Source organism: Rhinatrema bivittatum, chromosome 12 (genome assembly GCF_901001135.1).
Source record: "Rhinatrema bivittatum chromosome 12, aRhiBiv1.1, whole genome shotgun sequence".
Classification (NCBI taxonomy): domain Eukaryota; kingdom Metazoa; phylum Chordata; class Amphibia; order Gymnophiona; family Rhinatrematidae; genus Rhinatrema; species Rhinatrema bivittatum.
In genome coordinates, this window is record NC_042626.1 from 77258168 (window position 1) to 77372998 (window position 114831).

At 46.0% G+C, this 114831-nt stretch overlaps 3 protein-coding genes across 3 annotated transcripts; 1 reads left to right on the forward strand and 2 right to left on the reverse strand.

Annotated features, from left to right (window-relative positions):
• Nucleotides 1-2732: 2732 nt before the first annotated feature.
• PSMB3 (proteasome subunit beta 3) lies at nucleotides 2733-43207 on the reverse strand. Its single transcript, XM_029573395.1, is given in 6 exon segments — nucleotides 2733-2863; nucleotides 3498-3592; nucleotides 3844-4021; nucleotides 41581-41688; nucleotides 43025-43087; nucleotides 43089-43207. Coding segments are annotated over 6 exon segments (606 nt in total). The 5' UTR covers nucleotides 43202-43207; the 3' UTR covers nucleotides 2733-2814.
• Nucleotides 43208-56891: 13684 nt separating this feature from the next.
• Nucleotides 56892-102357, forward strand: PCGF2 (polycomb group ring finger 2). The gene is given in 11 exon segments (XM_029572826.1): nucleotides 56892-57184; nucleotides 93362-93495; nucleotides 95052-95148; nucleotides 95519-95574; nucleotides 95656-95706; nucleotides 95813-95927; nucleotides 97020-97068; nucleotides 98419-98517; nucleotides 98931-99011; nucleotides 100171-100394; nucleotides 100396-102357. Coding segments are annotated over 10 exon segments (975 nt in total). The 5' UTR covers nucleotides 56892-57184; nucleotides 93362-93383; the 3' UTR covers nucleotides 100487-102357.
• A 263-nt stretch (nucleotides 102358-102620) lies between these two features.
• Nucleotides 102621-113771, reverse strand: CISD3 (CDGSH iron sulfur domain 3). Its single transcript, XM_029572827.1, has 3 exons — nucleotides 113482-113771; nucleotides 103289-103417; nucleotides 102621-103009 (listed from the first exon to the last, which is right to left on the reverse strand). The coding sequence occupies exons 1-3, from the start codon at nucleotides 113554-113556 to the stop codon at nucleotides 102830-102832; spliced, it is 384 nt and encodes a 127-aa protein (XP_029428687.1). The 5' UTR covers nucleotides 113557-113771; the 3' UTR covers nucleotides 102621-102829.
• Nucleotides 113772-114831: the final 1060 nt, after the last annotated feature.

Genomic DNA, 114831 nt, shown 5'->3' on the forward strand with positions numbered 1-114831 from the left:
GAGGGTGGGTCAGCAAAATTTCATTTGTGGGTTTGGGATGAACCTGTACCTGCCCCACTTTGGGGCTGTTGACTACAAAAGTACTGAGATTTCCCAAAGGGCCAAGACCTTTGAAATGTCGAGTTTATGTAGGGGTGAAATCGGGAGCCCCTGGATTGGCACTGTAACTGCTTCCTCTTGTCTGCCGGGTAGCCAGGAAACTAGAGATTTGCCCCATTTACTGGCTAGCTTTTTTCCAATTCACTTCCGCAAAGGAGAGATCTTTTAAAGGGCATCTTTGTTAGATTGGTCAGCAACCTCCAAGGCCAATGCTGTAACCATAGCTGTCCTTCTGGCCACCACTCCTCTGGCTGAAGTATGGACTAGATCTGAGCCCGCCTCTGCTTAAAAAAAAAAAAAAGCAGGGGTGGGTTCCATAACTGCTCTGGCATTCATCCCGAGTCATCCACCTCCTGAGAGAGGAGTAGGCGTGAATGAGCTACCAGGGCACAACAAGAAACAATCTGCAAGCTCACTGCAATTGGATCAAAGGCTTGTTTAAGGATGGAATCCATCTGTCTATCATGTGCATCCTTTAAGGCTGCTCCTCCTTCCATTGGGATAGTTTGTTGAGTTGGCACAGACTGACGCAAACACTCTCACTGGTGGATCCAGTGGATATAGAGCTTCAAACAATCATCCCCATTTAGTACTTTCTTTCGGGGCATGCCATTCCAGGTCAATCAACTCCTGGATGGTTTCCAGTACTGGAAAGTAGCAAGAGGCTTCCATAGGAATATCAAAATGGGATTCTTCTTTGCTTCAGTCATAAATCAGACCCAAGCACTCCCATTAGGTTCAGGGTCTGGGAAACCAAGGCAAGCAATTCATCTCTTTGAAAGAAAAAAAAAAACTAAAACACATCATCATTCAATACAGTTCCAAGCCAGGGGGAATTTCCCCTTCTTCCAAGGTTTCCAGATCATCCTCTTCATCTGGGTCCCTACCAGGGAAGCCCTTGCTATGGCCAGGCATGCCTCAAGGTCTGCCAATAGGACTAGGAAAGGGAGGGCTTACTGGCTGAGGTTCCGCCCGGACAGGGGCAAGCGAGGTAGTGGACTGTGCCTATACAAAGGCTTTGTAGATCCTGAAAAAAAACTCCACCCAAGCGAAGGCAGCTGGGTCCATGCCTAGCCCAGGAGGTACTGGCATAGGAGCCACTGAATTTCCCTCTCCCATGGATGACCCAGTCAAGGGAGTACTTGGATCCAGGGTACTTCCCGTTAAGGTATACAAAAATTGTGCAACAATATACAAAAATTGTATAAATAAAATAAATAAGGCTGTAGCTAACCCATCCTCTGAAAGGGAGGAGCCACATTTAGCAAAGTCCGGAGAGGCTCGTTCTCCTTGGGCTTCTTCACAGTGCTGACCTAACCTGGACTCCACCAGACAGTGCAGCCCTAATATATCAAGCAGCACAGAGAGAAGGGCGCTTCTGTTTCTTGGCTGCTGGCACCATTGGGGGCGGTAACTATGGGCTTTATCAGCTTGTGCTTAAAAATTCTTATCGCCACAGTTTGAGTGCCTAGGCAAGGCACACGCACACGCAGCCCATGCACTTGGTTATGCACTTAGAAGCTGTGTGTGTATGTACGCGTGCAGAGCCAACACATTGTGCGTACCAACGTTCTATGGAGGGCAATATGGCAGGAGCACAAGATGGCACGGCTGCGGCCTATCATGCAGTGTGCCAACCAAGCCTATAGTGGGGCCTAGCCCACCGGGAACTGCTCAACCCACTCGGCCGTCCATTTCCCCTTACCCCAAATGGGATTGAGAACGACGTTGTTATGGCGCGCCGAGTAAGGAGACCAGAGGAAGTCTTACCGAACCCCTCCAAATGTCGCTAAAGCGGGAGATAATCTTTTTTGTTTTGTTTTCCTTTACTTACCCGGGGCTCAGTACTTACCAGATGAGTACAGAGACTGTCTCCAGCTGTGGCAGGAGAGGGCTTTGGTTGTCACTGCCGCGCTCTGCTTCCTGCGCCCGCTGCCTTTCAGCAGCAAAGTCTAGTCTAGGACCCAGCTACCAGACCAAGGCACACCTCTGAGGGATCTCGAAAATCGCAGCTGGGGGAGGAACTTTTAGCTAGCACTGCAGGAGAGCGGGGCGCAACGTTCCTTCAATTTAAAAGTAGACTTTCTCCTTCAAAAAAGTACAGCAATCTCATGGGGATAGGCATGTCCACCAGTGGCTGTAGACAATACTGGAGGGCCGAGGTCACACGGCAAGGGTGTATCTAGGGTGACGTCAACTTTGAAATCTGACTGTCTCCATCTGCTGCCAGGGGAGCATAATTTTTTATTTTTATTTATTTAAAAGTCTTATATACCGCAACAATGGGTAGGTAAACTATCCGTCTAGGCGGTTCACATATTTCAACATACATAATTTAGTCACATTTTAAACAATACTTAATAATTACAATACTTGGTACATAACAATATTTAACAGATTGAAGCTATAAGTTGTGTAAAGATTTTAATATAAATTATATGCACTGGAGAAAAGTCCTGAGTCCATCTGCTGCACACTAGGAAATGTTTTTTTTTTACCATTCTAAACAATTACCCTTGGATCCAGGGAATTTAAGTGGCCCCTACTGATGCGGTAGGAAAGAAGGATTAAGTGTGTAAGTCAGGCCTAGAGGAGCAGAAGTGTTTACTATAAAGACATCACAACAGTCACTATCCAGATGTAAGGAAGCCTTCAGGATTTTATTTAAAAAGTACAAACACTGCAGAACCTAGAGCATAGAAGTAGGAAGAGGAATTAGTCCATTCGGGCTTTCAACAGCTTGGTTGTAATTTTGTCTTTTTCACTGCAAGAGATAAACAGATATTAAGTACCAAATGTTTCCAACTATAAATGAACAGAAATCCCCTGAAACCCACCCACAGCCACTTAGGTGATAGTCCTAAGTTTCAGTAATGGCACTGAACAAGCTATGCAGTGCTTTTTGCTTCTAGCCCTCACAGGTTGCAACCCGATTAAGTTTTCAAGTTACCTCTAATGAATATGCAGGAGAGAAAGCTCTTTGCAGCCCTTGCAGACTAACAGTGAATTCCACTGGATTAAGGAGGTAATATCCAAGACCAAACACCCTACTGCTGTTCCTTTTGCCAATGTATATATTTCAAAATGAAGTCTCCACCCCTTGCATTATGGTAAAATGAAGATCTGCTTTTTTGGAAGAGGAAAAAAAATGTTTTTGTCTAGTAATGCCAGTAGGCAGTGATCTTACTGGCTGACCTTGAATGCACAGGAGGAAACAGCCAGCTCAAGAACTGCTTCCACCCCCAGCCTCATGCAAGCAACGTGAATGTCTCCTCTTTGCAAAGTGTTTGCCGATGGCTCACTGGATCTGCCTCATTAAGAGCATATCTTCCCTAGAAATGCACAGCTTTCATACAACTTCCCACCTGGTAAATGAGCTGGATCAGTGAGGTACTTACATGACATGTACAACTACACCCATGCCAGATACAGCATCTCTATCCACTGCATTCAGCATTGCCTGGGAAATGGTTTCAAACAGGTCATCAGGCTCCTAGAGACAAGAAATGAAAAATCATATATTCTTCTCACAGAATCTCCCAGCTTGCAAAGTTAAAGTTCTTGACCTGAAGTGAGCATTAGCTTTCAAAAGCTACTCAAGAAACGTGGTCAGTCCATCCAAAAAAACCAGACACAACCATTAGAAAATGAAGTTTACTGCATAGAAATCTTCTCTTACCCCACGCTAAATAGAGCAGACAGCAAAGTCCCTGAGTAATCTAAGTGCAGCCCCTGTCCACTCACCATGTCTGGTTCCCAGAGGGACTCGCACATGCCGTACATCTGCTCTGAGCACGTTCCACTCACAACAAAATCTTCTGTAACCATAGGACAGCCTATCAGGTCCAGTGAGCAGATGAAAGGTTGGTAGGTATGGGGATCAAGTCCAGCAATAACAGGTTCAACATAATAAGGACCAAAGCTGGGAAAAAGAGAAAGGAAGAAGGTATGCATTTTGAAGTCCAAATGATTGATGAATCTGCATTAAAACACCAAAATGGATGAGAGTTGCAGCTAAAATCAAACACCATGGGGCTCAGGTCATCTACTCCAAAGCTTGCCTGTGCTGTGAGGTTCAGTACAGTCTGACAACATTTGTTTTCACCTGCTAAGTTTTGTGCCTGGTGTACCCCGAGATCAGTCCAGACAAGTGGGTTTTGCATCCTTATCAGCAGATGGAGGCAGAGGAAAAAAAAAAAAAAAAAAACACACTTTTCAGGCACTGCTACCTAACCAAGAATGCCACCTGTAGCCAAGCCAATGTAGAGCCACACTATGAAATTCAATCAAAACCCTTCCCCTCCTAGCGTGACCATAGAATGGCTGGAGTCCCCTGAACTGGAGCCCTCACATTTAACACAGGAACCAAAATCCTATCAGTCTTAAAAGGTCCAAAATATATACATAAGTGTTTGAATGCAGAGCAGAATTTATTGCAAACATTTCAGTCTTTCAGAAGCAAGGGAATTGGCCTCTAGCCTGATCTATGGTATTCTGGAACAAAAATTAGCAGGTAAGAACCAACTTCCTTTCCTGTTCATACCCCAGAGCAGTAGGATATACCCAAGCACCCCTAAACTGGGAACCCAAAAAACCCGCTCGCAGAATACACCAAACTCGCCTCCTCCAACACCTGAAATTCTAACTGGTAATGTCTGGTGAAAGCATGAAGAGAAGACCATGTCACCACCTATAGATCTCCTGTGGCGACACCAACTGACACTCTGCTCAGGTGCCTGCTTGGGCTCTAGTAGAATGCGCCACAACCCCTATGGGATTTCTGGCCTTTACAGAGAATTTTTCAGCCAGTCTCCTTTAACCAACAAGCAATTGTGGCTTTAGACACCTAGCTCCTTTCATTGTGCTCCCGCACAAGACAAACATGATCTGATAGTCAAAACTGTTAGTGACCTTAAGATATCACATCAGAGTCCGATGAACATCCAATAAGCGAAGCTCCCTTGCATCCACTCCCTCAAACAAATCTGGAAAGGCTGGAAGCTCTCTACCTTCTGGAAACTACCTTTGGTAAAAACGAGGGCACCATATACAAAGATAATCCATCCTCCGTAATTTGCAGGAACAGCTCTCTGCAGGACAATACCTGAAGCTCCGAAATTCATCTGGCCAAAACAAGTCGCCACCAGAAAGACTGCTTTCAAGATAAGGTCCTTCAATGATGTCCTCTGCAAAGGCTCAAAAGGAGGACCACAAAGAGCCTGCAGTTACCAAATTAAGGTTCCATAAAGGACATATCCTACGCACTTGGTGGTTGCAAATGCTTGGCCCCCTTGAGAAATCATATGATATCCGGATGAGAAGCCAATGACTTCCCCTGCATCTTTGCTCAAAGACATTCTAAAGCCACCATTTGTACCCGAAGCAAATTGTAGGCCAGACCCCTTGTCAGGGCTAGCAGTAAAAAGGCAAAAAGAGGTCAGGAATGTCCACCTATAACAAATCCAGGCCCTCCTCTAAACACCAGGACTCAAACACACTCCACACCCTGATGTAAGCCAGAAAAAGGTAGACGGTCTCCTTGCCTAGAGCAAAGTAGTAATAAGCGGCTCAGAGTAGCCTTTCAACCTTAAACGTCTCCTCTCAAAAGCTAGGCCACAAGACAAAAGGATCCACCCAAACCGAGAAAATGCGTCCTTGTCAGAGTAAACCCTAGGAGATGAGCAAACAGCAGGGGTCTGTCCATGGTGAAATGCATCAGATCCGCAAACCAGATGCCACAGCCACTTTGGCACCACCAAAACCATCCTGCTTGGATATCATTTTATGTGCCGCAACCCTCAACCCTGGAGAGGCCATGGAGGAACATGTGCAGCAGAATCGCCGTTGGCCACGGAAGAACCAGAACATTGATCCCTTCGGCCTCCACTTCTCATCTACGACTGAAGAACAGTGTCACTTTGGCTTTCTTTCATGATGCTATAGATGCAGCTGGGGACTGCCCCACCTGCTCATAGAAATGAAATGAAATGAAACATAGAAATGACGGCAGAAGACGACCAAACGGCCCATCCAGTCTGCCCAGCAAGCTACGCACTTTATCCTTTTTTTTTCTCTCTCCCAGCCCTAATTCCCCTCCACCCCACCACCAATGTAGAGAGCAGCGCCGGATCTGCATCCAAGTGAACATCCAGCTCAATTAGGGGTAGCAACCGCTGCAACAAGTAGGCCACACCTCTGTTCCATACTCTTACCCACCCCTGTTTTGTTTTTTTGTTTTTGGAGATGGCAGCCCTCCATCCTTCCGCTCCGTGAAGGTGGAACACCAACCAGTGGCATCCCGCTCCGTGAATGCCTCTGTGGCTACTGCCGCTCCGTGAGTGTTTTGCTGCCTCCTCTTATTCACGCCCTCTAGACTTGATGGATTCCACAGTGTTTATCCCACGCCCCTTTGAAGTCCTTCACAGTTTTAGACTTCACCACTTCCTCCAGAAAGGCATTCCAGGCATCCACCACCCTTTCCGTGAAGAAATACTTCCTGACATTGGTTCTTAGTCTTCCTCCCTGGAGCCTCAGTTCGTGACCTCTGGTTCTGCTGATTTTTTTCTGACAGAAAAGGTTTGTCGTTGTCCAAGGCCTCCGCTGACAACTCCCATTCCCCCGGGTCCAACTGCTGCCTGCTGAGATAGTCCACCTGCACATTATTCACTCCAGCCACATGTGAGGCCGCTTTCCCCTCCAAATCCTTCTCCACCCAGGCAAGAGTTCCTAGGTCTCTAGAGCCACACCTAAACTCTTCATCCAGCCTTGATGATTGATATACGCCAAAGTTGTTACATTGTCCGAGAAAACTCACTGTCCTCCCTTGAACCTAAGGGAGGAACCATATCAACACTCTGTGAATCGCCCTTGTTTCCAAACTATTGATAGACCAGGATGCTTCTGCTGGTGACCACAGACCTTGTGCCATTCACCCTGAGAGACTGCCCCCCAACTTTGAGGCTGGCATCCGTGGCTACTACCAAATTGTGATAAGACAGCCATCATAAGAGACTGGATGTGAAGGCACCCTGTAGTGGTAAAGGCCGATGAAATTCCTCCAACAGCTGATTCCAACAGGACAGAAGCATCCTCTGAAGCGGACGCATGTGAGCAAATGCCCATGGCACCAAATCTAGCATAGACACCATAGAGCCCAGGACCTGCAGATAATCCCAGGCCCTGGGCTCCAGCATTCGCAGTAGCTGGTCCACCTGCGACTACAACCTCAGAACTCTCTCTGAGGTAAGAAACACTTTGCCCAGCCCGGTGTCTAATCTTACTCCCAATTACTCTGACTGGGATAGAATAAAGTGACACTTCGTTAGTCACCACCCAGCCCAGAGATCATAGCAACTCTCAGCACCCTCTGAACTGACTATTGATATTCCTCCTCTGAATTCGCTCAGATAAGCCAGTCATCTAGATAAGGGTGAACCAGAACCCCCTCCTTTCGCAGCACAGCAGCCACCATGACCATCACCTTCGTGAAAGTCTGTGGTGCCATCACCAACCCAAAAGGAAGAGCTGGAAACTGGAAATGCTGTCCTAGCACCATGAAATGAAGAAATTTGATGATCTGTGCGTATGGGGATGTGCACATAGGCTGTCAAATCCAATGAAGCCAAAATCTCTCTTTGATGGACTGCTGCTATCACTGTCCATAACCATCTCATACCGAAACATGGAACTCACAGCACCATAATGACCAGCTTGCAGATAGAGGATGGTCCGAAAGGTGCCCTCTTTCTTAGGAACCTCGAAGTAAATGCAGTGATTGGAAACTCTGGTCCAAGTGCCACAAACAGGCCAGGTTTTCAGAATATCTATAATGAACATGCATGAGAACGATTTGCATGCACTGCCTCCAATTGTATTCAAATCTTTCATGCATATTCATTGGGGGATATCCTGAAAACCTGGCCTGTCTGTGGCACTCACTTACTGGAATTTGCCATCAGTCACTGAAAGTATCTTCCTCAGCCCTGCTCCCTTGATTGTACCAGAATGATTGTGCCTAACCCCTGGAGGTGATGCAATGAATCCTGCATCACCTCTCGTGTGCTGCGGGATGCACAATGAGATACCATGAAGGGAGCAGTGAGAGAAGATGATCACCTTGCTGGTGGCTAAAAAGAAAAGAATCTGTAAGTACTGCCTGGGGAAATTTTTAGAACTAAAAGTGCTGGGGAGAAGTAAAACTATTGGGGTATATTATTTAGTGTGTGTGTTAAATACCTAGTCAGAGGGCAGGCAAAAAACCAGGCGTGTGTTTGTCTTTCCCTCCCCCTCAATATTTATTTATTTATTTATTTATTTAACACTTTTTCTATACCGACCTTCATGGTAGAAACCATATCAGGTTGGTTTACATCGAAAAGGGGGAAACTATAACAGAAACCATAGTTACAACGGAAGGACAAAGTTACATTCTTAACAATAGCATCCTTTAATTTAGAGGCAGGTGACACTTTCACACTAATAAAAAAAAAAAAAAAAAAAAAAGTTTAAATCAGCCTTTTAACTTAAATTCAGAAATTCCCCATGCCTCATCAAGAGTTTAATCATTACCTTGTAGGTCACTACAAGATAAATAGTGAATACACTAATACATTAAAAGGACCCTAATTGTACACATTCCTACTCCCATAGCAACCAAAACTTAACTATTTATTTATTTAAAGGCTTTTATATACTGATGTTTATGTAATAGTACTATCGCGTCGGTTTACATAGAACAAAAGTTAGAAATACATCGAACCTGTGTGATACATATAACAAGGCGTACATAAAAAGAATTATAGATATTATCGCTAAACCAAAAAAATTTAGAAGTACATCAAACGTATTAATATGTGTGATACATATAACATGCACCAAGCCCAAATTGCATCTGCTTCACTTAAACACATCAAACACGTTTCCACAAGAGATCGATCATTCTCTATTGCGGGAACCAACATCTGGAACAAAATGCCCACAGATCTGAGTCTAGAACCCTGCCATAAGAAATTCAAGCAGAACCTCAAAACCTGGCTGTTTGAACAAGCTTACACTCAATGATCATTTCTTTTGCTGAAATGCCAATTAATTGTACCTGTTTTTCTCTGATCCAATGACACTCGCCCACTTTTTTTTTTTCTCTCGCTACTAAAGTCTTACAGGATCGGGCTCTTACCTCCCTTTTTATTAGGCTTACCATTACTATGGAATGATTATCATTAGTTTAATTGTTAGTTATACTTAATATTTGTTCTTAATTTTGTTCTTATTATTCTTAATATATTTATTATGTACACCTTATTTCATATTGACTGTAAAGCTTGTTGCTGGTTTATTGTTTATTGTAAACAGAGGTGATGTTATTAACGTGCCGCGGTATATAAAAAAATTACAAAATACATAAATAAACAAACAGGGCATACTTAGTAAGAATTATCGATTCTACTAAGTACTAGGAACTGAACACATTTTTTTCCCATTTATAACTTGTTTATTGTCCAAATTATTATAATCAAACTTGTCAATGGATAAGGATAATAGTATAGAAATAAGTATAAAATTATAAGATTATTAAATCAATACATTATCCTTGGTACCAGGCAATTGGGGAGCCAAGATTTAAAGAGAGTGTTACTATCAAGCAAAACAAGAAGAAATATTAGATAATTAAGGAGGGAGTATCCTTGGTGCCGGGAAAAATAGTGGAAACTATTCTCAAGATCAAAATCGTAGAGCATATAGAAAGACATGGTTTAATGGGACACCGTCAACATGGATTTACCCAAGGGAAGTCTTGCTTAACAAATCTGCTTCATTTTTTTTGAAGGGGTTAATAAACATGTGGATAAGGTGAACTGGTAGATGTAGTGTATTGGATTTCAGAAGGTGTTGACAAAGTGAGAGGCTTCTACGAAAACTAAAAGTCAGGGATAGGAGGCGATGTCCTTTCATGGATTACAAATTGGTTAAAAGACAGGAAACAGAGAGTAGGATTAAATGGTCAATTTTCTCAGTGGAAAAGGGTAAATAGTGGAGTGCCTCAGGGATCTGTACTTGGACCGATGCTTTTCAATATATATATATAATGATCTGGAAAGGAATACGACAAGTGAGGTTATCAAATTTGCGGATGATACAAAACTATTCAGAGTAGTTAAATCACAAGCAGACTGTGATACATTACAGGAGGACCTTGCAAGACTGGAAGATTGGGCATCCAAATGGCAGATGAAATTTAATGTGGACAAGTGCAAGGTGTTGCACATAGGGAAAAATAACCCTTGCTGTAGTTACACGATGTTAGGTTCCATATTAGGAGCTACACCCAGGAAAAAGATATAGGCATCACAATGGATAATACTTTAAACATCGTCGGCTCAGTGTTTGCAGCAGTCAAAAAAAGCAAATAGAATGTTAAGAATTATTAGGAAGGGAATGGTTAATAGAAAGGAAAATGTCATAATGCCTCTCTATCGCTCCATGGTGAGACCGCACCTTGAATACTGTGCACAATTCTGGTCGCCCGCATCTCAAAAAAGATATAGTTGCGATGGAGAAGGTACAGAGAAGGGCAACCAAAAATGATAAAGGGGATGGAACCAGCTCCCCTATGAGGAAAGGTTGAACAGGTTAGGGCTGTTCAGCTTGGAGAAGAGACGGCTGAGGGGGGATAAGATCATGAGAGGTCTTGAACGAGTAGATGTGACTGTTATTTACACTTTTGAATAATAGAAGGACTAGGGGGCATTCCATGAAGTTAGCAAGTAGCACATTTAAGACTAATCGGAGAAAAATTATTTTTCACTCAATGCAACAATAAAGCTCTGGAATTTGTTGCCAGAGGATGTGGTTAGTGCAGTTAGTGTAGCTGGGTTCAAAAAAGGTTTGGATAAGTTCTTGGAGGAGAAGTCCATTAATGGCTATTAATTTATTTATTATTTATTTAATAACTTTTATATACCGGCATTAGATAGGCACATCATGCCGGTTTACATATTAACAAAAGCGAGGAAACTACATTATAACAGGGAGTGGGAGGGGATATAACAAACTGAGAAAGGCAAGAAATACAGAGTTGTGAACTAGTTAAATAAGTCAAAAATCAACAACAAGTGCAATAAATGCAACAACGGCAACTGGTAAAAACTTAACTCTAACCGAAGAGGCATAATCTTTATATCAGTTATACTTAGGGAATAGCCACTGCTATTAATTGCATCAGTAGCATGGGATCGTCTTAGTGTTTGGGTAATTGCCAGGTTCTTGTGGCCCGGTTTTGGCCTCTGTTGGAAACAGGATGCTGGGCTTGATGGACCCTTGGTCTGACCCAGCATGGCAATTTCTTATGTTCTTATTCCTATAATACGATAACTATTTAGTTGGCATTATTTTCCAAGGATACATGAGAATCTAGAAAAAGTTTCAATTGTACTGAATCAAAATATATGTATTTGACATCAATTTTCATAATTACATTTACATGGATATTGTATTGTGATCTGAGCTATTTGTCTAGCTTGATGACCTAAAGCTAGAAATTCCTCTCTCCTCTGCTGAGTAGGTTTTACAATGTCTGGGGAAAATCCACAACTTCTGACCATAATTTGGAACCTGTCTATTGCAAAAGAACAACTTAAGAACAAAGTCTCTATCAGAGGGAAAAATTAATTTGACCATTTAACGTCCCTCGCTTCTCAACTTGTTCTTCACCCGATGATTCCAAAAAGGCAGCTAAATCAGCAATAGGAGGTGCAAGACCTGATGATTGAGAGGATAGGAAACTTCATTTCTTTTAGCAAAAGATAAAAAATAAATTTTTGCCAAAGGTGGTAAGGCATCTGATGAAATTAAGATTTCTTGGAGATAGTTTTTAACTTGATCTCGCGGGGAAAATTTACAGCTCTTGAGTTCAGATATCTCATAGCACTTTCAACATTCTCAAGCCTTTTTGAATGAACCATATCTCCTAGAATTAGTCGTTTGCACCTTCTGAATTTGAGCCACTCTCTGTTCCATATTCTCTAACTTTGAGGCATGTGAGGCAAGCAAAAGTTCTGAAAACTGTATACGATTATTAGCATCCACAGTTAAGGAAATTAAAGAAGAAATTGATTTTTCCAAAGACATTATAGCAGACCATACTGAATCTAAAGTAATAGTAGAAGGTTTAACCAGATTAGCTTTGAAAATAGAGCCAACCATATCAGAGCCACTAGGGATTCCCACATTCCTGTGGCCACTAACAGGTCCTCCTTCCCCCATAGAGACTGGCGCCATAGCAAACAAATCTCAGCACTCCAAGTCTACCGGAGTATGCCGCGACTAAAATAAGGTAGATAGATCTCCACTTACTTCAACAGCCTCTGGTGTTGACTGCTCTGTATCCAGGCGTCCCACCGGCTGGTTCAATCCTAGGGTTGGGTCACGGAAGGGGGGGGGGGGGGTAAGGGAGTTATCGGCGCTCCAGGACTCAGACATTTGTGAAACAAGTGATGCCGACATATGCTCCATGCTGGGAGTCACAGCATTTCCTGCTTCTGTAGTTCGACCTGGGTCTGTGCTGAAAAAGCTCTTGATCCTCTGCTGAATCGGGCCAACCGATGAGGAACTTGGGGCTGCCTCTGTCTGCTCTTCCGTTTTCTATGAGGCATAATTGCTGGTAAGAGCCAAAAAGGAAAGCAAAAATTGCAGATATATCTGAGCTGACCAGACGCATCCCTCCAAGATGCTATTGGAACTGAACAAATTTAAGATGAAGACAACAGTCCATCAGCAAGAGGGAGCCCTCCCAGTCTTTTGCATAGAGTATCAAATGTATGATTTTTTAACCACTGGTGAGAAGTTGTGTGTGTGCATCTGATGCAAAGAGCTCCTGTCTCTCAAGAGAACATGTCCAATCTCTGGAGGCTAGACTGGCAGACCTGGAGGAGCTGAGGCAGACAGAGGTATATAGATGAGACCTTCAAGGACATAGTAGCTAAGTTCCAACTCCAGACTGGCAGCCCTGGTGCTGCCTTGGAGAAGGAAGGTCTCCTGATCGGAGAGCATTAACCTGGTGCAGCAGGAAATGATCCTGTAGCAGGGACCTGCTCTCCCAGTGGTGCATTGTCCTCTCACACAGAGGATGTGTCTCCCTCATTTCTCCCTTCACCTTGAGGGAAGGGTTAGGTTGGCTGTCATAGTTGGCTGGTGGGCGTGAGGATCGCCTGGTAACATGCCTACCTAGTGCGAAGGTGGCGGACCTCACGCGCCACATAAATAGGATTTTAGACAGTGTTAGGGAAGAACCGGCTATCTTAGTACATGTGGGCACAGACAACATAGGAAAATATGGGAGGGTGGTTCTGGAAGCTAAAAATTTAGGATTTTAGGCAGAAAGATGACTCCAGAGCCTCCCCCTTCTCTGAAATGCTCCTTGTTCCACACTCAGGTCCCCAAAGGCAGGCAGAGCTCCGAAGTCTCAATGCATGGATGAGATGATAGTGCAAGGAAGAGGGATTCAGTTTGGTAAGGAACTGGGGAGCCTTTTGGGGAAGGGGGGGAAGTCTTCTCCGAAGGGATGGGCTCTACCTTAACAAGGGTGAAACCAGGCTGCTGGCGCTAACCTTTGAAAAGGAGACTGAGCAACTTTTAAACTAAATCAAAGGGGAAAGCCAACAGTTGCTCAGCAACACAAGGTTTGGAAGGAGGTATCTTCAAATGATACTAATGAAGCATTAGAGTTAGGGCATCCCAACAGAGAAGTTCCTATAAGAAAAGTTGTCCGTGCCTATAATTAAAAATTCACCTGAGCTAAAAACATCCAATTTAATCACTGTCAACTAAAAAGCAGAATGTTAATACAAACAAACAAAAAAAAACCACTTTGAAATGTTTGCATGCTAATGCCAGAAGTCTAAGAAGTAAGATGGGAGAATTAGAATGTATAGCAGTGAATGATGACATAGACTTAATTGGCATCTCAGAGATATGGAGGAAAGAGAATAACCAAGGGGAGAGTGCTAAACCAGGGTACAAATTATCTCTCAATGGACAAGGGGACTTTGTGTTATGCTTTGAGCCTGTCAGACGTCGGTTGCTGAGCTCCCACGGGGCCTAGACCAATAAATTGACTTCAACATGGCATAACCTTCTCCTTTTCAACATTCTGATGGCTCTCTTAAGAGTCTAGTCAGAGCTCTCTCCCCAACCTTTGGTCAAAGAGACGTTCTAAAATCTGGAAGATTTCTAGGGGGGAAAAAAAAAATCGTCTGAACGGGCTGCCTCCCCAACTTCTCCTCCGGTGGATGATTCGGAGAAGGATGTTTTTGGCGCAGCTGGAAACCAAGACTGCATGTCAGCACTTATGGATGAATTTGCCTCATGTATAACCAAGAGGCTAGACACACGACTCAACATTGTCGTAGATAAAACAGCGCAGATAGTGGAAATGATGCACGAGCATGGCGGCTGCACTGATGAGGCCGAAACAAGGATATCGGACCTAGAGGACTCCCTCACCACAATGCAAGCAAAAAAAAAAATCAATAAGCTGGAGCACCAGCAAGCTTCTACAGCTGCCAAAACAGATGATCTCGAGAATCGCTTGAGAAGGAACAATATCGGAATCCTTGGTCTCCCAGAGCAGGCAGGAAGAAACACGGCTGCTTTTATTTCTCACTGGCTGCCTCAGCTTTTGGGCCTACCTGGCAATGATGGTGCTTTCAAGATTGACCACGCACACTGCGTGGCACCACCACAGGCAGATAAGGCCCAACGTCCTTGGATCACGATTACCCGACTTCATAACTTTACGGACAAGCAGAAGATCCTGCGGGCAGCTAGGGAGGCAGGGTCATTGCTGCATGAAGGTGCCTGAATTATGATATTCGCTGATTTGGGCAGAACTGCAGCGTCATAAACAGCTATATAACCCGCTCAAAAAAGAACTCTGGCACTTGGGGATCGCCTATGCGCTGCTTTTCCCAGCCTGCTTAAAGATCACCCAGAACGGCAAAACAACTATCTGCGCTAAGCCTAAAGAGGCTGAAGCTAATGAATAACCTTAAATGACAGGAGCTTGTCACTGAAAATGACTGATCCTGTTTACCAGGAAGGCTCACTGATGTTTACACTTCGAGCCCTATGGCGATTGCTGCTAATTGCTGAAGATATCTCCAGTGTTTCTGCCTTGCGGGAGGGCGAGCGATCTGTCCTCTATGTCTTGACTGGAGGTTTCTACCCTTCCAAACTCCGCCTTCTCCCCGACACCTCTTCAATGAATGGAGCGACCTTCTTATTTCTGATCGTTATTTACAGCTTGGGACCGTATTCTCATATTGACTTTTCAGATACTTTTGGCCTCCTTGTTTTTATTTTGGTATGAAATTTTTCTGTCCGTGCTTGATCCTATTTTTTCTCCAAGAACTCAAACTGGCTTTTGTCCTGCTGGGCCCAATTTTTTATTTTTTTTTTTGCCTTGTGTTGCTCTGGCAATGGGTCCGCCTAATTTTTCCTTTTCCTGGACTCCCTTTTTTTTTTATCTGCGCAATACCTGCCCCGGACGTGGTGGTCTTTTTGCATTTATTATACTTCTCACTGTTTTTCTGTGGCTAGGGGCATGCCTTTTCTCTGGAGCTCTACAGCTTTTATAAGATGTGCTTTGTGCTTTTGTGTCGGGGGGGGGGCGGGGGAACTCATGAGTCAGGCTCCTGGTCCCGAAGTTATTCCCTCTGGGGGGTTTTCCAACCATGGGGAGGGTTTTCTAGGGGTTTGGGTCAGCTGGAGCGCCATGGAAATCTTACGCTTGAGATTATTTTTCTCCTCTACTTGTGTGGACCCCGTGGCACTCAGTCTGACTAAGGATCTGAGGTGGGATTGTAAGGGTATTTGTGGGTTGCTGATTCTGTGTATTATATGTTCTACAATGCTTTAGTGGTTTGGATCCAGCTTTGCAATGTTTCACATGGGCCGGATTTTCCTCTACTATGTAAGGTTGCCCATGTTGTTTGTTTTCTTATGGTGCCTCTCCTCCCTTTCTCTGCCCAGAGGCTTGCTATTCTTACATTACCTGTCACTGGACCACAGCCTCCAGAGACAGGCTTTTGTATTCTATATGTATGCAACTTATCTTTTCTCATGACTTCCGAGACTGTCTCTCTCTAAATGCTCGTGGCATCTCTACACCAGTGAAGCACAAATATTCTGCCGTGGGCCAAAAGCCACAGAGCGCACATTTTATTATTGCAAGAAACACATCTCACTAATGCTGAGCATGAAAAACTCAGGCAAGGCTGGGTGGGTGATGTTTACTATTCATCCTTTAATTCTAAAAGCCGAGGTAATGTATACTTATTGCTAAGTCCTTGCCTCTGAAGTTCATAAGTATGTAAAAGACCCTGAAGGACGGTATGTTATTCTTGCTTGTTCTCTGTAGTCGGACACCTTCTTTGTTGGTTAATGTATATGGTCCTAACCATGCATAAGAGGACTTTTTTCATATTTTCTTAAAATCTTGTTTCATTTGGGGGGGGGGGGGGGGGGGAGGTGAGACACTGTGTTAGAGGTGATTGGAACATATGCATGGATCCGATGAGGATAGTCATCCTTTCTAGTCTGGGTTGGCTCAACACAGCTTAGTTACTTCTCTTCGCCTTTTGGATCTTTGGAGATCCTATCATGGTACCAAGCGAGACTACACCTATTTCTCCCCTCGGTATAGCTGGATTACCTACTTTCTATGCTCCCCATCCTTTTTGGCTAAATACCCAAAGTTGCTCGATTTTTCCTTGTACTATTTCAGCCCACCATGTGTGCAGCTCACACTCAAAAGTCCATTGATACTTGAGAGCACACTTTGCGCTGGCGGCTTAATACATCCCTACTAGGCAGGTTGCATTTCCTTCATATGATCACGATGGTGGTCCACGCCTTCACTTATCGTAACCCCACCTCAGACTATTCTCCGGTTCTCCGCTGGGAAACCCTTAAAGCCTGTCTGAGGGGGCCATAGTATCAGTTATGCTCAGAGGGACCAGAGTCGCCAGAGAGCCAGCCTGAGCTCTAAGATTGCACAACTGGGAGCTCAACACAAAAGGGATTGTCTTCCTCGAACTTATAAACAACTTGAGTCTGTCCGTCAGGACCTTCGATCCTTAGAAATTAGTCAGATAGAGCAGTCTCTCAAATTCACTAAATTATGCTATTACAAGCATGGTGATCGAGCTGGGGCTCTTTCAGCTAAGCTGGTTCAGAAACGGAAGACCTCTTCATATGTTGCCCAACTGCAGGATGCCTCTGGGTCTCTGACAACTGATCCACTTGGCAGAGAACAGGAGATGGTGCAATATTTTTCTGACCTATATGTCTCCTCTCCGGCCTGCGACTCTTCACGCATACAGGGGTACTTGGATAGTTTGGATCTGCCCATGCTCAAGGAGCCACAGGCAGAGATGTTGGCAGCTCCAATTACATTGGATGAGATTTGGGCAGCTATTCAGGAACTCCCTATTGGGAAATGCCCTGGACCTGATGGATACCCTATTGATTTCTTTAAGAAGTGTTTTTCAGATGTGAAACCCTTTTTACTTTCTATGTATAACCAAGCCGGTCTGTCTGTCTCCTCTCTGGGATCCTTAGGTGATGCTACTACATCTCTTATCTAGAAGGAAGGGAAAGACCCGACTAGCTGTGGGTCCTACCACCAATCTTCCTCCTCAACACAGACCTTAAAATTCTGGCAACAATCTTGCTCCTCTACTTAGAAACTGTCCTTCCATGTTTAGATAAGAACATAAGAAATTGCCATGCTGGGTCAGACCAAGGGTTCATCAAGCCCAGCATCCTGTTTCCAACAGAGGCCAAACCAGGCCACAAGAACGTGCCAATTACCCAAACACTAAGACGATACCATGCTACTGATGCAGTTAATAGTAGTGGCTATTCCCTAAGTAAACTTGATTAATAGCAGTTAATGGACCTCTTTCCAAGAACTTATCCAAACCTTTTTTGAACCCAGATACACTAACTGAACTAACCACATCCTCTGGCAACAAATTCCAGAGCTTAATTGTGCGTTGAGTGAAAAAGAGTTTTCTCCGATTAGTCTTAAATGTGCTACTTGCTAACTTCATGAAATGCCCCCCTAGTCCTTCTATTATTTGAAAGTGTAAATAACCGATTCACAACTACTCGTTCAAGACCTCTCATGATCTTAAAGACCTCTATCATATCCCCCCCCCCCCCTCAGCCAAAGAGCCCTTAAGCTCTTCAGTCTTTCCTCATAGGTGTGGTCTCAACCATTGAGCGATACAGAGGCATTATGGCATTTCTATTTTATTAACCATTCCCTTCCTAATAATTCCTAACATTGTTTGCTTTCTTGACTGCGGCAGCACACTGAGCCGACGATTTTAAAGAATTATCCACTATGAAGCCTAGATCTTTTTCCTGGGTAGTAGTTCCTAATATGGAACCTAACATCGTGTAACTACAGCAAGGGTTATTTTTCCCTATATACAACAACTTGCACTTGTCCACATTAAATTTCATCTGCCATTTGGATGCCCAATCTTCCAGTCTCGCAAGGTCCTCCTGTATGATTCACAATCAGTTTGTGATTTAACTACTCTGAATAATTTTGGATCATCTGCAAAATTTGATAACCTCACTCGTCGTATTCCTTTACAGATCATTGATATATATATATTGAAAAGCACCGGTCCAAGTACAGATCCCTGAGGCACTCCACTGTTACCCTTTTCCACTGAGAAAATTGAACATTTAATCCTACTCTCTGTTTCCTGTCTTTTAACCAGTTTGTAATCCACGAAAGGTCATCACTCCTATCGCATGACTATTTAGTTACGTAGAGAAGCCTCTCATGAGGGACTTTGTCAAACGCCTTCTGAAAATCCAAATACACTACATCTACCGGTTCACCTTATCCACATGTTTATTAACCCCTTCAAAAAATGAAGCAGATGTTAGGCAAGACTTCCCTTGGGTAAATCCATGTTACCTGTGTTCCATTAAACCATGTTTTACTATATGCTCTACGATTTTGATCTTGAGAATAGTTTCCACTATTCTCACAGGACAAGCAGGATGTTAGTCCTCACATATGGGTGACATCACAGGATGGAGCCCAATCACCGAACACTTTTGTCAAAGTTTCCAGAACTTTGACTGGCCCCTACTGGGCATGCCCAGCATGGCACTAACCCTGCAGCCAGCAGGGGTCCCCCTTCCGTCTTCTTTTTTCTGCGCAGCAGTAGCCTCACGGTAAAGGAGCTCTGCAGAGATTCCTGACAGGAATTTTCCTCACGGAGTTACTAAAAGTTTATTTGCCCCACAGGGGTCCCTCCTTTAACTTTTTTCAAGCCCCGGTACTCCGGTAAGTTTTTACCCGTTTTCCGATTACCATCGAGTTTGGCCCTCACGGCCTTCTGGCCGTCGACCGTACCGCGGCTCAATTTTTCCATGGCCATAGCTTCGGGGTTCAGTCGGTGCCCGGACTGTAATCGCACCATGTCTATCCCAGACCCTCAAAGTCTGTGTAATGTGTCTTGGACGAGAGCACGATGTCCTAACCTGCACCAAATGTGCCTTAATGACACCAAAAGGTCGCAAGGCCAGAATGGAGAAGATGGAGCTTCTCTTCCGTGCGCAAACCCTGACTCCGTCCATTGCATCGACGTCCTCTGAACCGGCACAGTCAACTTCATGCCAGCATCGACCACTGGCCGGTGACCGTCTGGCAGACACGACATCTTGGCCTTCGACACCTTCTACTCCCCTTCAGGACAGAGGGGGAATCGCAGAGAGAAACGTCGCCATCGACATCGTAAGTCTCGGACCATCGAGGGAGCAAAGTCATCGACCTCGCCATCATGCGAGCCGCCGTCAAAAAAACCGCGTCCAGAAAAGGCACAGACCTTTTCGGCGATCGGGTCACCGAGGCAACCCTCACCCGACAGGGGATCGGGAGCCGCAACTCCACCTTTAAATGGTGGTTCCTCCGGCTATTCCTCCGCCCCTTCTTCTGTTCCGAAGCCGGGGCTGCTTGCTCCAGGTCTCCGAGAAGAACTGGACCGGATGGTTCAGGAGGCCATTGACAAGACGATGCAACGACTCCAGTGGAACCGAGCACCGACCCGATTCCAGCAGCGTTGGCACCGCTATCATCTAGGATGGAAGCGCTCATTGCCGCTTTTCTACCGATGGACCCCGGGTCACTGATGGCTCCGGTGCGCTCTCCACTTACTGTCATCGGGAGGAGAAACACCGTTCATAAGAACATAAGAAATTGCCATGCTGGGTCAGACCAAGGGTCCATCAAGCCCAGCATCCCACATCCCTCCATCCGGAGTCCTGCCTCAGCCATCAATGCCGATATGTCCGTCGGCGCCACCGAGCCATCCATCGATGCCCTCATCGGTGCCTCCGATAATTCCTCCAATTCCTTCGGAGCCTAGACCAGGACCTTCAGTTATCCCACCACCCCGTCCCCCTCTAGTTCCTAGAGGGACAGGTGCTGATCCTTATGATACCTGGACTTGATGATTCCTCGCCAGACACCAATGATTTACCTTCACCACCTGCACCCACTGAAAGTAGGAAGCGTTCTCCTACAGAGGACCTCTTCTTTATAAATTTTGTGAAGGAAATGTCTGATTTGGTTCCCTTCCAATTACAGACTGAACAGGATGACAGATAGATGGAGTTGCTCCAATTCCTGGATGCTCCCAAGGAAATAACCTCCATCCCTATCCACCAGGTTCTTCTGGACCTCCTCAAGAAGAACTGGGACCATCCTGGCTCCATTGCTCCAGTGCACAGAAAGGCTGACACTACCTATTTGGTGCAGTCAGCTCCAGGCTTTCAGAAAACTCAATTGGAGCACCAATCTGTAGTTTTTGAATCTGCACAAAAAAGAGCAAAGAGATCAAAGCCTCATACCTCTTTCCCCCGGGCAAGGATCAGAAGTTTTTAGATGTCATTGGCCGCCGGGTATTCCAAGGCTCAATGCTCATCTCCCGGATTGCTGCCTATCAGCTCTATATGACCCAATATAAATAGGGTCATTTTTAAGCAGATACAAGATTTGACAGATACCCTGCCTCAACAATTCCAAGATCAGCTTCAAACCCTAGTAAACAAAGGTTTTGAAGCAGGCAAGCATGAGATCAGATCATCTTATGATATCTTTGACACTGCCACTAGGATAGCTGCAGCCGCTATTTCGGCAAGAAGATGGGCCTGGCTCAAGTCTTCCGACCTTTGCCCTGAAGTATAAGACAGGCTATCCGACCTGCCCTGTGTGGGGGACAATCTGTTTGGCGAACAGATTCAGCGAACGGTGGTGAACTTAAGGACCATCATGAGACCATAAGACAGCTCTCTCTGATGCCTTCTGACTATTCTTCTAAACAGCCCTTCAGAAAGGACTCTAAAAAGTCATTCTTCCATCCGAAGAAGTCCTACCCTCCACCAACCAGATCCCGTGCCACGAGACCTTTTCAAAAAGCAGTCTCGTCAACCATGTAAACAAAAGACACAAGCCGCTCTCAACCAGGGCCTGCTTCAGATTTTTGACTTCCACCTAGAGAGCAGCAGCCAGATTCCACTGCCTCACATACCAGTGGGAGGTTGATTGTGCCACTTCCACAACATATGGCACTCAATCACCTCATGCAGTGGACTCTAAGGTCTCAATGGACTCAAAGCATTCAGCCCCTGTCGACCATTATCCACATAACTGACTCACTCAGTCAGTCTCTTGCCTGGTGGAAAAATCAGAACAATCTCCTCCAAGGCTTGCCCTTTCAGACTCCAGATCCTCAAATAACTCTCACCACCAATGCTTCCAACCTCGGCTGCGGAGCCCATGTGGCCAATCTGCAGACACAAGGATCTTGGTCTCCTGGAGCTTCGAGCAATGAGATATGCTCTCAGGGCATTTCAGGATCGCCTCTCAAATCAAGTTATCCTGATCCAGATGGACAACCAGATGGCCATGTGGTACATCAAGAAATTGGGAGGCACTGGCTCCTTCCTTATGTGTCAGGAAGCTGCACAGATATGGGTGGAAGCTCTCTCCCATTCGATGTGCCTCAGGGCCACCTGGTTGCTGGGAGTGGACAATGTGTTGGCAGACAAGCTGAGTTGCATCTTTCAACCGCACGAGTGGTCTCTCAACCCCTGGGTGGCGAACTCCATCTTCCAACAATAGGGATATCCTCAGATACACCTCTTTGCGTTTCCTCAAAACCGCAAAGTAGAGAACTTCTGCTCTCTCATTCGCAGCAAACACTCTCAACCCAGAGACGCATTCTCCCTCTCGTGGACAACCGGTCTGCTCTATGCATTCCCTCTTCTCTCGAAGTTACATCAGGACAAGGGAACTATGATCCTGATAGCACCTCACTAGCCACACCAAGTGTGGTTTCCAATACTGCAGGAACTCTCCATTCGCTGACACATTCCCATAGGGACGGACCCGCTTCTGATCATTCAAAACGACGGGTGCCTCCGCCATCCCAATCTTCACGCCTTGTCCTGATGGCTGATGTTGAAAGGTTAATCCTTCAGCCACTTAACTTTTCTGGACCAGTTCCCGTATCTTCATTGCTTCACGGAAGCCTTCCACGAGAAAAGCTTACTCTTACAAATGAAACAAGGTTCACGTCATGGTGCTCTTCTCAGTCCCTTGACCCCTTTCCCTATCCCATCACGAAGGTTTTTGGACTATCTCTGGCATTTATCAGAATCAGGTCTAAAGACTTCTTCCATCAGAATGCATGTCAGTGCCGGTAGCCGCCTTCCATAAAAGTGTCGGGGATGTTCCTGTATCAGTACAACCCCTTGTAACACGTTTCTTGAAGGGCTTGCTTCACCTCCAGCCTCCACTGCATCCTCCGGCCCCTTCTTGGGACCTTAATCTGGTTTTGGGTCGTGCTCATTAAACCACCATTCGAGCCTCTCACTCTTGTGAACTTCAATATCTCACATGGAAAGTGCATTTTCCTTTTGGCAATCACTTTAGCTTGCAGAGTTAGTGAATTACAGGCCCTAGTTACCTATCTGCCTTACACTAAACTTCTGCAGGACCGGGCGGTACTCCAAACTCACCGTAAGTTCTTACCTAAGGTAGTATCGGAGTTTCATCTCAATCCATTATACTACCTACCTTTTTTCCCAGGCCCCATTCCAATCCGGAGAGCAGGCTCTGCATCCCTTGACTGTAAACGGGCTCTAGCATTTTATCTAGACCGTACAGCTGCCCGCAGGAAAAGCACTTCAATTGTTCGTCTCTATCCACCCTAACAAAATTAGGGTAGCCCTGTGAGTAAGCAGACTCTCTCCTCCTGGTTGGCAGACTGCATATCCTTTTTGCTATCGGCAAGCAGGCCATTCCATTTTCAAGACCGTGTTAAAGCACACTCTGTGAGGGCCATGGCGAATTCAGTAGCACACCTGCAATCTGTGCCGCTTCCTGACATTTGCAGAGCTGCCACCTGGAGTTCTCTCCATACGTTTGCAGCCCACTATTGCTTGGACAAAGCCGGAAGACAAGATTCCATCTTTGGCCAGTCTGTCCTTCGTAACCTGTTACAACGTGACGTACCAACACCCTTCCACCTGCCCGGTGGGGTTTCAGGATGCCCTGTTCCAAATTCCACCCCAGTTGTTGTGCCTGTTACACGCCTTTGGGTACATTTGGTGCATGCTCAGACATCCTCAGCTCGGTACTCACCCATATGTGAGGACTACCATCCTGCTTGTCCTGTGAGAAAGCAAATGTTTGCTTACCTGTAAACAGGTGTTCTCACAGGACAGCAGGATGTTAGTCCTCACGAAACCCGTCCACCGAACCGTGGTGTTGGGTTCGTAACGTTTTATTATTTTATTTTTCAGCACTGCCTGTAGCTTTCAAACAAGACTGAAGGGGACCCCTGCTGGCTGCAGGGTTAGTGCCATGCTGGGCATGCCCAGTAGGGGCCAGTCAAAATTCTGGAAACTTTGACAAAAGTGTTCCGTGATGGGGCTCCATCCTGTGATGTCACCCATATGTGAGGACTAACATCCTGCTGTCCTGTGAGAACACCTGTTCCAGGTAAGCAACATTTGCTTTTTTCCTGGCACTGAAGTCAGGCTCACTGGTCTATAGTTACCTGGATCCCCCCTGGAGCCCTTTTTAAATATTGGGGTTACATTGGCCACCCTCCAGTCTTCAGGTACAATGGATGATTTTAATGACAGGTTACAAATTTTTACTAATAGGTATGAAATTTCATTTTTGAGTTCCTTCAGAACCCTGGGGTGTATACCATCTAGTCCAGGTGATTTACTACTCTTCAGTTTGTCAATCAGGCCTACCACATCTTCTATGTTCATCGTGATTTGGTTCAGTCCATCTGAATCATTACCCATGAAAACCTTCTCCAATAAACACCTAAGCAAAGAAATCATTTAATCTTTCTGCGATGGCCTTCTCTTCTCTAAGTCCCCCTTTAACCCCTCGATCATCTAACGGTCCAACTGACTCCCTCACAGGCTTTCTGCTTTGGATATATTTAAAAAGATTTACTGTGAGTTTTTGTCTCTACGGCCAACCTTCTTTCAAATTCTCTCTTAGCCTGTCTCATCAATGTCTTACATTTAACTTGCCAACGCTTATGCATTATCCTATTTTCTTCTGTTGGATCCTTCTTCCAATTTTTGAATGAAGATCTTTTGGCTAAAATAGCTTCTTTCACCTCCCCTTTTAACCATACCGGTAATCATTTTGCCTTCTTTCCACCTTTCTTAATGTGTGGAATAGATCTGGACTGTGCTTCTAGGATGGTGCACACTTTTTACCTTTGTAGCTGCTCCTTTCAGTTCTTTTCTAACAATTTTTCTCATTTTATCAAAGTTTCCCTTTTGAAAATTTAGCACGAGAGCTGTGGATTTACTTACTATCCCCCTTCCAGTCATTTATTCAAATTTGATCATATTATGATCACTATTGCCAAGCGGCCCCACCACAGTTACCTCTTTCACCAAATCCTGTGCTCCACTGAGAATTAGATCTAAAATTGCTCCGTCCCTTGTCTGTTCCTGAACCAATTGCTCCATAAAAATGTCATTTATCCCATCCAGGAACTTTATATAGAAACATAGACATGACAGCAGAAGGCCAAATGGCCCATCCAGTCTGCCAAGCAAGCTTTCACACTTTTTTTTTTCTTATACTTATCTGTTATTCTTGGCCCCTTATTAGTAACTTTTTTGGTTCTAGTTACCTTCCACCCCCTGCCATTCATGTAGTGCTGGAGCTGCATCTAAGTGAAGTATCTAGCTTAATTGGTTAGGGGTAGTAACTGCCGCAATAAACAAGCTACTCCAAGCTTATTTGTTTACCCAGCCTGTGCCATTCAGTCCTTGCTGGTTGATGTCTGAATATACATCCTATTTTCTTTATTCCCCCCCTGCCGTTGAAGCAGTGAGTTGCGCTGGATATGTATTCCAAGTGAAGTATCAGGCCTTAATTGATTCGGGGTACTAACCGCCCACAACAAGCAAGCTACTCCCCCACTTTTTTGTGAATGCAAATCCTTTTTTCCACATTTCCTCTGCCATTGAAGCATAGAGCAATGTTGGAGTCGCATTAACAGTGAGTATGTTTATTGAATTAGGTTATTTGTCTCCAGGTAGTAGCTGTCATTCCCACAAGCCACCTCCATGCCTCTTCTCTTCATTCACATCCTCTAGACTTTTATCCACGCCCCTTTGAAATCCTTCACAGTTTTGGTCTTCTCCACTTCCTCCAGAAGGGCGTTCCAGGCATCCACCACCCTCTCTGTGAAGAAATACTTCCTGCCATTGGTTCTGAGTCTTCCTCCCAGGAGTTTCAAATCGTGACCCCTGGTTCTGTTGATTTTTTTCCAACGGAAAAAAGGTTTGTCATTCTCTTTAGATCATTAAACCTTTCAAGTATCTGAAAGTCTGTTATCATATCACCTCTACTCCTCTTTCCTCCAGGGTGTACATATTTAGATTCTTCAATCTCTCCTCATAAGTCATTCGATGAAGACCCCTCCATCTTTTTGATCGCCCTTCTCTGGACCGCCTCCATCCTGTCTCTGTCCATTCGGAGATAGGTCTCCAGAACTGAGCACAGTACTCCAGGTGAGGCCTCACCAAGAACCTGTACAAGGGTCCTTGGTGAGTCTCTCTAGCATGTCCCAATGATAAATATCACCCCAATATTGACCTGGGTAAATGTATCCTTAGCTTAGGAAAGGGGGCTATGGACCCCATTCTCGAATGAGTGCCTCATATTTCTAATGCCTCTCTCTTCCCAGTATTTAAAAGATTTTGATTGGCTCCCTATTGGAAATAGAGTATTGGTTTGTATATATGAGCTAAAAAAAAATATCTCCTGGGCCCTACTAGTCAATTTCTCCACTTCTCCCACAGCAGCAAGGTGACTTTAGTAGTCATTGGGATTGTGCTCACAAGCATCCACGTCCCTTTAGGCTGCCATATCAGGGCAGCCTAAAGGGCCCCACCCATTAAGGCTTGCTCTATAGTCACCCATTGTTTCTGTTCCCTGTGCCTATTCCAGTCAAAGATAGCTTAAATTTGAGCTGCCAGGAAGTACCAGCTTAAAATTTGGCACTCCCAAACCCGCCCCCCCTGTAATTTGGGTCTATACATTACAGCTTGCGTTATTCTTGGGGGTCTTCGCTTCCAGATATAAGAGAAAATCCGCTACTGCCAGCGCTTGATAATAATTGTGGGAATAGCAAAGCGGGAGAGATTGGAATAAATACGCCAACCGGGGAAGGACATTCATTGTCCCCGATGATATCCTACCAAACCAAGACAAATAAAGTTCAGACCACCTATCCAAGTCCCAAAAATATGTTTTGCATAAGGGGGGATAAATAAGTTGAAAGAGTGCTTTAGGATCACTATCAATGTACACCCCTAAATATTTAATCTTCTTATTCGCCCATCTAAATGGAAAAGAGGTTTTTAATAAATTGAGCTCGGCCGCTGGGACGGAAACATTTAACAATTCTGATTTTTCCACGTTCAATGTAAAACCAGATACCCTCCTGTAGTGCAGCCAAAGCTGCCTGTAATGAAATATTACGGCTTGACAAGGTAAATAAGATTTAATCGGCGAACATGGACATCTTGTATGCCTAGCTCTATTCCTCTAATTAGCTTATTCGCCCTAACTTGCCAAGGGTTCAAGGAACAACGCGAAGAGTAGCGGTGACAGAGGGCAACCCTGTCTCGTGCCCCTGTGTATGTCCCATTAACCTTTACCTTTGCTTTTGGCTCCATGTACAGTTGTTGTAACCAATTAAGAAAATGGGGGTCAAAGTTCATCACCTTCAGAGTGCTAAACAGAAACGGCCAGTGCACCATAATCAGATGCCTTTTCTGCGTCCACTGATAACTATTTTGTGTGTGTTATCAGCGGCCATTCTACTGGGGATGAAACCTGATCAGTGTGCACTAGACGGGCCATGACCTTATTTAAGCGGGACGCCATAATTTTCACTAACAGCTTTAGGTCAATGTTAATGAGGGAGATGGGTCGATAAGACCCGCATTGCGTGAGATCTCGCCCAGGTTTTCCCAAAATGGTGATCCAGCAATACTCGCCTCGGCTGTAAGGAATGTCCATCTCTCAGGGAGTTAAACATTGCATTCAAGGGGGTTACCAGAGAGGGTGCCTTGGCTTTAAGACCCTTAATTGCTGCTGGACCTCCAGAAGGGTGAGTTCTCTATCCAGAGCCCCCTTCTCCTCCTCAGTGAGAGCGGGGAGATCAACTTCTCTGATAATGTTCTATCGATATGGAAGGGTTTGCTTCATATAACACCCCATAAGATTGTTGAAAATCTATGCCTTATGTCCAGGGGAGAAGATAGTAATTTGCCTTCTGGATTCTTAATCCCTGGGATCTGGTTTTGGTGTACTTTATGTTTTAGATACCTGACTAGCAATCTCCCTGATCAGTTGTCCCATTCAAATTTTTCTTGGGTAATCAGCGACAATTTAGCCACTATCTCCTCATCCACCATAGCCTGCAGCTCATGTCTTAGTTTCTGTAATTTTGCAGAGGTGGCGGTAGATAGTGTCTGTTTGTGGCTCACGGATAAGGCCGTGATTTCCCCCAGTAGTTTCTGCTTTACCCTCTGGCAGTTCTTTTTGATAAGAGCTCCTCTGGATATAAGAAAACCTCTCACTACCACTTTCAAACATTCCCATATCAGGGCGGGGTTACCAACATTTGTAGATAGATAATCGGAGATAGTACTTTGTAGCTGCTTACAAAATTCATCATCCTCTGAGGGAATCATTTAATTTCCAAGGGCAAAAACCTTCCCCCCTCATTTTGGTTACATCTGTCTAGACCAACAGGTGCATAATCAGACCAAGTAGTGGTGGCGATAGAGAGCCGATCAACCTTCCCTACCAACAATTTGTCCACAAGAAAATAGTCTATACGAGAGTATGATTGATGTGGGGCAGAAAAGAAAGTATAATGTCCAACATGAGGGTTTCTCAGTCGTCATTCATCCACCAGGTTCCATTTTTTTTTTTTTTTTTTAATATCAATTTTTATTGACCAAGATAAACAATGTTATGTCAATACAATTATCAAATATGAAGACCTTATAATCCCTACCCTCCCCCCTTCTGTCTCTTCCCTGAAATATACCACAGGTGATCTATGAGAGTTATGAACTGTGTCCACAATTATGAACCCATTGCCCAGTCCAGCATTTGACTGCTGCATACTGCTAATTGATTCTTTGTACTACACATGTGGTAATAAACCTAGACATGCCTTAAACATGACTCATGGTGGTTATTGCTCTGAACATTTTAGAAAATAAAATACAATAAAACAAAAACTAAATTCATCTAGACAGCCATTTAACAAAGGGTCCCCACGATTGTTGGAATGCAGACAGTTATCCTGACGAATTGCGGAGTAAGATGTGCCTAGGTTCCATTTTTTTTTATAAGAGCTTTCAGCCTCTTCCTAATGGACCAGTGCCCCCCTGAAATATCAAGATGGAAGTCTATAGTCAAGTTAAAATCTCCCATTCCTATTAGGTTTCCCTCTCAAGTAAGCAGTCAATCCGCTCCAGGAAAGCTTTTTGGTCAGTATTCGGGGCATATATGTTAAGTAATGTGTTAAGTAATATGAAAGTTCCCCATGGTACTCAAATTTCACCAACACAAACTGACCCTCAGCATCTGCCACATGACTTATTTTATAGTCAAACCCCCTGTTTAAATAGTATGCACACCCCTGCATATTTGCACAGTTTGCTCACTGCTGAAAAGAAGCTATGGCCCATAAGAGGCCACGCAAGGAGATGCTCATAGCGACGCTTTTAAATGCGTTTCCTGTAAGCAAATGACAGTAGCCCCATGGGCTTGTATGTCCTGTTTAAGAAGATGCCGCTTGTGTGAGATATTAAGGCCCTTTACATTAAGGGATAATAGACAAAGAGCCATGAGGAATGTATGTAAATTTGTAAGCCATGGGCTGATGAGCTAATCAAGCAATACCAGCTGAAGCACCTTATCGTATATCTTCCCTTCACAACATCCTGGTTGATATCTATGTAGTTCTCTCTGTTAAAATAATTATACATGGCCCTGTTCTCCCCCCCCCCCAATTCCCTACCTACGAAGGTAGAGAAGGTCGGTGTGCACCCCAGTCAAGATACACAGTTCCTCCCGTTCCCACGGTAATCACAGACCATCATTAGCCCTCCCTCCCCGCCACAGAATTATACTTAGAAGTTCCCTGGAAATTGTAGAAAACAAACAAAGAATATCTTGTAGAGCTCTAGCAGCTACTCAGATAATATGTCCTGCATTATCCCACCTTAGAACTGGTAACAGACATAGAAGATAAAGTTTTGTAGCATGCATAGAGGGTCGATTCACCCATGTCCTTCCACATCAAGATTTGAAGTTATTCCGTTGTTCCGGCGCAGCCATCTCCCTCCTTTTTCGATCTGCTGGCATCGTGGCGTCTCAGGGCGCTCTCGTGTTGTTGCTGGAAGTGACCTTAACTGTTTGGCCCACTGATTTCAAACGGCTGCCTCTCGGTGGGGGTGACTGCTTAGTTGTTGTTCCCTCAATGGTCACCGCAATCCCCACCGGGAATAACCACCGGTATCATATGCCTTCTTTTCGCAGCGCTGAGGTGATTTCTCTATATTATAGCTGGCACTTAAGTGTTGCCAAGGAAAGATCAGCAAAGACTGATATGTTCTGCTCCTCCCATTTCCAAGATTGCTGTTTCTTTGCCGCTGATAAAACTCTCTCTTGCACTGGATATCGCAAGAAGCACACTATAGTGTCTCTTGGCAGTTTGTTCAGACGTGGTCCCAGGGTATGGTGTGCTCTCTCGCTTTCAAATCAGCAGGACGCTACTTGCTAAGTCCTTGTCAGATGTTTGTCCCCAAAAAAAAAACACAAATGCATAGGTCCCTTATCACCATGTGGCAAATCGCTTGTCTCTCTCTCTCTGTCTCTTGGAATGCCACGAAAGGGCACGAGACAGGGTTGCCTCTGTCACCGCTACTCTTCACGTTATTCCTTGAACCCTTGGCAAGTTAGGGCGAATAAGCTAATTAGAGGAATAGAGCTAGGCGTAAAAGAATACAAGATGTCCATGTTCACCGATGTCTGTCTCCATTTTAGTAAAGGATTCACATTGGGGCTGGAATTTTGTCAATTTTCACCGATTGAGTGTGATACCAATTGGACGCTCATCGACCTTGTGGCCTATCTCCGCCATGTCTTCTCTTTAACTCTGCTATTTTTTCCAGCATTTCACATTTATTTGTTTTTAAATTTCTGCGAATATTGCTGAACCACTGGCGAAATTCATCTCTGGAAGGCACCGAAGCCTGCGAGTGTCTTTCTTCTACTGATTGCATTTCTGCTTCCATTTCATTTAGGTCCGCCATCTCAGGCTCGTCTGGCTCTGCTAGGCCGTCCCAATCTGCTTCTCCTTTTGTGTACGAGTATTGGCTGAGATCGGCACCTTTTCTTTTTGCTGCCATTAAGACAATAGTTAGGGTAACTTCAGCTTCCAAAATTTCCTCGGCAAGGGAGGGAGGATGGCGATTCCCACGTTAGCTAGCTCTGGGTGCCCGGCAGCTCCTTTTCAGGCTGCCATCTCTGTCTGTGACATCATTGCCCCCTCTTGCGATTTGCTTTTCAAGACGACAAATATGCCTCATACCAAAAGAAAAGGCTAAGTTGAAGTTTCCTTCCATTACCTTGAACTCGTCACAAAGAAGCATACCGGAGTGTTTTGCTGCACCCCTATCTACTCCTGCTGAGGGAGGTGAATTGGAGTGAGGTCTAGCCCTCTAGGTCGAAGAGATCTCGTTAAGCCCAGGAGCACCAGAAACACCGTCTTCCCCCAGCATTGGTGAAATGCCGCCAAGAAAGCTGTCGGGGGGAAAACCGAGAACCTGCCAGGATAGCAGAGAATCTCTGGAATAACAGAGGAAAAGAAATCTGGCGCAACGCCTGCTTGCGGGATCCGCGGAGGCGAGCACGCCGATGACCAGAATAACGTGCAGGACCCGGGAACAAGCTGGTGAGATTATTATTTATAAAAAACCACCAACAATTACGTTGGAAACTTTATGGAATCTCCTTGTTGAACTAGATTAATCGATTTCATCTTCGACTCAAGCAGTGAAAGAAACAAATAATGTGATTACATTGAATATAGATTCCTTGAAGAGTCAGGAAGGGAAAATTGAGATTTTGGATACTCACCTTACTCAAGTTGAAAAAAATACAACATCAGCAAATTCTGAATGAAAGAAGTAGTAAGAAAAATGGAAAATATTGAAAATATAACTTGAATATTAAATTTTCCAATCATTAAACAGATGAACCCCGTTGAGTTATTCAAGAACTATGTTTCCCAAGTTTTGAAGATAACAACCACTGGCATACACCCTGATGGTAAGGCCTATTATATACACCAAAGAAAGAACGCGGAGGAATGGAAAGATGAATCACCACTGCTGGAAGCCTCAATTAATATATTTGAATTACTCCAAAACTCACTGATTTGAGGTTAAACAAGAGGGACTTATTAGTGAAGGTTGCTGTCTCAACTGATAAAGAAAATGTACTAAGATTTTTCCTCCGGTCAAGGTTACAAACCTTCTCTGAGAGAGAGCGGTTTTAAGTGGTGTACCGCAAGGATCGGGTGTTGGGACCGGTCCTGTTCAATATCTTTGTGAGCGACATTGCGGACGGGATAGAAGGTAAGGTTTTGTCTTTTGCGGATGACACTAAGATCTGCAACAGAGTGGACACGCCGGAAGGAGTGGAGAGAATGAGACGGGAATCTAAGGAAACTGGAAGAGTGGTCGAAGATATGGCAGCTGAGATTCAATGCCAAGAAGTGCAAAGTCATGCATATGGGGAGCGGAAATCCGAATGAACTGTATTCGATGGTGGGGGGAAAGGCTGACATGCACAGAGCAGGAGAGGGACCTTGGGGTGATAGTGTCTAATGATATGAAGTCTGCGAAACAATGCGACAAGGCGATAGCAAAAGCCAGAAGAATGCTGGGCTGCATAGAGAGAGGAATATCGAGTAAGAAAAGGGAAGTGATTATTCCCTTGTACAGGTCCTTGGTGAGGCCCTCACCTGGAGTACTGTGTTCAGTTCTGGAGACCGTATTCTACAAAAAGACAAAGACAAGATGGAAGCGGTACAGAGAAGGGCAACCAGGAAGGTGGAGGATCTTCATCGCATGACGTACGAGGAGAGATTGAAGAATCTAAATATGTACACCCTGGAGGAAAGGAGGAGCAGAGGGTGATATGATACAGACTTTCAGATACTTGAAAGGTTTTAATGATCCAAAGGCAACGACAAACCTTTACCATAAGAAAAAAATCAGCAGAACCAGGGGTCACGATTTGAAGCTCCAGGGAGGAAGATTCAGAACCAATGTCAGGAAGTATTTCTTCACGGAGAAGGTGGTGGATGCCTGGAATGCCCTTCCGGAGGAAGTGGTGAAGACCAGAACTGTGAAGGACTTCAAAGGGGCGTGGGATAAAACACTGTGGATCCATAAGTCAAGAGGCCGCCAATGAAGAGTAGGTGACTCGCCAGAATGATGGCTACTGCCTGGAGACAATACCCTTATTCAATAAACATACACATGGTTACTGTGACTCCAACATCACTCTAAGCTTCAACAGCAAGAGGAAATGTGGAAAAAAGGATTTGCACTCACAAAGACGGGAGTAGCTGGCTTGTTACGGCGGTTACTACCCCAAACCAAATATCCAAATTACTACCTCCACCTTCCTCTATTCCTGATGCCTTTCAACTAGCTTCATCACTCCATTCTTATACTTCACTTTCAATGCATATCCAGCATAGTTCTCTGCTTCAACAGCAGGGGGAGAAGAAAAACTGTTACTTCACACATCCAGCAGAGGCTCTCTGCTTAACGGCAGGGGAGAAGAAAAACTGATACTTCACGCATATCCAGCATAACTTCAACGGCAGGGGAGAAGAAAAAAGGATTCACACTCACAAAGCGGGGAGTAGCTGGCTTGTTACGGTGGTTACTACCCCAAACCAAATGTGCCTGATACTTCACTTTCGATGCATATCCAGCATAGCTCTCTGCTTCAACGGCAGGGGAGAAGAAAATAACTGATACCTCACGCATATCCAGCAAAGCTCCCTGCTTCAACGGCAGGGGAGAAGATAAACAACCAATAAGGGCTGTATAACATAATCTGGGTAAAAACAAATAAGCATGGGTGTAGCTTGCTTATTGCGGCGGTTACTACCCCTACTACCTCTAACTAATCAAGCTAGATATTTCACTTGGATGCAGCTCCATCACCGCTCTCTACATTAATGGCGGGGGTGGAAGGGAATTAGAACCAAGAGCTAAGAGAAACAGATAAGTATGAGAGAAAAAATGAGGGAAGCTTGCTGGGCAGACTGGATGGGCCATTTGGTCTTCTTCTGCCATCATTTCTATGTTTCTCTGGGTTTACCCAGACTTAACTAGAAGCACACAATTGAGAAGGAAAAACTGTCTTGCCTTTAGACAGGATGTGCTTGATAAAGGGGGGCACATTTTTTGCTGAATACCCATGCAGGTGTTAAGTTAAATATAACAATGAGAATTATATTTTCACTGACCTGGATCAAATTTTATTTATTTATTTTATTTATTTAAAATTTTTATATACCAACATTCATCAGGGATATCACATCGGTTCACAGTGTAACTCAAACAGACACCTGGGGAAGCGTTTTACATCGAACAGAATTATATCGAACAGTTATAACATGTTAACAATAGAACAAGAAAGGAGGGGAGGTAAGAAGTGGGACAAGGAAGGGAATATAACATTAAATGTTAATAACAAGTTTTGCAGATATAAATAATATAAAATAGAATAACAATAATTTCAATATCCATTAAGAAGCGATGACATAGTGCAGATGGCAGATGGAGGGGGAGAGGGGAAGGAAGGTAGAATGAGAGGAGTTTGGATTGAGAAGAGGGGGTAGAGGGACAGGGTGGGGAGGAGGGGAAGGAAGGGAGGGTGTAGTGGGGTGGAGGGAAGAGGGTGAGAGTACTGAGAAATTAGGGGAAGGTAGGCAAACTGTAAAGTAAGGAGAAAGAAGAAAGGATGGGAGAAGATGATGAAGAAATTAAGTGTAAGCTTTAGTAAAGAGCCATATTAGGCTCTTTACTAAAGCTTACACTTACAATTTACAAACCTAAGAGCCATATAAGGGGGCTCTTAGGTTTGTAAATTTGAGCATCCAGCATTACATGTAAGTTGGGAGGGGTTCAGTGTAATAATTCTGAAAATTTACCTGTATATGCTCATAATTCCTGTGTCTCTCCCTCATATTTCATTTTATTTTGGAGACTGGGAGTTGTTTAATTGTGTTTAATAATATTATTTCCATAATGTATATTACTGTTTCCTCCAATATTGCCTAGAGCATATACCCACACATTTAAAGAGAAAAGTTTTAGGGGTACATTAGCATTGAAGCAGAAAAAAAAAAACCCCTTGCACAGCACCTTCTGAGAAAAAATGTGCCCCATTGCTTTATGATATCACTCCCAGAAACCCAAACTGCAAGAACTATCCACCCAGAAAACCATGCCCCAAACTATAAACCAAACCGACCCTGCGCTAAAGAGAAACAGCTAGCAGGGTAACCCTACCAACCCGGGAAGACTCCGAACCAGCCCACATTCCCACTCAGCAACCCCTTACCCACCTCCTCCGTCCACCCCAGGCAGAAAAGCCAGACGAAAGAGCCCCCGGTCCATGATAAAATGTCCTAACTAGAAAGATGAGCATCCAGCCTGGCAAATAAAGATGAAAAATATGACCGGGAAAAACAGGCAAAGCGTCACTGTGAAAGGTGAACTCAGCAAGAACGAAGGACAATGCCCAGGAAGGAGCCAGGATCTCCATGTAGTAGATTCTAAATACACCACATAGCTGGACAAGGAAACTAAAAGTACACAGTAGTTACCAACAGCCACCATGGTCTCCTCCCTCTGTCCCGAACCCAGTAGCCGAAACATACATAGGACAGCTCCAGCAATATAAAAACAAATAAATATCTATCTAGATCAGATCACCCACTTCAGGGGGCACCCCAGAGGAGCAATTAAGGACAAGGATATATAGCCAGAAAGACTCTCAAGGGGCAAGAGCAGAAGCTCTGGCAGCCGATCCTCAAATCCTCCGGAGGAGTTCACGGATCTCCGATTTACCGCCATGTAGCACTCGAAGACAGGCTGGATATAATATTGCATAGGTCAGGCCACGATTGCTAAGTTGTTGGGGGATTTTTTTTTATTTATTTATTTATTTTTTAAACATCCACAAATGCAGCTCTGTGTCGTTGCACTTCGGGTGAGTAGTCTTGAATGAGAAAAATGCAGTTGTCCTTGTAAATAATCTTTTAGTTTGCGGCTAGCATCAAGCAGGTGACATTTGTCCTGGAAATTATGTCAACGGAGGATCACCACCCTTGCATTTCGGTCAGTGTAGTTTGGCAGGGGCGCCAAGGCCCCTTTAAAGGAGGCCTGTAGCAGAGGAGAGAACCCCACTGGCTCTAAGCCCTCCCCATGCTCTGGGGCTTGCCTACAATCCGAATATTATTGCAGCGGCCCCTATTTTCTAGCTCATCTTGGATTTCCTCTACTGCCTTGTGCCCCTTTTCCAAGGCCTCTAGCTTTTGTCGAGTAGTGGTGAGGGAGTCCAGCCGCGCAGAGTGCTCACCCACTGTAGAAACCACCTGCGAGACATGATCCACTACTGGAGTGGATTTTGTCGACCACCTGACTGATGGCGGTCTTCAGTGATGTCAGCAGGGAGCGTGGCATCCATGTCTTCGATGCAGCCTCCTCTGCACAGGCTGCACGGTCCAACAGCAGGAGCGTTTTGCCCAGACAGCCTGCTCTCCCCACATTAGCAGGAGGGATTTTTTAGCAACTTTGTCTGCCATAAGAGAAGAGCGCAGAGCTGGTAAACAACAAGAAAATGCTGTCTATAGGCTATGGGGAGATGTGACTGATCAGTGCTAATGTATCACGTGACCAGCCAACCGTGCTTTTTAATAGATTTATAAATGATCTGGAAAGGGGTTACGAAGAGTGAGGTGATCAAAATTTGCAGATGACACAAAGTTATGCAGAGTAGTTAAAATCTCAAGTGGCTTGTGATAAATTGCAGGAGGACCTTGTGAGACTGGAAGATTGGGCTTCCAAATGGCAGATGAAATTTAATGTAGACAAGTGCAAGGTGTTGCATATAGAGAAAAATAACCCTTGCTGTAGTTACACAATGTTAGGTTCTATCTTAGGAGTTACCACCCAGGCATCAAAGTAGATAATACACAGGAATAGTCAGCTCAGTGTACTGTAGCAGTCAAAAAAGCAAAAAACAAACAATGTTAGGATATATTAGGAAGGGAATGGTGAATAAAAACTGTGGATGTCATAACACATCTATCACTCCAAGGCAAGACCGCATCCTGAATATTGTGTGAAATTCTGGTTGCCGCATCTCAAAAAAGATGTAGTTGCGATGGAGAAGGTACAGAGAAGGGCAACCAAAATGATAAGGGGCATGGAACGATTCCCCTATGAGGAGAGGCTAAAGAAGTTAGGGCTGTTCAGTTTTGAGAAGACGCCGAGGGAGGATATAATAGAGGTCTACAAAATTCATAAAAGGACTTAAACAAGGTAGAGTAAATAACCAATTTACATTTTCAGATAATAGAAGTTTGGGTACTTGCCAGGTTCTTGTGATTTGATTGGCCACTACTGGAAACAGGATGCTAGGCCTGATGGACCTTTGGTCTGACCCAGTATGGCATATCTTATGCTGTTCTCTGATGGGGCAAGAAAATTCTAGAGCACAGCAGTTTATCACCTCTAGGACCCATTGATCAGTGATGAGCCTGGTCCACACCTCGTGAAGGCGTCCACTGACAGCTTCCACAATTGAAGTCAGGCTGGTCCATTCTTTGTGAGGATTTACTGCCTCCGGCACCCTGACCTGGTGGGTCTGGGAGAACCCCGAAATGAATGCTGCCTTCCCAATCCCTGTTTCTGCAAGGAAGCCAAAGAACGTTTGTTGGGGTGAAACCTTTTATAATCCCGATATGGGCATGAGCCGGGAAAGTCTTCTTGTCCTCCGGCAGCTTGCTCCCCTTCAACTCCCCCAAATGCTTCATTAAAAAGGCACACTGTATGCCCCCCCAGCAAAAACCTCCTTAAAGAGACGCGCCTTATCCACAGCCGGTCCCCCGCAGTGGAACCTTGCCCATTGGTTTAAAAAAAAAACCCAACTGAAAACCTGGCTTTTCAGCCAAGCCTTCTCGGAAAGATAAACTCCCAGAGACCGATTCTCCTTTCCGGAAATATAATCACTCCCAGATGCAGACTCGAGCAAGGGCTCTCCGCTCTCACGAACTTGTCTTTACAGCTCGTACCTCCGGGCTCCTCTCCAGAGATCTCCCACCCTAAGGTTCCAACCCCCATTATGTCTAATGGCTCTCTAGCATGTCCAAATCACCCTAGGCTGACCAGTCCTCATATTGTATGTCAGTCCTTGTAATTAACCTGCAAATGTATCCTTATTTATTCCTTAGGTATTCCTAGGTACTCCGTATGCACATATATTCCTTTAACTTGTTCTCAAGGTTGTAAGCGTTTCACCTAGCATTCGTTTGCTTATGTTCCCTGTAATTAATGATTACTCAAAGTTGATTTGAAGTGAAGTTCTATGTATATTTATTCTCTCTCACTCGTTTTTCTATTCACTTGTATCTCATGTTCCCATGTTCCTTGTACCGCCCCCAGGCGACTTTCAGTTTCTATGTAAACCGGTGTGATTTTATACAGGAACATCGGTATAAAAAAGTTATAAAGTAATTAATTGTTTAAGGTCCTCTCCAAACAGTAGCTTTCCTTTAAAAGGAAGATTGCACACCTATGACTTGGACCACATATCCGCCAACCAATTCAGCAATCACAGAGGTCTTCGCAAAGATACTGCCAAAACCATACTCCTTGCCAAAGTCTGGACCAAATCATACAGTGCGTCCACCACCTTAGAACTGCCAGTCGAGGCAGACTCCTCCTCCTAAGACTTCCATACCCACCGTAAACAGGCTCTTTGCATCAGACTACCACAGACTGCCGCCCAAAGGCTTAAGGCCAAGACGCCAAACATGCTCGTCAACTGAATTTCCAGCTTTCAGTCCTGAGCACCCTTAAATGCAGCCAACCCTGCCACTGGGATGGTAATTGTCTTGGTGACTGCCAAAACCAAAAGCATCCACCTCTGGGCAACACCAAGAGCTTCAAAGTGTTCTCCTTTAAAGGATATAACTTCGTCATTGCCCTGGCAACCTTGAGACCTGCTTCTTCCCTTTCTTAGGCAACAGAAAAGCCTTTGGCGGACCTTGCAGCCCATCCAGGGTGGGTGGAGGAGTGTGGAGAAGTAGCCTAGTGGTTAGAGCAGTGGGCTACAAACCAGGAGACCAGGGTTCGAGTCCTGCTGTCGCTCCTTGTGTCACTTTATTCTCCATTGCCTCAGGTACAAACGCTGGGGTAGATTTTATAAATGTACGCACGGGCGTACTTTTGTTCGTGCACCAGGCGCGAACAAAAGTACGCTGGATTTTATAAGATACGCGCGTAGCCGCATGTATCTTATAAAATCTGGGGTCGGCGCGCGCAAGGGGGTGCACATTAGTGCAACCTGCATGCGCTGAGCCCAGCGCGTGCTGCCTGTTCCCTCCAAGGCCGCTCCGAAATCAGAGCGGCCTCGGAGGGAACTTTCCTTCCGCCTCCCCTCCCCTTCCCCTCCCTAACCCACTCCCCCTGGCCCTATCTAAACCCCCCCTACCTTTGTTGGCAGATTTACGCCTGCAGAAAGCAGGCGTAAATCTGCGCGTGCCAGCGGGCTGCTGGCGTGCCATCACCTGACCCAGAGGCTGGTCCAGAGGCCTCGACCACGCCCCCGAAGCACCCCCGAAGCGCCGCCTCACTCGTGGCACGCCCCCGACATGCCCCTCCATGCAAACCCTGGGACTTACGCGTGTCCCGGGGCTTGCGCGCGCCGCCGAGCCTATGCAAAATAGGCTCGGCGCACGCAGGGGGGGGGGGGGGGGGGTACGCGCATACCCCTTTGAAAATCTACCCCTTAGATTGTAAGCCCTCTGGGGATAGGGAAATACCTACAGTACCTGAACATAATCCACTTTGAAGCGCAGAAAAAAAAAAAAAAAAAGTGCAAAGCGTGGAATATAAAAATCTTAAAAAAAAACCCACACCCAGGATTAGGTCCACCCCTTCATTAGACTCCTCCTGGAAAACTAATTCCCAGCTCCTTTAGAAACTGGGGAATAAGAGGGCTCAACTCCTCTTTGCGGAATAACCAGTCCACCAGTTATCCTCCTCTGCAATCGGCATCGCCTTTGTCGGGGACCCCCCCACCCCACCCCAGACCTCTTGAGCATCTCTGTGGCTTCTGATTTGGGGCCAGTTTACTCTCTTCTCTCTCCTGGCCAAATAGGCTTTGGGCAAAAGTAAAACAAAGTCTGTAGAAAAATCCTCCACCATCGCTGCCTCCGTCGTCTCCCTGCCCTTCCAAACCATACTGCACTGCACAGTGGGGGAGGGACGTCCCTGGGCTCCTGTGACTTTGTTTGTTGTCATATGCACTTTTCCTGCCTGCTGCATTTATATCTCGCTCAGGAGCATCCATGACAGGCCCGTGATCAGTAGTCCTCCTACCGCCCTCCACATAGTACAGCAAAGTTAAGCCGCATGCAGCTGGAGCCACAGGCCCGACAGGATTTCTAGTGCTTAGAGGCCAGCACCATTAAGGCAGCGCACACAGTGCTGTCACACAGTCATCTTCCTCAATGCCCTGGACCTCCAGAATACAGGACAAACTTGTCACTGCTTCTTCCCCAAATGCCTGCCATGTAACTCCAGATTTTTGTTTTTTTAAAGAAATAGTACCGTAGCTGCAAACCAAGGGAAAAACCAAACAAACCCCGACAGAAGAAAAGAATGCTTCCGTGCTGCTGGCTGAAGCCTTAGGCAGAAAGAGGGAACCAGGACCCCTAAAGCCGATCAGGGGTTGCCAAATCCTCCGCTCGCCTGGCTCAACCTGAACGTTGACCCCTAAAAGGTACATAACACCTCAGGGAGTGTCTCTTAATTTTGTTTCTGCTCTCTAGTTTTTGGTTTCCTACAGGTTTGCATCTCTACCATATGCAGAATGTAATTTGTTTATATATTTTGAACCTTTAAGACTGAAAGGTTTTTGGTTCCTTTGTTGAATGTGAGGGCTCCAGTTCAGGGGCTCCAACCCTGGGTTCTATGTTCATCCTAGGAGGGGAAGGTTTTGGTTGAATTTCATAGTGTGGCTTAGGTTCAGGGTCAATACTGAGGGACTGCAAGTGGCACTTTGTTATGTAGCAGTGCTTCAAAATTTTTATTCTCTGCTAGGAGGGATGCAAAACCCATTTGTCTGGACTGATCTTGGGTCAGAACAGGAATACAAGACACTACAGAGGATTAAAAATGTATATGTGCTATGTGATAAGATATACAATGCTGTTACACTCTTGTTTCTTGATAATATTGTTCATGACTGATAGCAATAAAATCATCAATTAAAAAAAAAAGAAATAAACTCAACTCAGCCTTCTGCCTGGGCCCTCCACGTGAGAGATGCCATGTTGGCTCAGCCCAGCTATTTGTACAGTGGTTCCATACCTTATGCCCTCTACCACATCACTTAGCAGATAACGGGATAACCAGCTTCCAGTTTTGGTGCTGTCATCCAGACATTCATATTCTGGATGTTTTTGCTATATGGCATGTAAAACCTACCGTCTCTCGTACAGCAAGTTGGACACCATACTCATGAACGTCTGGGGTTTGATTTGGCCGCCCTTCCTTCAGTTCATAAGATTCTGTCGAAACTTCACCCGTTGGGAACTGCAAGCAACAAATCATGGTATGTTAAATCTCATTGCAGGAGTCCACCATCACAGCTCCTGCTTTACAATAAATGTATGGGTAGGCAACTACTTGACATACAGTCTGTAGAGCCACTGCAGAGCTCCAGCAAATCTGAATACCACAGTTCTATATTCCAAGTACCATTGCCTTCTCCTTACCATCACTTCTCTCACTCAGCCTAAACCTAGCATTTCTCTCTATGCAGTAACTCCCAGGGAACCCAAGGAGCCAGCACTGAAAGCAAAGCTAGCTCAATGCAGCACTGCTTATTAATGTAATCAACTCTTCGCTGCAAGCTGATTCTTCTAGTTGTGTTGCAGTCCAGTAGTATGGGGGCCCAAAGAAAAAGCTATGATAAAGAAAAATGGGCATAAAAAGGCTCTGGTTCATGAAATAATCTTTTCAGATATGCAAGAGGAGGGGAGGGGGGCTGCTGTTGGTTTACAGTTGGGAATTTATCTGCTCATCTCTCTAAAGTAATAGATAACCTGAGGAAAACAAGTGGCCAGACAGTAGATGGCAGACACAGCTCTGACTCTGTTATTCAATAAAGCAGTCATACTGGGGAAAATGACATTATTCTGGCCCTTTTGAGCTCTCACACTCTTGATGGCATACTGATATAGGTCTGATAATTTCACTGGCAGGTTAATCAGTCTCCAGCCTTCTCTAACAGCTGAACAGAACAGAGTAAAGCACAATTCATGGATAAGCTCAAGTCAATGTGTACAAAGCTAAATAAGGAACTTACTCATAACATGTATTACTCTGTTATCACTGAACTAGCACTCAAGGCAAGGAACAAAAAAAAAAAATAAAACAAAAACACACAAGTCAATATAAAAATAACAAAAACAAGTCTAAACAACCAACAATAATTCAAGACATAAGAAAAAGTGAATGGAACACGGTAAGCATCTCTCAATCATAATTAAAAATGGAAAAATTATTCACCTGATTATTTTGTTTTGTTTAGTGTAGACAAATGGACTCAGGACCAATGGGTTATCTTGGAAATCACCTCAGGAATTTTCAACTGGGGGAGGAACCTTTTGGTATCACCCCAGGAGAGTGGGGTACAATCTTTTCTCCAATTTAAACATAGAATTTCTTTTTCCAAACAGCATAGAATTTCTTTTTCCAAACAGCATGTCCTGCATCTGCTGGAGAAATACTGAAGGGCTGTGGTCACTGCAGGGATGTTTGACCTCAGCTTTGAAACCTGACTCAGACTCCATCTGCTGGCAGGGAAGCATAATCCATTGGTCCTGAGTTAATCTGGCTACAAGCTCAGAAACAGGCAATTACTTACACTGTCTGCACATCTGTAGCCAGCCCTGCCAGGCCAATATACAAGCGGTCTCCCATAGGGAAATCTTCTGGAATCCGTAGTCACCATCTGAGCCTGGACTCCGAAACGTCGGTCTGCTGCAATGGCAACACAGTTCTTCCCCCTCATGGCCATAACGGCCCCACCATTATAGGACATAATAGACTGAAAATACAGAGCAAGAAGGAGAGTCAATGTGTTTACTTAATAAATGACAGCAGAGAGCTGATCCCGAAAATCAACGGCAACTTCACTGTTGGATTGCCACGAAATGTACAAAGGGCATACATGCAGTAGCGGTGGCTGCTAAGCTCGAGCGATTCAATGCAGCACTCTCTTTTGCAAAGTGATGGGGTGAGAAGTGCCAGGACTTAGCTCTAGTGAATGTGAGCACATCAAGAGTGAGAGCTCTGCTAGAATCGCACAACCTCCAGACCCACAGCCCTTTACTGGAGCCACGGGCTGCCCCTGCAAGTCTCTGGTTGAAGGGGCAGAGAATAGCAGCAGGAGGTCTTGAAAAAGTGCGATCTTAACTTCTAATCACAGAGCCATTCTTGCACTGCTCTCCCTCTCCCCCTGCGTGCATGGGGGGGAGAGAGAGAACAGTGCGAGAATTCAGCCTTTCAGGCACTTCATAGCAGATCAGAGGCGGCTACTACAGCTATTTCCCTATCCCCGAGAGCTTACAGTCTAACTTCCTCTCTCTGATGCACGCGCACAATTACCCAGGGCCCGGCACCGCCGCAGCCACCAAGCGAAAGCGTAGCCTGAAAAACTACGGGGGGGGGGGGGGCGCCGGCACCGGACCCTCTCCCCGCTCTCACCATGCTGAATCCGGATCTCAGAACCAAAGCACCGCAACGAAGAAACGAAAGAAACAGCTCAAAAGCTCCCCTAGATGCGCCTCTTCCTCGTCTTCCTTCACCTCAAACCTCCCATTGGTTTAGAGAGCACGCAGAGGCAGACTTGCGCCCCGATAATTGGCCCGCCTAACTGCCAATCAGAGGGCAACAGGTTTGGTTGCGCGGAAGAAATCACCCATAAAAATGAAGAGTCACAGCTGCTGGTGGGGGCAGAGCGGTGCATGATGGAACCGTGGAGATGGCAGAGAGCTTTGTCATGGTAACATCCACAGCTGTGCAGGCCTAGCCAAGAAATACCATTACCACCTCAGTACCCAGGGGCGGCTCCTCCCAGAAATCCCAAAGCACAAGAAAATGCAAGCCACCGCCTTACTGAGTTACCTAGATGACGGCAAAAAAAAAAAAGAAGAGCCATTCATTTTTGTCACATTGCTAAGAATATATCCCAGACCAGCTGTAAATTACATCTCTTACAAACCCCAGGTTAACTAAACAGATCGATCCAGTCCTGGTTTTGCCTGGATTTCTAGTTCTGATATTCTTCAGGCAATCTGGATCAGCTTGTTTAACTGACCTGCAATAAGTTGGGAACTCCTGATCCAAGACAGTTTTTGTCTTCTTCTTCTTTTGGTTCTCTACCTTCTCAGCCAAATAAGTATACTTGTTTACAGTTTCCAAACCCATTCGAGCACCCAAACCCCCATCCCCACAACCATCTCACCCCTAAGCCCTTTCAACAATTCAAATAGCCATCAGACACAGTGAAGCCACTGCCCAAATATTTGGTTCTCTAGATCTCCATGGTTTTGCTGGACAGTACTGGCCACTACCAGCCTGCCAGTACCAACTTGGTTGGTTTCTGGGCAGTTGTAACCCTACCAGCCTGACTATTCCATGACCTGGGGGACTGCTGCAGGACCTGTTCCTAAAATTTAACCTGCAGGCTTACTATTCAAACCTTCCAACTTGCTGAGCCAACACTCAGCAGGCAGATATTTATTCATAATGGCAAAAATAAATGTCATGGGCATAGGATAGAAAACTTTCACATACAGGACCAGTTTTAGAGGTCCTTAATTTCTGCCCTGGATCCTAGAGTGTCTAAGCTCGGATCTTTTAAACAGCATGTTTAAAGACTTTTTGAGTCCAATTTGGGATTTATAATGGGAACAATAGACAGACATAGGACTGCCAGCAGCCCCTTATTATAAGGGATGGCCCATTACAATAAGTGGTTGGTAACTTTGGCTGTTCATTTGCATTCAGTAGGAGAATTGTCCCTTAGTTTCAGTCACTGTGCTGGAACCCTACATTGAAGTGTAGTGAATATGATGATTTTCTTGCAATGATCAACTACCCCTCCAAATGCAAGAGAGCTGGCCTCTCTTTCTACACAGGAGAGGTTCTGCCTGCCAGGTGGTTGATAACACTGAAGACTAGAGTGCAAGAAAGAGTATAATGAACCTTCCAATAGTAAACTGACCCTTGAGATGCAGAGAGTTTGAAATTAAAGGGCAGATAGTGGACAGCAGAAAAGGTAAACACAATTCACATTTTCTTGCTGTTTGCTGTGGCTTTAATACATTAGACTAAGACTGGGAGAGTTATAGCAGTTAGATTGGAGAATGGAGATACATTTTATGTCCTTCTCCTCTGGGTAGCTGAGGTGATACCTTTCCCTTTTCTTTTCACCTTGTTCAAATATGAATCCAATATTCATGGAGACTTATTTTACACTATTGCAAAATATGCCCTTGACCATTTAGGAATACTCAGTTTTTTTTATTAAAAAATTATTACCTGTGCACAAACTCACAATTAACAATGATAATTAAAATGTATAATTATTTTTAGCAGAACCTGTGTTTACAGGTGGGGGGAAGAGAAGGAGAAGCCAAATATTATCTCTGTTTCATCCTCTTGCAGGAGAGCCTGCACACTGGGAGCAACAGATTCCAGGGGAGTTGCTGTGCTCTAGAGTCCAGGGAAAATCTGCTAGAAATCTTAATTAGCTGGGAATTAAGATGCACTTTGTGCTGAGCAATGTTTGTGGGTTTTTATTTTCTTCCTTAGTTTATTAGCTTGGGGGTAACCTCCACAAAGCGGCAGTTACTACCCTTAGCAGACATACAGCAGATAAAGACCAGATGGTCCATCCAGTCTGGCCAGCAATTTGCTTTGGTAGTAACTGTGGCTCTGTGCAGGATGCCCCCATGTGCTCTGTTAAGGGGAGTAATTGCTGCTCTGCTCTGGATTGTATCCAGGGAGCCGGGACTCTGTTCTGTAGCACTACAGCAATTACTCATGGTAAGTGTAGAGCATATTGTACTGGGCTGCACAGGACATGGAGGGGAGGCCTTTGCTGGCTGGAGCAGGGAGGATGCTTTCTTTACTGCAGGGTTTCCTATGTCCATATGTCAAATGTTCATTCTGTCTCCTTCTCTTTCTTAAAGCAAAGATTGTATTGATCAAGCTACAGACATTAGGCAGTAAGAAGGTCTTGAAAATCACCGGGGCCGGAAAGGGAAGACAGGCCCCCTGCAAACTGAAGGTCAGCCGTGCAGCAAAGGCTCCGAGTCTGGTGCACGCAGACCTTGCTGACTGGGGCAAGCGGAGAAGCGCCGATTCTTTCATTTTAATATCTTGCCAACATTTTGTCCACTCTCGGAATAGTCACCATTTCAAAATAACAGGAAGCAAACGTTTTAATTTGTTAATAGCGTGCATGGAAAAAAAAAAAAAAAAGCAAACCTCTAGAGAATGGTTTGTAAACTGCGCGCGGCGAGCACGCACGATGCAGAGGTTGCCGCAGGTGCGCATCTACAATCTCCGAGCCCCTGGGCAGGAAAAGCTCAGGGAGGGGCTAGCAAACTGGGAATGGGGATGTGGCGATCCTCCAGGATCAGACAATTCTTGTTTCTTTTCTCGCAGTCCCAGGAATCTGGGTCGGGGGGGCACTGCCCTGGTGATCAGAGGCTTCCGCGCCCCAGGGGGCAGTACTAGGCTCAGGGGCTTTCTTGCTTGATTTTTTATTTTCAGAATTGCCAGAGAGGAAGGGGAATTAACCCGGAGGACGATTTTTGTAGAAGTAGAAATACATTGAGGCGGGGGTGGAAAGTGGACCCCCTCCCTGCGCTCCATCCGCTTCGCACATTCCTAGAGAAGGCCTCTGCTGACCAAATATTTCCTTTTAGAGGGCTTTTGCCCCTTATTCCATTTCAAACTTGCAATATTAACAAGTAGGATGTCAAGGCACATCCCTAATTATATCGGATCGCTGTGGCTACTGGAGTAACTTCTGTGGATGCGCAATTTATACTTTTTGAATGTCCTGCGAAGAAATGGCAAAAGCAACAAACGATACAGGAAAACAAATAGCGCTCCTCTGCTGGTAGAGAATGCATTACCCTTGGATGCTGGTCCGTGCATTCGGGCTTTTCTCGGGACGGGGTGGACACATCCTTGCGTCTTGATCTACTTCGCATTAATCTGGAGTCCCCAAGCATTAGTACAGGCTTCATCCCTTCGGCTCATTTCTGCAAGGTGCAATCAAACATTTCATCTGCATCTGACCAATCAATGGCTGAAAACCTCGGGGAGCCGCAGCTCTTAGGGAATAATTGCCCTCTGATCCCCGGAAACGGCGCAGAACAGAGGGGTTCGGCTCTTGTGCCTTGGATTTCACCCGGGGACTGGAGGGGTTGCCACATCACCATAGGCAAGGCAGGTAGAGAAGCAGGTGATGTATGAGCGGTGCTGATGGGAGTGGAAAGCCGATTATATTAAGTGTCTGTTTGTATTTCCCAGACCCCAAACCCTAATAAAGAAAAGGGAGGCAGTTACCTAGGGGCAAGCGAGGAACTCAATCGGTTCCCCCCTAGATGGTGGATGCAAGATTCCCTGTTCCTTTGAGTTGCCTCGAAAAACACAGACGTTGAAAAATGCCCAAGAAAATTCAGCTGGCAGCTGAAATGCAAGTCGGAGTTTTAGAAACAGAAAGTCCTTGGTATAAGCTCGTAAAACGAGGAAAAGAAAAATGGATCGTGTTAAAGGGACAAAGGGGGGAGTCTGAACCCAATTACTGGAGGAGGAGAAGGGGAAGGAGACCTCGATCAAATGAATGGAAAGGGGAGTAAACAAAACAGCAAGAAAGGAGTTGTAGGATAGGAAGGGAGCCTTCTGCAGGAAACGTTTCTCTCTAGAAATCCTGCGGTGCGTCTGATCTTAATGTTCGGATTATTCTTTTAATAACAGAGGATTAGCATTCACCTGGAAACATCAAGGACTGCTTTTATAGCGGCGCAGATCTGTGCTATATCCATGCATTTTAGCACAAATACCGCGGGGGCAGGGACTCCACATTTCCCCCCTTTGGACCATCGGGCCCCGGTCAGCTCCATAATGGGCGCAGTGGGGGAGGACGAGCAGGAATGAAGGGGAGAGCAGGGAGAGGGAGTGGGCTTGGTCTATGAGGGAGCTTCATAGCTCTCATTTCCGAAAGCCTTGTGCCTAGGGACCCGTGTGTGCCCACCCGCTGCCTGAGCTGCCTCGGCGTCTTCTTTGATGGTTAAATATCGCTTTTAAGCAGGCGGGCCGGGGAGGGTTCCAGGGGAAAGCCCTCTGTCCGTGTAAAAGGCTGCACTTACCCTCAGAGACGCCTAAAATTAAAGGTTTGTTTGTACTAAGCTGATACAAATCTGTGGGTTATATGAAAGGAAGATCGATCCACAAAGCCAAGCGCTCCAGCCGGCTTCCTGGTTTCACGTTGGGAGCTAGGACTGGAAATTGCGAGTGTGCGTGCAGTTGGAAACTGCTGGTTCTTGTTGATGTAGGTGGATATAGAGCAGGGGGATTAGTTATCAGTGCAAGCAGGTTCATCGATCAGAACCGGAATACTGCTTGTAGTGGCACTGGCAGAATAGCAGCGCACGCTTTGCAGACTCTTTCATGTTAAAATGGTCCCATTGCAGAGGGTTTAGGGACCTGGTCTGTTCGGATTGGAAGAGCGAAGGCATTGAAGTGCTGCAGCTCAGACTGGAGTGGATTTTAGTAACGAGCAGATGCCAGTCCTCATGCCTGGTACAGTTTGCTTCTAAAGGGACGGCAATAAAGGGTGACAGACAGTCTGGCTTCACCCATTTCTGGACTGGCAACAGGGCAAGCACATTACTTCTGAAAGCATAAAGGAAGCCATCGTACAGAAAAGACAAAAGGAATATTTACGGAATAAGGCTTGAAAGGGATCTACCAGACGACCTGCGTTCTTGCTCTTCTCGCCCGCCTCCCTTCTGTCTGGGCAGCCGCCTGGACCTCCGGAAGAGCCTGTCCTGGAGCTGCTCCCTTCACAGACCTGGCAGCCAGTGATGCCAACCAGAGCCCAGCAAACTCCGAGAATTATCAGCTGGGGAGAAGGTTTATTGCCCACGGCATTGGGCCAGTGTATAGCCCAGTGTACAGCCCAGTGTACAGCCCAGTGTACAGCCCAGTGTATAGCCCAGTGTATAGCACAGTGTATAGCCCAGTGTACAGCCCAGTGTACAGCCCAGTGTATAGCCCAGTGTACAGCCCAGTGTATAGCACAGTGTATAGCCCAGTGTACAGCCCAGTGTATAGCCCAGTGTACAGCCCAATGTATAGCGCAGTGTATAGCCCAGTGTACAGCCCAGTGTATAGCCCAGTGTACAGCCCAGTGTACAGCCCAGTGTATAGCCCAGTGTACAGCCCAGGCAGCTCCCTCACAGTTGCATTGAGAGAGCCCAGGTCTATAGGTTCCAAGTCTCTGTGCTTTTTGCAGTTCTTTGGTTGAAAAAAATATTACTTTATTTTCCAAGAAAATGCTTGTATTCGTTATGGTATATCTGGTTAAATTGATGTCAAGAAAAATATTTTAGTATGTGTCCATCCCAGCCATGTACTAGAATCCATCCAAAAATGTGTATTCTCTTTCTGTCTCCACCCTCTTCACGTCCCAGGCCATTTTGTCTATGCCAATATATACAAAATGACTTATACAACTATTCATTTATGGGCGTCACTGCAATCGCCTTTAGTCTCCAGTCTTGCTCCATTCCAGCACACAATAATTACCTATAATTTTGCTGATCAACACCTCTTTTCCCATTCTGTAAATATTATTGTTCTGTGGGCGAGGAAAGTTGGTGCAGCTATGTCAGGCATGGCCCAAGGTTTCCCGGGATTCTGCAGACCTCACAAGACCCAGCTGCCCCTTTCTTGCTGCTCCATTTGTGGTCTCAGCCTTAGCTGCTGCAAGCTCCCTTCAAGTGGAGCTTTTAGGCTCTCTCCCTCGGCGGTCAGTGATGAGGGGAGCAGGCAACGCAGTGGGTAATTCCTGGTTCCCGCGTGCTCCCAAAGCAAATGAATATAATAAAGACGAAATATGCAAACCCCCCCCCCCCCCCAAAAAAAGGTTATAGTTGCACAAACCTACAGAGAAAGACGCTCCAACCGGTTGCTTGTATTCATATTTCGTCTTTATTATATTCATTTGCTTTGGGAGCACAGGAACCAGGAATTACCCACTGCATGCAAAGGGTCTGCACCTCACATCCTAGCGAAAGCTTAGAGGAAGTGTCAAGAATAAATCTGGGGAAGGGGCTCGAACTGTCGCAGCGTTTGCGATGATTTTGTATGAACTTTCATTTTAGGGACTGAGTAAAGACATCAGAATACAAAAGCAATCGCTTGCAGTGAATCGGCGCAGGAGCTCTTTGAGCAGGAAGTCCTGCGAGAGGAAAGGCGGCACAGGCCCTCTGCAGAGCTCGGACATTTTAGGGCAGAAACCCGTAAGCTGCTCCGTTGCAAGTCTCAGAGAATCCAATGGGCTTCTGAGGGGCTTTCTGGAGGAAAACCTTTGTAAAGAGATATTGCATACAAAACAAGCCCTTTGGGGGTGAGGCCTGAAGAAGAGGACTGTTCTGTGAGATCTATACAAGGACAAGGTTGTCGTTTGTTTGATTTATATTCTATTTCAGCGCAGATTACAATCAGGTACCTGAGGCAATAGAAGGTAAAGTGACTTGCTACGGTCACAAGGAGCAGCGGTGGGATTTGAACTCTGGTTCAGGAGCCCGCTGCAGTAACCACTAGGCTCTCTCTCTCATACGATTCGGTTTGGATCTGGGAATATGTCTCATTGTAAGAAGAGTAGGTCTGGAGCTGCTTTTGCTCTAAATACGGAACCTAAACGCTCAAAGCAGCATCCGCCCACTCCAGAGACAGTGACCGCAGCTCTGGTTCTGTGTTAGAGGAGCTGCCGAGGATGAATACACGAATGCGAATAATCCATGATAACACCCGTGAGGTCCAAAAAGAATGTAAATGATCCTAGTACACAATTTCAGCATTTTCAGGAGTGTGGAGGAAATTGAAGCGCGGATGAACATCTGAGCTGAAAAGTCTACATAGGTGCAGCTTAAACTAAAAAAAACAAACATAAAAAATAGATCATTGCAGCGGGATAGGAAGGATTTATATAACCGAAATTGCAGGAGCTTTATCCGCACCCTTAGGATTTTGAAATTGAGTGTGCTCACCTGCTTTAAATGCTCAATACCCGAGCTCAGTCCTTGCAAAACTATTGCGCTGTCCTCAGTTGCTCAAGATTTTGCCAGCGGCTCATCTAAAACCTTTGTTAGTTCACGAAGGTGAGGAAGTTCTCATTGGTGCTGATTTATCTGTGGTGTAAAGCTTTTCTAAATAAGCCCGGCCAGTTTAAGAATATGGGAGCTTGAGATGAAGCAATGAACTCCCCTCCTATGCCGCTTACGCTCCACAAACTTTTGTTGTGTCTGAAGATTTGCGGTAATTCATTGATGAAATGTCTGGACGAATCCAGATGACCCGACCTGCCATCGTGCTGACTTTCTTTGTCTGCTGTATCAGCTGGAGAAGTGATATCCAGCAGTGCATACCTTTATTTTCTGTATCGTCTTTGGCACAAATGAATTTCCTCAGCTCTGTCATTCTTAGGTGGTACGGATCTTGCCTCAAACAGCTGACCTCGAGGGGAGATGAATTGAGATTCTTTAATATGGGTGCCCCTTCTGGTAATACAGCAGAGTTTTCCCATGGTAATATTTCAGAGGTGTTTTAATGTATGGATGGATGTATGATTACCCTAGAGTGGGATTTTAACTATTCCCATTTCATAATCTTCTGGATACAAAGCTACCTAAATCCTTAAAACATGTTCCTTCTATAAATGCTGCCTCAGAAAGCTTTTCATGAATTTTATGAGAGATTAGATGGAATCCATACAATGCTTTCCCCTATGGCACTCTAAAGGACTCTGGGTGTGGGATGACATTTTAGAGAATGGCCAACTAATTGCCTTTCCTGTTTTGGCTGAAAAGATAATGGTTTACCTGCTTCTCAGTTTTTCTAGTGGCTGCAGTTACGGGATTGTTTGAAAGTGCGTAAGAAGCAACATTTGACACTTAAGATGCATTTGATGGATCTCCCCTCCATTCTTTCTAAGATTGTTCTGGAGATATTACATCAAGGTAGTATAAACTTCTCTGTAAATTTAAATTTCCTAACAACCGAGGCTTGGAAAATCCGTGGTTACATGATTGTAATTTCCCTAAAGCTTCTGGCAGTCCATGCTTAGTGTATCACTCAGTCCATGTATGTTGTGGCTTACAGGGCAGTGCGGATTCCATTAAAGTTGTTCAGAGCAAGGCTGCTATCATCAATGCTGCTGTCAATGCAGCTCTACCTCATATGCTATATTCCTGTCCAAATGTTTATTTCTTTTGGGAGAAGATATGAGACTAGATTGTTGGTAGATCACAGTCAAATTCATTTACTTTTAATTTAATTATATTGGAATCTTGTATGCCCAATTTATGCTTAGTACTATGTAAAAAAACAAACAAACCCTTGATTTTCTGTAGTATTCTGCAATTTATATGATTATGTGTAATTGGAAAGGCAATGCTGTTCCTGCAGTTCACTTCTGGTGGAATTCTGTGCATAAGTCACACAAATATGAATGAGCTGCAGCTGAGAAACACAATGGAGTGGGTCAATTGAAGAAAACGTGGAGACCTTTTGAAATGTATTTAGGTTTGTAGTAAACTAGGCTGCCCTATATGTCGGTTCTTATTTGTATAATGGCATCTTCTAGTGTTAAATCTTTTGGAACATTGCTGTCTTATTTGTTTAACTGTTTTGTATAATTTAAACCTTAATAATAAAAGTTGGACTTTAAAAAGTCCTTGTTTGTCTAAAAAGTAATCATAATTTCTAGTCTAATAAGTTTCTGATTCCTGAAAAGGGAGAACATTAGTCTGTAGTGCTGAAATAAACCCATCCTGGAGATTTGGATCCTTTATTACATGCATCCTGCTCTTTATCTTCTTTAGTTACGCCTAATAAATCTAATAGGGGTGTACATAGGAAGTATGATTTATTCTCAGAATATCGTGTATGATTTTAAGACTGATTAAATGAAGAAGCAAGTCTTTCTGCACTACAAGCTGAATTTATTTTTCACCAAGTCACTACAGAACCTGATAAGAAATGTTTTCTTGATTTGTAGAAGCAGGGGGATATGTTCTTCCTCAGCTGGAGGCATCGGCTGCCCAAGCACCGACTTCAGCTCTGCTTGCATTGATGCCCCTGCTACTACCCCGTAGTCTCTCTCTCCCCCTGGCTCTGTCTCTGCTGCTTCATTTGCCCCTGACCCTGCCTCTTATCCCATCAGGAGCAGAATTTTGGATCCTACTTCGTGCTTGGAGTGGTCCTGGTGAGGCGGGGAGAGAGATCTGTAGTATCTATAAATCTAGAGGTGGCGCTATCTGGATACCTGTCCATTTAGAAATGCAACCCTGGGTTGATATCTGGGCAGAGGAAAGTGACCAGGCAGACACTGCATTTGCTATTATTTATACTAGAAGATCTTTGCCCCGGAACAGTCCAATTTCTCTCCTTGATTTCTGTGGGAGATAAGGTAACTGGGGGGTCTCTTCCTGTACACGTCTAGGATTTTCCGAGCCTTATTCTGCGGATCTTGTTTTTCCAGCTAAAAAGAAGCTGGACTGCAAACTATCAGAGAAGCCATTGCCCAGAGCCCAGGCTGTGACTTCGGGATTCGAGGAAGACGCATCACCCGGATAATGGGGAGCATTGCAGCTTTCTTCTCTCACAATTTTTAGCAATGACAGTTTAAGCAATTTTTTGTCGTCATCCTAAACAATCTCTTCACTTCTTCTCTCCTGTCTCGGGGTATCGATAGTTCTCAGAAAGCGCTGAATCTGCGATCTTGGGGAAATCTTAACGTTGGGGGCAGCCGGCAGCCATTTAAGAGTCCTGCGAAGTCCAGAGCTTATAATATCCTGCACCCACGAGGGGCGAGCGAAGGAAAGAGTCAGGAAGCGCAGGCTCATCTCATCCAACCAAGCAAAACGTCAACTTTTTTTTTATGAGGTTAAAAGCCGTAAATCAGAAAATTAAGCCTGGATACTGCTCTAACCTCTGGATTGTTGTATGCAGGCCAAGTACAAAATTACCCTAGTTCTTATTTTAAAAATAATAACGAGAGACGCCAAATATAATTCACAGAAACATTTTTAGAAGTCAAACTAGGCTCAGATTTGCATGTCAGTGGGTGACCTGGATTTTATTTTGCGCGTTTCCTTTCATGATTTGTGTACTAGAAGTCTCATCCCTTCATTTCCCACATCCCCTCACCGCTGGAAGAAATTTGCACCAAGTGTCGGGGAAAGATACTTCGGGATTGTTTTCTCCTGGAGACAAAACACGCTGGCTACTCTGCCGGCTGCTTATAATTAAAGCCGCTTCTTTCCCAGTCCCAATTCTCACCCAAACGAATCAATCTGTTTTCCAAGTAGCTCCTTCCTCAAGCACCTTGACATGAACTAACATCCCACATTTTAGAAGGCTCTTCAGGTTCATTTAGAACATTATTTTGTGCAACAGCTGCAGATTTACACTGTTCTGAAAAAAGTGCGTATATTAATTGGAATGGAAAAAAAGGAGAAGAAAGCAGAAAGGAGTTTTATAATTTTCAAATAAATTCTTAAGTCCCCGGAAGGGCCCAGAAATTCTGCAAAGGAACCGGAGTTCTAGCTCCGGCCTCCTCAGCTGGACCCTGCGGTATCTTTGCTCCTAATGCTGTGATCTGGCGCGGTATCTTACAGGAAGGATGAGCAGAAGAGGGAGGAAATGCACAAAGGCTCCGAAGTACCCGGCGCGTTTCAGGGGGAGAGGGACCTTGTCTCGTTCAGGAGAACGTACAGCCTGTCCGGAAGGGGCCAGGGTGGAAATCCTCGGCAGAGGAACTTGGGACGTTTGCTGGCTTTCTCCTGCTCTCATGTGCAGAATATGTTGGTCTCGGAATGAAATCCTGGCATCCTTTAACAATGCAGTATTTGGGAGGGGGGAGATGCCATACGTAGACCATGGGGGCTACAGCAACAAAGCACCCTGTGGTTCTGTATTGTCTTGCTTGCTTGTTTGTTTGTTTTGTTTTTTTTCCAGAGGGTTAAATGGGAAAGTTTTTTGATTGATTTCAAGAAGTTGGGTTTCTGTTACTGGATGATGTGTCTTTCTATACCTTGTTAGATTTTCAATATATATAAAAAAAATTAAACATAACAATGTTTGGATTCAGGAAGAATTCTAAATTCTATGACATAAATCTCGACTTTCTTTAAATCCACTCACTGTATTTTGACTTTTATCAAGCATCATCATGTAACAGAACTTGCATTTGTATTAAAGAGAAGTCGTGCCTTGTGTAAGTCAACGCTTTCACTCCTTCCAGAAACCCGAGAGAACGCCCTGCTGGATCTTTAACCCTGCTGGATCTCTAGCCCCGGTGAATCTCTAGCCCTGCTGGATCTCTAGCCCCGGTGGATCTCTAGCCCCGGTGGATCTCTAGCCCTGCTGGATCTCTAGCCCCCGATGGATCCCCAGCCCCGGTGAATCTCTAGCCCTGCTGGATCTCTAGCCCCGGTGGATCTTTAACCCTGGTGGATCTCTAGCCCTGCTGGATCTCTAGCCCCAGTGAATCTCTAGCCCTGCTGGATCTCTAGCCCCCGATGGATCTCTAGCCCTGGTGGATCTTTAACCCTGGTGGATCTCTAGCCCTGCTGGATCTCTAGCCCCGGTGGATCTTTAACTCTGCTGGATCTCTAGTCCTGGTGGATCTCTAGCCCCCGGTGGATCTCTAGCCCCGGTGGATCTCTAGCCCTGCTGGATCTTTAACCCTGGTGATCTCTAGCCCTGCTGGATCTCTAGCCCCGGTGAATCTCTAGCCCCGGTGGATCTTTAACCCTGGTGGATCCCCAGCCCCGGTGAATCTCTAGACCTGCTGGATCTTTAACCCTGGTGGATCTTTAACTCTTCTGGATCTCTAGCCCCGGTGGATCTTTAACCCTGGTGGATCTCTAGCCCTGCTGGATTTCTAGCCCCGGTGAATCTCTAGCCCTGGTGGATCTCTAGCCCCGATGGATCTCTAGCCCCGGTGGATCTTTAACCCTGCTGGATCTCTAGCCCCGGTGAATCTCTAGCCCTGCTGGATCTCTAGTCCTGGTGGATCTCTAGCCCCCGATGGATCTCTAGCCCCGGTGAATCTCTAGCCCTGGTAGCTCTCCAGCCTGGACGGATTTCCTGCCCTGGTGGATCCCCAGCCCCGGTGGATCTCTCCTCAGCCTCCAGCTCTGGGATTCTCCCTGCTCTCTCACTTCTAGCTTTCTCATTCGGGCTGCTCTTTGCCGGGTAACTCCATGCCTGAGTGGGGTGAGGATTATTTCTGCAGCCTTCATACACACATTTCAGTATTTTTCCTCCTCTATCTCTTTTCCCGTTTTGCTTTTTTTTTCCTCTCCCCTCCCCCTCGCTTTTCTCCTCCCCTTCTTTCCCCCCTCCCCTTCCCTTCCCCCAGACGCCCGAAGGCCGCGGGTCACGTGCCCGGCAACGGGGCGTGGCTTGTTCTTGTCTGGAAAAAAAAAAAAAAAAGCCATATTGTGCCTCCCCCGATCCAAGAACCAGAAACCCGGGAACCAGGGCAGGAAGAGAGAACCAAAAGAGACAGGCAAGGGACCTGAGATAGAGAGAGGCGGGAGCTTCGCCGGAGCTGGACACTGAGTCCTGGCCGGTACCGGGCCAGCACGGGAGAAAAACCGAACCAGGAGATCCCGGGAGCGGGCGGGATCGGATCCTCCCTGGCAGCCGAGGCTCCCGCCGCCTCCCCCCGCCAGCCTCAGGACGGATTGAGCGGCTCCGAGCCCAGGTGAGCTGGGGCCGGGGTAGACAGTCCAAAGCTGGGGGATCTCTCTTCCTTTCCGGGTCTAGGGTCTTTCTTCCCTATTCCAATTCTTTCTTCTTTCTCCCTCCCGTCCCCATAGTTGGGCTCTCTCTCTCCTCCTCCTCCTTCCCAAATCCTGTTTCTCCCCCTTTCCTATGGCTGGAGGTCTCGCTCTCTTTTCTTGCAGAGACGGAGGGTCTCTGTCCTCCTCCCCTCCCGGGTCTGGGATATCCCTCTTACCCGGGCTGTTCTGTTTGCTGCCCCCTGGGGGTGGGGGGAGGAGGAGTCATACTGGGTGGCCTCTGGCTCTGACTTGGCTTTTATTATATAACGCTTCCTTCCTCCTAGGTTTCTGTCTCACAAGATGGCCGATACTGGCTGTCTGCTGTTTTCTTGTGGAGGTTTTGCTAGGTCTGGGACAGAGGCTTCTTCACCCGGGAGCACCTAAATCGCGGGGGGGGGGGGTATGAGAAGCTTTGAGATCTGGGTAGGGGGCGGGGGTTCCCTGTGTGTGCGCAGGGGAGACTTTGAGACCTGGATCTGGGGGTCCCGGTGTGTGTGTGTGTGTGTGTGTTTGTGTGTGTGTGTGTGTGTGTGTGTGCGTGCAGGGGGGGGGGGATCTGAGACCTGAGTCTGGGGGTCCCTGTGTGCGCGTGCAGGGGGGGATCTGGGACCTGGGTCTTGGGGGTCCCTGTGTGCGCATGCAGGGGGGGATCTGGGACCTGGGTCTTGGGGGTCCCTGTGTGTGCACGTGCAGGGGGGGGGATCTGGGACCTGGGTCTGGGGGGTCCCTGTGTGCGCGTGCAGGGGGGGATCTGGGACCTGGGGGTCCCTGTGTGTGCGCACGGGGGGGGGGGGATCTGAGACCTGGGTCTGGGGGTCCCTGTGTGTGCGCGCGTGCGGGGGGGGGATCTGAGAACTGGGTCTGGGGGTCCCTGTGTGTGCGTGCGTACAGGGGGGGATCTGAGAACTGGGTCTGGGGGTCCCTGTGTGTGCGTGCAGGGGGGGGGGGATCTGAGACCTGGGTCTGGGGGTCCCTGTGTGTGCGGGATCTGAGACCTGAGTCTGGGGGTCCCTGTGTGTGCGTGCAGGGGGGGGGATCTGAGACCTGGGTCTGGGGGTCCCTGTGTGCGCGTGCAGGGGGGGATCTGGGACCTGGGTCTTGGGGGGTCCCTGTGTGTGCACGTGCAGGGGGGGGGGATCTGGGACCTGGGTCTGGGGGTCCCTGTGTGCGCGTGCAGGGGGGGATCTGGGACCTGGGGGTCCCTGTGTGTGCGCACAGGGGGGGGGGGATCTGAGACCTGGGTCTGGGGGTCCCTGTGTGTGCGCACAGGGGGGGGGATCTGAGACCTGGGTCTGGGGGTCCCTGTGTGTGCGCACGGGGGGGGGGGGGGATCTGAGACCTGGGTCTGGGGGTCACTGTGTGTGCGCACGGGGGGGGGGGATCTGAGACCTGGGTCTGGGGGTCCCTGTGTGTGCGCACGGGGGGGGGGGGGGGGGGGATCTGAGACCTGGGTCTGGGGGGTCCCTGTGTGTGCGCACGGGGGGGGGGGGGGATCTGAGGCCTGGGTCTGGGGGTCCCTGTGTGTGCGTGCGTACAGGGGGGGATCTGAGGCCTGGGTCTGGGGGTCCCTGTGTGTGCGTGCGTACAGGGGGGGATCTGAGACCTGGGTCTGGGGGTCCCTGTGTGTGTGTGCGTACAGGGGGGGATCTGAGAACTGGGTCTGGGGGTCCCTGTGTGTGCGCGTGCGGGGGGGGGGATCTGAGACCTGGGTCTGGGGGTCCCTGTGTGTGCGCGTGCGGGGGGGGGATCTGAGACCTGGGTCTGGGGGTCCCTGTGTGTGCGGGATCTGGGACCTGGGTCTGGGGGTCCCTGTGTGTGCGCACAGGGGGGGGGGGATCTGAGACCTGAGTCTGGGGGTCCCTGTGTGTGCGTGCAGGGGGGGGATCTGAGACCTGGGTCTGGGGGTCCCTGTGTGTGCGCGTGCAGGGGGGGGACCTGGGTCTGGGGGTCCCTGTGTGTGCAGGGGGGGGGGATCTGAGATCTGGGTCTGGGGGTCCCTGTGTGTGCATGGAAGCATTAAGTTCTGGGTCCTGTAGGTGCAGGAGTTCAGTCACCCAGATGCACTTTCTTGCTGTACTGGTAATGCAGAATCATTTAGTGGAGAATCCATACTAGATCTAATGGAAGCCAAAGTAGCATAATTCTTTCTGAGGCTTTTTTTTTTCTGGGACCCCCGCTGGGGTGATATGCGCCCTCCAGCAGGGTCTCACTGGTCTTTCTGCTCACTTCATTATTACTCTATAATTTAGTTTAGAGAGTGCGCTACATTGTCTTTGTTTGGGGATATACCGGCTGTTCCTCCAGTTTGTTTTGGCACCAGAGATATTTGGGGGTTTATACAGCAGCGTTGTCTGTTTATCAGAAAGCCTCTTTCATGTCTGAGAGAGAAGCCTGTTGGATGGAGAGAGGTTTCCAAAGAATGAATGTTGCCCAGATCCCTTTTAGTCTAATCTGCATACACAAGTTGTGTTCCACGGTGAATATCTTATATTCTTGCAAAGCTACTGATGTGTAGCACAAGAACCAAACAAGCCTTTTCCTGTCTGCAGTAAGAGTCTTTATGTTCAAGAAATCAGAGCATGGCTCATGTGAAAGATTAGCAAAGTGCAGGATGTAATTTGGTAAGGACTGCTTTGCACCGAAAGATGAGAAGGGAAAATTACTTTTATTTAGGCTTTAAGTCAACAGAGGACAGCACAAAGGTTTTACAGGGACTTGTTTATTAAGATCCAGTACAGGATCTGAGAAATGTCCCTTCTGGTACAATAGGATCAGTATCCTGCCACCCAACCCTTTTGGGGATATCAAGCGGAGAGGATTCAACATCCTGTAAAATAAAGTTTAGCCTTGCGTACTATTCCTCCTCATTCTATTAGGGTCATTGAAAGAAAGGTGAGGTCAGTGGCTATAAGGGGCACCTGACAGAGGGAGCTGTTAAGGGAGGTGGCTCTCTTTGGCCATTTAAGGATGAATTGTTGAGATACACAGAATTCATCCTCGCCCTCTGGGTAATTCTAACTAGATAGTAACTGCAATTAAAATATCTCTTGTGGATTTTCCAGAAACTGTGTGATTATGATGATTTAATCCTAGAATAAGTCTTCCTTGCTTTTGCTCACCATTGACACTTCTAGAGAGCCCGTTAAGCACTTTCATGCAACAAATGTAGACTTAAAAGCTGCTTTTGTGTCTTCTGGTGCATTTTATATATATTTGTATTTATTTATATTTTTATATTCTGCTTTTTGGCACTTCAAAGTGTATTACATTCAGGTACTGTAGGTATTTTCCTACCCCCTGAGGTTTTACAATCTAATTTTGTACCTGAGGCAATGGAGGGTAAAGTGACTTGTCCAAGGAGCAACAGTGGGACTTCAACCCTGGTTTCCCTGGGTCGTAGCTGCTGCTCTAACCACGAGGCTGCTCCTCCATATCTCTCTCTCTCAGTAGCCCTCTGTAAGGGGTGGGTGTGTATATAGTGTTGGGACTTTTCATGTTATACATTTTTGCTCACTAAAGCTTCATTGCGGTCACGCAGAGAATTTTCAATATGATATTTGCATGTATATTGTTGGTTGCCTGCAAAATTGATTGGAGGGCCGAAAAACAAATATAGAGGTCATGCCAAAAGGTCTTTTTTTTTTTCACACTGTGGAAACAATCTTTATTGAAGAAAAGTTTGTACCTTCCTACTTTTCGTCGAGTTTAAATTCAGCTGCCAACAAGTGCTCCTGTGAAAGGGCCTGGTGTAGGCAAAAGGCCTCCGTGAATTACTGGGAGGGAGGGAGAAATGGCTCGCCCTGGGCTTAGGAATAGAGTTTATATGTGTGTGTGTGTGAATAAGGACGGGGGATTGTTCATTAGTGCAGATCGTTGCTAAACCTAGAGAATGAAGAGAGAAAAGGGGTAGTTTCTCTTTGTTTGCTGTGCTGGAGTTTGGAGTTGAGTGTATAGAGATCTTCTCCATTTACCTCAACCTGAAAAAGGTAGCATCACAGCGCTCTTCACAGGCCACCGCTAGAAAAACCTTCTTTTGGCCTCTAAACTGCAGGCCCATTGGCCCAATCGGCCCTCTCTAGTATTTTATTGGAGCTGAGGTGTATCTGTCCAGCAGTAGTGCAGCCCTGTGCATCTGCTTTGCTCCGTGCCCTGCTCTGAGTATCAGAAGCTGGAGGCCTCTGCCAGGGTGGTGCATATGAAGCATCCCCAACCCTGCAGCCAGTGAGCAGGGATTGCTTCAGCTCGAGCACGGAGCCGCTGCTTTTACTTTTCCCTGGTGCAGGAGCTGGAGCTCAGCCTCTCTGCCTGGGCAGCAGAGACTCAGAACCGAGAGACTTCTAAAACAAAATCCCTCCAATAGCATTTCCCAAGCTTGTGTCAGAAAAGGTTTTGTTTCACAAGTATGAGAAATATGCAGAGCTGTGTGTGGGTCTCTCTCTCGGCAAGCTTCCCTCCCGCACACACTCCTAGCCCTTCTATTGTTTGAAAAGAAACATTACCTGTATAAAACCACCTCTTTCACATGGCTTTCTGGTGATATTTTCATTTTGGGTTTAGAAATTTCTTGCCTGTCCTATTTTTGTTCTCTCTTTACTTGTTCATATGCATAAAAAACCCTGCCTGCCAGCGCAGTGGCAGTAAAAGCACAGATCTTTGGGGCAGCGCGAGGATTTCATTTTGTGTCAAACTGCAAATTTTCTCTGTTTCCTCTTAAAAACGTATTCCCCAGAATCATCAGATGGTTTATAACGAATCTGGTTCCTGCATTATGTGGGTCTCATGCCCTGCTGGATCTGATTTCACCGCCATAGGGCAGCAGCTCGCTCTCGTGCATTTTGAGAGAATTACCTTGAGGAGGAGCGCCAGGTTTATGTTCCGACTTTGCTGGGAGATGAGAGATTTGCTGCTACTTTCCAGTCCTCCTGGTCCTGTCTGTAGTCAGATTGTCCCCTGCATCCTTTCTGTCATACCTGTAAACGATATTCCGAGTGCAGCTTGGTTTTAATAAACTTTTTGTGGGGGTGGGTCTATTTTTAGCCGCTGTCTGGCTAACTCGAAGGATATTCAGTGGCTGCCATGATCTTAAAATTTGCCGGCTAACCTAACCGGCCCCTAACAACCTATGTTATCTGGTGGAAATATCCCAAAGCCGGCCATTGTGGAATATTTCACCATTCTTGTTCCAGATGTAGCCAGAAGTGCTCAGTCCTTCCTTTAAGCTGGAAATGACTGTAGCAAGAGGGGCAGCTGAGAGCAGTTTTCAGCCCAGAGCATCTGGTTCCCGGGTCAGCAGGACCAGTTCCTAGGGGCCAAGACCTCTCCTTTTTTCCAGCTCTGATCTAGTTGGGGGTCCTGGAGCTTTCAGCACGTTCCCCTAACATCTGAAAGCCATTTAGACTGGAGCTGGGCGCTGCAGAGTGTAATTACTCTTTGACAGTTGGGACAAGCTGAAGAACAGCTGCTGAAACAGCTTCCAGCGGTTCCAGGAGTGAAAGGGCCCCATTCCCTCCCCTCCCCCCCCCCTCACCTGGCAAAGCTCAGCAGAAGGAGAGCAACACAAAAGCCAGAGCTCTCTTTGGCAAGCTGTGTGCAAAGCTGGGGTTATGGTCTGATTTGGGTAAAAGACACTGATGAACCCTTCAAATGTGTGACCAGAGCCGGTTTGAAACAAACTGGATCTTTCTTTGTGCTTCTCCGCTGGGAGCAGATTTTTACACATTCTGATTCTCCGTATTTGATATAAAGTATAGGGATCTGTTTTGAGTCCAGCTTTCACATGACTGGTAGAGTGGGGTGCGTGCTGTTCTGGGGTATCTGACAGGTGCAGGTTGTGATACCTAAGAAATATCCCAAGCTAACCTGAATCGCAGCCTGAAAACAATTCAGGTTTCCCCAGGGCCGCAAGAATTCTGCATTTCCTAACCATGCTATATATGGTGCATATTAAAGGGTCAGGATATAAGAGAGACAGGGAAGTCACTCCTAGGTCTCAGAAAAATTGTAACTTCTATGAAAAGGGCTTGAGGGGTGATCGGCAAACTATAGAACGGTGAGCCTGACTTCAGTGCCAGGAAAAATAGTGGAAAGTGTTGAAAAGAATAAAATCACAAAACATTTAGATAGACCTGGTTTGATGGCAGCCAGCCAGCATGGATTTACCCAAGGGAAGTCTTGCCTCACAAATCTTCATTTTTTTGAAGGGGTTAATAAGCATGTGGATAAAGATGAACCTATGGATGTATATTTGACAAAATCCTGTATGAAAGGCTTCTAAGAAAACTAAAAAGTCATGGGATAGGAGGCGATGTCCTTTCGTGGATTACAAACTGGTTAAAAGGAAACAGAGTAGGTTTAAATGATCTGTTTTCACAGTGGAAAAAGGTAAACAGTGGAGTGCCTCAGGGATCTGTACTTAGACACTGCTTTTTCATATATTTATAAACAATCTGGAAAAGGATATGGCAAGTGAGGTGATCAAATTTTGCAGATGACACAAAATTATTCAGAGTAGTTAAATCACAAGCAGACTGTGATACATTACAGGAGGACCTTGCAAGACTGGAATATTGGACATTCAAATGGCAGATGAAATTTAATGTGGACAAGCAAAGTATTGCATATAAGGAAAAATAACCCTTGCTGTAGTTACACGATGTTAGGTTACATATTAGAAGTTACTACCCAAGAAAAAGATCTAGGCATCATAGCGGTTAATACATTGAAATCGTCAGCTCAGTGTGAACTGTGGGGGTTAAAAAAAGCAAACAATGTTAGGAATTATTAGGAAGGGAATAGCAAATAACATGGAGAATGTCATAATGCCTCTGTATCGCTCCATGGTGTGTGCAGTTCTAGTCACTGCATATCAAAAAAGATATAGTTGGTACAGAGAAGGGCAACCAAAATGATAAAGGGAATGCAACAGCTCCCCTATGAGGAACGGCTGAAGAGGTTAGGGCTGTTCAGCTTGGAGAAGAGACAGCTGAGGGGGGATATGATAGAGATCTACAAAATCATGAAAGGACTTGAAAGGGTAAATGTGAATCTGTTATTTATTCTTTTGGATAATACAAGGACTAGTTAGCAAGTAGCACATTTAAAATCGGAGAAAATTCTTTTTCACTCAATGCACAATTAAGCTCTGGAATTCGTTGCCAGAGGATGTGGTAAGAGCAGTTAGTGCAGCTGGGTTCAAAAAAGGTTTGGGTAAGTTCCTAGAGAAATTCATAAACTACTATTAATCAAGGTGTGGTGTGGGATAAACACTGCGGATCCATAAAGTCTAGTCGTGAATGAAGAGTGGGTGGCTCGCGGGTATGACGGCTACTACCTGGAGATAATACCCTTATTCAATAAACATACACAAGGTTAATGCGACTCCAACATTGCTCTAAGCTTCAACGGCAAGAGGAAATGTGGAAAAAAGGATTTGCATTCACAATAAAGCGGGGAGTAGCTTGCTTGTTACGGCGGTTACTACCCCAAACCAAATAAGTCTGATACTATATCCAGCATAGCTCTCTGCTTCAACGGCAGGGGAGGAAGACAGATACTTCACGCATATCCAGCATAGCTCTCTGCTTCAATGGCAGGGGAGGAAGACTGATACTTCACGCATATCCAGCATAGCTCTCTGCTTCAATGGCAGGGGAGGAAGACTGATACTTCACGCATATCCAGCATAGCTCTCTGATTCACGGCAGGGGGAATGAAGGAACGTGGATCTATATACAGAGAACAACCAACAAGGACTGAATTACATAGTCTGGGTAAACAAATAAGCATGGGTGTAGCTTGCTTATTGCGGTGGTTACTACCCCTAACTAATTAAGCTAGATATTTCACTTGGATGCAGCTCCAGCACTGCTCTCTATATTAATGGTGGGGGTGGAAGGGAAATAGAACCAAAAGGTTACTAAGAGCCAAGAGTAACAGATAAGTATGAGAAAAAAAAAAGTGTGAAGCTTGCTGGGCAGACTGGATGGGCCATTTGGTCTTCTTCTGCCGTCATTTCTATGTTTCATTTCTATGTTAAGGTGACTTAAAGGAATAGCTATTGCTCTTACTGGCATTAGTAGCATGGGATTTATTTAATGTTTGGGTACTTGCCAGGTTCTTGTAACTTGGATTGGCCACTGTTGGAAACAGGATCTGGGTTTGATGGACCCTTGGGCTGACCCAGTATGGAAAGTTCTTATGTTCGTAGGAATATAATCTGTCTCCTTTTGGTATGTTTCTGTGATGGCAGAAACAAGCTTGTACGGGGCAAGCAAAACCTTTATGGCAGTAAGGGATCTCCCTAGCTGCTTTGCCAGTCGTGGATGATGCTTAGTCTTGTTGAATTTGTAGTTTAGGTGAGTGGTGGGATTTGCTATAGTAACTGGACTGATTTACTTATGTTAAGAGCCAGCTAAGTGTTGCTGCCCCCACCCGTGTCTAAGGATAAAGCTCCGGTAAATCATAGTCCAGTACTGTATGCGTGCCCGGCTGCTAGGGGCAGTTATCTCCCTTCCAGGGTGCAAATGGCACCATCATCTTTCAGAAATTAGAAAGTGCAGTTCAGTTCCAGTTTGATAGGAGTGACTAAGAGAATGGTGATCATACCGAAAAGATGGCAAGCCCCGGGTCCTTCTGCATGCCAAGAAGCACTGCCCAGTTCCAGTCTCCCTCCATTATATCACAGGGACAAGCTGCTGCACATACGACAGACCTGGTCACTCAGGTACAGCTCCAGCTGGATCAGTGCTGGCATTGGTCCGGATCTAATAATTATTTGGTTTTAATTAGCAGGATAGTTTTAGACAGTGCTGGGGAAGACCTGGTACAGATGGGCACCAACAACATAGGAAAATGTGGAAGGGAGCCAAATTTAGGCTCTTAGGTAGAAAGCTTAAATCCAGAACCTCCAGGGTAGCATTCTCTGAAATGCTCCCTGTTCCATGTGCAGGTCCCCAGAGGCAGGCAGAGCTCCGGAGTCTCAATGCGTGGATGAGACGATGGTGCAAGGAAGAAGGATTCAGTTTTGTAAGGAACTGGGGAACCTTTTGGGGAAGGGGGAGTCTCTTCCGAAGGGAATGGGCTCCACCTTAACCAGGGTGGAACCAGACTGCTGGCGCTAACCTTTAAAAAGGAGATAGAGCAGCTTTTAAACTAGAACAAAGGGGAAAGCCGACAGTCACTCAGCACTGAAATATTTGTATACTAATGCCAGAAGTCTAAGAAGTAAATTGGGAGAATTAGAATGTATAGCAGTGAATGATGACATAGACTTAATTGGCATCTCAGAGACATGGTGGAAAGCGGATAACAAATGAGTGCTATATCGGGGTACAAATTATATTGCAATGACAGAAAGGAGCATCTTGGTGGCGGGGTGGTGCTTTAATGCTGGGATGGCATTGAGTTCAACAGGATAAAGATCCTGCATGAGACTAAATGTACAATTGAATCTTTATGGGTAGAAATCCCTTGTGTGTCGGGGAAGACTATAGTGATAGGGGTATACTACCGTCCACCTGGTCAAGATGGTGAGACTGACAGTGAAATGCTAAGAGAAATTAGGGAAGCTAACCAAACTGGTAGTGCAGTAATAATGGGAGATTTCAATTACCCCACTATTGACTGGGTAAGTGAAACATCAGGGCATGATAGGAATAAAAGACAGGGCATGGATGGAATAAAAGACAGTTTTATGGAGCAACTGGTTCAGGAACCGATGAGAGAGGAAACAATTTTAAATCTAATTCTGAATGGAACGCCGGATTTGGTGAGAGAGGTAACGGTAGTGGGGTCGCTTGGTAATAGTGATCATAATATGATCAAATTTGAACTAATGACTGGAAGGGGGACAGTATGTACATCCAGGGCTCTAGTGCTAAACTTTCAAAAGGGAAACTTTGAGAAAATGAGAAAAATAGGAAAAAACTGAAAGGAGCAGCTCCAAAGGTAAAAAGTGTGCAAGAGGCGTGGTCATTGTTTAAAAATAAAACCCATCGTAGAAGCACAGATGTATTCCACGCATTAAGAAAGGTGGAAGGAAGGCAAAACGATTATTGGAATGGTTTAAAAGGTGAGGTGAAAGAGGCTATTTTAGCTAAAAGAACTTCATTCAAAAATTGGAAGAAGGATCCTTCAGAAGAAAATAGGATACAGCATAAGCATTGGCAAGTTAAATGTAAGACATTGATAAGACAGGCTAAGAGAATTTGAAAAGAAGTTGGCCATAGAGGCAGAAACTCGCAATAAAAATTTAAAAAAAATGTCTGAAACAGCCTGCAAGGGGGTTTGTTGGACTATTAGATGATCAAGGGGTTAAAGGGCCACTTAGAGTAGATAAGGCCATTGTGGAAAGATTAAATGATTTCTTTGCTTCAGTGTTTACTGAAGAAGATATTGGAGAGATATCAGTTCCGGAGAAGGTTTTCATGGGTGATGATTCTGATCACCAAATCACAGTGAACCTGTAAGATGTGGTAGGCCTGATTGATAAACTGAAGAGAAGTAAATCACCTGGGCCAGATGGTATACAGCTCAGGGTTCTGAAAGCACTAAAAAATGAAATTTCAAACCTATTAGTAAAAATTTGTAACCTATCATTAAAATCATCCTATGTACCCGAAGATTGGAAGATGGCCAATATAACCCCAATATTTAAAAAGGGATCCAGGGGTGATGTGGGGAACTATAGACTGGTGAGCCTGACTTCAGTGCCAGGAAAAATCATGGATTCTGTTATAAAGAATAAAATCACAAAACATTTAGATAGACATGGTTTGATGGGTCACAGCCAACATGGATTTACCCAAGGGAAAGTCTTGCCTCACAAAACTTCTACTTTTTTTTTGAAGGGGTGAATAAACATGTGGACGAAGTTGAACTGGTAGATGTAGTGTATTTGGATTTTCAGAAGGCATTCGACAAAGTCCTGCATGAGAGACTTCTAAGAAAACTATAAAGTAATGGGATAGGAGGCGATGTCCTTTTGTGGATTGCAAGTTGGTTAAAAGACAGGAAACAGAGAGTAGGATCAAATGGTCAGTTTTCACAGTGGAGTGCCTCAGGGATCTGTACTTGAACCAGTGCTTTTTAATATATTTATAAATGATCTGGAAAGGGGTACAGTGAGGTGATCAAATTTGCAGATGTCACAAAATTATGCAAAGTAGTTAAATCTCAAACAGATTAAGATGAATTGCAGGAGGACCTTGCGAAACTGGAAGATTGGGCTTCCAAATGGCATATAAAATTTAACGTGGACAAGTGCAAGGTGATGCATTTAGGGAAAAATAACCCTTGCTGTAGTTACACAGTATTAGGTCTATCTTAGGAGTTTCTACCCAGGAAAGAGATCTAGGCATCATAGTGGATAATACATTGAAATCTTCAGCCCGGTGTGCTGTTGTGATCAAAAAAGCAAAACAGAATATTAGGAATTAAGAAGGGAATAGCAAATTAAACGGAAAATGTCATAATGCCTCTGTATCTGTGTGCAGTTCTGGTCACCGCATCTCAAAAAGGATATAGCTGCACTGGAGAAAGTGCAGAGAAGGACGACCAAAATAAGGGGCATGGAACAGCTCCCCTATGAGGAATAGCTAAAGAAGTTAGGGCTGTTGAGTTTGGAGAAGAGACAACTGAGGGGGGATATGATAGAGGTCTACAAAATCATGAAAGAATTTGAACAAGTTAATGTAAATCGGTTATTTACTCTTTCAGATAATAGGACCAGGGAAGTTAGCAAATAGCTCATTTAAAACAAATTATTTAGCAATAGTAGCTTGTGATCTAATGTTTAGGTACTTGCCAGGTACTTATGACTTGGATTGGCCACTGTTGGAAACAGGATACTGGGCTTGATGGACCTTTGGTCTAATGCAGTATAGTATGACTTATGTTATGACAAGCCGTTAAGCCCGTTAAAACGGGCTACATTAACATTTTTTTTTTGGATCATTTCCTTCCCCCTCATGCTCCCTCACACCTCCCCCACTCTCTCCCCTCAGTCACTCCTCTCTCTCCCCCCTCCTCCTCCCTCCCTCAGTCACTCCTATCTCCCCTCCCCCCAGTTACTCCTCTCTCCCCCCCTCCCTCCTCCCCTGAGTCACTCCTCCCCTGAGTCATTCCTCTCTCTCCCCCCTCCCTCCTCCCCTCCCCTCAGTCACTCCCCCCTCCTCCCTCCGTCACTCCTATCTCCCCCTCCCCCCAGTTACTCCTCTCTCCCCCCCTCCCTCCTCCCCTGAGTCACTCCTCCCCTCCCCTTCCCCCTCCCCCAGTTACTCCTCCCCTGGGTCACTCCTCTCTCCCCCCTCCCTCCTCCCCTCAGTCACTCCTTCCTCCTCCCCTCCCCTCAGTCGATCTCCGCCGAAGACCCAGAGCGGCGGCCCGAAGACCCGGAGCGGCGGGAGCAGGAGCGGCGGCCCGAAGACCCGGAGCGGCGGCGGCGGCATGCGCGCGAGGGACAGACTTCCTTCCTTCCGTCCGTCTGTCCCTCCCTCGCGCGCATGCCGCCGCCGCTCCGGGTCTTCGGGCCGCCGCTCCAGCCCAGGTCTTCGGGCCGGTGCCGCCGCCGCTCCGGGTCTTCGGGCCGCCGCTGCCGCCGCTCCAGCCCAGGTCTTCGGGCCGGTGCCGCCGCCGCTGCTCTTCGGGCCGCCGCTGCCGCTCCTGCCGCTTCGGGTCTTCGGGCCGCCGCTCCTGCCGCTTCGGGTCTTCGGGCCGATGCCGCCGCCGCTCCGGGTCTTCGGGCCGGTGCTGCCGCCGCCGCTCCCGCCGCTCCGGGTCTTCGGGCCGCCGTTCCTGCCGCGCCATTTTTATTTTTAAGAGGCACACTCTGACCGACGTGCTCGCATGCGCGGTAGAGCTGCTCTCTACTGCGCATTTGCGGCACGTCGGTCAACCTTCGTTTATTAGGTTGATAAACGTATCCAGCTAATTTATAAGAAACCAGGAGGAAAGGTTCTGTTAACGAATCAGGCCCATGTATTCGGTGTTCTTCATTGAATTTACATCGAAGTCCTGAACCTCAAGCACAGAGCGTGTCCTGGTTTCAGAATCCTCCCTGCCTTTTCCCTGGCAGATTAGGTTCTGGGTAGAATTCAGACCGATGCACAGAGCCGGGGATTGGATCAGGACAGATCCCAGCTCCGTGTCCCTTCCGGGGAATGGTAAGGGGGTGTACAATGAGTTTCAGGTGCTTTCTGCCTCGCTTTTAATATTTATTAATGGTGTTGGCACTTTGCCAGCTGAACCATGCCAGTAACTATGGAAACCCGAAAGGCACCCTATCATCTACTACAACGTCACCTGCAATTTAAATAATGAGACAGGGGAGTGGGGGCCGGGGAGTGCACCTGGTGTACAACTGTGAAGAGTGCGGGGATTCTGTCCTTTAGGAGGGGGGGCAGAGCTCAAAGAAGTCGCTCAGTAAAACCTTTCCGATAAAACCCTTGTCTTGTTTTTCTTACACTGAAACTTTTAGTTCTTCCCCAGTTTGTACTGGCGCCTCCAACTGTATTTAGATGAGGGATAGGATGGGTTATGATGGACAGGGTTGGGGAGTTTGCCTTTAAAATACATCTCGCCGGTTACCATTTTTTCCGAATCTTGCTTCCTCTGCCAGCAGATCCACACGGAGGAATCCTGCCTTTCTCCCTAGCACCAGCAGGTGAGAGCAGGAAATCTATATCCGTGTCTTTAGCACTTCAAGCTGACCGGTTTCATGCAGGAAGCCCGGGTCTCGCTTTCCCCCTCCACTAACTGAAATAAGATTGGGAAACGTGGCCCGGCGGTGTTTCGGAGGCGCCAGGAGCCCGCTGGCCTCGCTCGCTGTGTGTGCGGTCACTTCTTGTCCGAATACATCAAACGGTGACGCAACTGCCGCCAGATCCCTGGAGCAGCCTGCAGCCTGCTTAGGCTTAGCTAAATGAGGGACCTTTCCCGCGAGGTCAGGTGCCATCCAGCCGTTCAACAGGATGGGGAAGGAGTCCAGGAACTAAGAAGAAAGCAAAAAATCGCATCGGTAAGCCGGCGCCTTTAGTGTCTCTGCAGACGGCATGGGCAGTTCATTTATTGATGGATGACACTGGCTGTCCCGGTCTTTCTCGGTACCTATCAACTCTGCTTCTTTCTGCTCCAGAGGTCTCAGTGTGGGGAAGGCATTGGACCTTGACTCACTGCGATACTTTTGTACATAGAGGGAAGGAGATCCCGTTAGAATAGTCTCGTTGGAGAGCGTAACATTTCCTCCCGTCGGTTATACAAGCAGCCGGATTACAGTACAGCTCGGGTCATTTAAAGGGCAGAAAGCCATCTCTGCTCTCATGAAGTTTGTTTTGCCTTACGAGCACACAGCCAGCGCCGAAAAGCCATGTGGAAAACCGAGGAACTGCGAAAAGAAATCGCTAATGGAGAGGGAGCAGGAATGCAGACAGCTGGGAAATGTCAGACAGCTCTGAGTCTGCAGCCATCCTGGCTGGGTACATCCACAAGGGCTTGGAAGAGGAAGAAAGTGAGGGCCTTCGCTTAGAAATCCTCTGCAAAGGGCCCCGACCCTGGAATAAAGAGATGCAGCTACTTGGCTTATTTTCTCTTTTTATGGTCTGCCAGCTAAATAGGGCGGTCTCTACTTGCAGAAATCGTTTACTTTGAATAAATCCCAGCAAAAATAGCTCCTCCCCACCCCGTCACCACTACCTGCTAAATGCTACAGAGACAGGAGGAGGTCTGGAGACGGCACCGCAGCATTTACTTCCATTACTTCGCGGGTTTATAATTTCTTCTCTTGTAGATGCTTCCGTTCAGAATTAAGAATGAAAAGTGCAAAGAAATGTAAAACGTATCTCCGCCGCCAGTAAGAAAGAAAGGAAGGTGGTGTGCAGTCAGTGGGAGGGGAAAGCGCTGCTGAAGCTCAGCCTGAAACGCTTGCGGGGGGGCTCCTTGCAGCTTTGTGTCTGCTTGATCAGAGGAAGGAGGGGAGCGCCCTCTGGGCTGGCACGGACCCTGAGACCTGCACACGTTGATGCCAGCGTGGGGAGAGTTTTCCCCCGAGGAAGGATGGCAGGGGGCTTCAGGCAGGCTGCTCTCTCCATACTTTCCGTGTCCTTTCATATTTTCCTTAATCTTTGTTTAAAAGGCGCTTCCTTTTTTTTTTTTTCCTTTCTCGTGTTTGATATAGTGGATTTATCTTGCGTCACGTGGGAGATGATTACGATCATGCCAGTACCTTCAGTTGAGCTGACATTATACCGACTTCCTGGAGATATTAAATACCGCTTCCAGAACCACTGCCTGCTTTTCTTTTTTTGCTTTGAGATAAAGTTATCTGGTTGCCATTTTAGGCCAATTGCATGTTTAGAAACAAGGGGTCTAAATATCTAATGTGCCACCTCTTTATGGGCCTAAGTGAATGTATTTCTGATGAGTGCTCTCCCTCAGTCCAGGCAGGAGATGGTTTCCTGATTCGAGAGAAACCCTACATTAGAGGAGCAGCAGTGGGATCCCTATATGTCGCATGGCTTTCCCATGCGGGTAACGACCTTGTCCAGTGAAATGTTACTTGCATGGTGTTTCCATGTCTATTTAATTTGTGCATACCTTGTCAGGCATGATTCTCACTGTAAGCCATGGGATGTTGGGAGTGATTTCAGTAAATGGGAGTGATTTCAGTAAATGGGTTTGTGCCATTTTCTTCTTTCTGAGTTTGTTTGAAGCTTGTTTCTTTGATACCTACGACTGGAGGGGAATTATTTCTGTCAGCGATTTATCCAGCAGGTGTGTTTAAATTATTATTTTGTTTTTAGCTATGGGTCTGCTTTGTGCTTTTACCTTTCTTTGTTTTTCAGTAGCAGAAGTGGTCTAGTAGTTTAAAGCAATGGACTGAGAGCCGGGGAAACCAGGGTTTAAACCCAACTCCTACCTCCCCCCTCCACACACTAAGTCACTTTATCTCCCGGTTGCCTCAGATACCCAAAGATTTACACACTGGTTGCTCTGGTTCTCAGCCTACTGCTCTCATCACTAGGCCACTCCTATTGCTACTAGTACCTGTCTTGATTGTAAGCTTTTTCAGATCTGAATACTAATAATGCTTTAAGTCACTTTGACCATTAAAAATCCAAATGATTTATGTTATATTAGATTTTAAGTGAACCTGTAGTTTTCCTGGAAATGATTTGTTGTTTTGAAAGTATTTGTTCCTGTCTTTTGGGTTAGAGTATATTCAGTGATATTGGGGCCGATTTGTAATAAGACCCATGGCAAAATGGGTGCTAGTTACAAGCGCGGGTTTTGATCACTGTGTGTGGCTGGAGATGCTTCCGCAGGATGTAAAAAACATAAATTATGCAACAGATTTGCGTGCAGAAATCTGCGCACATACGGAAAAATGTGCATACCTAAGCGCGGTAAGGGCTTATGTAATAAGGAGCCGCGTCCACGCGCGTAAAAGAGAGAGAGGGAACGGGTCTCTCTATTTATTATTTTTTTTATATACAGACATTCAATTTGAGAGATCACATCAGTTTTTACATTCAGGTACTGTAGGTGTTTCTCTATCCCCAGAGGGCTTACAATCTGACAGGTCGATCCAGTAAAGTGTGCTCCGTCGGAGCGCACTATCACCCTGCTCTGGACGCGTGTTTTCCCTTACCCCTTATTCAGTAAGGGGAGGAAAACACGCGGCCCACCCGCGGCACCTAATAGCGCCCTCAACATGCAAATGCATGTTGATGGCCCTATTAGGTATTCCCGAGCGATCCAGTAAGTAAAATGTGCAGCCAAGCCGCACATTTTACTCTAAGAAATTAGCGCCGCCCAAAGGTCGGCGCTAATTTCTTCCGGCGCCAGGGAAGTGCACAGAAAAGCAGTAAAAACTGCTTTTCTGTGCACCCTCCGACTTAATATCATAGCGATATTAAGTCGGAGGTCCCCAAAAGTATAAAAAAGTAAAAAAAAAAAAAAAAAAAAAATTTTGAATTCGGCCCGCGGCTGTCGGGCCGAAAACCGGACGCTCAATTTTGCCGGCGTCCGGTTTCCGAGCCCGTGGCTGTCAGCGGGCTCGAGAACCGACGCCGGCAAAATTGAGCGTCGGCTGTCAAACCCGCTGACAGCCGCCGCTCCAGGCCAAAAGGAGGCGCTAGGGACGCGCTAGTGTCCCTAGCGCCTCCTTTTCCTCGTTTGCACCGCGTCGCCTAATTTAAATACTGGATCGCGCGCACCGGCGAGGGGCCGGTGCGCGCGCCGGGAGAGCGGGCGTTAGTCCGCTCTCCCACGGACTTTACTGGATCGGGCTGTAAGTTTGTACCTGAGGCAATGGAGGGTAAAGTGACTTGCCCAAGGTCACAAGGAGCGACAGCAGGACTCAAACGCTGGTCTCCTGGATCATAGCCCACTGCTCTAACCAAAGTATGACCCTGGAAAGTATTTTTAATATTTCAAATAACTGTGCTGCAGAAAACATGGCAAATATTTTCATGGATGCTAATTCACACTGGCATGCTATGCGAGGTTGGAGCCCAACTGAGCCCTTATCTGGATGCTCGGGTGCCGACATAGGCACTCAACTGGGAGCAAATACGGACACTGGCGCCCAGAAAGGCGCCTAGCAAATGTTGCAGCTGAGGTGCTGAGCTCGGTGCTTAGTTGGTTGCGAATGTATACAATCAGGTGCCCAGAAAGGCGCCTAGCTAATTACCAATCTTGCTGCTTAGACACTCCTCTGGCCGCTCGGCTGCTGAGCTAAGCGCTGAGCTGGTTGCAAATCTGGCTGTTCCGAAGCCGAGAAGAGCACCTAGCTAAGCTGGCCACTCGGACGCCGAGATAGGCGCTCAGCTAGGTGGTGGTTTGCAGGACAGTCGGATGCCGACATCGGCCCCCCCTGAGTCGGCGCTGACTCTTAACTTGTGTCCTGACTGTGGCGATAAAAAACCTGCATTAAAAAAACTAGCATTAGCGTGGCTCCCTGCATTGCCTATGATTTAGCTAATCGCCTCCTTTGCATGCCGTTAGAATGCATTCTTGCAGGAAAAACCATGGGTCTGTAAGTGTGTTTGTATATGCTCTTTTCCTGCACACAAAACCCTTATTACATCCCCGTACAGAGCTTTGCATGGGAAAACACGCGTACAAACGCGAGCACAAACTCACAGCAGCTTTAGTGCACCTTATTACATTGGCCCTATTGTGCGGCTTAGCTGTGTATAATGGACCCTTTTGTACTGAAGGGTGGGAGCTGTGAAGGTGGCTAATCTGTCAGCTGATTTTCTGTATACAGATGTTTGGAGATGGCCAGAATGTGATATCTGAAAATTAACTCCATGCAGCAGTCCATTGGTTTTCAATCTTGCCATCCAGTACATTCGTGCTAATTGGGGTTTTGAGAAAATCCACAATGAATATGCATGAGAAAAGTTTACATGCACTGCCCCCACTGTATGCAAATTTGTCTCATGCATATTCATTTTGGATATCCTGCAAACCTGATTTGGTAAGGGAGTACTTGAGGACAGTATTGAAAATTGAATCTGATTTGAAGAATGCAATGTATTAAAAGAACTGTAAAATTGAGTCTCTTGTAGCCAAGTAATAAAATGAGATGTATTTGCATACACTGCTTCCACTGGATGTAGAATAAGAGCAAGTTTGCTCACCGTAAACGTTTTTTTTCCGTAGATAGCAGATGAATTAGCCATGCTGTCTGGGACTTCCTCCGTGCCACTAGGTGGTGGAGCCCTCAAAGATGAAACTGATCTTTGACAGTGAGGAGCGCCTGCTTGCATGATCCCGCGCTGCCTCGTCCCTGACAGTGAGGAGCGCCTGCTTGCATGATCCCGCGCTGCCTCGTCTCCTCAATCCATATCAAAGCAAGACGAGATGCAAAGGTGAAAAACTGGCCGGGGAGGTGGGAGGGTCAGCATGGCTAATTCATCTGCTATCTACGGAAAACACTGTTTATGGTGAGCAAACTTGCTCTTTTCCCGTAGATAAGCAGCATGAATTAGCCATGCTGTCTGGAAGACCCCAGCTGATGTATTGAGTGCATATAGCCCATATCATGTGTCCATGATGAAAAATGAGGAAAATGTGCTCAAGGCATAGACATGGGCTACCCGAGAATTGTGTTTCTCCTGTGTGCGTCATATGCAGTCTGCCGGTTTAAGCAGTAGCGGGAGGTGAGCAGATATAGCGAGGACCCTGGGGTTGCAGTGCAAAGTGCTAGGATAGGTCCTTCATGGAGATAATCTAGTGAAGTAAGCACAATATGGATGTAGTCCGTGTTATAGGCCGTGGACAGGGCATCTGAACGCTGTTGATAGCAGAGAAGAATGCAGTTCGAGATCCAGGCCAAGAGTGTGTACTTGAAGATAGGGGGTCTTGGGGCATTCGGGTTAAAGGTGACGGAGGGTTGTGGGGCTTTGTAGTCAGAAGGAGTGTGATGCTGTGAAGAAGCAAATGTTCTGTTACAAACCAGCGTATGGAGCTTAAACTCGCCTTGGTAGGCTCGAGGTTTTGGGAAAACCGGGACAGCGATGGATTGGTTGATGTGGAAACCGAAAGGCACTTGTGTGAGGAAGGCGGGATGTATATGTAGTGTAACCCTGTCGTGGTGAAAATTTAGATAGGGCAGTTAGCATACTAGAGGTTGCAGCTCGCTGATGCGCCTGGCGGAGGTGAGAGCAACCGAAATGGGCAGCTTCCAGACGAGGGACCATGAGAGGACAAGTGTCTAGCGGTTCTTATGGTGGGAGCTTGAATGTGCTCCATGGAACTATAGGCTTTCGGGCCCAGACTGGAGCTGTAAACCCCCGACACGAACCTGGAGGCAAGCGGGGGGGGGCCCAGAGATTGGCTTCAGATAGAGAGGAGAATGGTAAGGGATATGGCAGTGAGAGATGCTTGAACCGAAGCTGGTCAGAGGGCTCTGGCAAAAGAGATGGAGGAAGACTGGAGACGTTCTGGCAGACAGGTGAGCGGGTTTGCGCTGTTAGCTAAGCACCCGAAGGTGCAGTGTGTCTCGTTCCACCAATAGTTGATGTGTGTCCTGCAAAGAGACCAGCAGGAACCCCAAACTTGGGAGAAAAGTCCAGGACCTGGGATCTGAGCCGTGCAATTCAGAGATTTATTTTATTTATTTATTTAACAGTTTTTCTATACCGACATTAAAATGCACATCATATCGGTAATGGAAAATTACAATGAACAGGGGATGGGGAAACAGGACAACCAATGAATAGAAAGTGTAAGTAAGGCAGAGGCAAGATTAACAGTGTAGTAGAAATAAGAGAGAAAACTAATGGAGCAAGAATATTTACAAAATGCAGCGAAAGCATATAATTACATAATTACAGTATTCAACAAAAAATTCTTTGGATCAATGAAGGTTACATCTGTAGAGCGCGGGTGGGCAGGAGGCGGTAAGAAGATTAGTCTGGGAAGGCCTGGTGAAAAAGCCATGTGTTAAGCATTTTTCGGAATTTTAGGGGACATGGCTCAAGGCGGAGATGAGGGGGTAGGGTATTCCAGTGGGTGGGGCCAGCGATCGAAAAGGCACGATCTCTTGTGGCTGTAAGACGGACTTTCTTAAGTGGGGGGATTTGCAGTGTGCATTTACGGTTCGTTCTCGAAGGTCGGGAGGACTGGGTAAGTTTAAGTGGTTCACTTAGCCATGAGGATTTTTGATTGTAAATGGCTTTGTGTAAGATGGTATGGGTTTTGAAAAGAATATGGTATGAAATGGGGAGCCAATGTAATTCCTTCAGGATAGGGGTTATGTGGTCAGATTTACGAGCATTGCTAATTATCCTTGCTGTTGCGTAGGATAGGGGGAGGCCAAGGTAGAGGGAGTTGCAGTAATCAAGTTTTGAAGATAAGGTAGCTTGAATGACAGTTTTGAGATCGTGTGTGTGGAGAAGGGGCTTGTGTGTTTTTATGACCATAAGTTTGTAAAATCCCCCTTTTAAGACAGAGGTAATATGGTTTTTCAGATTTAGGTGTGTGTCAACTAGGACGCCAAGGTTACGTACAGGTTGTTGAGAGGTGAGGGTGGCGATCATGGGGTCGTTGGAGGGGGAGACCTTGAGAGACTGTTTGTTTAGCGGCATTGAAGGCAAGCTGAATAGAGGTGAGTGAAGCTGAAGGCAAGCTGAATGGAGATGAGTGAAGCGGTGGGCAATCACCACTTGGGTGAGAAGGCTTGGGATGTTTCCCAGAGGGATAGGTTGGTCACCGATAACTGAATTAGGAAGGCGTACCATGACTGCTGGGCCCGACGCTAGTGATGAAAATTAGGTTTGTGCTGGGAAGGCCGCTAATGGGAGTAGACTTCTCTTCAGTCTGCAAGGAATGTGACTTGTGGCAGCAGACGGGCAGTTGAGCACCGCCAGCAAAATAGGTAGAGTATACTGTTCTGTTCAGATGCGAAGAGGTCAAGATGGGAAAGACGCCAAGTCACCCCCTAATAAGTACCCAGTCGAGAGTATGAAAAATGTTCTAAGTTGTATGCCCTGAAGTTACTAACTACAGGCAGAAAACAGGGTGCAGGGAGATGGATCTGCTTACTACTCCATTTGAGGATTCCTACAGCTGCTCTGCAGGGAACCCGGAACCTGACCGTCTTTCATTGGTGAAGTAGAATATCTGAACCTGGTTGTTTGGGTGGACCATAAGAATGAGTTTGTGGAGGGTCTGCCCGAATGTCCGAAGAGTGGATCGGGGGCCCGAAGTTCCAGGCGGGTCACGTGTCACACCTGTCCCAAGTGGGCGACAGTCTTTGAATCCGTAGGTGGGTGAAATAGGGGACTCCACTCCCTGGTAGTAGCGTATCATATGGGATAGGGGCAAGCCTGTAGGTAACACAGAGGTGGCCAGCCAGCACTCACAATCTCTGCGGCTGCTGGGAGGGAGTGAGCCAGGAGCGGAGGAAACATGAAGAACTGACTCTATTGGGACCTCAGGCTCTAGTGTGAATGTCGCACATGTGGTCGCATATGAGGTACGAGATAGATTGATGATGCCCTGTGACAGAGAATGGTGAGAATTTATCAGGCTGAGGTCAGTGGTGGTTGCTTGTAGTGCGATCAACACGCATTGTCAGGGCATGCGCTCGGGCTTCAGAAGGAAGGCCATGAGCTGAATGAGTGAAAAAGGAGCTCTGATGAACTGCAAGGCCTGGGTGGGTCACAGATGGGATTCTGCGTAGGCGAGTAATGGGCCTAGATTGACCAGGCAAGAAGAAGTTTATGGGGAGATTGGTTCGCAGGGTGGATTGGTTAGTGGCCACCTGCAGGTAGTCGTCCAGGTAGGAAAAGTATAACTGGATCCCATGTCGACGAAAAGGTGCGCCAGTTCCATCGTGGAACCCTTGCTGACAAAAACCCGTGGGCGCAGAGAAATCCATTCCTTGTTGGGCATCTTCTGAGAGAACGTAGGTTCGGGTTGGATGGAGGCTATTGTACTTCTTGGGAAAGAAGAAGTGAATAGAGTAAGCTCCGGTGAAGGGGGGGGGGGGGGTAGCACCCGAAAGTACCATTGTGAGAGGAGATAATTTATCTCCTGTAACAGAAGCCTGTAGTGCGGATTGCAGTGGTTCAGGCAGACCAGGTGCAGGAACAAAGGAAGCTGAGGGAGTACCTCCCATATGACGTGCAGAGCAAAGGTCGATTGTGCTGTGCTCCCGGGATAGAATGAAGTGGGAGAGCCTGTCTCCTATTAAAGGTGGTGGGAACATGGAGCCTTAGAAAAAACTTTGAGTCGTAGAGGCTGGCGAGGGGGGGGGGGGGGGGTGGGAATGCTGCCGCTTTTCCTGCGAATGTGAAGGTTGAAGACGGCACGTTTGGGTCAGTAAGACTGACAAGGCTGGTAAAGACGATGTGGATAGAAAAGGTCATCTGGAAATATGATCCTGATGAAGCATCTGCGGAGGGGGCTGATGAGTGATTGTTTTCGCCAGCCTGTCTCTAATAAGAATGTCGGGAAGACAAGGATGGTTCGCCTATTTAATGTCACAATGGCACTCGCCTGTAAGGAAGCGCAGCGACTTGCAGTAATGATATTGGTGGTGGATTCCGTCGAAATATCTAAGTCTTCATAGATAAAAACGAAGAAAGTATCGTGAAGCTTCCTCTGTCATGTAGTGCTCAAAGGGCTGTGTCCTGGGACATAGGCTTTAAAGACTTGAGACATTTGTGGAAAACTGTGCCACAAATTATGTGATGCAGTATTGCGGATTGGAGCGCCTTCCTATTGAAGGTGTCTAGATATACACCACCCAGAAAGGGAGGTATATATTGGATGAAGGCTAGATCTTCGTACTTTCTTTAACCCTTTTTTTTTTTTTTGGAATCGCGGATTCCCTCACGACCGAGGCCTGAGGGAACTGGACTCTGAAGTATTAGATTTCCGTTGACGGAATATGAGATCTGATAGGAAGCCGCCAGTCCTCAGAAGGAGGATTCCCAGGTCTTGGTCAGCAAGGTAGGCTCCGCCGGAGTGTTGGAAAATTTTTTGGAGGATTCCAAAACTTCTGTTGTGTGGGTAACGGACCTTCGGAGTCCTTACCTCGAGGTTGTGTCCCTCGTTTTTTCAGGAAGTTAATGAGACTGATCTCCCGATGGAGAGACCGGTCATACAGTAGTTCAAGGGTCTGAGGGTTACCCTGTGGAAAACAAGCCCTGCGGATAGGAGTGCCCGGAGGAGACTCCTGCATGGAAAGACGGTGGAGGAGATTTGGCAGTTGGAAAAAGCTGTTAGGTGGTAACCGCAGGGTGTCCAAGTTCTGTCGGGCGGTTGTTGAAGTTTGTGCTCTATAAATGTTATAAACTGCAAGATTTCTGGTAGTTGGAGACAGTGAGGGACCCTGCCGGCTGGAGGCAGTTTCCTGGTTGAGTTGTAGTGCCCTTCGGGTGTACTGATGCCAGCTGTATGTTGCTGTCTGGTCCTTTGGGGATAGAACGTCTCCCGGAGGCCATGTGTGCTTTTTATGGAAGGGTCTTGGAGCCCTGAACCCTGCTGGTGGCTGAAGAAGAAGGTCTTTTTTTATTTTTTGTTGACCAACACAAGGGGAGAAAGGTTTGCGGGGCATTTATGCCCCGAAAAATTATCTCTGGGTGGCTTAGAGGTATTAAGTAGGATGCATCAGCGTTGGCACTGTGTAGGCTCAGTGGTCTGGCATTTGTGCTGGCATTGCATCACAGGGCCGACTGCTCGACGCTGGTACGTCCCGTGTCTGTGCGCCGCTGATGCGTTGGGCAGCTGGTGGACGCGTCGGACGCGACGGTGCGTCGATGTGTATTCTGATATGTCAGCAGTTCACTGTGCCAATGCGTCGGTGAGTCAATTGTGCGTTGATACAACTTCCGATTCCGTATGTCGTTGCCCCCCCAGAGCTCTCCTTGGTGCTGGCCCGGACGAACCGGGAGGTCCACAGAGGAGGCTCGACAGTAAGGTCCCCTAGCGGCCGGGGGGGGGGGGGGTGCCCAGAGAAGATCTATTTACGTCTCCTAAGGGCAGTCATTGATTCTATCATTGCTACTCAAAGAAGATGTTCTGTGTTCCTTATTTTTTTTTGTTACTTTCTTCTTTCTCTCTTTTTTTTTTTTTTTTCTGTCAGAGAGAACTCTGTGTGCACTCAGTCACGCGGAAAAAAAACGGACTGAGACTTGAGGCAGCACGGGATCATGCAAGCAGGCGCTCCTCACTATCAAAGATCAGTTTCAGCTTTGAGAGCTCCGCCACCTAGTGGCACGGAGGACGTCCCAGACAGCATGGCTAATTCATGCTGCTTATTTACGGGAAAATAATATATTGTGGGTATCCTGAAAATCCAAGCAGCTGGGGTTACCTGAAATGAGCGCTAGGAATCACTGCAGGACTTGAGGTTAAACTAGGAACATCCTGGAACAGCCACATCAATACCAAGAACTGTAGTACATAGGAGAAGGCAAGTAAGAGACAGCAGATCGATACTTTTATTGAAAACTGGCTTCTTATAGAAACTCAAAAGCACTCAGAGCAACGGTGAGTTTTAGGCTGTGGCTTGCCTGCCTGTGGAACCTTTAATAAATTGCATGGTAATGGTGAATTAGAACATTTATCTGATTTCTGAGTCAGGCCCACTACCTCTCTGAAATGGGTTAACCTGGGAGGTATGTGAGCGCTAGGACTTGGGTGAGAGGATGGGGACGCATTAGTGAAAATGCAGACAGATTGGGATGAGGGCTTTATTCATATTACATCTGCTTTTGCATTAGCTGTAGCAATGCACGCGTTCTTCTGGAAAAATCACATGAGCACAGAGTGCACCCAAATAATTCCATTCTCCACAAGAAATATGATATTAAACCTTGAGTGGCTGGAAGGATGTTTACAACTTCATGTTCTGACTTAACTCCTGATGTCTAATAATGTGGTGTTCAGAGTGTGCTTAAATATTAGTTGGGCGTAACTTGCACAATTTATTGTATGTATTTATTTAAAAGTCCTTATACATTGCTTATTTTGGAGGTTCACTGCTAAGCAGTGCACAAAAACTATACCGAATATAGCAAACATTAAAACAAAACATAACTACCTAAAAGCATATTATCAAAAACAATACAGTAAGAAGGAAGCTAAAGAGTAATAACCTATACATGGCACTAATCTGGTGAAGGGAGTAAATCTCTTCAAAATTAATCCCAAATGTATTGTTAGTTTAATAGAAAGATCTCTTCTTTTAACTGGTTTAACGTTTATTTCTTATAATCAAACCGGACTAACACTGCATCTCAATGACTTCAGAAAGGGGAGAGGGAAGAGTATTATAGTAACGTGTTGTCATGGCTATGAGGTAATTAAATTTGAAAACTCTGTGTGTGTGTGTGTGTGTGTGTATATATATATATATATATATATATATATATATATATATATAGTATCAATAGTCAACTCCTAAATAAACATCATATTTGATAGCTGAGAAACAATGTATATTTATAAAATAGAATGTGGCTCCTCATATATCAAGTGAGCTTCTTTGTTATTTGAAAGATTGCTCACAGGCAAGAAATTTATAGCTTGTTGAATGCTATTTTACAGTCTGTCTTATTACTCCAAGACTGTATTGCCTTCATTTAATCATTGGTAGCCTCATTCTACAACATTTACTTTTTCTTTTCGCGTTTTTTTTTAGTTGTTTTTTAAATAAGTAAGACACTTATCATTGCATAGCGTGGTTTTGACAGCTTTTACAACATGGCCCGAACCATTTTTTTTAGACACGGTACGTGTTTCGTGGGCTTCTTCAGGGGTGGAAATTTTCTGCGGTGTCTACAATATAAACAAACAAAGTTATTCTTAACTTGCCGTACAGTTGAATAACTGAAGTTGAAGCTGTTCACTATGTCATATGTTCACAAAGTCTGTCCTGCTGCATACGCTACTGCTTGGTCTCAGCTTTGCTGAAAACAGGATCCGTCCTGTTTAAACCGGAGATTTTCTAACACTCGGTAGGTTCATAACAGACCAATGAAAATGAAGGGAGATAGCTCTCTCCGCCAATGATAATTCAGAGCAGTGATGACCATTAGACGCTATCATTTAAGTCATCTGGGGCTTCAGATGCTAGAGTAAAAATCCACCATTGCTCCCGTAATTAAGATGACAGCTGATGTCTCCGCCTCGATCACTTTTAACAACTTGTTCCAAGATTGTCCATTTGAGTTGATCAAATGTATGGTTAGTTTGAAGACAATGCATTACCATTGGGGCCTCTATGTTGCTAGTGTTTAAACGACTTTGGTGTTCTCGTAGATGGATTTTAATCTGTCTACTGGTACGGCCAATGTATAAAAGCGGACAGGGACACTGAATTAAATATACAACTTGTGTGGACTCACACGTGGTGTTGCAGTTTTTTTTGTACATTTTCTTCGTTCAGGATGTTGCCACACATTGCCTTCCATTGTAGTATTGCACATGTCACATTTGCCACACTGGTTGTGCTCTCCATTAAAAAGCAATAGTTTTGACGAAGATAGTGATGCATGTACCACATGATCTCTAATGTTTCTACTCCTTTGATAAGAAATCAAGGGAAATTCTTGAAATGAAGAATGGAGCTGTAACACATGCCAGTGTGTTTTAATACTTTGCGCTATCAGATATGATTTTTCAGAAGACGCAGATGTTAGCTGTTACTGGTGCTTTGGATTGATACTGTAACAATGCGTTACGTGGTAAATAATCTCATTTATAAGCTTTATATACCGTTGAATAAGGGTAGCCACGATCAAAAATCTTCTTGCAAGTATTTGTGCTTGTGCCTTAAAACTCCTGATCTGTTGAACAGAGGCGGACATTTCCTAAAAAATTGACTGACTGAGGCCATTTTTAAAGGCCCGATGATGAAAACTAGTATATCGTAGGAGATTGTTCCTGTCTATCATTTTGCGATGAACAGTTGTGGCCAATTTACTTCACTGTTTGGTGATCAATATGTCCAAAACACTGCATATTATCACTAGATTGAATGGTGAATTTTAAATCTGGATCCTGATCATTGATCCATGTTGAAAATGAATCCAAAACTGAACCTTCCGCTGTCCACAAAAATAAAAGGTCATCTATGTACAGAGTCCAGAAGGAAATATGGGTAAACCATGTTGATGAATAAATGAGATGGCGCTCAAAGCGATCCATCACCAAATTCGCAATGGATGGAGCAGCAGAGGACCCCATCGCAATGCCGTGGATCTGCAAATAATAATTGCCATTGAATTGAAAGTAATTGTTTTAATACTAGTTGTGCAACCTCGTATACAAATCTGAATGGGATTCGTCCGTCTTCCATTTTATCTTTGACATTCTTCTATAATATTCAAAGCTGTGGTCTGAGACACGTTCATATAGAGCGATATAACATCCATTGTCACCAATAGAGTGGAAGGTGTCGGTAAAACTATTTCTTCGAGTTTTTTCAAAACTTGTGTAGTATCTTGTGTATAGGAACGTGTTTGTTTTACCACAGGTTGCAAGAATGTGTCTAAGAAAATGGCTAATGGTTCTAGCGCTGACCCGTTGCTGGAAATGATGGGCCGCAGTGGGGGGTTAATTAGCGTCTTGTGGACTTTAGGTACACCATATAGTATGGGGATACGGGGATAGTCAACCTGCAGGAACTGTCGTTCTTTGTGTGTTAAAAACGGGGTTACCTGGGGGGCACTGTTTTCGGCGGATACGTGCAGTCGCATAAAGCCTTTGCTCCGTCCACCCGCTCGCTAAAAAACCCCGCCAGAAGCAGCAAAACATTGCGAAAATTGCCAGACTCAATACTTACCGTGTGCGGAACAACTCCTCTGCCCGATGCCATGGCCGCTAAAAGGAAGACAACAGATTTGCGGCAATTCTCGTTCGACAGGTCGGCGGCCCTGACGAGCCAAGATGGTGGTGCGGAGGCTGCCGCGGAGGGGGGAACGGTTTCTCCTGAACAGGAGCAGATAGAGGCACAGAGCCTTGGCGATAATACCCCCGATGCAGCGCTGCTGACTCGGGCGGAAGCCAGGACGTGGTTTATGGAGATTCGTGCAGATTTAAAGCAGCATCGTGCAGACATCATGGCGTCCGTGGCAGACTTGAAGGAAGACCTGGCAGCATTAGGGCACAGGGTGGATGAAAACAAAACTAGGATTGACGCCCATGGTGACTCCATTAACACACTTGTTAACCAGCGGGCTTCTACATCCTCTGCCATACTGGACCTTCAGAGTAAGGTTGAAGACTTAGAGAACAGAAACCGGCGCAATAACTTACGCATACGGGGAGTGCTGGACACCCCAGAGTATGCTGAGGTGGAGGTGGTCGCACTCCAGATTTGTCAACACATCCTGCTTCAAGGATCGGAGGGTGACCAGGCACACACCTCGGAACCAGCGGCAGTTCAGTTTGAAAGAGCGCATCGGGTGTTAGGCCCTAGAACAGACCAGCGACCACGAGACATTGTGCTGTGCTTTTCTAACTTTCCCGTCAAGGAGTGGATCTATATAATGGCCAGGAAGATGAAGGATATTCGCTGGAATAATCATGCCATATCCATATATCAGGTTTGTCTCCAGTTACGCTGAAAAAACGGTACGAGCTGTGTGAAGTCACAGCACAATTAAGAGAGCGGAATATTAAATATAGATGGATATTCCCTTTTGGACTTTATTTTCAAATCCAGGGAACCAGCTATAAGATTACTACGCTGGCTGAACCAGTTGTGGCATTTACCAAAGCACAACTCCAGGTTACTTTTCAGCACACCAGTGAACAACCTCAACAGCAGAAGATGGATAACGCACCTCGCTGGCAAAGGGCAGATAAAGGTGGAAAGAGACTCCGGCTACAACCTGATCATAGAAGACCGGCAGAGCAGGAACACGGCTGAGGAGACCAGCCCAACAGGACTATTGTGGTTCTTCTGGGACTAAGGTTTGATGTGGTGGCCAGGCCTTAAGATGCCACTGCCGGTTCTCGATAATAGGCGATGTTGTTATTTAATTTTATTGCAGTTCAGGATAGGGCACCTGTGTGTTAAGGGTGCTCTTCACTCTGGTTACTTGAAGGGGTTTTGCATTATCACTCATTGTTTATGTTATTAGGGTGGGACGGTGCGATGTTGGGACTAGTACGCACCGTACGAAATCACTGACCTCTGGAGGAGAAGTATCCCATGGAGGATTGCAGGGATACAGTTGGACTGATTGAGGGGAATGCTGGAGTTTTTGTTTTTATGTTTGGATATAGGTATGCCACAAAAGGGTCCGCTGCTATAGTTAATAGCATTTCAGCACGATCCACTGGTTACAGTATACTTGCAAACAAGGGAGGATCGAGTAGTATCTCTTGGGGTGGGATCTGGTCGACTACTGACAGAATAAATGGCAACTAAATTATTGTCCTTAAATGTTAAGGGGCTCAATACACCAGGGAAGTGGTCTCTTCTGCGACGGGAGCTGCAGAGACAGCAGGCGGATATAGTGTTTGTACAAGAGACGCATGTAAGGAGGGCATCACCAGTGACTCTTAAGCTTCCCTAATTATGCTACAGCGCACTGGGCGGCTAGTACAAAAACCTCAAAGTATACAGGGGTAGGGGTGTTGATAGCACTCACCTTTGTTCATGAAGACCTTTCTCACGTATATGACGCCCAGGGCCGATATATTCTGCTCAAATTGAGAGTGGGAAAGCAGGTGTACACGCTACTCAATGTGTATTTCCCGAATGCACAAAAGCCTCCTTTATAGATGTGCTCCATACCCTACTTCAACAGCATTTAGAGGGTGATCTAATTTTGGGAGGTGACTTTAATTTTGTTCAGAACCCATTAGGGACTTCAGTTCTGGGAAAATGTTCGACCAACCAACCCGTAGGAGGTGGATTCAATTTTTAGAAGATTGGGGGTGGTTAGATATATGGAGGGAGCGTTTTCCAACCTCTCGCTCCTCTACTTTTCTTCTCAAGTGCGCACGGCACCTATACTAGAATAGATCACTTTTTCCTCTCTAAACCTTTACAAGTCTTAGTTGCCAAGACTGACATAGATGTTATTACATGGTCCGACCATGCTCCCATATGGCTCACGTGTACCTTTGCTGGTACGGATAAAGGGTTCCGATCTTGGCGCCTTAATGACTCTCTGCTTACCGATGTAGCTTTTTGTGGTCAAGTAGAACAGTTATTGAGGGACTATTTTGTCACTAACCAAACGGTCGGAATGTCACCGCTAACGGTTTGGGAGTGCTCCAAGGCGGGTGGTCAGGGGGGGCATGCATAGCAAGGGCGGCCTATTGCAATAAAAAGAGGGATGGCCAGCGTAGGCAGTGGACACAAGAGCTAAACACATTGACGCAATCGCACAGCCGCACTAAATCCGACTCGACATATCGCCAGATAGTAAGGCTACGGGATCAATTGAGGGCGCTAGAGGATACCGCAATTAGTCTTCAACTTATGCTCTTGAAGCAGCAGTTTTTCGAAGGGGGGAACAAGGCGGGAAAGTTTCTTGCTCGCCAACTCAAATCGGCACAGGCCCGCACGGTGATACCTAAACTCCAGACTGCGCCCGGGCATATAATTACTTCATCAGAGGACATTCGAAAAAACTTTACTGACTTCTATTCTGAACTTTATGCTAGAGACACAGTCATTACCGGGGAGGGAATTACTCGCTATTTGGAAGATGTACAACTTCCGATGCTCACCTAGCAGCAAAAAGATGGGCTGGATAAACCAATAGAACAGGTCAAAGTGGAGGCCGCTATAAAGAAACTTAAGCCGGGAAAGGCACCAGGGTTGGATGGATTCACTGGTTTATATTATAGGAAATTCGCGACCCTGTTGGTGGAACCTCTAACTGATGCTTTTAACTCTCTGTTAGGTGATACCTCCTTCACCAAAGATTGCAATACAGCAGGTATTACTGAATTAGCGAAACCCGGCAGGGATCCCACTAAGTGTAGCTCATACAGACCCATCTCCTTAATAAACATTGACCTGAAAATATTGGCCAGAGTACTAGAAGCCAGACTTAACAAGATACTTCCTGGGTTGATACATAATGACCAAGTGGGTTTTGTGCCAGGTAGGCTGGCTGCGAACAATGTTCAGATAGTGGATGTGGTTTAGCGTAAGGGTACACCGGCAGTACTACTAGCACTGGATGCTGAGAGAGCTTTCGATCTTGTTCATTGGGAATATCTCTTTAAAACTCTGGAGACCATGGGTTTCGGGAACTCTTTCTTGTTATGGGTATGTAAACTGTATGATCACCCTCAGGCACGGGTGAAGGCGAATGGCGGGTATGGAACCCCTTTTTCCATTCAGAGAGGCACAAGACAGGGCTGCCCGTTATCGCCCTTATTATTTGCTCTGTTCCTTGAGCCCTTTGCCATTAGAGTTCGAGAAGCTGCAAATATAAAGGGAATTGCTGGGGGTTCGGTACACTCAAAAATTTCCCTTTTTGCAGATGACATTATGCTAACCTTGACTGATCCCCAGACATCCTTGCAGGGTGTGATGGACGAGCTCCATAGCTTTTCGGCGGTGTCAGGCATGCGAGACAACTATGAAAAGTCGGAGTTGCCTTAATTTTAAACTTACCTTCCAGTGAGGTACAGGAACTAAGCCGCAGCTTTCCATTTCTGTGGGCTTCCTCCGCACTTAAATACTTGGGAGTTAAGATTGGACCCCATAACCATCAATTGTTTGATTTAAATTATAAACCACTAGTCGTTAACTTACAAGAGAAGCTTCGACGATGGGGCAGCCACGCCCATTCTTGGATAGGGAGACTAGCTATAGTGAAGATGACTGTACTACCGCGATTCCTCTACTTCTTTACTACTATACCTATTCACATTCCCACCACGTGCCTTAAGAAATGGCAACAAATACTTTGTAGTTTTATTTGGAGGAAAAGACCACCGAGGGTGGCTAGACATGTTTTATACCAACCTAAGAATAGGGGAGGCTTACACATGCCTAACTTAGCCTGGTATTACTATGCGGCACAACTGCGAGCTCTTATGGCCTTACATGATACACGTGAGGCACCACAATGGGTACTTGGTAGAACAAGGTTTACTGGGCGAATTCCCAATATCCGCTCTTCTGTGGCAACCACGCACTTCATGGGGTTCTATCACGTATCTCCCGTACGCTCTCTGCACCACCCTGCGTATTTGGCATAGATGGAAGACATTGTTGATAGGTGAGGAGAGCTACTCCCTAATGACACACTTATTCACCAATACAGCACTCCCCTTTCAGGAACGATCACTAGCTACTAAGCGTTGGATGAGTGCAGGACTTATGCGCCTAGGTCATGTTATACGTCAAGGGGGGATGATGACCAGGGACCAATTATGCGCTTTACATTCAGAAGGGACTATTGATTTTTTTCTTTATGCTGGGATTCGCTCCTTTATCAACAGAGGGCTTCGATTGCACACTGTGCGCACTACTAATACCTTATTTGAAACTCTATGCCAGCACGCACCGACCATCAAAGGTATTATTTCCTAAATATATACACTGTTTAACAATACTAGGATCAGGGAGCCTGGATATCGGGCGCTGTGGGAATCTGATTTTGGGATCCAGTTGGAAGATAGTGACTGGGATACCATTTACACCATGGCTCGCAAATGCTCCATATCAACGGGGCTACAAGAAAATTGTTATAAAATGATTTACCGTTGGCACTATACACCTGTCGCACTACATAGGTTCTATTCTTCTATCTCTGATCTCTGTTGGCGGGGCTAAGGAGAACGTGGCACGTATTATCATGTTTGGTGGTCGTGTCCACGGATATGCACCTTCTGGCATGTAGTGTTTAAGTGGTTAGCGCATATGTTGCAAGTTACCTGTAATGTACAGCCCTGGCATGCTCTCTTAGGCCTACCGTTGGAAGAACATAACACTCAGACACAGAAATTGATTTTGCAAATTTTTATTGCGGCTAGAGCAGAAATTGCATTACACTGGAAGCAACCATAGCTGGGGTACAATATAGGACGTTATCTTATTACCAGCTAGGACGGTTAACAGCCATACATCAAAACAGAGTGTCAGCTTTTCAACACACTTGGGCGCCTTTTCAGGCATGGTTAGACAATCAAAGCTCCTTAGAGAGGAGTACCTCACCTGTCCAGTCCGAGTAGCGGATTTTCTACGTGCATTGCTGTATAGTGGATTCCTTTTTCTAGGTTGCTATTGCTCCTAGATTCACATATAATTTTGGATCTATATGTCGTACCTTTTTTTTTTTGCTATGGTTTGCAATATTCTCCAGCAAGGGGGGGGGGGGGGGGGGAGTGGAGGGAAGGTGGGGTTTGTTTCTGCCATATTAATGGTAAAAATGTCTCAATGGTATCCATATAAGATGCTCCAGGATGTCTGATGACTATTTATGATGTATTTTGATGTTTCCTATCTTACAGTATTTGAGCTGTACAGGATCTGTTTAGTTATTTAGACTTGATCTTGACTTGTTTTGTATCATACTTGCCAGTTGTGACAATAAAAACAGATTATATACAAAAAAACAAAAACGGGGTTACCTTTTCATCTAGAGATGGCTATGAGGTAGCCAGAGTTTCTATCACCCCTTTGTACTGAATGATGATGCTGTAGACTGTGCCGTCTTATTGCCTCTTTCTGTCCTGAATATGGTTCTGGGCTTTAATTGCCCCCTGCTTTGCTGAATGTGGTTCTGGGTTGTGCTGTGCTTTTCTCTTCCTATGCTGAGGGAGTGCTGATATCAGCTGCACCTGATGGTGGATGATCAGCACTTGAGTATTTATTTGTCGGGGAATGTACGTGTTTAATACTTGCAAAAGAAATAGAGAATGAAAGTCTATAAAGTGTGTTAAGGAAATTAGTTATTGTGTGTGAAAAGTTTGCAAAAAGTTAATTCTTTTGCTGTGGGAAGGTGTGAGAACTATCTTTTGGAGAAGTAATCGGGAAGTTTGATTTTTCCACCTAACCTGGTCACATAGTTTTGTATAACCATTACTAACAAAATTAGAAGGGAAATTTTTCACAATAAGAGTCAATTAGAGATTTACATCAAGAAGTGAGTAATCAACCATAATTTAACAATTGATTAACTGTAGTCCTTTGCAAGTTGTTGACAGATTAAAATAAAGTCCCTTAAATGTATTAGGGTATTTTAATTTGATTAAGCATCATAGTTAAGAAACTAACTATTCAACATCAAGATACAGACAGCAGTACTGCAGTGGGATGGGGCTATCCAGTCTAGTGCTTTTCACCAACTGCCCATAGGTGTGGTGATGGAGTTGTTGGTGAGAGGCTGTATGTGAGCACCTAGTGCAAAGCAGAAAGTGTTTGATTTTCTGACAAACCTGCAGGAGGGGAGGCAGACAGAGGTATATAGAGGAGACCTTCCAGTACATAGTTGAATGGAGGTGGGACCATTCTGGTAACCCTTGTGCTGTTTTGGAGAGGAGCAAGGTCCTCTGGAAGGAAAGCATTGCATTACCTTGGTGTGGCAGGAAGGGATTCTGGAGCTGCCCTGAGGATGTGTCTCCAAGAGGGAAGCCATAGGACTGCTGTCCTAATTTTGTGATTTGATCATTAGGAATGTAGAACCACTTTGCTGATTATGGCATCAATTAGCAGCCAATCAAATGAAATAAATAATGATAGCTGGTGGGTGTGAGGATTGCTTAGTAACTTGTCTGTCTGGTGTGAAGGTGGCAGACCTCACCCTTCACATAGATAAGATTTTTAGAAATTGCCAGGGAGGAGCTGGCCTTCATGGTACATGTGGGTACCAGTGCAGAAGGAAGGCTGTGGCAGGCTCTTACGTAGGAAATTGAAATCCAGGATCTGCAGAGTTGCATTCTCAGAAATTCTCTTTGTGGCATGCGCAGACCCCCAGAGGCAGGCTGAGCTCGAGTCTCCGTGCACGGATGAGGCAGTGGTGCAGGCACCAGAGCTTTAGATTGGTTAGGAACTGGAGAACATTTTGGGGAAAGGGGAGCCTATTCTGATGGGTTGGACTCCACGTTAACTGGGAGAAAAGCAGCTAACATGTAGTATTTGAGTTTCAAAGCACTTTATGTCCGTAAACATGGGTTTCTGCCAGAAATTGCTCCTTTATAAAATTGCACAGGGTATGTGTGCATAAAAGTGGTTACGTAACTGAGTTTCACACACAAACTGGGGATTTGGGGAGATGGAGATAGAGATGGGGTTTATGCACATACCATGAAAGATCAGCTGGTTCTATTTTTAAAACTGCCTGCTCTGGGGCAGGAGGGCAGATAACTCTCTCCTGCCTCACGCTGTGCCTTGGATGAGGGAGGGAGAAGGGTATCAGGCCTCAGATCTGAACTTTGGTTGGGAGAAGTGGCCTTTTAATTTGGCTAGAGGAGATAAGGGGGCAAGCGATGCAGTGGGGATGGGGCTCAGAGTTTGGCGATCCCTTACACTTTTGGTTTAGGGGGAGAGGAGATCCTCTGTGCTAAGCAGCCTTTTCACTTCGGGCTAGTTTATACAGGGGATTCTAACTCGTGGCTCTTACTTGTCTTTGTCTGATTCTCTTTTGGTTTGTTTGAAGATACCTGAGGCAGCTGGTGAAAATGCAGAGAACCAGGAGGATAAAGATCACCGAGCTGAATCCCCACCTGATGTGCGCTCTGTGTGGGGGGTACTTCATTGACGCCACCACCATTGTGGAGTGTCTACACACCTGTAAGTACATTTATTGCTCCCATGTACCCTGAGAGATGAAGGGGGTTGTAATGAGAGAAACTCCCTGTATCCCAGTTGGATGGAAGCTGGCAAGAAGCTATCGATTACCTGGTGTGCTTTGTCCACACTTCGGGGATGACTTTTTTTCTTCTTTGCATGGTAAAATGTTAGGGGGTTTGCTTTCCGCTGGAAGGATAGGTATGCATACTTTATCCTTTACAGAGGTCTTGTGGACATAGGTGTGCTCTATTGTAAAGTTCTTTTACCTTTCATTTTTTGATCAGGTGTTGGACTGGGATCACAATGCATTGTAGAATTTTTGTCTGCAAAAAAACAGTGGTGAACCTGCTCCAAGTTCTCCACCCCTCAGTGAAATATTTTGGCTTCTGTCTGCTGCGATGGATATGGAACTGGTTAGTTTGACGATGAAGGGGGTAGGGTATGTGCAGAGTCAGTCTGGACCAAGGGGAATGAGACAGTGAGGCCCAAACTGCCTGAAGCCCATGTTGTCCTGGAATGCTCCACAATTCTATGACAGAGATTTGGGGAAACTTTGAATGCACTTTTGGGGTTAATAGGAAAAGTTTTGTCTTTTTGCAGATGACACTAGGATCTGTAACAGAGTGAACACCCCTGAAGGAGTAGAGATCTGACAAAGCTCGAGGAGTGTTGAATACTTGGCACCTGAGTTTTAATGGGGAAAAATGTGCAGTCATGAATTTAGGGTGGAAAAGTCCAAGGAGCACAGTATACTGAGCTATACTGACGAGAAGAGACCTCCGAGTGATAAGATAGTACAGCAAAGTGGTAACCAGAGCTCCAGGAATGCAAGGGGGAGGTATAACTAATAGGAGAAAGGAGGTGATACTGCATCTGTACCTTAGGATATAGATAGGTCTGTGCCAGAATCCCGGTGAGGTGAGACCCAAGGACTTAAACTTGTATAACCTAGAGGAGATATGATAGGGACATTATATACCTGAAAGGTATAAATAATATAGAAGAAGCACATGTCTTTCAGTTGAAAGAATACCCTAGAGCAAGAAATCATGCTATGAGGAGTAATATCAGGACAAGTTCCTTCTTGGAAAGAATGGTGGATGCAGGGCAGGGGAAGTGATGGAGCCCAAAAAAATGTAAGATTTTAAGAACCTTTCACCAGTAGGGGTCCTATCCCAGGCTAAGTGAGGAGACTGTCAGAGATCAGCTGGGATCTGTGGCTTTGCCCAAGGAAGTCCTTATCTGTGGTCAGCATTTCTATATTACAAAAGTTTCACTATAATGATGATACGAGCTGGAGTAGACTAAGCCTGTTGAAGGATGATTTCCTGGCCTAAGGCAGCTTACCTGAAGGATTTTATGTCAGGGGATCCATCCTGGCTGCAATGAACCTGCTTAATGCCCTCTTGTTTCCCCTGAATATCTCGTAGATATCCCACTCCTGCATCTCTCGTCCCCCAACACACACACCCACGCCCAAAGAGCTGCCTCCCTTCATATCTGAAGTTGTGTTGCCTTGTTTTTATGTTTCTGCCTTTTTTTCTCTCTTGTTTCAGTCTGTAAGACCTGTATAGTCCCTTACTTGGAAGCCAACAAATTCTGCCCTATGTGTGATACCCAAGTTCATAAAACCAGGCCCCTCCTCAGTATCAGGTCAGTTGTGGTTCTTTTCCTCTTCTTCCTATGCCCTTTAAAAGTAAGGGGAAAGATGCCCGAGAAAGTAAAACGTGCCTTTGATATATTCGTGCCCACAAGAAACGAGCTACAGGATGGCCCAAGATAAAACATAAAATCCTGTTGTTAGTGTCAGATTGACCTGGAGGTATCAGATTATCTGACACCTATGAACAAGCCCCACAGTGGCCCAAATATATCATCATAAAGATGAAATGGATATGTGTGTGGCTGTTTGCCAGCCTCTTGCATGGAAACGGGATGGGGCCAGGGATCATCTGTGCTCCGTGTGGAAACAGTTCAGCCTCTTCTGCATCGTTGCTCACTTTGGACTCTTCCTTCCTTTCAGGTTGGACAAAACCTTACAGGATATCGTCTATAAACTGGTGCCAGGTCTTTTTAAAGGTACAGAAGCTAAGCCCTCCCCACACAGTGCCTGCTCATTTCCAAATCTCTTCCACTTACTCTGGATTTCTTTTCTGTCAGATGAGATGAAGAGGAGACGTGCCTTCTACGCGGCTTACCCGCTGCCAGATGGTAGGGATCTGGAGGCTGCTTTTCCAGGCTCTTTCATTTGCTCTCTTTTCTGTACTGTTTTGACTACACATTTGGTTCCTGCCTCTCCCCTTGTGATGTTCTGCAGTGCTCAGTGACGCCAACGAAGCTCGCAGTGAAGTGACAGACCAGGAGAAGGAGAAGGCTGCCCTGCGGGACAACGAGATAGTCAGTTTATCCATCGAGTTCTATGAAGGGAACAGGTAAGGCAGAGTCCACCCTCTTCACATCTTTCATGCAAGATGCGAAGGTCGTCTTATTGGCAAAACAGAGGACTGACCATTATAATGGAAGATGAAATCCAAGGCCCAGCAGGTTAAATGGGCACTTCCTTGGCTTGCTATTTGTCTTGCTTATGACTTTGGGAAAGTGACCACTGCTGAATCTTTAATTACAGAATTAAGCATCTGTCCTATTCAGGGTGAGCTTATGAGAGGACTAAAAAGGACTGAATTTCAAATCATTTCCACTTCTCAATCTAACACAGAACATGCATGCTTTGCTTCTTCTGGATGCTAATACAAAGAAAGCACAACTTCATTCCTTCCACCTCTTTCTCTCTCAAACAGTTATAAATCTTTCTATGTAGAGTGTTTTTCTACAGTTATTTATTTCTATTTATTTCTATTATAGCAGACTACGTTAGAATTTATAGAACAATACACTTACAAACTAGGGGCCTGATTTACTAAGGCTTTTCTCCCATTCTGAATGCTTGGTAAACAGGCCCTAAGACAGATCTACAAAGACCGGACAAGCCTGCAGCTGTACAGTTTTCCTATTCTTGTATTTTTAAAGAGAACGTTTGAAAATCTCCCTTATGTCTGTTTTGTAATGACTGTTGTGGTGTAGCAATGAATAGCATGAGCTTTGAGAAGAGCTATGCGCCATCATCCAAGGCTCACATACCAACAATTTGTCATGGTCACATTGTAAGGATGTGCTCGGGGGGTGTTGCACCTTTTATAAATTCCAGATGTTCACTCGCGCAGTCTCTGATATCCTACACACGCTTCTCAAGCCTGCCATTGGCAATGCATTCAGCAGACTTGGACTCCTTTCAGGAAAAGTAAACCCCTGGCAGAAGGGCCCTTGGAAATCTCCTCTCCCTTTCATTATAGGGAAGCATGGACACATTCTTGTGGCGCTCTCCCTCCTTCGTGATGGGAGGAAGGCTGCTCCTTCTGCAGGAAGATCTGGCGGGTGCGAGATAAACAGATGGGGTGGGCACTCTTCAGTCCAGGTTAGAATGCCGGAGCACCTCCATCATTTTGCTTTTTTTTTTTTTTGGGCAGGGAAGAAAATAAAGAATCCATTGAAAATGGGGAGCTGAAGAAAGAAAAGGTGAGTGTAGAACAGTGATAATGAGAGCTGTGTGCTTTTTGTGCTGCAGGGTCTTGGAGGGACTGGTGTGGTGCAGGGCTCCCCTGGTGACCCCCACAACCTGTCTGCAGGAGATGCACAATGAATAAACTGGAGCCGACATTGAATATGCATGAAATAAAATCTGCATGCACTTCCTGGATCTCCTGCAAACCTGTCCTGCTGTGGGGTCAGCAGGAAAGGTTTCGGAAGCCCTGTTGTAGTCAAAGGCAGTGGAATGGGGTAGGCCACAGGGGCCATGGGCTTACTAACTTATTGCCCCCACATTGCATCAGCAACTAGGGCAGTCAAGGGTACAGGTTGGTTTATTTGCCCCACTCTCCCCACTAACCAAAAAGGTGTTCCGTTACCCCTTGCTGTAATGCTTGTGAAGTGCCCTGTAGTTCAGGCCTCTACAGACTTTTCACTTAAGAACATAAAAAGTGCCATGCTGGGTCAAAGGTCCTTGCTGCCTGGCATCAAGTTACAAGTGCCGATAGATCCCATAAATTATCTTATTCCTGTTAACTCCCAGGGACAGCAATAGGTCTCTTTAGTCTGCCTGGCTAATAATGTTATGGGCTTTTCCTTCGGGAACTTGTCCAAACCTCTTTTATGCCCGCTATGATTGTCTCCTGGATCACTTCCTCTACCAACATATTCCAGAGCTTGATTGTGCACAGAGTGAAAAAGCACTTTCTATGAACTGTTCTGAATCTGCTGGTTGTTAGTGACATGGAGGGTCCCCTTGTTTTTAGTATCATTTGAAAGGGTAAATAACCATCTTTTATTTACCCATTCCACCCCTCTCATGATTTTATAAAACTTCTATCCTGTCCCCTCTCAACCGTCTCTTCTCCAGGCTGAAGAGCCCTGCCTTGCATAGTCTCTCATCCTAGGGGAGATGCTCCATCCCCTTTATCATTTTTGTTGCTCCTGGTCACCTCTTCTCAAGGAGGACAGAGCAGAATTAGAAAAGGTACAAAGGTACATATGACAGGAAAGGTCCACTTTCCAGTGTAGGTATTTATTTAGGGGGGGGCGGGGGGGTTGGAAAGGCTGCAGATACTGTGGCCTTCCTGGAGAGCTGAAGCTCCATAGATGAGGGCAGTAGGGAGCTCTGTGTCTGGAAGCACTAGTTCCTGGCCAGGCCACAACTCGGGGAATGGTTTCTGCTATCCGAAGGCACCTTAGACTGCTATAGTAAGAGTGGCTTATGGGAAGGGCTCTTCGTTCCCCATTCCAGGCTGTATGTAGAAAGCAGCCCTGCCTCAGACACTCTGCTTGGTTTGCTTTTGCAGTAAATCCATTCCCTTCATGTCTTCTCCATAGAAGAACGGTGTAAGGTTCCTTCGATGTCCTGCTGCCATGACCATAATGCATTTGGCCAAGTTTCTGCACAATAAGATGGATGTTCCTAGCAAATACAAAGTAAGTAGCAGGGGTTTTGGCTGTAAGGCAAATTGTTGACAGCTCTGCAGTTACCTTCTCCTCCTTTCTAGCTTTAGTTTGCTCTGTTTCTGTCCCGTTGTCAGAAGATGGTGTCTCCAGGTGGTTATTTCACGTCCAGGGAGATAGACTTCTTATTTCCATTCTTCTGCTAGGTGGTAGTGCACACAAACCTCCCCCTCCAGAATCGGAGAAGGACTACACTGATCCATCCCTTTTACTTTCTTCATGGATCTGCATCACGTGCATCGTTTTAAGGAAAAGAGCAGCAATGTGTTGTATAAAACCCATACTTTTCAGGACAGGCTTCCCATCTCCCTGTACAAGTGTTTGCAAAGTGCTTTATTACAGTTTAGAGCCTTTTTATCCAATTGATAGGTTTTCCTCTCCTGCAGGTGGAGGTCCTGTACGAAGATGAGCTCTTGAAGGACTATTACACCCTTATGGACATTACCTATATTTACCCCTGGAGAAGGGTAGGTAACCTGCCCATCCCTGGATGTGTGGAGGGGCTGTGCATGTGACATTGTGGAAATTGTGTTCCTAAGTACTGCATCTATGCTGTGACCTAGAGAAGTTTTTAGTATTTTATTTAGTTTTATGCTGACTTTGTAATAATTAAAAAAAAACAAATCCTGAAATAAGTTTTATTCTGTTTTTGCACTTTATTATGCATGTTCCTTTGTATATCGCCCAGTCCTCTTGTGTTAGGCGACTATTAAATTAATAAAATCTAAGGACATCCATTGTCAACTGGAGTGATTACAGCAGGTGCCATCAGCGTCCCTGCCAGCACATTCCCCTTTCCTTGGAAACCTCTTGCCGCCTCTCGAGGACAGGCGTGAGTTCATGGTGAAAATAAAACAGATAGCTGTGAGTCGCATCCGGGCTCAAGTGTTCTTCTGCCCAGATTGAGGACTTTATGTATTCTCTGCCAATAAAGTTGCAGAAATTGTAACATCCTGTACTAATGCCACTAAAATATATAGCTATATTCTAGAAGGTCAGATAGAGAGGGCCGCTGCAAGAGTATTAGATGCCCTAGACAACCATCGCTCTTGTATCTTTCTTATCCCTGAGACTTACTGACGGGTTGCATTTCCTGTACTCTACAGCTGCCAGCAGGATGGGCTCTGCTGGTTGCTCCTCCCATGATTTTGATGTCCCCCCTTCACCCTCCAAGGCGTGGCACTCTACGTCACCTAATGGAAGCACTGTCCCTGCCTATAGACATTTCAAGAAGTAACTAAGGCCCTGTTCATTCAAGAATTTTGCTAGGTAAAAAGCCTCTGGGCACTGGAGCTGTCCGAATGCTGAGCTGCTTCCCCACCCTGTACTGGTGGTGCTAGCAGGCACAGTCAAGCCACGATCCTGAACAGCACTGCTTTTAATACAATGATAAATGCCAGCAATATTTTATTACATTTTGATGATATTATATGTTGCTATTGCTGTAAAATTGCTTTGAGTTGGATTAAGCGGCTCATATAAATGCTTTTAATTGACTAGTTTAGCAATCTGTTTTCATTTAAGTATCTTTGATCTGCTCTATTAAACCCCTGTCTATAAGCCCAGGCATATCACAGTAATGCAACACTGACTGCCATCTACCCATTTTTCTTTTTCTTGGTACAGAATGGCCCTCTTGCCCTGAAATACCGGGTGCAGCCTACCTGCAAGCGGTTAAAACTCTCGCAGTCTGCCAACTCGGAGGGTACCAACACCAGCAGCATTTCAGAGTGCGATTCACTCAGTGACAAAGCCAACAGCCCTGCCATTGTACCATCCGCCTCCTCAGCCCCTTCCCATGGATCACCAAACCTCAGCAGCCCCCAGACCCCCACAGATCTTCAAGCGAATGGGACCCTCTCACTGTCACCAATTACCTCCTTCTTCCAGCAGGGGGCACAAAGTGACTGTCAATGGAATTTCAGTTTCTCCCTTAACCTGATGGATTATTTATATAAATATGTACATAAAAAGACTTATTTTCTACTGATTTGACAATAATAATTTAAATTTTAACCAACATCCATAAATATGGTGCATTCCCTTTGAACTATATTTTGTTTTAATCTTACAAAGCTACATACCGTAAGGTGCTGAGATTTAATGAAGCAGTAACGGTGGAGTTTCTAAACCCAGAAAATATTGGTAAGTGTGGTTCAAATCAGCCAAAGGCACCCGCCTATGGAGCTGGGAATTTCTGTTAGGAGCAATAAATGGGTCTTGGTTGTAGCTTGGCTCCTGCCTGGATGTAGCAAAGATTATTAATGGGCAACAAGGAAGTGTTAGCCAGTGGCCGCTTTCTCCAAACTCTTTCCTACCCTGATGGTGTGATGTTCTCTTTGAATTTGTTTTGTGTGAGGTGGAGAGTGGTAGTGTCTGTGTTTTTTGGGACTACTTGAGAAAAGGCTGGGTCAGAGAGGCCGCCCCCACCCAGCTGTGGTGGAGGTGGGCCTCTGGCCAGGAGCTCAGGTCCTCTCCCACCACCTCTTCTGCATCATGGCTTGTCTGCTGCTGTGTAAAAGGAAATGTACCAACGTGCTTCCTAGCTGAAATTGCCTCCTGTGGGCTTCTTCATCTGCATTATATTTACCAATTTCATGCTTACTGCCTCTCGCCTGTAGTAGGGGTGGGATTAGGATGGCTCTAGTCTCAGGAATTCAGGCAAATGTAAAGAGCTGCTTCTTAGGGGATGAGGACAGAGAGGTAGATACATAGGGGAGGGAAGATTTCTGCCCCTTTGTTTGTAGTGTGAAATCTGGAAAACGGAAGCCCCCCCCCCCCCCCCCGTACCCCAGCCATAGATACCAAACATGGGCCTTGAAAGACTAGGGCACCCAATACTAACCAGTATCCCAGGACAAGAGCTCCCAGCTGCCCCTAGCCACATTACCCCACGATAGATACTCAGAGACAATGGAAATTGTGTTTGTATAAGTGTTATAAAAATGGCTGTGGTGAATTTTAAATCAGATTTTACTTTCCACCAATTGTTTTCATTGTCTTTTGGACATCAAAGTTGATGCCGGCAGCCACAGGCTGTAGGCAAAACAGGTGCTGAAGAGGAGGGGATTGGGACAAGACAACCCTTACATTTCCTGCTAGGAAAAAAAACACCCCTTGGCTTATGAAATCTGCAAAGAGCAAGGATCACAAGATTCCCCAATACCATTTGTGGGACACTCAGGCCCCAGTGAGGCTTCCTATAGCTAACCCAACCCCATGGAAATGTATTTCTGTGCATAACACATTGTATTGTGTAGGAAAGCACACTTATACAGACATGATAGGTTTACACAGGGGCACTTAAAACCTAACTGTTTTATATGTACTTGAGGAAAAAAAACACCGTGTGCAAGTTTGTCTGTATAAGATCTGGATGGGCAGGACCTCCTGTGTCTGCTTAAAAGGCTGAGTTGTATATAAATCTGTCCTGCTGTTAGCCAAGACTGGCATGAAGGCACACACTAGTGTCTCAGCCTCCTACAAGCTGTGGCCAAAGTATAAGAAAAGGTTTTTTTTAAATAGTTGGAAAAGGAAACTTTATTCACCTTTTGCTCATGAACCAGCAGCCTAATGTTGAATCCATTTTATTGTTAAAACTTTTTTTTCTTGGAATATTGATGAGTGTAAATGTGTCATGTACATAGCACAGGAAAGAAAGTTGCTTTCTACATTGTACACAAGTTGCTCTGTCTCTTTGCATCCTATGCAACATTTAATGTAGTGTAATATATTCAGATAACCTTCCATTGTTAGTTTTGTGTAACTGTGCAGCCTTGTACATGTAATAAACGGGAGCTTGTGCTACATGTCCATCCTAGCTTATTACTATTAATGGAGACTGATCGTGGCGTTTCACACCACACCTGCTCACTGCTGTGAGTAAAAGTTTACAAAGCAGAGAGTAGGTGTTCTAGGATAAAACTACTGCTCGTTTTAGAGAAGCACATGCTATCATTGTAGGACCATTGGCTTCACATCCAACTCATGCTAGCTGATGAGGAAAGGAGGGAGCCCCCGGCGCTCTTGGCTGGAGACTATAACACACACACAAGTAGAGCAGACCAGAGAGCTAGCAATGGGACTTGCCAATAAGTTTATTTTTACCATTAGGTTATTCTATCTATAATACACTGAGAAGAAAAATGAATTAGCACTGGTGACTTCAGATAATTCCTAGCTCTCAAATCAAGAAGATAAACCAGTTCTATCCACTTTGGAGTAACTAAACCTATGCAGATTAGTGCACTTTTCCCAGTACCTTTTCTTGCCCTCCTCTGTGTTTTCATGGACAAGTGTGGAGTTCAGCTTTCTGCACAAACTCCTCTTTGTGAGTGCCATCACAGTATGGAGGGTTCTTGCTCTGTTTGCACCCACACAACCACACTGTCTTGGCTTCCTGCACAGTAAACTTTAGTGAAGATAAACCAGGTGCAGATTTCTTATGTGATCCATCACAAAAGGGCTGAAAAAGAACAAAAAAATGTGGATGGAGTTTTTCATATAGATAAATAGAGGGAGAAGAAAAAGTCACAGCAAAAGATAATTAAAATAGACAGAGAAAAAAAACAGAAAGCAAAAAATATGCTGAGACCTAAGCAAGCATGCATACTTACAGATCCAGGCAGATGCATCTAGAAAGAGACAAGTCTGCATACATGGAGCCAGCCAGTTATAGATTGCAACAGGCTGGCACCTTTTCAAAATGATTTTTTTTTAAAGAATGAGCACATTCCATATGTACCTGCTTCTTGCTGTGGCCACAAGCACACCATGGGTACTGTTTATTTGCCAATAAATCAACCTGGAATGGATGTTTGGCTGCAATCACAGGCTGGGCAGGAGCCTGGGAAACATCAATAAATGTTCGTACCTGCATTAATGAAGAGAGATTGCACTTCTGAGTCATAGATCTGATGGGCTGGTCAGCTATAGGTGGCAGTGGGTGCAGCTGCGGGGAGGCGTCTGCCCCTCACATAGCAGCAGGCTCATGGCGCAGCTGGCCTAGCGCCCAGGTTTAAATGCAGTTGGACATGCTAGAGTAGCACTGGAAGGAGATTAGTGCATCCAAAATGTGTGCCCAAACAAAGGCGTAGCCGATAGCGCTCATCACATGTAAATTCCATGTAAATGAGTCTATTAGCTATTACCCCCTCCCCCCCTTGCAAAAAAATCGCTGGGCACCTAATGCACATTTTTTAACGCAGCAAATTTAATTCCAGCCCTGGAGGTAGCATTTAGTAAATCCACAGGTCAAGGGCTCATGAGAAATTGAAAAATACTGTCCTCTGTGGTTCCTCCTCAGTATCATTGTGACACTTAGATATACTGGTTATGAGGTTTAAAAATAAATGTATAATGGCTTGATGTAAAAAAAACAAAAAAAAAACCAATTCTAGATGCATACTTTACACACATAACAGCAAGGGGTGAACCCGGCCTGAAGGAGGCTAAAATGGATGCGTGGCCATTGCATTTGGGGGTGCCTGCTGCGTTTGAGCACTAGGGATGCACAATTCTGCCCTAGCACGTCCATTTTTACACAGGCGCTCATTTACATATTGCATCAGGAATCCAGTATGAGCGCACATTTTAACACACATCTTATTGCATTGGTCTTTGAGTCAGTCCTAAATGATACAGCAGTCAGAGGGCCTGGAGGCATTGGAATCACTCCAGTCCATGATCCCTGGCTAACTTGGAAAGGGAAATAACACTACCTTTGGGCTAGTGCTGTAAAGATTTTGACTATTAAAGTCCTTCTGTTTACTTTTCACAGGTAATTATCCCCCATCCTCTCCGCACCTTAAAAGTCCAAGAATGCCTGGTGTGGGAAGCCTGTTGATGTAATTGCTCTGTATCAGTCTGAGAGATTAACACTTGCAAAAATTTATAAGGTAGGTGCCATAAGCACAGAGCGATAGAGAGACACAGCCAGGGCAAAAAGAATGAAAAACAGAAGATACAGTGTGTTTCCATAAATTAAAAGGTTTTGTAGCCACTGCTGTGAAGACTCACATAGGATGATGTAAGGGATGTGGCAGGCTAGCACAGTGCTCCCCAATGTTAAGCTTGGGCCCCCTAAAAATTCAGTTCTGGCTTTGCTCAAACAGGTGTACACATGCAACATCCATCAGCAACTAAACTGCAATACAAATCTCAAAGAGAAACTCAATGGGGAAAGTGACCCACACCGACCTCCCAGCTCTGCTGCACTGGGGAAAGAGACACTCCCAGACCCTCGCAGCTCTACTGCACTGGGGAAAGGGACACATCCAGACACTCCCAGCTCTGCTGCACTGGGGAAAGGGACACACCAGCTCTGCTGCACCGGGGAAAGGGACACTCCCAGCTCTGCTGCACCGGGGAAAGGGACACACCCAGACACTCCCAGCTCTGCTGCACCGGGGAAAGGGACACACCCAGACACTCCCAGCTCTGCTGCACCGGGGAAAGGGACACTCCCAGCTCTGCTGCACCGGGGAAAGGGACACACCCAGACACTCCCAGCTCTGCTGCAACCGGGAAAGGGACACACCCAGCTCTGCTGCACCGGGGAAAGGGACACTCCCAGCTCTGCTGCACCGGGGAAAGGGACACACCCAGACACTCCCAGCTCTGCTGCACTGGGGAAAGGGACCACACCAGACACTCCCAGCTCTGCTGCACCGGGGAAAGGGACACTCCCAGCTCTGCTGCACCGGGGAAAGGGACACACCCAGACACTCCCAGCTCTGCTGCACTGGGGAAAAGGACACAACCCAGACACTCCCAGCTCTGCTGCACCGGGGAAAGGGACACACCCAGACACTCCCAGCTCTGCTGCACTGGGGAAAGGGACACTCCCAGCTCTGCTGCACTGGGGAAAGGGACACACCCAGCTCTGCTGCACTGGGGAAAGGGACACTCCCAGCTTCTGCTGCACTGGGGAAAGGGACACACCCAGACACTCCCAGCTCTGCTGCACCGGGGAAAGGGACACACCCAGCTCTGCTGCACTGGGGAAAGGGACACTCCCAGCTCTGCTGCACTGGGGAAAGGGACACACCCAGACACTCCCAGCTCTGCTGCACCGGGGAAAGGGACACACCCAGCTCTGCTGCACCGGGGAAAGGGACACTCCCAGCTCTGCTGCACTGGGGAAAGGGATACACCCAGCTCTGCTGCACTGGGGAAAGGGATACACCCAGCTCTGCTGCACTGGGGAAAGGGACACACCCAGACACTCCCAGCTCTGCTGCACTGGGGAAAGGGACACACCCAGACACTCCCAGCTCTGCTGCACCGGGGAAAGGGACACACCCAGCTCTGCTGCACTGGGGAAAGGGACACTCCCAGCTCTGCTGCACTGGGGAAAGGGACACTCCCAGCTCTGCTGCACTGGGGAAAGGGACACACCCAGACACTCCCAGCTCTGCTGCACTGGGGAAAGGGACACTCCAGCTCTGCTGCACTGGGGAAAGGGACACACCCAGACACTCCCAGCTCTGCTGCACTGGGGAAAGGGACACTCCGAGCTCTGCTGCACTGGGGAAAGGGATACACCCAGCTCTGCTGCACTGGGGAAAGGGACACACCCAGACACTCCCAGCTCTGCTGCACTGGGGAAAGGGACACTCCCAGCTCTGCTGCACTGGGGAAAGGGATACACCCAGACACGCCCAGCTCTGCTGCACTGGGGAAAGGGACACTCCCAGCTCTGCTGCACTGGGGAAAGGGATACACCCAGCTCTGCTGCACTGGGGAAAGGGACACACCCAGACACTCCCAGCTCTGCTGCACTGGGGAAAGGGACACTCCAGCTCTGCTGCACTGGGGAAAGGGATACACCCAGCTCTGCTGCACTGGGGAAAGGGACACACCCAGACACTCCCAGCTCTGCTGCACCGGGGAAAGGGACACGCCCAGCTCTGCTGCACCGGGGAAAGGGACACACCCAGCTCTGCTGCACCGGGGAAAGGGACACACCCAGCTCTGCTGCACTGGGGAAAGGGACACACCCAGACACTCCCAGCTCTGCTGCACTGGGGAAAGGGACACTCCCAGCTCTGCTGCACTGGGGAAAGGGACACACCCAGACACTCCCAGCTCTGCTGCACTGGGGAAAGGGACACTCCCAGCTCTGCTGCACTGGGGAAAGGGATACACCCAGCTCTGCTGCACTGGGGAAAGGGACACACCCAGACACTCCCAGCTCTGCTGCACTGGGGAAAGGGATACACCCAGACACGCCCAGCTCTGCTGCACTGGGGAAAGGGACACTCCCAGCTCTGCTGCACTGGGGAAAGGGATACACCCAGCTCTGCTGCACTGGGGAAAGGGACACACCCAGACACTCCCAGCTCTGCTGCACTGGGGAAAGGGACACTCCCAGCTCTGCTGCACTGGGGAAAGGGATACACCCAGCTCTGCTGCACTGGGGAAAGGGACACACCCAGACACTCCCAGCTCTGCTGCACTGGGGAAAGGGACACGCCCAGCTCTGCTGCACTGGGGAAAGGGACACTCCAAGATACAAGCAAGTTTGCTTACTGTAAATGGTGGGTGATGTCATCCGTGATGTCACGAGGTGGAACTTTACTCTCTAAGCTTGAAGAGCTTTGCACTGTGCTTGCATCGGGGTTCCCATGCTACTCGAGCCATCGCCTCAGTTAGTTTTCAAGCTAGTTGTGAGTGTAGATGCCGTAAGAAATGGTAGTCCCAGGGAGGTAGGGGGGAATTGCATGGCTAAATTCCTTATCTACGGAAACACTGTTTACAGTAAGCAAATTGCTTTTTTCCAATCGATAAGCAGGTCATTTAACCATGCAGCATGGGAGTCCCAAGCACATAGGTTGCTTTACAGGTAAGGTTCTGATATGGTGAAGAGCAACCTGTGCGCTGCGGACAGCCGTTAGGAATTTTGGATGTGGTGTAGAACTGCCGATCCCAGCACACTGTCTGTAGTGGACTGCTGGTCCAAGCAGTAATGTGGAGTGAAAATGTGAATCGAAGATCATGTTGCTGCTCTGCAGATGTCTTGAATGGATTCACCTTGCACATGCGCTATAGAAGTGGCTGTGGCTCTGATCTGATGAGCGTTAATTGGATTTGATAAAGTCATGGATTTTTGAGAATAACAGAAGTGAATGCATGCTATAAGCCAATTCAAGAGAGTTCTTTTGGAAACTGATTGACCTGGGTTATTTGGGTTAAAGGAAACAAATAGCTGAGATGTATGTCTGATAGACTGAATTCTGCTCTTGTAATAAGCTAAAGCTCTTTTACAGTCTAGTGTATGAAGAATTTTTTGACGGTCGTCAGTGTGGTTTCAGGAAAAAGACTGGTAAGGAGATCGATTCATTTAAGTGAAAGGATGAGACTACTTTTGGTAGGAAGGAAGGGTGAGTCCTTAATAAGACCTTATCATGGTGGAATTGTAGAAATGGAAAGTTGATTACCAGGGCTTGAAGCTCACTTAACTCGCCTTACTGAAGTGATGGCTAACAAGAACATGACTTTCCAGGTTAGATATTTTAAGGATGAGGATTGTCATGGGTTCGAACGGCACCTTCATTAGAGCTTAGAGGACTAGATTCATATCCCATGGAATCGGAGGTTTCTGAAGAGGTGGATGTATGTGATTTAAACCCTTCATGAACTCCATGATGAGAGGACGAGACGAGATGGATGATTTGTTTCTTGTTGAGTGGTAAGCTGCTATTGCACTTAAGTGTACACGAACAGAAGTAACTGCTAGACCCGAGAAAGATGAGGTAAGAAGATACAAAAGTAATTTTTGTGGAAGGCAGGCAAGCTGAACATTTTTCCATTTGAAAGTGTAATTTTTCCTGGTAGAAGGCTTTCTGCTATCAATATATCTGTGATTTTGGGAGGGAGATTTAGTTCCTTCAATACCTTCTGTTCAATCTCCATGCTGTCAACTGAAGAGATTAGTGCATGGGGTGAATGAGATTCCCCCTGTCCTGTGAAAGTAGAAAAGGGTCGTTGCCTAACAGAATTGGTGGTCTGATTGACAGACGAAGAAGATAAACATACTATAGTTGCCTCAGCCAAGCAGGAGCGATGAGAATCACATCTGCTTTGTCCGCTACACATTTCTGAATTGTGTGTGAGATTAATGGGATTGGCGGAAAGCCATATAGGAGGCCCTTCGTCCAAGGTATCAGGAAAGTATCCTGAGAAGATTGGTGTATGCTGGGGAATATTGAGCAAAGCTTTTTGACTTTCCTGTTGTTTTGTGATGCAAGAGACCTATCTTTGGAGTATCCCAGCATGTGAAGATCTTGTTCATCGCTGACTGTTTTAGAGACCATTTGTGTGGATGGAAGATTCTGCTGAGTTTGTCTGCCTTCATGTTTGCAAGGCCTGGAAGATGGGAAACCTGAAGGAAAACTCAGTTTTTCTTTGCCCATTCTACTATCTGAACTGCTTCCTTGCAAAGAGACAAGGAACCTGCCCTCCTTTGTTTATGTAGAATATTGCTGCTTGGTTGTTCATGTGAATTATTATGGATTTGTTCCGTACCCATGACTGGAACGTGAGTAATGAGTTTTTTTATTGCTCTGAGTTCCATACTACCTGCGTTTCTAAGTGGAAGACATGGGCTACCCAGCCCTTCATTGATGCATTTGTCGTTATGATAAGTTGATGAGGAGGGTGTCTTAGTGGAGAGCCCTCTGTCAACACTGAAGGATTGAGCTTTTTCATAGATGCTGAAATTCAAATTCTCTGGGACATTGGTTAGGTCAGTTGGTTCCATTGGGCCTTTAGTCCCCACTAGAGACGTCTCATGTGCAATTGTGTGCTTTGGACTACATGTATCGCTGCAGCCATGTGACCTAACAATATTATTACTTGGCGTACAGAAGCATACCTCTGATGGTGGAGAGATAGACATAGGGATCGCAAAGTTTGAATTCTGTCCAGTGGAAGAAAGGCTCTGGAAATGGGAGTCTGGATCCTTACTCCAATGAATTGAAGATCTTGAGAGGGCTGAAGTTGTGATTTCTCGTAATTTATGATCCAACCTAGACTCTCTAGACAAGTGATTGTTTCCTCCAAGTGAGTCTGGAGGGTATGAACATTCGAGGAGATGATTAGCAATCATCGAGGTAGGGAAAAACAGTGCGCCACAACAACAGCAAGATATTTCGTGAAGACTCTCGGGGCAGAGGAGAGTAGTACTTTTGTACTGATAAGTGTTGATTCCCAACTTGGAAATACAGGTAACACCAGAATTCTTTGTGAATTGGAATGTGCGTGTATGCATCCTTCAGGTCTAGGGAACACATTCAATCGTTGGTTTGAAGAAATAGGAGGACTGTCTTTAGAGAGGTCATTTTGAATTTCTTCTTTATGAGATGCTTGTTGAGAACACAGAGATCGAGAATAGGTCAAAGACCTCCTGACCTTTTGGGAATGAGGAAGTATTGGGAGTAATACCCCTTTTTCCTTTGTGAGAATGGGACTGATCAGATTGCTTTGTTGCAGAAGCAATCTTACTTCCTGAAGAAGGGGGTTTTGCGAATGAGATGTTCTGGGTTGAATAGGATGTGGTAGTTTTGGGGAATATTTGAACTGCAGTTTGTAACCCTGTGAGATTATATCTATCATCCATTGGTCCGTGGTAATTATGGATCATTCTTGAAGGAATAAGGAAAGACTGCCCCCTGTACGCTGAATTGTTGTTGCGGCGAGTGGTTTTAAAAAGTCTGTTTAGGTTGAGGCTGAGTTGGTTGAATTTTCTGCTGCCTGTGGGCTCTCTGTCGAGGTCTTTGTGCCTGCTGCTGAGCTTGAGGTTTTGGCTGTTGGTAAGGCAGTGTCTATAACTTTGATAGTACGGTTGATAATAATGGTACGGCCTTCTATAGTAATATCCTCTCTTGTATTGGCTGTAATAACGCCTGGATGTGCTTTGCGCTTCCAAAGGAGATGTCAATGATTGGACTGCCAGATTTTGTTCTTTTATTTGGGAAATTGTCTGAGTTTTTCTCCAAAGAGGTTATCCGGTCTACATGGTAAATTAGTTAACTTGTCAGGGATATCTTCTCGTATGCTGCTTGCACATAGCCAAGCCAATCTTCTAGCTGATATATAAATAGCCGAAGATCTGGCAGATGTATCAAAGGCTTCATACGCTGTTCTTAGAAGATGTCGCAAACCTTCCTGCAAGTCCTGAAAGGGTTGCGGGAGAGGTACATCCCCTTGTGACATTACGAAGAATGGTTTCAATTGTTGGGTACATTCATATAAGTATTGGGCTACATAGAACTGATGTTGATGGATACGGGAACTGAGTATGGAGTTTTGGTAGATTTTGCATCCAAACTTGTCCAAGATTTTATCTTTCCCAGGTGGAGAGTTGGAATATAGCCTGTTTTTCTTAGCTTTTTTCATTGCTGATTCCACGACAATTGAGTTGTGCGGAATTTGAACATTAGTATAGTAAGTTGTTTTCTGCATTTGAGATCCAGCTTTCTGGAAGTTGGAGGTATAAGATATGGGATGTCCCAGGTTTTATCCAAAAGAGTTTTCTAAAATCTGATGAGAAGGAAGAGCAGTTGGTTCAGATGGAACATCTAAAATCTGTAAGATTCCCAAAACTTCAGATCTGGGGTCAGAAAGTTTTCGGGTTTCTATTTTTAGGGCTGAGCCCAACTTTTCTAGAAATTTGGAATAAGTGAGATCTGGTGGTGAAGATGGTTGTGGCTGATCTTCTGGAGAGTCTGACGGAATTCCAGTAGAACTGTTTGGGGATAAGGGAGAATTCCCTGGTGGAGTTTCATGATACAGAGAGGCTGGAGGTGAAACAGAGTTCTGTGGGGATGGCTCCTTCAATGGTGAGGAAAGAGAACTATGTATAGATGTAATTTTACATTTCCCAGAAGGAGACGGGGAAGTGTGAGTGGAATGATGTGATGGTAAACCGTGGAAAAAATTGTTCAGAAGATTTGTGATCTGAGACATCGTTTCCTGGGCTGATATTCTATGAGATGGGACTCTAGCGTTATCCTCCTTGCGTGGTTTTTGTTTGGAGTTCTAATTAAATCTTGTCGTGCATCCTCATGCTGTGAAGTTGGTCTTTTCCTAAAGTGGATAGGTAGATCTTTTGGCAGGCATGCAGTGTCTGGTGATAAATCCCTGTTGATTCCTCTAGGTTTATATCAGAGTTGTAATATAGATATAGGAGACTGGTAGCCTCCTTGGGGACAGGTGGAGTGTGGAGCATCCAAATGTGCTAAGGAGATTGCTCCAGAAGCTTGTAATAGGTGCTTTGTCTTGGTAGAAGACTTGTGAGGTGTATTTTTTGGCTTATGCATCGGTTTATGCGACGCAGCGTCGAGATCAGATTTTTTACTTTTATGCATCGTGTGCTTCGAGTGTTTTTTAGATGCGGAGTGTGTCGAAGGCGCCGAATCATCTATCAACACTGATGCATGCGTTGGTTGCATCGTAAGTGGGCTTTTGTGCTCCTGCGTCAGAATGTTTATGATCGAACCCGAGCCTGATTTTGACTATGTCATAGGTGGAAGCTCAGATGCGGGATTCAGAGTATGAATCATGGACGCTATCGACACCGACAGTGGTTTATTTGAGCGACCATCCGTATCCACGGAATGAGCGTGTCATGAAGTCTCAGACTGGGGTTTTTCTTACCTGGAGAAGACTGTGATGATCGTTTGTCACTAGGAGAGGAGGCATAGGAAGATGATGAATGCCTCAACCTCTCCATTTTTTCGGCTCTTTGTCGTCTAGCCTGCGGGAACATTTTCCCACAATCTTTACATGCTTGTGGTCAGGACCGAAACATAAATAGCAAAAATTATGTCTATTGGTCACTGACATTATTCTGCCGCATTGGCAATATTTGAACCACGGGGTCTTCGCCATAATAATCTTCTAGTTGTTTATTGTCTTTTCCTCTTTTGTATTCTTTTCTTTTTTAATGAGACTGGAGAGAGTGCTCTACACATCCGTGAGGAATCGTGGAAAAACACAACTGAGGAGACGGCTCGAGGAGCGCAGGAATGCCAGTGCAAGCGCAGTGCAAAGCTCTTAGAGCTTAGAGAGTAAAGCTCCACCTCATGACATCACGGATGACGTCACCCACACTGCATGGCTACATGACCTGCTTATCCATGGAAAATCCCAGCCCTGCTGGACTGGGAAAAAGGACACCTAGACACTCCCAGCTCTGCTGCACTGGGGAAAGGGACACACCCAGACACTCCAGCTCTTCTGAACTGGAGAAAGGGGCAGTCCCAGACACACCCAGCTCTGCTGCACTGGGGAAAGGGGCACACTTGGCCACTCCCAGTTCTGCTGCACTGGGGAAAGGGACACTCCCAGTTCTGCTGCACTGGGGGAAATGGACACACTCGAACACTCCCAGCTCTGTTGCACTGGGGAAAGGGGCACTCCCAGCTCTGCTGCATTGGGGAAATGGACACACCCAGACACTGCCAACTCTGCCTCACTGGGTTAAGGGGCACTCCCAGCTCTGCTGCACTGGGGAAAAGGATATACCCAGGCACACCCAACTTTGCTGCATGTAGAAGTGACAATAACCAGATTCCACCAGCTCACTGCTTTGAAAACTGGCATATGCCTGATTGGTCCAGATTAATTATATCACAGACATCACACTACACAGGCCAATCAACATCTGCCACAGGTAATCTATGATAGCAGTTTGAACATGGCTTCTCCCCAGGAGAACTGCAAGGCAAAAGCTTTAATAAGCTTAATTACAACTATAAATACAATTAGCATGTCTGTTACTGCTTGTGAAATGAATTCTGCATTTTTCAGAATACATGGTTTGCAATTCTCTTTTTCGATACCTGAGGGAAATAGAAAGTCTCAGGTCTAATTTTGGCTTCTGAAATAGCAGTTTGCACTTCCAGTAAAGTTGACTTCAATGCATATACTTACCAAGAAGTCCCTGCAGCAAACTTTCACTAATGTCACAAGAGCAGCAGGTCTCTGTAGAGCACGAGACACCTGCATCTTCCCAGTTCCCTGCTCTTCTCTGAGTATCGCTCTCCTCTCTATCCCTTCTATTTCTAGGTTGCTTTCTTCTTTCTCTCCCTCCTGTCTGTAATTTTCCTCTCTTTGTCCCTCCTGTCTCTGAGTGGCTCTCCCCTCTCTCCCTCCTGTCTCTAGATTGCTTTACACTCTCTCTCTCTCTCTTTCCCTCCTATCTCTAGGTTGCTCTCCTCGCTCGTTCTCTCTCTCCCTCCTGTCTCTAAGCTGATCTCTTCTCTGTTGCTCTCTTCTCCCTCCCTCCCGTCTGAGTCGTCTCTGGCCCCGCCCCCATCTCTGACGTTCGCCACCACCGGAAGTCTCGCGGAGGAGCTTAGTGTTTCTTCCTGCCTCCCAGTCTGAGGAGAACTTCCGGGACAGGGATAGAGGGAGGGGAGGGAGTCCAGATAAGGGAGGGGGGTATAATAGATAGGTAAAAGTGCACTTGTGCAATGGAGGGAGCTCAATTGTACCTTGGTGAGTTTTTATGAGCCCTGTTTCTTGAGTACAAACATGGGGATGGGGGAGGCTGGTTACTCCCATCTAAGTCTCACTGGTATAACGATGACAAGGGCCTGGCAAATCATTCTTTATGAATAAAAGTTCCATTAATAAGAGAGCAATAGAAAATGTCTCACTTTTCAGCTAAGTGTAAGTATTAGAAGCAGGTCCTGCTGGAGGATTTAACAGAGAAATGCAGCGGTCACCATACTTTTGCTGTAGAGCAAGGAGAGAGGACTGCCTAGCAGGACCCAGGTCGTCTGCTGCTGCTTCTTGCATCTCCTGTGAAGAAAGCAGAGCCACGGAAACTATAATGCTTTGGAATTAAGAGTTATTTTAAAAGGCTGGTCCTATCTTAGTTCAACTGAGGTTAGATTTTCAAGGTGCAGTTTTCAAATGTCTGCTTACTTTTGCCCACAGCCTTTGCACAGTTCTCAAAAAAGAAAGTATGCCCAGGGGAAAAAGTACTCGCACAGGTTTGCAGCTGCTTTAGTTGCAGGTGATTTTTTTGCCTTTAAAATAATACAGTTTCAAAATACAAAACTACGTGTGTTATTGCCCCCTATGAACTAACCCCCACCTCTGAGTCTGTCTACTTTTCCCACAGGTAAAAGTCCTTATGTTGTTGATCTCCCATGTGTACTTTTACTTGCAAAAAGGATAAGTGATTTCAGAGAGCCAATTTACATGAATGAAAGGCTTTAGTTTTACAGTGGAATTTGCCACAATAATCAAAGCAAAACTATGCAGGTAATTTTG

Coding starts and splice junctions, on each gene's coding strand:
- CISD3 (XM_029572827.1), bottom strand. CDS start 113,556: ATGCAGGTGTCTCGTGCTCTACAGAGACCTGCTGCTCTTGTGACATTA. Junction 103,418..113,481: donor TTTGCTGCAGGGACTTCTTG/GTAAGTATATGC, acceptor TCATTAATGCAG/GTACGAACATTTATTGATGT. Junction 103,010..103,288: donor GTGGCCACAGCAAGAAGCAG/GTACATATGGAA, acceptor GTTCTTTTTCAG/CCCTTTTGTGATGGATCACA.